Source organism: Akebia trifoliata, chromosome 9 (genome assembly GCF_017979445.1).
Source record: "Akebia trifoliata isolate Shusen 1 chromosome 9, ASM1797944v1, whole genome shotgun sequence".
Classification (NCBI taxonomy): domain Eukaryota; kingdom Viridiplantae; phylum Streptophyta; class Magnoliopsida; order Ranunculales; family Lardizabalaceae; genus Akebia; species Akebia trifoliata.
This window is the reverse complement of record NC_141383.1, coordinates 24,343,038-24,478,187: the sequence shown is the minus strand read 5'-3', so window position 1 is coordinate 24,478,187 and position 135,150 is coordinate 24,343,038. Positions and strand designations below refer to the sequence as shown.

Below are 135,150 nucleotides of genomic sequence, written 5' to 3'. Positions count from 1 at the left end.
AAAAAAATCAAAAGTTGAAGACGAGGTCGAACAAGTTAAAAGTAGTTTAATTTAAGAATAATGATTTTCTGACTCCCCTCTCATACATACTCCCCCATACTCTCCTAACGTGGCATGGGCTAGAACCATATATTTTATCAGGATACACTACATATATTTATGGAGATGTGTAGTTGTGTATCCTGATGAAATCTATGGTTCTAGTACATTGCATGTCAAGAGAGTATGTCCAAGGGGGGAGCCACCAGAAAATCACAACTCTTTATTTAGAGATTAACTTTGTTAATATGAAAATTTTTGGAAAAAAAAAAAAATCAATGATTTTTTTATTAGAAGTTGAGGATAAGGGTATTTAAGTCATTTTGCAATAGTATTTCTTACAAAACCTATGTGAAAGAGGCCTGTCATTGGTTTGCAAACATGGGGGTGTCTCTAATATTGACAAAAGGTGGAGGGTCATGTCTCAATCACCCTTGATTATCTCACCAGCTCTGCTAGTCCTCTTTAATGCAACAACTTCCAATATTAAATATCTTACATAAATTGTACACTTGACACGATTTGAAATTTGAAACCACCAAACATGCACATTTCAACTATCAAAAAGACTTCACATGCATGGTTTATTACTTATTATTAAGTAATCAAGTTGTTTTTAAAATATGATTAATATAATTTTTAAGCAATAATTTAAAAAAAAAATAGATAATAATTTTCTTAGAAAGGTCAATGGTGTCACTATGCGCTTCCATATTTTGAATAATCAGTAATTATATCTTATAATTTCAAATGTCCACTTTAAAATAAATATAAAAAAAAAGTAAACTTATGAGCAAACCTTAGTATACATCATCATTGGTTGTAAAAAAAATAAAAAATAAGCATCAAGTTTGAGGGGAAATTATTATAACAATTATGTATTCGGTGAAAATTATTTAATCAATCATTTTTCAAATATTTATAAAAATGATTCTATATTTAATATCATGAATTAATATAATTTTAAGGGAGAATTACTATAATATGGTTAAATATTTTAATATTTAAATCTAGTTTTTCAAAAATGAATTAAGCCGCTAAACAATCCAATGTTTTAGAAACTCATTGGATTATTCAGAGTTTTGAATGGAGGCTAAATTGCGAGGGCACTAGAGTAAACTATTAAAAAGCTGGACAGTCCAGGGTTTTAATCATTCAAAGGGCATTTTTGGTAAAGTAATGTATTTTATCACATTAAAACGATGGACAATTTAACGAGTTACTAAAACATTGGATTGTCTACCGACTTAATTTGTTATTGGTAATTTTTGGAAAAATTGATTCTTTTTTAAAGATGATAATATTTAATCATTTTTTAGTAATTTTTCCTAATTTTAAATGTATTGCACGAAGAATTTGATAAATCAACCTTATATCCTTCAATTGAATGTAAGGATACATACGTAATTAAAATGCTACTCTCGAACCACGGGTCAAGGCTCTCCCTCGACATGATTGTTAGGATGCTAGGGATTGCCAAGAAAAACATATCCGTAGAAAAAAGTGTATTAATCCCTATTAGATTAAAATTGACTGTTAATAAATTTGCAATTTCCCTCAAATTCTAACGGTCATGTTGACGATGAGCCTCAACCGTGAGTTGAGAGGAGAAAAGTCCCATAAGTGAATATCATATGTAGTTATACATAATACGTTTTTTTTTAAGAGTCGCAATCCGCATCGATGCCTGTTCCTATAACAATGTTAGGTATCTACATGGCAAATTTTTATTGGAGTTCAAACACATCGGATTATGTGCACAACTAAGTTAAGAGTCCCAAGTGTTTTAAACTCCAACAAAAATGTGTCAAGCAGACACCTTACCATTATTATAGGAACAAGACACCTAGATCCTAACTTTTTGTTTTTTTAATATAGCGAAGCCGAGATCCCATAGTGTCTATGTGGTACAATTTGATTAGGAAATAAATAGATTGGGTTGCATGGCTTGATTACTAGTACGAGGTGTTTTAAACACCAACTAAACACATGCCATATAAACACTATGTATAGGATCCTGACACTTGAGTGGACACTTCTTATTATTATGGACTTTTAGCATAAAAATACCATAGGTTTATGGCAATGGCAAAAAATGGCCACTTTTTTTTTAATACTCAAAAGATGACTATTTGCTTTAGTAACTCATGTTTTTTTGATAAAAATGACCTCACCGATAATTTTTCTACTTAGAAAAATAATCTTTTAAATTATAACTTCCTCCCTTCCAACATTTTATACCATTGAAAGATAGAAAGAAATCCATTTTATCTACCAAAACTTATCAAAAAATTCATTGAAGTTTATCAAAGAGGCTCTAGATTTGAGGAACAATGGTGAACCTTTTAGATCTACGCATTTTCATGTTTGATCCACAATATATTGAAAATTTCCACAAAATGTTGTCAATTTCTTATATATATATATATATATTAAATTATTCGCATATTCTTCTAATCTTGCTACATTTCTCATCCATAGTTATATAAATAGAAAATTAAAGAAAAAAAAGTTTGATTTCACATAATTTTTACAGAGCATAAAATTTACCAATGTTGACATTGGAATATATTATAGCGTCAAGCCTCAATGGTTCCTATTGTCGAGGTTCAACAACGTGGACATTTTTTACTTCCAAAAATTTTCGTTAGACAATTTCATTGAGGTTTGACAATAGGTATCGCCAAGCCTCGAATCTATAATCCATTCCAACGCTTAAGATTGACGCTAGGTGGATTTAATGAAAAAAAATAAATCATAAAAATTATGTAAAAACAATTTTTTTTGCAACCATTTTCCATTTATATAATTATGGATGAGTAATATATCAAGATTATAAGTATACATAAACAATTTAAAAAAAGATGAACGAAATAGAGGTTAAATTGATAATCTTGGTGAAAATATTCAATAAATCATGGATTGAACACTAGAATAGATCTACAAGGTTCAACATTAAAATCTAAAGCCTCTTTGTGATTTCCAATGATTATTTGGGTAGGTCTTGATAGATATAATGGATTTCTCTCTCTCTCTCAATGATATAAAATGATTGAAAGAGATGAAGTTACAATTTGGAAGATTAATTTTCAAGGATTTATAAGAGAAATTGTAAGAAATGACATTTTTTTCCAAAAACATAAGCTATTGTAGCAAATAGCCCTATTTTGAGTATTAAATAAATGTTTTTTTTTTCATTGCCATAAACCTATGGAATTTTTATGCAAAATGTGTTATTATTAGGGGTACAACTTGGTTCAGTTCAAATCGTGAACCGAACCAAACCAATAGGCTTTGGGGTGGTTTGGTTCGGTTTGAAATAAGTTGCGGTTTGGTTCTGGGTTACAAAAATGGAAAATCGATCAATTTGATTCAATTCTCGATTCAAGCTTATAAAGAATCGAACCAAATAATTTTGACAGAATTTTCCCTAAAAATTTGAGTTATGAACAATTTTCCACTTATAGAAATGTACTTGTATAATCAAAATCCATATATCCACTGCATTCCGACTACTATATCATAACAAATATATATTACTTAAAAAAACATAAATATAATTATAATTCATAAGTGTATATAGATCAACTACACATCTCGTATCTATCAATAGTTGTCTATGTCATAAATATTAACTCTGACTTTCTGAACATGTACATACAAATAGACACAGTGCATTTGATTCTAGTATATACAAATAAATTCAAAACTACATAAAATAAGTTTACTAAACTCTAATCTCAGCTCACATATAACAAAAATAATGTTCATCATCCTGTTATTGTGATCCCTCTGTATAATGTTCTCCATCAAGAATATGCATTTCGATAGTTAGAATATCTATAGTGTTTTATTGGTAGGGTGAGTAACATAGAAGTTACTCAATAGTAAATTCACATTTCAAATTAATAGTCCTTTGACTACTATAGACTATAAATTATCATTTGATAAACCAATTTATCGTACATTTGTGGTATACATATGTCCTCAATCAATTTAAGTCATCTACAAATTATCTTTACACTACAATTTGTTATTTCCAATACAGATAAAATATAAATTTCTCGAATAGTAGATACAATAATATTCTCAAGTGGTATCTCATATTACCAGAAAAAATATTAAATCCTTGTTATTCTAAATTTATTGTTTGCTTCTAGAAATAATCACTGATTAATCGTATAAACATTCATTATCCCATTAAGGGATATATATATATATATATATATATATATATATATATATATATATATATATATATAATTCATCTAAAATAAATTTGCAAGTGTGACAATCTTCCTAGATATTCTATAATTATAAACATGCAATAATATATCAAAAACAGTAAATATGTAGGTATACCGTCTCATGGTTACCACCCTAATTACATCTCATGTTTTATTACGTAGCGCTAAAAAATACTCTAAATCTGAAAATTTCTCGACATAAGCATGTACAGTTGAAAACGCCAATATTGATTTCATCTAATCGAGAATCTCATTCTCAATTCCAAATTTAAACCTAAACATTTCATTTTATTTTAATAGATTATTACCCAATGAAAATATACTTTCAAAATAACGTTTTAACATTTTTTTAAATAAACATTCTACGAAAATTACCATGAAAATCATTTTGTTAAATAATTTGATTTTATAGTTACATTCACCTAAATTTATTTATTTTTATTTCACAATATTAAATATATTCGAGAAAATATATAAAATAAATTATTTTATAATTCAACGTGTAAATTTTGAATTTAAATCATAATAAATTTAAAACTAATTATCAAAATTGAAATAAAATAGATTTTAGTGAAAATTATACTACGAATTTGAAATTATAAATTTCCTACATTTGTAGTTGGGTTTTACATGTCATTATGATATTGAAATAAATTTTTCTACCTAATATCCTTGATGATTCGACAAAATATTCTGGTGACAAAGTAAATATCGACGTCGTGGATATTTTTTTCTTCAGTGCCGGATTTTAATTCAAATTTAAAACATATTAAAACTCAATCAAATGTAACGTACATGAACTCACTATCAAAACTCACTCGTTTTGTTTTTGTTTTTCTCTCGCGGAAAATGAAATAAAGGAGTTCATTAGTTAACTTATAATATATAATAATAATATAATATAATATAATATAATATAATATATTATAATATATAATATATAAAATCAATACACCTGGGGTATCGAAAATGTTAACACATTTATAATTTATAATATTATATTATACAATATAATAAAATAATATTTACATTTATATTAATTGCACCTCACTCATTTAATATTTCAATAATTTTAAATCTATCTCTTTTATATAAATAATTATACTTAAACTAAAATTTTATGAAAATAATTTATTTTAATATTTTAATAATAAATATAATAATTAAAAAAAATTCAGATATTATTCTTTTCTTTATTCACAATATTGGACCAATTCTTGAATTTTCGAAATTCCTGATTGATTTTTCTTTATTAATCAAAATACTCCTTTATGCCCTAAGTTTTATTGATAAAATTAATATTTTTGTAACTTATTTTATTAAATTAAGATTTAAATATGCTGACAATTTAAACTATATTTTTTGATGTTTTTGAACTTAATGGTAACGTTCGTTTGACTAAAAGAGTTTCTTATAAATTTTTGAATTTTATCTATTTTGACTAAATATTCTAATTTTTCGATCATAATAATAGTAAGATTCATTGAATTGTACATTTTATTTGTCAAATTATCCTTTTAACAAATCTTTATTTTAAATCGACAATATCATGATTTATTTTTTATATATATATATATAGAAAAATATGTTAACATAATTGACTTAATTTCTCGATATACGTAATAAAATTTCGCGGTGTTGCAAAACTCTTATATAATAAATAAATATATATGTATATAGTAATATTATGAATTATTTAAAGAATTATGACATAAATTAATAATCTTTTATAGATAAACTAATGACTTTTTTATAAATAGATTAGTTATTTATTGTATGAAATTTTTTATTTACTATATATTTATTTTTTTATTAAAAAATATTATTTACAATTTATAAAATATTGACAACCTATAAAATCGAGCCAAATCAGATCGACTTTTAGTTCGATTTGAATTGATTTATTCTAATAGAATTTAGTTTAGTTCTGATTTTTATTTAGTAGAAGTAACCTATGTCGGTTGGTTCCAATTTGACCTCAAATCAAATTTAACCCAGCCAAGACGCACCCTAATTATTATTATTATAATATTAAAAAAAAAATGTAACTAGAAATGGAGTACAATAGTTACTTAACTTCCGGGGCACAAGATTCAAACTGTTCTTTTGTAACTCATTTTAGTATTAAATCTAATCGTTCAAAGGGACAAGTTTGAGTCGACTCGCTCTTACATATACCGTAACTGTATATCTCCGTACACTGAGTCACTGACGGATAAATAGAGAAAAAAAAGAAACAAAAAAGGGGCCTGAGAGGCGCGAGACGTGCCCAAAAAACAGACTTTCGGACGTAAAATATAGAGAGAGAAACTGCACAACGACGAGACGAGACGAGAGAGACAGAGAGAGAGAGAGAGAGAAACACGAAGAACGATTGTCTCTGTAAAGTGTAAACCCTAGAAAACCAATCTGGCCTCTTAAATTCTCCCCAAATCTCCATGGAAGCTCTGATCGAGCTTTGCGATCTAATTGCACAACGTCCCATACAGTTCTCCGAGAAACTCGCGTGGATTTGCAGTAGATGTCCTCCTCCAGACTCTCTCATCTCCGGATCTCCTAGGGTTACAAGGTCTCAACTCAATGCGGTTCTTGCGATCGCTAGATTTCTCTCCAAATGTTCTAACCGGACCGACTCGCGTCCCAAATCGGTGGTTGTTGAGTTTCTTCGACTGATTCCATCGTCTTTTCGTCAATCGTTTTGGCCTCAATCGTTCGGGATTGAATCCATTTCTGCTTTCTTCTCTGATTTCTTAGGGTATGTTGTTAAGGCCACAGAGATTTCATCTGATTTAGCTGAGGAGATCGCTGGATTCATGGGAGGGATCGTGATCTTGGCTACTACTGTCTTCGGTGATGATGCAGGGATTTCTAGGGTTTTTTTGACTTCTTTGTCGCAGAATTGCCCGCCAATTTCGTCTTTGGATGCCGGAAAATTGGTTTGTTGCCTTCTGGACCAATTTTCTATTGCTGCCCCTATTTCGCCGAGAGATGTTGTGGTGTCGACTTCGGAAGCCTCGTCCACGCAGAGTTCTCCATATAATGGGAACAATTTCCAACTGAATGAAAGTTCGAGCCCTGTGAATGAAACAAGCAATATCTCTGGTGAGTCGTCCAGCAGCACAGCGTCTAAGGTTGCGGATGATGCGACCACTGCATCATCGAGGGGTACTGTGGTGAATGGTGGCAGCATTGCATCGAGAAGCAGTGTGGATCAATTTGGGATGAATTTTGGGTTCAACGAAGGAGGAGGAGCAGCAGCGATGTTGAGGCAGCACGTAATTTCTTTCGAAGAGGAGTCCGTTGAGAGCTTGGAGAGGCAAGAGATCACGTTGAGGTTGCTTGGGCACATTGTGGAAAAGCTGCCCATCAATGCTGGTCATTTGGAACAAGTCAGGATGATTGCCAAGAAACAGCTCCAATCTTTATCAGTTTTTCTAAAGGTAAAATTGTTTCCTATCTATTTTGAATTTGAACTTTTTTGGTTCTTCATCTCGACATCTGTTGTAGAAAAAATTGATAATTTTTGTTGTCTCAACTTTTATTTCTTGGTCTCGACATCTGTTATAGGAAAAATTGGTAATTTTTGTTTCTTAACTTTTACTCGAGCTGGGCTTAGACCCATAGCTCAGTTGGTTTGACACATTGCAAAACAACTTTGAGGTTGTGGGTGAAGTCCAGCTTACTCATCCCATTTTTTTGTTAGTCGAGCTGCTTTTATTGTAGGTAAAATTATCTCCAGACTATTTTGAATTTGAACTTTTTGTTCTTCGTCTCTCTCAACATTTGTACATTTGTTGTAGAAAATATTGGTAATTTTTGTTGTCTTAACTTTTACTCGAGCTGGACTTAGACCCATAGTTCAGTTGGTTTGACACATTGCAAAACAACTTTGTGGTCTCGTGGGTTCCAGTCCAGCTTGCCCATTAAAAAAAGCTTTTACCTTACTGCTTTTATTGCTGGTAAAACTGTCTTAAGACTATTCTGAATTTGAGCCTTTTGGTTCTTCTTCTCTTGACATCTGTTATAGAAAAAATTGGTTATTTTTGTTGTCCTAACTTTTACTCGAGCTGGGCTTAGACCCATAGCTCAGATGGTTTGACACATTAGAAAACAAATTTGAGGTTGTGGGTTCAAGTCTAGCTTACCATTAAAAAATGAGTCGTGGTGAATGCATGCGGTAAATAATATGTGGTTGATGTGGCATGGGCACAGAACCATAGATCTTTTTCTTTGGGATACACAAGAAAAAAGATCTGCGGTTCTGTGCCCTTGCCACATCAGCCGTGTACAGACCGCGTACGATTTACAGCGTGCATTCGTCATTGTTCATAAAAAATATAACTTTGACTTGAGTTGCTTTTATTGTTGGCAAAATAGTCTCTAGACCATTTTGAATTTGAGCATTGTCGTTCTGATTCTCTCAACATCTGTTGTAGAAAAAATTGGTAATTTTTTGCCTTCTTAACTTCTACTCGAGCTGGGCTTTATCCCATAGCTCAGTTGGTTTGACACAATGCAAAACAACTTGGAGGTCGTGGGTTCAAGTCCAGCTTAATCATCCAATTTTTTTTCCTTGAGCTGCTTTTATTGTTTGTAAAATTGTCTCCAGAATATTTTGAATTCAAGCTTTTTGGTTCTTCGTCTTGCTACATCTGTTGTAGAAAAAAAAATGGTAATTTTTGTTGTGTCTTAACTTTTACTTGAGCTGCTTTTATTGTTGGTTTTCTGGGCAGATAAGGAAGCGTGACTGGTCAGAACAGGGGGTGTTGCTAAAAGCCAGAATCAATACTAAGTTGACTGTTTATCAAGCTGCAGCCATGGTCCAAGTTAAAAGTCATGCCTCCCTTGATTCTGATGGAAAATCTTCAAAGAGACTTTTACTGGAGACACTTGCATTGTTCATAGATGCCGCAGAAGCTTGTTTATTATCTGTTTGGCGAAAGCTAAGAGTCTGCGAAGAGCTGTTTAGTTCGTTGCTTAGTGGGATCTCACAAATTGCCATCACTCGTGGGGGTCAGCTGTTACGAGTTCTCCTAATTCGCCTGAAACCACTTGTGCTGACGACATGTGCTCAGGTACACTTTGTGTATGATTCAGATTTTCCATCTGAATGCTTTGAGCAATTTTGTAAGATTATATGTGCTTTTCTTGTGTTGTGCCGCTGAAACAGGCTGATGCATGGGGCACCAACCAGGGTGCCATGTTTGAGAGTGTCACAAGGACAAGTTGTGAGATAATTGAATTTGGTTGGAGCAAGGATCGGGCTCCTGTGGACACTTTCATCATGGGATTGGCTGCAAGTATTCGTGAGCGGAATGATTATGAGGAACAGGTAAGTCTCTTAGTTTTGATTAATTATAAATAATTTTATTGGGACTTGTGTGAATCATGTGATCAATTTTTTTTAGGTTACTGTGCAATTAAAACAAGACCTTTTATTTATTTATTTAAAAAAAAAGACTTTGTAAGTCAGTTGTGGAGGAAATGTTGCACTAATCAATCAGTTTAGAGGCCTATAATAGGTTGGATCTACAGCAAATTTTCTGAATAATCCCTCATTAACTTGTTGTGTTTGAATATTGAACGTCATGTAGAACTTCTAATTTGATTGGCTAAATTTTTTTTGTTGAGTAACTGTACCATGAGTGCAGTGGAGATGATGATGATTTTAAGAATAGGGAAGATAAAATCATATATGAGTACATTCTAGGGAATCAGGAATAGCACTAAACAAATTTTTTTTATATGGGTAAGCTGGACTTGAACCCATGACCTTAAAATTGAGGTTGCAATAGCTTAACCATTCTGAGCTATGGGCGTAAGCCCATAGCTTTAAATATCATCATCTACTATACCTTTTTTCCTGATAGTTCATCGTCGAGCCTCAGTAACCAACTCTGATTTTATATTTCTTAGTCTTTCCACTCATCTATCTTAGCATGCTTATCTCTGCTATGGTCAATCTATGAACACATCGCTTCTATATTACCCAGCATTCAGCTTCAAGACGCAAAGTCTGTCTTCCTTTTGTCCTTAAACTTTTCCTTTTAGCGTGATTGGGGCGCAGCTGTTATATAATACTTCTAAAGCGCACCTCCACCTTTAATCCTCCTGCTTTATTTATATATCAGAATAAGAAATAAATTTTGTTTGTCTACTGTGTGGCTGAAGTCAAGTGGCTCGATTGCATTGATCCATGCCTTGAATTTTTGGAATTACTTCAATTCGAATAAACTCTACCACTTATTTGCATACAATGTCATAATATAGTGCTTTTTATTATTCTTTATTTTTACAGTTTTATCTTTGTACAATGATTTACACTCAAATTGACATGGTTGCTGCTACTTATGTGTGTATAATGGTCTCTGCAGACATATAATAACTACATATTTTGGGAATGTTTTCTCCTATTTTCTGCCCCATTCTCATGCTCATTCAAATAATACATTCCTGTTCTATATCTACAAGAAAAAAAAAGGCTTGTCATGTAATTATTTAATTAAATAAGGTGCTTTTCTGCTAATCCCTAGAATATCTCAAGTTCTTGTTCATACTTGGTCTCTGAATGTACTTTGGATGTATTCTAACTTATTTTTTGGATGTCTGCCTTTCTCTTTTTTTTTGTTTTCCCGTTCCTTCTATTTGAATTTAATATTCTCATATACCCTTGTACACTTTCTATTTTTAGGACGGAAAAGAGAAACAGGCTGTTCCTGTTGTGCAGCTTAATGTTATACGCATGTTGGCTGATTTGAATTTTTCTATTAATAAGTCGGAAGTGGTAGACATGATATTGCCACTATTTATTGAAAGCTTAGAAGAGGGTGATGCTTCGACTCCGAGCTTATTGCGTCTTCGAGTATGAAACCTTGTCCCCTGACCACATATGTATATTCTACTTTATAGCTTTTCAATACTTTTTTTTTTCCTTTGAGCAAGTAGTGGTAAATTTTAACAAAATGGGGATACAAAATGAAAAAGAAAAAGTGCACTCCACTATCATTTAGGTTGCCACTGCTTTGAGCAATTGCGAATATGCATATATCCTTTTTTGTTGATTTATTGCAGTTACTTGATGCGGTGGCTCGCATGGCTAGTTTGGGGTTTGAAAAGTCCTATCGTGAGGCAGTTGTTCTAATGACTAGAAGCTATTTGAAGAAACTTTTAACTATAGGATCCGCAGAAAGCAAAACATTAGCGCCAGAAGCCACTACAGAACGTGTAGAGGTCTGTATTTTATCTAGTATGATCTCTCTAGAAACATGAATCGTACAGAGTACTGTTAACTTTCTTGACAGTTTATCTTATTAAAATGGATGCTCACTGGTTCAATCACATTCTAGACTCTTCCTGCAGGATTTCTTCTGATTGGTAGTCGTCTTACAAGTCCTAAATTGCGGTCGGACTATCGTCACCGGATGCTATCTTTATGCTCAGATGTAGGGCTTGCTGCAGAGTCCAAAAGTGGAAGGTGAAAGTCCATTCACTTGATATACATGTCACCATATTTAGTTTGAATAAGTCAACACTGTTCCATTCTAATTTTTCTTTTTGTTTCTTACTTCATGTATTATATCTTTTTGTACCCTTTTAAATGAACTTTTTGTTAATAAAAATGCCAGACTGTTAAGTCCTTTCATGGTATGGATACAGATTCATGCATCTCACATGATGTACCTATTCTTACTTTTTGTCAACTATTTTTTGTCTTCCTTTTGATGTATGCTTCTCAAGGTTTGCATATCTAATACTCCAATTTTTGCAGGAGTGGAGCAGATTTTTTGGGGCCCTTACTTCCTGCCGTTGCTGAAATATGTTCTGATTTTGATCCCTCCACAGATGTGGAACCTTCACTTTTGAAATTGTTTCGCAACTTGTGGTTCTATATTGCTCTTTTTGGCTTGGCGCCTCCAATTCAGAAAGATCAGCTTCCAAACAAATCAATTTCCACTACACTGAATAGTGTGGGAAGCTTAAGTGCCATGGCTCTTCAAGCTGTGGGTGGGCCTTACATGTGGAATACTCAGTGGTCTGCCGCTGTTCAGCATATTGCGAAAGGAACCCCACCACTTGTAAGTTGAGGTTAAGAAGCACTTGACTGATATATAGTAATCAGAAGCTATTCAGAGTTGACCCTTTGTGCTGCATGACATTTACCTTCCATGTAACTATTGAATGATGTACTAAGACATAGGAAATGCTGCTCTAGACCAGTTTCTTGTGCCCATTGTTGTCTAATTTTTCTGTTAAAAAAATTAGGTTATGCAAGCATATGCTGATTGCACAACATAGCATATGCCGTTTGAAAACATTGCTTGTTCCCTCTATGATGACACCGGAGTACAAATGAAAAGTTTGCACCTCTCTCCTGTAACTCAAATAAACGATTTAGTGCATGTGATGATTGAATCAATGGATATTTAACATGCTTTGTGGAGTAGCTTTGACCACTCTGACCTACTATTCATTCGAATTCAACTATAGGATTTCTTACCTTTTGTAAATAATACACCTGTCATCTGGTTTCTTGGATATGTAAATTAGAGCCTTCACGTAACAATTTTGTCCCACAGGTTGTGAGCTCCGTGAAATGGCTTGAAGATGAATTGGAACTAAATGCTCTTCACAACCCTGGTAGTCGTCGAGGTAGTGGTAATGAGAAAGCTGCCATAGCCCAAAGAACTGCTCTTTCTGCTGCTTTAGGAGGCCGAGTTGAGGTAGCTGCAATGTCCACAATTACAGGTCTGAAGTACCATCCTTGATGATGGTGACTGTTGCATTAGTTGACACCACAATTGTGACATCAAATCTCTTGTTTTTTTCCTGTTGGGGTTGGGGCGGGTGGGGGGGATTCACCAGCCACAAGAAATGAAGACTTTCTTTGTATACTTTTCATACTTTTTTTCTCTCTTTCTAGCGATCCTCTGATTTGATGTTGGCATTTTTATTTCTATTTTCCATATCACGTACAGGTGTTAAAGCAACCTACCTCCTTGCTGTTGCTTTTTTGGAGATAATACGTTTCAGCAGCAATGGTGGCACTAGTTTGAGTGCTTCCAGAAGTGCCTTCAGCTGTGTGTTTGAATATCTCAAAACTCCAAACCTCATGCCAGCTGTTCTCCAGTGTTTGATTGCTATCGTCCATAGAGCTTTTGAAACAGCAGTGTCATGGCTGGTATTTTTCTCCCATTGATGGTTGCTTTTGCTCTACTATTTTGGTTTACACTTTTCTTGTGTTGAATAATAATTGTTATGTGAATAGGTAGATGCCATGCATTTCAAACACACACACACACAGTATCAGATTTTGACATATCGCTAATTTTCCATTTCTAGAAGCTTGACTCAAATTTGAACTGACAGTTTCATTTTGCATATATTTTGGTGGAATTCCCCATTCATTTCACGAAATATTTTTGTGAACAATAGATTATGACTGAAATAATTAAATTAAAAAAAATGTAAGATTTGATGGAAATATTTTGATGAATGTCAAACTTTGATCGAAATTTTCTTTTTTGAAAGAAAGTTCTAAAATTACTGATAAAATTTAAATAAATATAAAAAAAATACAAATTTCTTGCAAAAATACGTAATTTCATAATGTTCATTCATTATCAGTAATGAATGATGATTAGTTAGATATCTATATATCATCTTATTTTGATTATTCTAAGCATATACAAGCACACATACAATCATCCATGTCCTAGTCACTTGGTTGTAGTAATAATTTATAAAATATATCTTAGCGAGTAATATAATAATATGTTAATGTTGTAATTAATTTTAGCAAGTATTTTATCTTGAAGGTATAGAAAGTTAATGATACATTATAAAGTTTTTTTATTTCCATAGAAAGTATTGTGTTTTTTCTGCTGTTGGGCTATATTTTACCACGATCTTCATTTTCCATACTATGCATGGTTATGTATTATAGCTTTATGATTAATGTGTTTTAATGTCTGTTTTATCATTTCCTATAGTGTCAATCAAATAGTTTCTCAATATTTCAATTATTTCCACTATATTTCCATCATTTTCACGAAATTGTATTTATGTTTACACTAATCGAAGTATTTCTAAGAAATACTTCTGTTTCCAGGCTAATTGAAATAGGGGCGGGTTCATGGGACGACAATTGTGATAACACCTATGACAATGGTTTTTGTCTTATATGACTTACAATTTCGAAATGGGCTGATTTTTGGTGAGGATGATCTCCTCACCATAGAGATCATCCTCACCAAAAATCAGCTCATTCTGAAACTTCTAACCCCAAAAAAATGGTCCACGATTCTTCAACTTGTAAACTGGGGTTAGAAGTTTAGGGCTGAACTGATTTTTTGTGAGGATGATCTCCTCACCATAGAGATCATACTCACCAAAAAGCAGCTCATTTCGAGACTTATAACATCATCAAAAAGTGGATTACAAAAAACCGTTGTCATAGATGTTGTCACAATTGTTGTCACATGAACTGTCCCCATATATAATTTTAGTAAGTTGGAAGTATCCTAAAATGGTTATAACTATATTTTATTATTTTAAAGTTTTTTGGATTGTCATTCGTGAGGATGTGAATCTATTTCACACTCGATCCAGAATAATCACAAATTTGATGATAAGAGGAAAAGCGGGAATGCATTTCGAGGACCTTCTCTTTAGGTGGGCCTTGGTTTGTAAAGATAGCAAGTAGTCCTGTTTGTTCTCCTCGGAGGTCATCTCATCCTCTTCTTAACAAAACTTTTGTTTATCAAAGAAAATAGAAAGAAATGGGGGTGAGATTTTGTGCTGTTGGAGCCACTACTTAGTACTTGTACGGGTGGTGGTCTCTTATCGAAGTCCCTGTGGAAGGGTGATGGTTGTGATTGGACTACTCAGCACTCTACACAAATTAATTGATAAACCCTAGCCAAAGGGAGATCTTCAAGCTCTCTCCGCTCTGAGAAAGACAAATTCAAGACCAAAAACTTCCTTTTCCCGGGTATTTTTGTTAGAAACCCCCAAAATTCTGGGAAATCCTAACTGTTGGATTTCCAAAAAGATTCAGTTGTCCAACTTAGGGAAACATCCAAAATGGCTTCTCATTACAAAATTGCTGAAATATCCTCAGACAGTTTATTTCTAGTCCTCCAAATATGGTTCTTCGTTTTTCTGCCACCGTAACTCTTACCGTCCTATAAGAAAATTTGTGCTTGAGTTAATCTTTATGTCTACAAAATGATAGAGTCTAGATTTATGTGGACAAGGGATCATTGATATAGTTCGTGGGTTGAAGTTGATTTGAGTAACGTGTAGGGACAGCTAAGAAGATGTTCTTACCATCACTTGAGCAGTCAGGTCCTTCAACTATTAATAAGGCCACTTTCTTTCCAACAAGAATGGTGGAGAGTGACCTTTTTTCTGCTCAAGCTCCTCCAGATGCTCTGCTCTGGGAAGGATCATTCTGGTTGGGTTTCCAATTTCATGAGCCCAAGGATTGATGCCCAGTATGCAGAAGTCAACTTATTGAATCCTCTGGTTGTGCGCAACACAAACCTCAACATCATGCAATCCTTTGTCTCCATATTTGTGTGCTCATAAAGTATATTGGTTGGTGGATTGATACTGAGATTCTTGGCCAGAGACTGAATTATTTGGGGTTTTCCGCCAAACAGATGGTCAGAACAAAGCAGACAACATTTCCCAGCTTGTGGCCTTGTATATTTCGAATGAAGAGCGGGGTTGGGAACCATGATTGGGCACAACTCAATTTTGTTGAAGTCAAATTCATTTCAGAGAGTGGGTGGTCCAGTTAGAGACCTGTAAGCCACTGGCTGATCAGAGGTTCCTCATTGCTGATGTCTTCCTCATCAATAATGGGGGAGTAATCGTTTCTTTGTTAGCACAAGCATTGTAGAATAAGGTGGCACGGCATGGGAAATTTTTGGTCTCCTCAGTAATAAGTCTGACATCATCCTCCCTGTCGGGCTCATGGCAAACTACTTCGAAGATAAATTCTGTCTGCACTGATTGTTTCCTCATCAATGATTAATGGGGAATTTTAATCAATAACAGTGGAGTAGTTGTCATTCTCCAGGCCTCTGCCTAGAGCATGAGGTGATTCCTATTTCCTGGAACTAACAGAGTTCTAGCATGTTGTGTCTTTTAAGCTCGGATCAGAACTATCATTTAACAGTTTCAGTCCTACAGAGATCAAGATGCTTTGCTGAATATGTTGAAGTATTATACCTCTTTTCTGCAGGTGCCAGCTAGTTTAGTTGGTAAAGTCTTTGGGTGATGATACCAGATAACTGGGTTCAAATCCCATCAGCACCAAGTAACTCATTAAAAACAGGCTTGCCAATCAAAAACTAATAATTTATACCTCTTTGCCAAAGGTTGTGTATCACTTTTTTTTTTTTTTTGATAAGTTGAAATTTTATTAGAGAAAAAGAAATAAAGATGGGTTTAAGATGGACCCCTACAAGGCAAAACTTATCAAAAGGAAGAAAAAACACTACAACCCTCTAAGTTCCCTCCAAATTACAAACATAGTCCCATCTCATAACAAAATCCTCGAAAAACCCCTTACACATCTTTCCCCAGAAAAATAACAAACCCAAAATGGATAGAATGAAGTCCTCTAACTGCAATTCTTTCCCATCAAAGGAACGTCTATTCCTCTCCTTCCAAAATCCCCAACAAATGGCAAAATGAAGCAGATTCTACAAGATTCACTTAGCCTCTCTGAATGAAAAACCCCAACTAAACCAAGACTCAACGAGCTCCTTGATAGTACTTGGAAAGCACCCAGCCACTCCATAGAGACGAAGCAAATAAGACCAAACATGGCGAGCAAAAGCACAATGCAATAGGAGGTGATTGGCTGTCTCCCCCATTTCGCAAGCAAAACAAGAAACAATTAGGGGAATAAAAACCTCTGATGATCAATTGATCCATGGTGGTCAATCTACCCCAAGCAGCTAGCCAAAACAAACAGCAATTAGGTTGTGTATATCTTTTGATAACATTGATGTTTTGTATACTGAACGGAATACAATATTGGATCAAAAGATAGCTTTATAACATTCTATTTGTTCTGGAAGAACCTTCAATTCTTTATACTTGTGGCTCTGTTTATTTGTCTGTTTTTTCAATTTAATGAACTCTTTTTTTGATGAATTTTAGAAAATACAACATACTTTTTTCCCAAACATAATGCTTGATTGGTGTTACCCTGTTATATGCACTTTTGGTTTTGACTGATCCTTGTAATCGGGTTTATAGGACAATCGAATATCTGAAACTGGCAAGGAAGCTGAGATAAGGGAATCTACTCTCTCTGCTCATGCTTGCTTTCTCATAAAAAGTATGTCACAAAGAGAGGAACACATTCGAGATATCTCTGTTAGTTTGTTAACTCAACTTAAAGATAAGTTTCCACAGGTAAAACATATTTATAATGTTGTTTTTCTTGTATGTATTGTTTTTAAGTAATTTGCTCATTATACATGAATCAAATTGATTTACATGCATGCAGGTTTTGTGGAATTCGTTGTGTCTGGATTCTTTACTATTTTCAGTTGATAATGACTTGCCTTCTAGTCTTGTCAATGATCCTGCTTGGGTGGCTACTATTCGTTCATTGTACCAAAGAGTTGTTGCGGAATGGATCACAAATGCACTTTCATATGCTCCGTGCACTAGCCAGGGTCTTCTACAGGTTTGCTAACAAAACTCAAATTCATACTGATTAATATCATTGTGAGGTGATTTTTTTGCCCAATTATTTGCCACGGTTGTCATTTAGAACTGTTCTCAACTCTCTGTAAAGTTCATAGTTATTGCTGCTTAATTTATATTAATTCCTTGTTCTGATTATAAGACCTAAATTCAACATTGGCACTATTTTCATGAAAGTCATGAGTGGAGATTAATTTTTGACTTAATATGGAATATAACCTCCTTTTTGTATGGATTTTTCTTTCTTCCAGTCTCCTGACTTTCTCATATTGATAGAGAGAAAGTATCAAGCTGATAAGTGCTAAGTATTTTTCTCTATCTGTCTGTTATCATTTCCTTGAGCACTATTCTCCCCCTCACGGGTCCCGTTTTTTTTTTTTTCCTTCTTGTTTTTATGAGGTTTTCATCTTCTCAGGAAAAAAATGTATGTGTAGATTATTTTTCATTTTAAGCCCTTGCTTCTAATTGCTTATCTCAGGAAAAGCTTTGTAAAGTACATACATGGCAGAGAACGCAGCATACTCCTGATGTGATTTCTCTTTTATCTGAGATGCGAATTGGTACCGGGAAAAACGATTGTTGGATGGGCATACGGACGGCTAATGTTCCTGCAGTTATGGCGGCAGCAGCAGCTGCTTCAGGAGCAAATGTAAAATTGACAGAAGCTTTCAACTTGGAGGTGCTCTCCACTGGTATAGTCAGTGCAACATCTAAGTGCAACTATGTTGGGGAAATAGCTGGCGTGAGAAGATTTTACAACAGCTTAGGCGGTTTTGGGATGGGTCAGATGTTAAAATCTGGAGAACCACAACCCGAAAGTGACTCATTTAATGAAATGCTTCTTACAAAGTTTGTTCGGCTACTTCAACAATTTGTTAACATTGCTGAGAAAGGTGGAGAGGTAGAGAAGAAGGCATTTCGTGAAATATGTTCTCAGGCAACTGCATCACTTCTCTCAAATCTCGTAATTGAACCTTTTTTTCCCAATCTTAGTGTTCATTATTTTCTTACAATCGCTATACCCCCTTAGCAGTTAGGATTTCATTGTGCTTCCATTTTACTGTATTGTAAAAGTGGTCTGGTAATTTTTTTTTTGCTAGGGTTCTGATTCAACATCAAATTTAGAAGGCTTCTCCCAACTATTACGACTTCTTTGCTGGTCTCCAGCTTACATTTCAACCCCTGATGCTATGGAAACTGGTGTGTTTATTTGGACATGGTTAGTCTCCGCTGCACCTCAAATTGGGTCTCTTGTCCTTGCGGAGCTTGTTGATGCATGGTTGTGGACCATAGATACAAAACGGGGGTTGTTTGCATCTGAAGTGAGGTACCATGGACCTGCTGCCAAATTGAGGCCTCACCTTGCACCTGGTGAGCCAGAAGTGCAACCTGACAAGGATCCCGTTGAGGGAATAATTGCCCATAGACTATGGCTTGGGTTTTTCATTGATCGATTTGAGGTCAGTAGTAGTTAAATAAATTGACTTATGTTTAGATGTTTTTCCCCATTTAACTCTCATCACATGTTCAATCTCATGGTTTTAAATATTGGAATGTATTGGCCGAAACCATATGAAACAATGACCCTGAAACGTTCAATGTTTTGGAAATGTATCAGTTTGTACCGAATGTTTTGGCTGATACCATGTCAGGTTTTCCAGTAACCGAAACATTCAAAATCGACATGACATTTTAAACCTTGTTCAATCTGTCACATCGCATGTAGATGGTTATACACTTATTTATAGATTGCTCATTTGGTAGTACTGTGTTTTATATCTGTGACTCGAGATACGCATTTAATTTTTTTTTTGTGTGGAGGGTTATGCATTTAATGTTGATGTCTCATTGCAGCGTAAAATTTATTAGTAAAGGTCCTTTTTTTTATTAGTAAGGAACCTATAACAACAGATATACTAGAAATTGTTACATAAACTTTTGTGGGATGCATGGAGTTTTTTTCTTTTATAGCAAAATATAATGGGTAATTAAGAAAATGGGAAAAACCAGAAAAGATGCAATCTGGACGGGCCATATGTCACTTCAAATGCTATAGAAGATTAAGTAGGATATCCAACGATAGATATCATAAGATGAAGATATAAGCACCCTGTTTGACGGAAGGGCTTATACTAAATCTTTTTAGAACTCCCTGTGCCCACAAAAACACATTTTAAGGGAATACCCTCATCATGTCATCGAACAATGACATTATATTTCTTGGCATGAGAACTTTTTGAAATTGACACTGCATGGCTGCAAGTCTTTACAAAAGACCCACAAGCCACACCAAGCCCCATTTTTTTAAAAATAAGTAAAGATTTTATTAGAGACAAAGAATGAGGCCGTGAGGCTACATCGAACACATAACACAAGGCCGCCTTATTTCACATTTTTTGAGCAATGTTGCATGTTTGTGTGAGAGCTTGGCTTGATAGACCTAGTAGTGTTGCTTGCAAGAATTTTGCTTGAACTTGAATTTTCTTTTATATTGATTACTGTAAACATTCGTTAAACACCAAAATTAAAGACACAATAATTTGGAGGTCGAGGAGACCATCCAAAGATCATAGAGTAAGGAAAAAAGGACAAAACACGCAAAAAAACAAAAGCAAAACACATGTCAATCACAAGCTACGTCTCTTCCCTAAACACAATCCCACCTAAACATGAAATCCTAGAATAAAACCCTCTAAACTTGTCAAACATCTTACTTCAATTGTGATTAGTCATGATCACTCAATCTGGTCACTCAGCTTTCTTCATTCTGGAATTGTCATAACTTGACTTTACATCACTTGTATTTTGCTGGTATGTGGTGCTTCCCTATCAGACTTCCACCAGATTTAGGTGGGGAATTCACAACATTGTATAAATTAAGCTTTTGTTATTCTAGCATTTGTGAATGAGATATTGTTCTTTCTAATATTATTTAATGTTCTGGACCATCCATTTATTTCTTATTCCAATTGTTTGGTTGTATAGGTGGTTCGGCATGATAGTGTCGAGCAACTCTTGCTTCTTGCCCGGATGTTACAAGGCTGTCTGAAATTTCCTCTCCGATTTTCACGCCATCCTGCGGCTGCTGGAACCTTTTTCACTGTCATGCTTCTTGGGCTCAAGTTCTGCTCATGCCAATCTCAGGCCAATTTGCAGAATGTCAATTTGCAGAATTTCAAAACAGGTTTTCTGTTGCTGGAGGACCGGATTTATCGGTGATCACATTTGCTATTTCCTTTTTCAATTACTTCCTGCTTGTTTGGTGTTCCTCATTGATTTACAAAATTTATAGTCAATCTTCATATTTCTAAAGGCATGTTTTCTGCTATAAACTATAGTGAGATTCAGTTTTCCTCTCATGGTTTGGACCTTCTAATCCGGTTGTTATTTTTCTTTTTCTTCTCTTTGTTGCTCAAAACATGTGTGCATAATCCAAATTCTTTGCTTGATGAATCATAATATGCAAAATAGTATCTAGTAATAAATATATATAACTTTGTAAGCATGTTTAAATACTGTCTTTCTTGTTTAAAACATAATCAGAATATATTTTACAGCCCATTTGTAAACCTTGACTCTATGTTTTCAAAATAAATAAGCCTCATCTTTCCTTTGTCAATTATTCGCTTGTGCATGGCAATGTTATGCGATAGTTTCACTCTTCCATCTCTTCTTTCGAAAGTAAGGTTTCTAAGCGATTGAATGCAGGATTAGAGGTGTCGGACCTTGGTTGCCGGAGCAAGTGTGGGAAGGGAGTGGATGTGGTAGTAGGGTAGCATTTATTGCAAATGGATTTTAATTTAATTAATTTAGGAAGTGGGGGTAGGAGAGGGATATGGAACGGGAATGCAAATGACACCTACTATAGAAGGTTTGTGCAACTAAGTGTTGGTTATTGTAAACAATCCTTGATACTTTCATTTAAAAAAAATTATAGCTTTTTTCAACTTTTTGGAACTAAGCCTCAAGTTTTTGGGATAAGGCTTATGAGATGATGATATACTCACTTATGAGAAGAATGTACAAATCAGCAAATATGGTGGACTATAGATGCTTTGAGTCTTTTATTAGTGCACCCAAGTTCTGACATGGAAGCATTAATTTTTCTTCTTCTCAATATGCTACTTCAGATTAGATTATTTCCTTTGTGTGAGAAACATGTCTATATTGGTCAATTGTTGTGCTATCTGTTTAAAAAAGTTAGCATTTGATCATTTATCATCCCTTTTATCTAACCATGGCAAATATTTAATTATTTCTTGTGTACTATAAACATACATTTTCCTGTGGTGATACAAATTGGTCTATTCTGCATATTTCAGAGCTTCATTGGACTGGTTTGCTTATGAGCCTGAATTTTATGATACAAACTACAAGAACTTTTCTCAGAGTGAGGCTCAATCTGTTTCAATATTTGTCCATTATCTTTTGAATGAACGAGGGGATTCTCTTCAATCAGATTCATCATTGAAAGGTCGAGGACGTGAAACCACAAGTTCTTCGGGTGACATGGTAGGATTATTGTACAGAATCCACAAATTTTGACTTTTGCTGCTCTAGTTCTGAAACAGTTTTATGTGGTTATAGTTTTTGTCATAAAATTAATACATTGTTTTGCAGCTTATTCATAGAATGTAATTACCCTCTGCAGAATAATCAATATCATCCCGTTTGGGGCGAGATCGAGAACTCTGCCATTGGAAGAGAAAGACGAAAACAGTTACTGTTAATGCTATGCCAGCATGAGGCTGATAGGCTTGATGTCTGGGCGCAACCTTTAAACTCAAAGTAATTTGTTGGTCTTGATTGTTATGTTGGTTGGGGTTCCTCATTCATCCTTTGTGATCTTGTATGACTGTTATTTATCATCTGAAGGTCTAATTTTCTTTCCAGGGAAAACATATCTTCTAGGCCTAAAATTAGCTCAGAGAAATGGACTGAGTATGCCAGGGCTGCATTTTCTGTGGACCCTCGGATTGCTCTTTCCTTAGTCTCGAGGTTCCGAACAATTTCCCCTTTGAGAGCTGAAGTAACTCGGCTAGTTCAAGTATGTATTCTCATCTCAATTCTATGTTAGATGACAATATCATTATTTTAGATAGGTTTGAACTTGTCGATATGATATACTGTACACGGGATTGAGCATGAGAAGCAAAAGTAGGTTCTGGTGAAAGATTAGATGATATGAGGAATAGGAGTTACAGTGGTGTATTTCCATGCAGTTGCACATAGTAGATATCCGCTGCATACCCGAAGCATTACCATTTTTCGTCACTCCAAAGGCAGTTGATGAAAATTCAGCACTTCTCCAACAATTGCCACACTGGGCTGCTTGTTCAATTACGCAGGCTCTTGAATTTCTTACTCCTGCATATAGGGGTCATCCACGTGTCATGGCCTATGTCCTTCGAGTTTTGGAGTCCTATCCTCCTGAACGGGTCACCTTTTTCATGCCACAGCTAGTGCAAGCTCTCCGATATGATGACGGGGTAAGTTATCACATGCTTTTTATTGATTTTATTCTTACTCTCACAGTGTTGTTGGATATAACTATTTGTTGGTTGCTTTTCTTAATGTTTATAGTATTATTATACTTTTGCAGGGATTAGTAGAAGGGTATTTGCTCAGAGCCGCTCAAAGAAGTGATATATTTGCCCATATTTTGATATGGCATCTCCAGGTGTGCCATTTTTCATATATTTATCAAATTTCACATGGTTCCACTTTGAAACCATCAAAGTGAATATATATGCTGGAATATCTATCGTTCCTTTTTTTTAAATTTTAAATGTGCATTATCCTCTTATGTTATGATTCTGATTCTGTGAATGACAGGGAGAAACATGTAGTCCAGAAGCAGGGAAAGACGTAGGCTCTGAGAAGGTACGTGTTTAATTCCAAGTGTTTCTTCGTTTCAACAGAGTACTAAAATCTGTTATATTTTGCATGATTTTCTAATTCATAATCAAGATATCAAATTTCAATTTCAGTGTCTATTTTGGTCATCTGGGAAATGGAAATATTTTGGTGAGTGTGGAAATTAATGTAGTTTTCAGGAAATGATGGAAATTTTGTGTAAATAATGGAAATATTATTTTATATAATAATAAGGATAACTATGGATTGTGTGATAGGATGTAATGGCATTTTTGTACTCTATTGAAGATAGATTTAAATTGAAAATGGTGAAGCTCATAACCAAGAAATACATATTTTCAAGTTCATGACCACTAAATAAGAAATGCATATTTTCATGAAATTGAAATAGCTTTGGAATATCATGGTTTATATTCCCATGAACTATTTATGATACACAAAGTATTTTAGATCCGGTGAAAAACTGGAATTGGTTTGCCTAATGGTTTAACAGTCGTTGAAAAATCATTGATATTTTTGCTGACCCCCATAGGTGGTACACTGCATGTGTGATGTGATCAATGGTGTTTTTACCTGGAATTGGAAGACCACATGTTTCTTATCTGTATATCTCTCCATGATTGATCACAAGCCATTCTTTCTGTTATTTCAGAATTCTTCGTTTCAAGCACTATTACCTGTTGTTAGGGAACGCATTATACATGGTTTCACTCCAAAGGCCCGTGACATGTTTCATAGAGAATTCAACTTTTTTGACAAAGTCACTTCTATTTCTGGTGTACTTTTTCAACTTGCAAAGGAAGAACGCCGAGCTGGTATTCGGAGGTTAATATTCTACTTTTCTGCATGTGTAAGCTCTATTTCATGGATACATCATGTCTCAGTTGAGATAATTGTTTATTTCTATTGGTACAATAGAGAACTGGAGAAAATCGAAATGGATGGGGAAGACCTTTACCTACCTACTGCTCCTAGCAAACTTGTTCGGAGCATTCAATTGGATAGTGGGATCCCACTACAGTCGGCAGCGAAAGTTCCCATAATGATCACATTTAATGTGGTGGATAGGGATGGGGATTGGAAGGATTTAAAGCCACAAGCTTGCATCTTTAAGGTAAGCCTGTTCACGTATTCATGTACACTGGATTCTGCCAGTTGACTGGGACCGGACATTACAGTTATTAATCTTCCTAAATACTGTAGTAAATCAAATTCATTTATCCGTTCTAAGTACTAACTGATATATAGATTGGATTCTTGAACTGAAGGAGCAGTAATGCATGCGATAATAAAAAATAATTTTTTTTGGTTGGTAGTTTGTGTATATGATGATCACCTCATATTGAGCTACTGGCTTAAAGGACGGTACAGAAACTTGAACCCAAAACAAGTAGATCTGTGAATAAACGGGGCCCAAACAATTTTAAATTAAAATGGTCCAGCTACTAATTCACCTATTTATGACTGGTTTTGTCTACTTTAATTTACTCATGTAATTCAATTAAAATTGGTTTGTCATGGTTACTTCCTTTTTCCCGGATTGGAAACCCCTGCCAGAAATTTTATTTTTTATATTCACTATGTGAACTCCACTACTCACATCTAGGCTGCATATATCTCCTTCTTTGAGAAACATTCTTTAATTTTTTATTTTTGACAGATGAAACATTCTTTAATTATTAGCGTGAGAAGGCGTAAGATAAAAATTCATCCTCGTTTGGTTATCAAGCAAGCAACTTTTGAAAAAAATGGACTTTTTGAAGCGGTATTCTTTTCTTCCTTTAGTGTCTTTGAAAAGTGCTAGTTCTTTGCAAGCAGATTAGATCGGACAATGTTTCTGACTTGCTCCTCCTTAGTGCAACTAAGCACTTTAAATTATGATGAGGATGCTGAAGTCTTATTGTGGCTGTATTTGAATCCTTGAGCCTGATTTTGAAGTCAGTCATTCTTCATTGTGTTAACTAGGGCATCCAGAAAGTAGTGTTGATGATTTCCATTTCAATTCTGTTCATATTTTCCTTTTCCTTTTTGGGTATTACATTTCTGTAATTCTACTAATTAATCTTTGTAGATGCATTTACAGTGTTGGCATACACATCATAACTGCATTTTTTTTTCTGTTCTAGGTTGGAGATGATTGTCGGCAAGATGTTCTTGCTCTTCAAGTGATTTCGCTGCTTAGGGACATTTTTGATGCAGTTGGACTTAATCTTTACTTATTTCCATATGGAGTTCTCCCAACTGGTCCTGAAAGAGGCATAATTGAGGTGAGCTTGTTTATGCTACTATATAATCAGGGTGAAATGAATATGTGAAAGATCTCTTGTACCTTGAATTTGGGAATATTGGCATCATAGAAAAATATATGGTGACACTATTCCCAACTCAACAAAAGAGGATCGCTTAATTTCAGTATCTTGTAGTGCTAGTTATGGAATCTTCTCTCTTGACTAGTATCCATTATAGTACATGTATGTTTCTCTTTGTAACACTTGGATTCTGCAGGTTGTTCCAAATACACGGAGCAGAAGCCAGATGGGTGAAATTAATGATGGTGGGTTGTATGAGATATTTCAACAGGACTATGGGCCAGTTGGCTCTCCCAGTTTTGAAGCTGCCCGTGAAAACTTCATCATCAGCAGTGCAGGATATGCAGTTGCCAGCCTTTTACTTCAACCAAAGGATCGGCACAATGGGAATCTTCTTTTTGACAAGTATGCTTTGTTATATTACCACATTTGTTCAATTATTATTATTATTATTGTTTATTGTGGGTATTCCCACCCTTCGGGTGAGACTAATCCCAAGTAGGGCTTAAAACATGTCGGGTTTGGGTCGGATATGTGTCTACTCATATCCATATCCGGATTGTTTACTCGGGTGGGTTCAAATCCGAATAGCTCAAACCGTATCCGATTTTTTTTTACTTTCATTAAACCCATATTAGGATCCGATCCGATCGAATTAATTGATTCGGGTCAATCGGGTCGGATATTTCAGACCATTAAAAAGTAATTTATTAAAAAATGTGGCTTAAATGTGATTTGAACTCAAGACCTCTCCCCTTTTGAAAAAAAGCTTTGACCACTTCACCTAATACTCATTTGTTGACGGATGATAGACAAAAAATATAAAAATATAACATATACAACATACAAAATAATATATCATTCAGATATAGGCGGATATAGGGATGGGTCCGTATCCTATTCAGGTCAAGAGACATCAGCCCATATCCGACCCATATTTTAATTCGGATATACTTGAGAAACCAAATTCGTGAAAATCGGATTCAAATCACTCAGATTTCGGATAAAATCCGACCCATTTTAAGCCCATTGTCACATACACTGTCCCCTTGGAAAGTCCTACATGCAGCTGGTTGAGTTGAGGGTCAACAAGACCCTGGTGGAGGGGTGGTCCTAAGGAATTCATTGCTTCGTGAGGTTTCAAACATTTGACCTACCCTTCTTAAGGAGTTTGTAAAGGCTCGGCTTGACACTAGGCCAACCCCTTGGGGTTTCATTTGTGCAATTATAAACTCTGGTAACTGGGTCAGTCCAAATCTGCCTAAGGATCTATGTTTCAACTTGACAAACATGGGTATGGTTGTTAACTCATTTGAATTAACAGAAGACATTGATTTAGACTATTTAATTGAGGAACAAGGCTCGTTCAAGTGATCCAATTTTTTTGTATTTTTATTTATAAGAACAATGATGTTGATTCTGCTGTGGCTGAGTATTTATATGCAAAAATCATTTAAAAATTTGAAAAAAAATAATTACTCATTAGTTGCATATAGCCATATAATTCTGTTCTGGAATTTGAGTTTTGAGCATGTGATGAAATCCCAAGACATCCTTATTAGTAAACTGTGCAATGTAGACTATAGCTAGGCAAAGGTATCTTAGGAGTTCTATGGGAACACCTAAGCATATAGTTGGTTACTAGCTGGTTTGATAATAAGGATGAACTATCAAGCTGTGATTATGGATCTCCAAGTGATGTTGAAATGGTCTGGATAGGTGTTTTCTGTACCCATAATTCATAATTACCAATTCTTTGATTTGCAATTTATGTTGGAACTAAGTGATTTTCTTTTAACTAACCCCAAAATTTACGTCCTAAGCAGTGTGGGGAGGCTTGTTCATATTGATTTTGGTTTTATCTTGGAAACTTCTCCTGGTGGTAATATGCGATTTGAAAGTGCACAGTTTAAGCTGAGCCATGAGATGACTCAATTGCTCGACCCATCCGGAGTGATGAAAAGTGAAACCTGGACCCAGTTTGTAAGGTAAGCCTCGCTATTAACTTTTAATTAATTAGTTATTATTATTGTTTCTTTATTTCCATCAGATTTTGATTGTGTTTGTTGCATCGTCATCGCAGCTTATGTGTGAAGGGCTATCTTGCTGCACGTCGTTATATGGATGGGATAGTGAACACAGTGTTGTTGATGGTGGACAGTGGGTTACCATGCTTCGGCAGGGGTGATCCCATTGGAAATCTCCGTAAAAGATTGCACCCAGAAATGAGTGAACGTGAGGCAGCCAATTTCATGATTCGCACATGCACCGATGCCTACAACAAGTGGACCACGGCTGGTTACGACTTGATACAATACTTGCAACAAGGCATAGAGAAGTAAAAGCTTGAGAGGGACAAATCCACATTGTACATCATGATTGCTTGTAAGTCTATCCCATAATTATAATAATAATAATTATTATTTGATAACATAGTCACCAGTTTGTCTTTTTTAAACCTCTTGCCCCGAGGGGTTTCACAATGGCAGTGCTGAGAAGGGTTTGTAAATGCGGCGAAAACGTAAAAAGAAATATTCTTCATTAGGCCTTCAATGTTACATAGTTTGTCACTCGTTAATTTTTTAATTTTTTTTTTTGAAGAAAAGAGAAAAAAAATGCCTTTTCAATGATTAACCAAAATCGCCTTTTGAAAGTGTTGGGTCTTTTAATTGGCTTTCGGTTCTAGAGGCAACTGTTCGATCCTCGATAAAATTGGGATAATTTTGGCAAAAGAGGATCTTACAAGATTGAATGATTTTCACTCAACTCTCACTTATCTTCTCCAAACAATGCTTGGTGGTGGTCCATGTGATGTACTCAAATAAGGAACAAAGAATCACATAAATAGAATGCCATGGCAAGCATCCAAGAAGAGTTGTCTCGGCCGAGTCAGTTTGTCTTGGATGAGTCATCTCGTTGCATCGGTTTAAATAATTTATTATTATTATTATTATAAATATGTATTCACATCTAAATAATTATTATTGTTATTATTTTATAAGCTGTGCATTAATAGATATTTATTCAATTAAAAAATCTTATTTATATAGGATATAAAATTTAAATTATTAAAAATTGATTATTATATATAATAAAAAAGAAATCAAAACTGGTGGAACCAAGTTTTTATCGAATCTACTGAGTCATTATGAAACCATGAATCAAGTGTATTTTGCAGAGTCAATGAGGACTGCAATATCATTGAATTATTCTTACCAGTAAAAGAAAGCCCTACTTAAGGACATTGAACAACTTCGATGAAAATTCATATTGCATCTCTTCTGTGTTGTGTTTTAAGAAAAAAAATTGGTGTGGCAATAGAGGTTCTTTAGGATAATATTTAAGATTATAAAGCAAGGATGTTTGATTCTGTCGTTCATTAGGAGGCTTTTTCAGTCAAAGAAAAAAATAAAATAAAAAACCCCTTAATGAAGTAGAAAAGAAGACAGTTCTAATATGGCAATCTTGCATGCTTCTGGATTTTGGTGGAAACAACAGATGCCCAGATTTTATAGATGACATAGTTCTTTGACTTTAGTCTTCGTTAAGAGATGAATGAAAAATGACTGAAATACCTTTATCATCAACCACAGATACTTAATTTTTCTATATATATATATATATATATATATATATTTTGAAACATGATATCCCTGTTGGTAGAGGACCAGGACCTGATTCATCAGGCGGTCCATAGGAAAGGGCCAACCCAGGTTTCCCGATCATACTCGACAGGACTAATCTAGGACCACATGCACCCACTCACAAAACACATGTGTCATTTTAATCAAGAAATGGTCCTCAGTTTTGATCTCACAACTTAGAGAAGCAAATTCTCTTTGTTGGTCTTACCATTGAGACACACCCCTGGTGGGCTCTAAAAATAAATAATCTTCCTTCTTCTAGGGTAAAATTTTTTTACCCTAACTAGGGGTGCCAATGGGTAGCTTTCAGATATTACCCAAAAGAGCCGTGCTAGAGTGCCCTTAAGATTGGACCTCATATCACACATCTTGACGTGAAAGTGGATATGACCTATAGATGTTTTTCACTCATATCTCGAGGAAACCATCTATGGTTGTCATACACTTTCACCTCAAGGTGTGCTATGTGAGGTCCAATCTTGAGATCACTTCAACATTATTCTACCCAAAATTGAAACCTAAATAAAACATCGGCTTGGTCTTATTGTTTTTGGGGTTCTAATTGTTTTCGGTTTGGGTATGGGAGCCTTGGGACCAATGTTGACCTTGCAAATATCCTTTACCCACGAGGAACCCTATACCATAACTAATTATTTTTTATTTAAAAAATAAATAAATCTAACTTGTAATTCCTCACTTTATATTTGATACTAATAAAAGAGTATGAAATACGGACATATATATATTTAAAGAGAAAGTTAGAAAATAAAGACTTCACATTCTCTTTGGATTCTAATTTTAATTTAGGTATATTTACTTTTGGGTACTCTTGATTGATTAATACTTAATGAGACCACTTAATGTTTTATAAATAAATTATAAGTAAAACAAATCCACTATTCAACGCCCATTGGTTATTAGTTGGGTATTCAAAGAATACTATTTTTTTTTTTTTGCTTGAGTCGTGATAATCTGAGGCTCTTTTTAGATGGCCTTTGTACGTTCTCTTCTCAAAATCGTAAATTCTTTGCTTCGGGATACATAAGACAAAGATTTATGATTCTGTGAACTGTCATGTCAGAGAGCGTACAAAGATTGTCAGTTTATCACGATTCTTTTTTAATTTTATATTATCATAAGAATTCACAGAAGACTTGATTCTTATTAAATCCCTAAGATGACTACCAAGAGCCAAACCGAAATATGGTCGCATCCACGATAATGGACCCAAAACCAACTAATTGATTTCAGCTCAATTAGGTAATTACGTACCCATTAACGCCATTTCTTCAAATCTCAAGAATCTTTTGGGGTGATTAAAGATGATAGTTTTTTTTCAAAAAATAAAAATAAAGAATCAATGGAGACGATTTTCATGATGTAGAGTTCATGGTTTCAAAACTTGTCCGAGACCGAGATGACTCGTCCAAGTTTTCAACATGACTCAGTCTAGTTCATGGACAAGACGAGACGTCAAAACGAATTTTAAAACCATGGTAGAGATGAAGATAAGGATATTTTGAGCATTTTAAGTTTGAAACTTTGTGGGTATCTCTATTTTAGCCAAAACCCAAAGGGGGTTCCACAAAATTACTCATTCTTTGACCACGACATTGCCTAGGATGCTTATAATAACTCTTAGATTCGGTTAAGGCCAACTGAGACAGATTCCATCCCAAATTCCCTTTAAAAGCTTCTAAACAGCTTTTAAAGTCGACCATCTTTTTAGTATATGTTCCCTCTAGCCATCTTCAAAGTTCTAAACCGCATTCGAAGACTGCTTGTTTGGATAGAATTCCTAGGGATTCATTTAGTTTTAGATTCTCTAAGAGTATCAAATCATCTTAGCCGTTGGTTTGAGACTATTTTTTTGATTTCGGCTTCTAGGCCAAGGAACTATGTTTGTTCCTCGGGAATCTGAATTAAATCCATATATATCTATGACTCCATGTGATACGATCCTGAGACATATAAATAGATATATATTCTGAGAGATCAAATCATATAAATCCCAAGAGAGATGATGCGAACATTACAGAAGTGAAATCAACTAAGAGTGGTTCTAGTGATTAGGGGATAAATTTATGTGGACCCATAATTGCCAAGGCTTCGTTCCCTGTTTTGTACTTGATGTGATGGTGTTTGATCTTTGTCAGATTAAATTTTAAGAAAACAAATTGGTATATATGGTGGATGGGAATCCTGTACTCCCAGACTTTGAGTTGCAATTCCACTGCTGGTCTTTTTTATTATGACATGTGGCTTACTATTTGGGCACAGCTGTTCATAGAGCAAGTTCGAGTTTTTGTTTGTTTGAGTTGTGATAATCTGACTCGAAAAGACTTACTTGATATGTATGTAGTTGACGTGACAAGTGCACAGAATCATAGATCTTTTTCTTTGGGATACATAAGGAAAAAGATCTACGGTTCTAGCATTTGCCATGTCAACCGCGTATAGAATGAGTATGTATTTTCGAGTCTGATTATCATTAGTCTTCTTTTTGTTTGGGATGGGACTAGTCCTTATCTGCGTACATTCAATGTACTCTATGTATAGATGAATATATAGAATTGAACATAGTAAAAGAAGAAAATGAAACCAACAAGTAGTGGTGAGGGCCTCCCTCCATAAAAGGGAGAGGTCTTGGATTCAAGTCCTCTTGTTTCCCACCCTTAGATTTTCTCAAAAATTACCTAGTGCTCTAAGAGGCTCAGACACCTCGGTTTCAAAAAATAAAATAAAACTAGTCATAGGTTTTTCTGCATCAGGATAATAAAGTTGTTATGCTCATCGCTAAACCTGTTGAATAGATGATCCCTCATAAAATTTTCAATGTGCAACATAGTAAGTCAGGAGGTTACTCAACTTCGAACACATGATCCAAGAAAGTAAACCCTTGTTGTAAATTTTATCATTGAGTCAACCCCTTGGGTAATTTTTAGAGTTTTGTTCTCCTTGAATTATAAAGGAGTATTTAGGATCCCATTTATCCGTAATGTTATGAGGTTTTATGTTGGCATGAAAAAGACCTAAATATGTTTAAAATAGTGGATTTTCTTTTTTGGTTTGGAGGGCAAACTAAAAGGGAGCTACTAGTTGATCACCTAGATGCAATTGCATCCCATAGAAAGAGAGAGAGAGAGAGAGAAGTAATTTTAAGATTTGGATGCAATGCTTGTTATGTGCAAGTAGTTGCTCCCTTGTTAAAAAGTCAATATTTCTAGAGATTGCAAGAAGTGGATCCATAAGTAACTCGATTTATTCGAAATAGTGTGCCACTTGTTACACTAAGGAGACCTGGAGCCTGGTCGGTATTCAATTACTAGGAGTATATGATCATCATTAAAACCTTGTGAGAATTCCGTGCAAATAGGAGTTGGATTACAATATAACTCCTTTCATTTGCATGGAAATTGTGAGGCCCATTTTCGCTATGTTTTGAGGTAGCAACACGTGTCTATTATGATTTGATAAACCCAGTCTAAACACTAAGTATTAACCATGCCAAATTTGGAAATTGTCATACATCGAGCATTAACACACCTACCCAGAAAGTCCAAAACAAATTTGTCTTTCTGAGAAAAAACCTCGGAGGTAATAAAACAAAGAATTTAAGATGATCAAGGTTAAATCATGTACTAAGATCTTCATAATAAAAGTGATATCCACAAGTACTTATCGGAACAGTGTTGATGATGACATTCTTGGACTCATTAACCTTCAAACAGTAAAATTAAATCAATTCAGCAATTAATGCGTTAAGACCCTTTGAATTAAATTTGAGTATTAGCATCAATGAGGCATGAGTGTGAAACCCAAAAGCGAAGTCAGCAAGCAAAACTAGCTCAAATCCTATTCAACAATACAATTGGATTAATCGTGTGGTGACACATGTCGCAGGCTCAAAGCTATAAAACACCCCCTCTCAAAGGTTGAAAGAGGATTTTGAAAATTCACTTCCTCACAATTCACTCTGTAACTCACTATTCATCGTCTTCTTTATTTCTAATCATCATTATTCATTTCTTTTCATGTATCTTTTATTGACTTGATTTTCGAAAGATCTTTGATAGACATCACATCGAGGAATCATCTTCAACCTTCAAAAAATCAGGAGCCTACCTTGTCAACATAAATTGAGGAGAAAATTTAGGAGATCAGAGAACTCGAGAACAAAGTCGGAAAATCACAAAACAATCTACTTAACTAGGAATTTCTCACATCTCAAGGATTGGAAGGCAAAAGGTTCCACAGAAATAATGCGTCATTTGGTGCAAAGAGATGAGAGAAAGAAATAGATTCATAGGCGCATTTTGTTTAGTTATTTTAAATCCCCAATCAGTCATTTTTTGTCAGTGAGTCCACCAAAAAGTACAAGGTCGGTGGGCCCGAAAGAGTATTCCACGTGGGTGCATGAAAATACACAAAGCAAAGTGAAGTGAAGTGGTAGGATATGAACCCAATGAGGGTATAAAGGTGAGGGGTTCACTCCATGTCAGGTTCGAAACCATCTAAGCTTCTTTATTTGTTCTTCTCTCCCCTCCAAGGTAGGTCCCAGAAAGTGGAACAGAATCACTTCCATCCTCTATAAAGAAAACCAACCCCCCAAAATACTTGCCTTAACAATTCTCCCTCTCTTCTCTTCTCTTCTTCATCATCCCTTCTTCTGATTGACAACAACCCATCATCTCAAAACATCTGTTTTTGATCTCTTGTTCTTCTACCCTTCACAAGTACAAGCTCATCTTCTAGAGAGAGAGAGAGAGAGAGGGGTAGTAGTGGTGCGTTTTTGAAGGTTGTGTTTGTAGCTATTTTATTTGTTGGGTTTATTGGGTTTTTGTTTGTTGGGGTCCCAACAAGTGGATACACTAAAGCAACGACACCCACAGCAGGAAATTTCAAGTATTTGGAGGAGATAGAAGTAGAGAAGCATGTTGTTCATGCAGATTTGGATGCCATTTACATGAGCAAGAGAAGAGTTCCTAATGGACCTGATCCCATTCATAACAGGTGCATATATCCTACTTTATATATATACATCCATATATTATCCATGTCTTACATATATTCATTCACATAAATGTTTTTGTAATTATAGACTTGTAGAGATAAATCTACATATATGTGTTTTCCTATAGTTCTTATCATCTCTTTTATTTCATCTTTCCCATTCTCTCTTGTTATGTATTTGTTGTGACTTGTGATAGATGTCTTGAATCTAGTTGGTGATTGATCATGAGTTAAAAAAAAAATTGGTATTTTGGATTTCGGGTACATATGTATACATGTGTTTATGTGCGCGCAGGTACATAATGTAACTCGTTTTAGGATTATAAGAGAGGTTAGATATTGGAAGAATTCCAAAGCTATTTTCTTTTTCAATTATAGTGAATCGCTCTTAAATCATCCATGGACGTCGGCACATTATCAAATCACGTGAACCTTGTTGTGTCCTGTTTGTGTTTTTTCCACCTTTTTTTGATTTATGTGTGATTATATGTTTCATAAACTCTATTCCCACTAAGAACTGTATTTTTTTTCGACTTGTCTAATTAATCACTGATAGTTTTTTGACTGATTTTTTTTTTTTTTTTTTTTGAATTTTCGACAAAATTAGACATTTTGGTACAGAACTTGTAACTAACAACCATAAATTTGGTCATTTCTTGTTTCTCTTCAGAAGAGCAGGGGACTCTCGACGACCACCGGGTCGGGGTTAGGCTAGAGAGGATTGAGAAGCTACACTTGTGAAGGAAATTATTTACAGGATGTGTCATCTTGTGTGTAATTTTGAATGGGACTATAAACACTCTTAAGGAAATTAACAGGAACCCAATTTACAAATTGTTCTACTTTACAAAAATTTGTTGTGGGGGAGGGTGGTGTTAAAGAAAACCAAGCTTGTTTCATACAAAATACACATACAAGAATCTACTGAAAGAGAGTACTAATTTGCAAACACTACTTCAGTATTCCATGTTCTTCTTCCTTTATTTGTGTGTGTGTGTATATGTGAGAGAGAGAGAGAGAGAAGATATACTATAAAAAAGAAGAGGACATAACCCAAGAGATGTTCTATAGAAGCTTTGCTTTTCAGAGGAGAAAGTATGTAATCTATCAATCAATCAATCATATATTTGGCTTTGGTTTGCTTTTTAAGTGACTATAATAGGAAATAGTAACATAAGACCATATATCTCTCCACTTTTTAGTGAATATTTGAGATAACCCTCTATATTTTCAAAATGATGACATACCCCTTGACCTTTATCTTTTTTGAATCATCAACTTAAAATGACCTAAAGCTCCTCATTTTCTACCCCAAAATTAATCCATAGGATAAATTGTTTTATTAAAAGGTAGAAAATTGAGGGTTTTTTATAAAGAGGTTAAGATTGAAGAGGATGAAATTAGGTCATTTTCTATTAATCTCATAGAGAAGACTAAGGTTGGCCTGTCATTAATTTGAAAATCCAATAGTATCTCAAATATTCATGAAAACATGGAGGGGTATGTCTAAATCAATCATCATTGGAATCAAAGTAGGTCACGATTCTTGTATTGTAGTTAGTCAGGGAAAGCTACAGTTTCTACGACAGCTCCACTTTCTCGTCTTACTTATGGAAAGTTTCTACTTTGCTTGTTTCTCTAGCACTTGTTTGTGCGAAGGCTTCCTCTTCACTGGATACAAAAGCTTTCGTCAAAGTGAAAGATCTGATCCAACCGAAATCCCAACTCCGCCTCCTTGGCATGCCACATGACACACTCTTTAGGGTTTAATCCACCCATTCTTCAACCCACACACTAAAAGTCAACATGATTGGTTATTTTTATTTTCAGTATTTGGTTTATTATAGTGATTGTGACTAGATTGGACTTCTTTACCAAACGAGGAGGATAATTAATATAAGAAATATTATTAAAGAATCAAAGACATACCCTCTCCATTTACAACTTTGAAATATAAAATTCAAGAGATCCATTACGTCCCCCTTGAAAACACTTTTACATATTTTTAAGGAACAACGAAATTCATCTATACTCCATATATTCTTAATCTCCATGCAAGGAAAACAAGGGTGTTTGCACATTGATTGCCTCATCTAAAAATAAGGGAGGCCTTATTAGAGTATTATATTATATTGCATCATATTAAGACATGCATTGAAGCATCAAATTGTTATCTCAATTGAATTAAGATTAGATCATGTAGTTATGATAGTTATGTTATAGAAAAACCCTTTCCTTACTAAGATAGTGAGGAAAAAAGGCCTTCTTGGTGACTATATACTTGATAATGAGATTCTACAACAAATCTAAACTCAAAAACACTAAAATAGGAGAGATTTTTTGCTCGCAGAAAAGTCAATTTAGGATATCCCAGATGTCCAATGTCATGAAACATGTCAAGGGTAGTTTTGTAGATTGGGAATGCCCTCTATACATATGGGTTCATGTGATTGGTCAATTTAAGATTCGGTGAAATCCTGAATTGACATTTCTATGAGCAATTTCCCTCCTAAAATAAAATTTACTAAAAATAGAAAATGAGAATCAAAAAGCATATTTGACAGCCCCAAATGACTTTCTTTTTCGGAATCGTAAACATGACTCAAGACCAATGACTATTGCTTTCTTCGCAGTGGTTGTCATAAGCTTTCAAATTGGTATTTACAATCACAAAGTTATCTGTGAGAGAAAGCTTCGTCAAGAGGGAATTTCATCTTTAAAAAATTGAAGGGGAGGGGCAAAAATTGGAGAGAGGTGAGGGAGTGGAGGCAAATGGGGAGGGAGATGAGGGAGTACTTGGGCAAAATAAGACATGTAATTACTTGAAAATAAGGGGTATCTCAAAGTTTCGTGAGGGAAAGTGCCCCCACTGCCTCCTTACTAGCTTCGCCCCTGCGGCACAAAATGTTTATGGGTCGATTGGGTTGAAAAAATGCTATATGGTGTATGAGGTCACCATCCAACTCCATGGAGTACAAGATTCAAACTCATTATTTTTTTTTTTTTTGAGAGCTTCTATTAAAACACCGAATTTTACTTCTAACACACAAAATTCATATATAGACAATGGTTTAATTTCATAAGGATTGGTATGTTATAAGTAAAAGTTGGTGTGCCAATAGAATCCTTTTTTTTTTTTTTAATCTCTATTTTCTGACAATTTGATTCTTTGTTTGGTCTCTGTTTCATTCAAACATGCCAAAAAAACAAAAAAAAAACTGCAATGAGATTCCTCTAGTCTTGTTGTAATCATAAAAACAATACGATTCATTGACTCAAAGCTCTTTACTTTTGTTTCTACTTTCTCTTTTTCTACTTATTTTATATTTTATTTGATTGGAATGAGATTCAAAGACCATACCTATAGTCAGTGAGCATCAAAATTTGGGCTTTGTATAAGAGATTGGTGGCATGGAAAATAAGGATCAGATCGGATTCGAGACTGATCCTATAAGTATCGGATCAATCCGTTATTAGATCGGGGTTTTTTTATATTTATTTATCAGAACTCAATAATAAGATCCAAATCCAATCCATTAACAATAGGATCGGACCAAAGTCAATTTTATATACAAAATATAAATAAACTTCATACATCTCAACAAAAATATAATGTATAATATATATTTTCTAACATATAATCGGATCAGGTCCTTATCAAATTGGGACATGGTTGGTCCTGATCCAATCCAATAAGATATCAGATCGAAACCTTACAAGAATCCAAATCCAAAATTATCAGAACGAATCAAATTTTGGATTTGATCTGATCCATTGACAGTGCTAGCGTAAAGGGCCAATGTTGTATGTGGTGCCATGGGTGTATATGGCATTTAGGTTGAGATCACTTATGAGATGATCGCGAGACGATGGTGTTGGTGTGTAGTAACGAGCCAAAGCAAATGGATACCTAGGGTTGGTGTATGGAAGCCTTCGTATGGTAGACTTTCATGTTAACTATCGACCATTAATGTGCACTTCAAAACGATATGATTCTCCATCGTAAGATCTTCATAATTATTGATTAAATTAAATCAATCAAACAGTACCCAATGATAAAACCCCAAGGAATAATGCATTAAAGTCTCTAAATATGGACTTTGGAATAGGTCACCCTACCATAGACATATTGAAATTTCCAAATTCTTGGCATTCAAAGTGTCTATTAACATGTTATAAAACCCATATTTGTGTCTCTCATTTGAACAAATATATTCATCGATTTTATAGATCTTTTCGCAATAGAAAATGGATCGTTCCATGTGTAACCAAGCTTCATCATTCTTGGAGCCGAATTTATCAAAGTTGGTTTCATAGAGAGAGTAAATATTATCGTAAAAAAAAAAAAGATATATTTGTCGTACCTTGACAATTACGATTTAATAGTGTGTTTGACATATGTCTTTAAGACAAATATTTAATCGATAGATATAATGGTTTATTATAAATAAAAGTTAGCGTGACAAAGAAAATTCAATTAATTTATTAGTGGGCCAGCTACTCCATGCTAATAAATTAATTGTGAACACAAATCAAAATTGACTACATAAACCCTTCATCCATGAACTATTTTCCCATAAACAACCATATTTAATTTATATATCAATCTCACCACAATGGACCTACCACCAATTGAATATTTTGAATAGATGATTTTTCTACTAATTTCATGAAGGTAGTGTTTGGTTATGCACTCGAGAAGCACTACGATTCTAAGAAACGCTTCCTGATCCGATATAATACGTTTGTTTTAGGATTGCAACCTTGACGGGTTGGAGGATAGATCTAAGCTCAACTCAACCTGATCATCGAGCCTGAGCTCATTAACCCAAGGTCAACCTGATTTTTAGCTTCTAAACCCAAGTTGAGCTCGGGTTAGCCTGAGTTATGTCATTTTGGGTGGGTTGGACTTTGAATAAGTCTAATTTTGTTTTGTTAGAAAAAGTATATCTTAACAAAGAAATACAATTAATATAAATATAAATTTTATTTCTTAAACAAGAAATAATTAAAAAATATATAATTAATATAAAGTATTTAATATTATTATATAACCTCGTGTTCTGGTTGAGTTGGATTACTTGAACCCTCAACCCAAATTAAGGTCGGATTGAATTATTCTAACCCGGGCTCACCCATCAATTTGGTTGAATTCTGACAAGCCCGCCCAAGTTGCAGCTCTAGTTTGTTTTACTTTCGAGCTTTTGCTTCCAATTTTCCTCAAGCATTGAAAGTTGCATTCTAACTTTCGACTTCCAACATGTGTCGGTAGCAATTTACTATGAAGTAGCACCCCAAATGCTTCCAACCTCATTGTTTATTTATTTTTAGAAAAAAATATAATCTCATCAAATGTTTTTAATCTTATTTAATTTCTTTCATTTTAAGTGGTCGTTAAGCTATAATACATTATAACTAAGTTAATAATTTGTTAATAATATATTAATTTTTGAAAGGAATTTTTTTATTATCATGATTTGAAATATATTTTTTTCTCATTCGATTATTGAGAATTGGAATTGATGGGTACCTATGATTTTTGACGGTTCTAATTCCATTTATTTTGGAATCGAATTGAAATCGACAAAAATCATAATCGAAATAAATATAATGATTCTAAATTTCTTAGGAACTGAACCATTGACAGCCATACAACTCACGAGGGGGGGGGATTTTTTTAATTTTTTCTAATAATAAGGTCCTTTTAGTCATTTACTTAATGGTCAAACCGTCGAGGGATGAGAACCTAATTTTTATAAGTTTTGGAGGTTTTCCTAATTTCGAATATTTCTTAAGGGTATTACTAAAATTAATAAATCTAAATTTATATATTTTAATTTTAATTTCTGGGTGGCCGAGTCCCTCAAAACAGAGAGATTGAGAAAGATTCATCTTACACGAAGACTAGACAGACATCCAAACTCCAAAAAAGGCAACAAAAATAAAAAAGAGTAAAAAAAAAAATAGAGAGAGAGAGAGAGAGGAAAATGAGCTGAGGATCGAAACCAATCTAAAAAACAACATTTCTTCTCTGGTTTTCTCGATTCGAAACCCTAGCGTTTGATGATTCACCATTTCGTTTGATTCATCTCTATATCGGTACGTATACCTCGATTTCCTACGAAATTTCGACGGATCGCGAGTTTCTGATCGATTTGCGTTACAGATCGGCTAATAAACGATGCCTTCTCACGCGGATCTGGACCGTCAGATCGAGCATCTGATGGACTGTAAGCCTCTATCGGAGGCGGAGGTGAAGTCCTTGTGTGAGCAAGCGAGGGCGATCCTTGTTGAAGAGTGGAATGTGCAACCAGTGAAGTGCCCTGTCACCGTATGCGGAGATATCCATGGACAGTTTCATGATCTCATCGAGTTGTTTCGGATTGGTGGAAAGGCTCCTGATACTAATTATTTGTTCATGGGCGATTACGTAGGTCGGTTCATTAATTTTGCTCATTTTTTATGTCTCAGATTCGTTTTTTATGTTTAAATTTTGGGTTTTTTGGTATTTGGGATATTCTCTTTAGGGTTTCGATGAAAAGTTTGTGGCTTTGTGGATGTTTGGTTTGATTTTAATCACTTTATATATTCTGTCCAATTTTAAAAAGAAGAAATGTTTTTTTTTGCTGATTGGTGATGTTATTTTCTTCATTGAATTACGATTAATTTGATTAGCTTTGTGGATTGGACGTAGGATTTTATCTGAATCTTTTCATCATGATATGTATTTATGTTTTCGGATGTGATCTTTGGTAAATTTGATGTATCTATTGCTTATTTGAAATTGAGGTTCAAATTAATGGGATTTTATGTACAAGTTAGGATTATACTTCGAAATTAATTATGATCAGGTGCTTGTGAATGATTGGGTTTGCTTGACCATTCTCAACAGATGCCTCGTAAATCTTTAAATACCAAAAGATAGGATGAGTTTCAAACCATATTTTGTTTTTTCCCCAAAAGGGAAAATTTATGGATTTCTGGATGTGGAATTTCCAGGCTGTGATTAGGTTTCTTTTTATCAATTGATTTAGTTGAAGTGTGCAGTTCACACCATTGCTGGGTACCTAACGGTAGCGGGGAATATACCATTTCTTTTTCAATTTTAAAATTTAAATTCTGGATAACTTGAGTGATTTTTTTTATAATTGGAAGAAGCGAAAACTCCTACTTGTCGTTCTTTTGGGGGATCTGATAATGCTAAGTTGTTACCTTCGTACAACCTTGAGTGGCCTTTTTATAATTTCTAGAGTTTTCCCGTGCCTATTGGCACGGGCATCCTCTTCGAGGTTAAGGGAGTACAAGTGGAAAGGCAAATAATTTGGAGGAGTATTAGAGTAAAGACAATAAAATTGAGGGGTATTATTAAGAAAGAGAGGAGAAGAGAAAGGCAATAAAGTTGGAGGGGGTATTATTGGAAAAATGGTATTAGAGGAAAGAAAAATATAATAAAGTCAGAAGGTCATTTTTGAAAAGGAAGAGAAGAGAGAAAGCAATAAAGGTAAAAATCATCTTCGAGATTCGTAGGGAGATCAAATCCTAACCCCACTTTATATGGGGGATAAAGGGAGTGGGGGTCCATCGTCGTGTTTTATTATATAAATTTGAAATCATTATAATTGCTCAGCATAAGTGTTACCAAAGCATAGATGCAAGATGATGTGTGTTATACATGTATGACACTCCTAGTGAAATATTAACTGGCTTTACTTTCTATAGCAACTCATTTAGTTACAATTGAAAATAACACACACATAATATGTATCCTTGATTAAATTCAAGTGGTTGCATCAGTATCTCATGCATGATAAGCATAGTCACCAAGTCGGGGTTCGGGAATAAGCCGGCAAGGGAAAAAGTCGAAAAAAACAAAAAAATCGGGAAAAAATCGAAATAGTGTTAAGTCAATATTTTTTTTTCTATTAAGTGATGTTATCATTTATATCATCAAATCCTATTTTAAACTTAAGAATAAATGGTCTTCGAAAAAATCTTTTTAAAATAGCTTGTTTAGCAAAAAAGAAAAAAATCACATTTTTTTTGTTTAAATCACGACTTTTTCAAAAAGTCGGGATAAAGTCGCGATTAAATCGTGATTAAATAGTGACTTTCGTTTAAATCGCAACTTTTTCAAAGAGTTCAAAATTGCGATTTAAACACGTTTTTTTGAAGAAGTTTGCGACTTTGTTGACTATGATGATAAGACAATGTAGATAGACTTTAGAATCAATTTACTAGTATTTGGAGCTCTGACAAGATTTGTTATAGAAACTATTAAATGGAAAGCTTGTTAAATTTAGGAAACCCTTTCTAAAGGAACCGAAAACATGTCTTGTGAGACTCTTATTTTTGTAAATTCTCTTATGTGATCATTCCATGTTTTCCTCGGATATGCATAATTCTACATAATATGTTTACCCATCCTCATTCAATCATCTGAAATTGTCAATCCATAAACCAATTGCTTATCATTTTCATCCTCTTGCAGTTCATGTCACAAGTTTACTTGGTTCATACTTCGTATTTGTATTGTATTTATCTTTTAATTTGTAATACTTTTTTTCTTCCCTTATAAAATAATGTACTCCATGATTTTTCTTAGGTACTCTCTAATTTGTTTATTTATTTTTACTTGTAAAAAAAAAAATCTATTATTTAGGAAAGATGTGTTGTGTTAGGGGCAGAAGGCGCACTTAAGGCACAAAGGCCTCCTAGTGCCTAAGCCGCATGCTTGAGTAGAGTAAGGCACAATAAAATTATAAAAAATTGAATAGTGAAAGGTGGGTTCTAGATATTTTACAGTTATAACATGTATAAATGTGAGTTTCTACAAACAATTTGAAGTATTCAACACTTCAAGAAGAAGAACAATCAATAATAAATACTCATAAAAAAACGATCAATAGTAAAGGAAAAAGTAAGAGGAATAAGGATAATAAAAAAAAAGGGAAGAAAAAGTAGGCCTACAACATGTGTTGTTGTTGCTACGGCAGACCAACAACTATGGCTATCAATGGGTGGGTTCTGGTCAGGCTTGGTTGAGCACTAACGAGACCCTAAAAAGGTGGGTTCAACCTTAGACTTACCCAATCTGATACCCTTATCGAGCCTAAGTCAACCAAGTCCTAACGGGCTTGGGCTAAGTAAAAAATCACTAAATGTAAAATTCAACATTTTTAATTATAAAAAATTGAACTTTCCAAATAAATTTTATTTTGTATGTAAAAAAGTATACTATCAAATCTAAAATTAGTGTCGTAATTAAATAAATTAATTCATTTTTAGTCAGGCACACACCTAGTGCGCCTTGACTGAGGCGCTCACCTTCGCGTGCCTCACTTAAACTGCCTCGCTTCGCATGTATCAAGGCACCTTCAATCCGTCTTGCCTTGAAATGCACTAAGGCGCTCGCCTTGACCACACTGGGCCCTACTATTAATAGATAATTACAAATGCGATCCCATCTAAACAAAAGTCTTCAAAGAATGTGTGGAGGTAATTTTTAGGTCCCTCCATCAATCAATTATACAATCACATGCACAACAATAGTTTGTTTATGGGGTTCATTGTGGAATCCATTGACTATGTCCCTTGGCTCCATTGGAGCCATTTCATTATAATCTAGAAAAAACTAATTACATCTCTTTCTTCCTCTTCCAGCCCCCCATTTTTTACAATTAATAACACTTCCCTTTGTATAGGGAATAAAAGCAACTATAAAATGAATCATAAATCCCCCCAAAAAGGAAGGCAAATTAACACATGCTTATCCAGAATAGTAACTCCTAGATTCATGTTTATCCAAATAAGATTAAGCCACGTGAAATTATAGATGGGTTTAGCATAAGCTCGGGATGCATGTCTATGTGCTCACTAAAATTTCTCCCTCTCTCTCTCTCTCTCATATTGACTGGTGGAACCCCATAAAGATATCCAAAGGAATCTATCTTGATCATACACTATGAGGTTATTTATAGGTTTTTTGTTCATTTTAAAAAATTATACTTAACAGAATTTTCTAGTATATTTTCCTGATGCAATTGGTTTCTTCTGTTTATGTAGATCGTGGCTACTACTCAGTGGAGACTGTCACACTTTTAGTAGCCTTGAAAGTTCGTTATCGAGATAGAATTACAATCCTAAGAGGAAATCATGAGAGCCGGCAAATTACTCAAGTGTAAGGCTGCTGCTCTTTTCAATCCTGCTCTTTATAATATTGCAACACAGGTTAATTGAATGACCAAAAAGGCAAGAAATGGGATATCATTACTTAATAATGAACAGAAGTAAGGCTTCTATTCCTTGTAAAGGGTCCATTAATTTTCATGTGTGACTTTGTACAAAGAGAAATATAAATATACATGGTACGGGACCTTATAAATTGCAGGCTGTGCTTGTTTGCTCGGACTGTCTCCTTCGATGCTGCTTAATATTTCTCTCAATCCTCTCTCTCTCTCTATCAAGATAAATATTCTTTGGTATTAGACTAGTTTTTGAGATAGAAAAGCGTATTGGAAATAGAAAGTAACAGCAGCATGCTATACCGATCTGTTTGACCAGTCAAAAACGTCCTATTTGGACTCAAACTCCTCCCCAACCGTTTACCTTGGAGGCTATAAATCCGTGAAGAAAACAGCCATGGTATATTATCATTTGTGGAGGTATGTTAGGCTTGACTAAGGCTGGCGAGGTCATAAGATTGAGATTATTTGATTTGGTAGTTAAAACTCTTTGCTCTCTTCTTCTGGTGAACCCTTCCATAATATTGTTGTGTCCAACTGGACCGCTCTTCAATTATTATATCAGCTGGATCAACATAATTTTCATCTCCTTGAAAAATGTTTTTGGTTGGCTCACCTATCTAAAATCAATCAAAATTTTCAAGAACACCCCCCCCCCCCCCCCCCCCAAAAAAAAAAAAAAATCTGATTCTCCAGTGCTCCCCCAGCGAATCACAACAATAAATTAATATAAATCCTGAATCGCCAATGCTGTGCAATGTTATTCCAAATAAGGAGGCATAATTCCTCATGATCAGGGTAGCAATGGGCGTGGGTATGCTTGGGGTTGGTCTTCGAACTTGAATCCAAGGACAGATTCCTGGAATTCCAAGTTTGGGTCACGATCCCTGACAGTCAGGATAGCAATGGAGGTGGGCATGAGCTTGGTCTGCAATCTGGGACTCAAGGAAAGTTTCCTGGATCTGGCCAGGAAATACAAGTTTTCATGTGAATGTGTTTGTGTGTGAAACATGTGGTTGAGTAATATCTATTCATTCATTTTCCTTGTATTTCTTTTTTATGGTTTATCTATCTTGTACTGTTGATTAGCATGTTATGAGGTTACCCTTCCCCCCCTCTTTTGTTAATAATTACAAGTGAGGCAGCTTTCTTACCTTTGCTGTGTTAAGGTCTGCGAAACGAGGTCAAATTTGCTACTCTTTAAGTGTGAAATGTGATGGTGTAATGTTGTTATGTACTATTTCGTAATTTTTAGCCAATTTATTGTTAATCACTAACTTTTGGGTTTCTGGTTTCAGGTATGGGTTTTATGATGAATGCTTGAGAAAATATGGAAATGCAAATGTCTGGAAGTATTTTACTGACCTTTTTGATTATCTACCCCTTACAGCTCTTATTGAGAGTCAGGTCTGATTTTTAGAATGGTACAGATCTTTTCTATATTGATTTAGCTTATTGCCGCTCCTTACATTTCTTTGTTGTTATTTGTTAACTTACAGGTCTTCTGTTTGCATGGTGGACTCTCCCCTTCCTTGGATACATTAGATAATATCCGTGCCTTGGAACGTATTCAGGAGGTAATTCACACATATTGGTTTTATACGTTCAGGAGTTGTTTTCTATCCTCTGATTGCAGTTCTTTTTCATGTTGGGTTGTGTACTTGTTTACAAAAATGTTATTCCTGTTTTGTTGTCCTTTCCAATTGCTACAAAGTTGGAAAATATGGTTTCTTATTTGTGGTCTGTAATATACGAAAATGATTTGCAACCTCTGGTAGAATTTTTTTTACCCTCGCTATTAATTTTATTTTTTCCCACCATCACATTTAAACCTATCATTTTTTTGCCCTCATATTTAACCTTGGGATTCTCTCTCCTTCAAACCTACAAATCAACAAGATAGGATTTTGAGAGAAAAATGATGGATTCATAAAAGTGTATCAACATGAAAAAGTGTGATATTTTTGACCAAAGTAGTTGTAAGAGTAATTCTGTAACATAAAACATATTTATATGTGTATTTATTTGTTTAATAATGTTCCATTTTTTTTAATGTTTCTCTGAAACGGAATGATAAACCTTGGGTGTGTTACACATGAGTGCTGGTTTATCAACAACGAAAAACAGAATGTGGATCATCAAAGTGTTGAAACCCTTCGATTCGTTATAACTTTTCTTATTTAAAAATTCAGGATTGGATAAATGTATTGGACCAAAATGTAGTACGTTTCTATGGGTGCTATTTATCGACGATCCATTCTTCACCTTCCACCTGTTAGGAGTTGGATGTTGGTTGGTTCGGACTGTTCTCATTGTTTAATAGGTTGAAGAACATGAAAATATGTTGCATTCTGCATTAGTTCCATTTTTCTGACACCTTCGTGCACTCCTGATCCAAGTTTTATACAATTGATGATGCATGCATTTGACAATGATCAGCACCTATTTTTCTTTTATTGATGGCCTTATTTATGGGGTAATAGGTTCCGCACGAAGGACCGATGTGTGATCTCCTGTGGTCTGATCCGGATGACCGATGTGGTTGGGGAATATCTCCTCGGGGAGCTGGCTACACATTCGGGCAGGATATCGCTGCTCAGTTCAACCACACCAATGGGCTTTCTCTTGTCGCACGAGCTCATCAGCTTGTCATGGATGGTTACAACTGGTGTCAGGTGGGTTGAACACAGAGAATGCCCAACTTGTTTAGAACTCGTTTTCTCTCGATTAAAGTCTGTTAACAGCTGTTCGACTTTGCAGGAGAAGAATGTGGTGACTGTATTTAGTGCACCAAACTACTGTTACCGCTGTGGTAACATGGCTGCAATACTTGAAATTGGAGAGAACATGGATCAGAACTTCCTTCAATTTGACCCAGCCCCACGGCAAATTGAACCCGACACCACACGCAAAACTCCCGACTATTTTTTGTAGTCTCCATATCTCTGCAACATGTTAATGCTTCCTGTTTTCTGATGTGTTTCTGTAGATGAATTTTTGAAAAAGAAGAGTTTTCCTTTTTACTGGAGAGACAGATCATCATCAGTCGTCATCGTCATTCTTTTGTTTGGTGTTGTGTTATGCTGCCATTGTAATCATGTGCTTACTTACGGACTCGTGAATGGTTTACTGGGCATTTGTACTGTATTCTTAAAATGAAGGAAGCGGTAATAACAAGATCTCTTCTTTTGTATCTTACATTCTTCCTAAAATGTGGGCAGGCATCGCCCCGACTGACACTCCATAGTGGGTCAAAATGAATGATGATCTTTAAGCTGTAATTTAGGTTTTCGATCTGGTCACCAATACGGTTAGTTGCCCAAAGTTTACTTATTAAATGTGAACCTGAGTTTGATTAATTGTGCTGCTTTGGTCAATAATTGAGACTGAAAATCAAGAGTCTTGATAAACGTATGTCCTGACACATACATGGTTCATGTGGCAAAGGCACAGAATGATGGATCTTTTCTTTGGGATACACAATGAAAAAGATCTATGGTTCTGTGCCCTTACCACATCGGCCACATACAGACCTCGTATGTTTCAAAATTTACTAATAGTCAAACCATAAATCCTGAGATATATTTCAATTTTTGGCATTTGACTTGCAGCAGTCAAATGAGTAGGGAAAAAGGAAGCTTCCCCCACGGGCGGGAGGGGAAACATCTTGGGGGTGGCATTAGCAAAAGTTAGTGTGGCAATAAAAGAACTCTTATTTGTTATGAAGGAAGTCAAGTCCCCAATGTGGCGTTGGACTCATGCATGAACGGCTGAGATGGGAAAATATTGCAAAGGAATTCTCCAGGGAAACTGATCCTTGGAAAAGTCCTATTAATTATCGTTATTAATCCTTGAAACAATCAGTGGGCGTAGTCTTACTTATGAAGATGACTTTGATCTGATTAGGAAAAAAAAAACAAAAGATTAGCTTCACATAGAAGAATCTGAATTTGGTATCGAAGGATCCATTTCTGGCCATTGCAAGAGCGCATCATGCTTTTTATCTTGGATTTTCTTTTCTTTTTACGAGTTCAGGAGATATTTTTGGAAGATGTTGTGAAACTTCGATTGGATTTGTAATTTGAGAATGGGACTCTAATTGGTTTTTTGGGGTTTGCATTGGGATCGGCTGCCTTTTTATGTTTTTATGCTTTTGGTTGACCTTCTCAATCACCTTTAAAAAAGGAAAAAAAAAAAGCCATTAACTTCAACTTCTCCACAAACGCTACCTTCTTCTTGACATTTGAAGGATGAAGAACATAGAATCTTGGAGAGGTCAGAGGGCATTAATCATCAAATCACCCAATTAATTCATTGTTCTCTCATTCGGAGAACTTTTGGTTAAAAGACACCAAATGTTGTCATAGTAATGATTATTGAATTAAGGGCAAATTGCTAAAAAGGGTTAATTTCTTAATTAATTACTAAAAAATAATATTTTTTAAGTAATTACTAGTAACACATTTTTCAAATCGCTGGACAATCCAGCATTGCAGGCTTCTTTCACATTTGATTATTCAAAAGAGTAAGGTTAGCCTAAGTTTGTAAGATTTTAAATCTTACTAAGAGTCGTTGAGTTCACCTTTTGCCATCCAAAAGCATAATCCGATGCCATACCAACGTCAAAGAAAAAATTCTATAAACTTTGAATAATATTTTTTTAAAAGGATTGTTTTTTACCGTTAAATTTTAATTTTAAATTTGATTATTTAGTAATCATCCATTTTCAAGACCTTTGGATCAAAGACAAAACAAAAATTGTTTTTTTGGGTGAGTTTTTCCTTGAAATCTAGTGGGATTTGGTGTCGGACTGCCAATTTCGTCACCCATTTGAGTTCAACGACCCTTAGTTAGATTCAAATCTTACTAAGCAAGTGAGAAAAGTGTTTTTCAAGCCTCTTAGGAAAGTAAAACATCCAGCGATTTCAATAAAATGCTGAACAGTTCAGCGTGTAAAATTGATTTTGGCAATTTTAAAAAAATTAATGTCTTTTTATAATTAATTAAAAAATTGACCCTTTTTTCGTAATTTTCCCTTGATTTATGGATTTATAGACATATAAATAGTGCAAACAACCGACAACAAGATAAAGATATTACAGATTGTAATACACGTGTCATATATTCTATGCTAATGAATGCTTCAAACCCAAAAGAATCATATAGCAACATAGAAATTTTCAATTTCAACACAACTTAATCACAATCACATAATTTATTACAGAGCAACTGAACCTCATAAAGCACTCCAATAAAGTTAAAAACAAACATTAACCACTTCATCTCAACACTCTATGTAATGTACACAGACATGGATAGGCTTTCGGAGACACATACTTCATATACTAAACCTCCAAGTTGTAACAATAAAGCAAAACTAAAGAATCCTACCATTTATAATCACCACATTTAACCTCAAAGCATCGAAAAGTAATGGAAAGACAAATCATAAATCAACTGGACTAAAAACTACATTCATCTCGGATTGAGCAATGCGGGTAGAAGATCTAATTTTATATGCCAAATGAACTAGAGGGAAGTTTGAATGAAGAAATGCATTAGAATTTCATGGCAGTAAGACACCACCTTCAACATGGATTGTTACAAACATCAAAAGAGCCCTCAGGACTCCATTTTTAGCATCAGAAGTACAAATGGGATTCTTGAAATTCAACAAGTTAAGAGTTCAACTTAGGTGACAGTGGAGGTTCTAATAGAAAAAGTCTTACTCAGCAAGCTTGTCCAAATGGTAGAATTGATTGGATCACGGTTCCTCGAGGGTCAAGGTCTTGTTCACCAATTAGTGAAACTCGTCTAATTGTTCCGAAAAACCATAGCTCTTGCCAATAGTCTTTAATGATCGATAAACCTGGTACATAGAAGGCCTGTCTTTGGGTCTAGAAACCACGCAAGCACATGCAACCCTCAAAAACTGTAGAATTCCATCGTCATGGCCGCTTCCACTAATGGAATTATCAATAACTTCCTCAATGCGACCACAACCCGTGAGCTGATTTACCCAATCCACTAAGTTCCCCTTGAATCCTTCTTCAGCATTACTGACTTCAAGAGGCTTCTGCCCCGTGACCAATTCTAGAAGCACTACCCCAAATCCATAAACATCGCCCTTTAACGAGGCAACCATAGTGCTAGAATACTCAGGAGCCACGTAACCTAACTCTCCAAAATCCCCATTGATGAAAGAGCTCTCATTGGATTCACCCAATCTCGTGAGCTTCACCAGTCCAAAATCTGTTATTCGAGCGTCAAGATCTTCATTGAGGAGAATCACATTAGAACTTATGTTCTGGTGAAGGAACGACGGTTGGCAGCCATGGTGAAGCCAAGCAAGTCCTCTTGCAGCACCCATACCAATTTTAAGCCTTGTTTTCCAATCTAATGGACTACATTTACTATTCATACCACCATTTCCATGTAAAATTGAAAACAGAGACCCATTAGGCATATTCTTATACACCAAAAGCTTCTCATCTTCTACGGCGCAAAATCCTAAAAGGGGAACTAAATTGGGGTGCCTAAGTTGCCCTAATTTGTTCATCTCTGAACGGAATTGCTTCTCGCTAAGCTTGCAAGTACGAAGCCGTTTGATGGAAAGGGCCGATCCATCAGATAAAACTGCATTATATGAAGTCCCCGTTCTAGTTGAAATTATAATGTTTTCAAGATCAAAATCATTAGTTGCAGCCATTAAATCAGCTAGCTTGATCTTCACAAGAGGTTTTTGAAATAAGGAAACTTGAAGAAGCTTGTAAGTCCTCAAACGCTCAACCCAACTACTATCATCTTTGCCAGCTTCGGGGCTTCTCGCACGAGAGGGCCGACAAGTAGACCTAACAAAGAACCACCACCATAGAACAAACCCTATCATCAACGAAACAACAGCACCAAACACACCAGCAGAAACTACAATAATGAGATTCTTTTTGCTCAAACCACCACATTCGGATTCAAGAGGCCGACCACAAAGCCGATTGTTTCCGCTGAAATCAGCCGAATCGAATTCGGATAGAAACGAAGGGATCTGACCAGAGAGTTCGTTATCAGCAACCGAAAGTTTCTTTAGTCGATTAAGACTTGAAAGCTGGTAAGGTATGGATCCAGAGAGACGATTTCCTTTGAGAATCAACGTGTTTAGATACTTACAGTTCATGAGATCTGGAGGAATCGAGCCAGAGAGATCGTTTCGAGACAGATCTAGGTTTACGAGGTAAGGCAACCAATCACAGATTTGAGAAGGAATCTTACCAGACAGAGAATTATCAGAGAGTTCAAGCGATTGAAGACTATAGCAGTACTGCAGAGAATCAGGAATCTCACCTTCGAGATTCATTGATGGAAGTTGTAGACCGATTAAGCGATTCTCCTTCTCGTTCCAACAAGAAACGCCATTGAACTTGCAAATTGAACCAGTTGAGGTGTTGGAGAAGATCCATGAAGAGAGCTTCTGTTGAGGATCTGAGAGAGAGTTCTTCAAACCTTGAAGACATCTGAAGTCGTCTTCTTCAGCCATGGATGAGATGATGGTGAGAATAGCAATGTAGATGAGGAGGAGATGCAGAAATCTGGTTTTCTTTCTTGATCTTTCCATTAGATCTGGTGAGAGATCTAGGGTTTCTTCTTGAAAATGGAGCAACTTTTAGGGTTTTATTCTCTGTTCTCTCTCTATCTCTCTATCTATCTCTCTCTCTGTTTGATTGTAGAAGAAAGCGAGAAGTGCAGGCAGAGAAGCAGAAATGAACTGTGAAACCTGACACAACAGAGTGGCTAACATAAGCTTTTCTTCATTCTGGTTTTTAGTGGGAAAAAAAAACTTTGAAGTAGCCCGCCAACTTCAAGGTTTTCGATGAAGTCTTTCCTTTACGAGGCACGTGGCTACCCATGTTTTGGTGAGCATTTGACATCGGAATGTTCTATTTGCACCCACCATTTATGCTCAGTACACCCACCTAAACACATCTATAGAGATGAGTGGGTGACATAAGCTTTTACTAATTCTTCACTTATCAACTAATGAAAAACGACCTAAATGGCTCTGTGGTCTTTAATTTTTTTTTTTCTTCCCAAAATTAGTTATCTTTAACCTCTTAATTATATCATGATGATGACGACGACAATGATAGTGGTGGTGGTTGTGATGATGATGAGGCATTGAAATCATTTTTCATTAACTTATTAGAGAAGTGAGTGATATAACATGAATTTAAAAAAATTAGGAGGTATATCATTGTTGTTTACTTTCCCTTTCTCTTTTATTTAGTCTGGGTTTTCCTAAAGTCTATGAAGTCTTTCTTTGTTAAGTGAAATTAAAATTTTTTTTTTTTTCCTAGCAGAAAGAGATATCTTTGGGTCCTTATCCCTTTTGTGATCAATTGGACTGTTTGAAATGAAAGAAATAAAAGGATTTTTTTTAGAGAAAAGAGCTCTCGACTAGAGACATGATTCTGAAAATTTTGGATTTTGTTTCACTGTTATGAGCTAAATAAAGGTTTTGATGCGATGTTCTTTGAGGTTTTTGTGTTTAGATGCGTTAAGCTTTGCTTTTTTTTTTAAGGGGGGGGGGGGGTATTTTCATTTGACGGCTGCTTTTGATTTGATTAAATTTTATACTTATAAAAAAATAATAATAATAATAACAAATCGTATCTCAATAAAAATGGTTGTAGTAGGGAGAAAAAGATAAAGAGTATTAAAGGAATATAATAGAGATTAACTCAAGAAAAATCTTTGAAAGAGTCAACTTGATAAATCGGTCAAAGCCTATAAGTGTTGATACTACGATCTGGATTTGAAACCTACCTTCATCTACTAATTAGTGATTAAATAATATCATTTGCTTAAGGCAACAACAATAACTCAAGTATGTTGATATGATCTTGTTTGCAAATTGGGCATTGTTGAACGACAATGATAGCAATAAAAGAGGCTATTTTGTCAATAAGACCCATTTCTAGAAGACAAACGTCCCATTCAGTCACAGTGACTCATTTTATTATTTTTCTCCTACCGTTTCAATTTTATTCTTTTTAACTCTCCTCCTCTTCAACTCCTTTCCTTTTTTAATAATACCCCTCTAATTTTACTATCTTTCCTCTTTTACCCCATCATTTTAAGAAAAAAAAAATAACAATAATAATACCCCTTTAATTTTATTATTTTTTCATTTTTTACAATCTTAATCTAAAAAATATGGCACGAACGAACTCTAGTAAAACAATAACTCAAGTAACATCTTCAAATTTAACACTTATTCACCAATAGGCGAAAGGATAACGATGTTGTCAACATAATTCTCCTCCCCAATCACTAAATAACTTTTTTCATATATTAATAGAGCCCACTTAGTGAACTATTAATGGGTGGAACCCACAACATAAGAAGTTAATTTGTATAACAACCTTTGAGACATTCCATATGATCAATTAATTATATAGTACACATTATTATGCACGATAACGTGCAGATGCTCCTATGTTGCTTCTGTTATTTAATATTAAAACACCGTAACTATCAGTCTATCATCTCGTGGGGTCACATTAAATATTATAGAAGAAAAATATTCATGTGAAAGACATTTCTATAAGTATTTTCGTAATCTTCGTCTATTCGAAGAAAATGATCGTGGCCATTGATCAAGATGATTCTAATCTCGAGGGAATCACATAAAAATCTCTATGTTTTCTTTGTGTTTGCACCTTAAATTAATTTTTTTCTTTATTGTTCTTGAATTGATTTCTTTATATTGAGATGGGAAGATATGAATACACCTTAAAAGCCGGTTTTGTGAGGATGAGTTAGGCCTATGGACTTCTAAATAGCAGTCATCAAAATTTTGGGATAAAATTTAAATTTTATCCGCTGCAAAATATATATATATATATATATAGAGGCGGATAAAATGATCCGCTGTTATAAAATGCCGCTGTAGGCCAAAAATGTTGTAGTGTTTCAACAAAACATCAGGGGGTTGTGTGTCTAGGTCTTGACTTTCGACTCTCGACTACTTGGCACGTGTGCCACGGCTTTAATCTTGGCTTTCATTTCAACTACATATTAAATTAAACCACATGATTTGCATGAAACATTATTGTATCAAGAAGGTTCCTTTCTTTGGGATTCTTGAACTAGTTAAGTTTTTGGGAATTTCTTTGTTACATGTTTTTCTTCCCAAAGTCTTGCAAATCACTCTTTAATGTGATTGATTTCAAGTTCATGTAACTTTTTTAGAATATCGCATTTAAATAACAGAAAACAGATGCTAGACCTTCTTGAGATAACTAATCATTTGCTTGATTAGTGATTTAAATTGTTATTTAGTTAAGTAAAGAGACCGAAGACAAGATTCTCTTTCTATTGTTTGGCTTTGTTTTGTTAATAATGTTGTGCTCTCTTTTGTTTATCATTTGCTTTTACAAGTTCCCTTCATGAAGTTCGTATCAGAATCTGTCCCTCTAAACTCCTTTTGAGCACTAGTTGTGGGGATAATCCGCGACCCATTAGAGTATAATAAACAATACATGATATGTCACCTCGGAATCTCCAACACGTCTTTGGAGTCGGATATTAAGAGAGAAATTTTTTTGCTAAATATTTAGTAATTTGGGTGTTGGAATGTCTTTGTAGATACATCATTTGTTACTCTAAATGACAAGACTAAGTGAAACAAAATAAAATCATAAATCCCAGATTAAGTTAGGTGTGGATTTTTCCCCCTCTACACTAATAATGAAGGACTACAAAGAAAAGTTTATTATCCAATGTGACATAAACGGTCGAGATAGAAAGAAGATCCTTTGAGATACAAGCTATCGATACTATCGATCCAATGTTTTCTTTTTCTTTATCCTACGGATCTTATGTATTGTATGACTCCAATTTGGATACAAGCTATCGATACTTTCAGATGTATAGTACATCTATAGTAATTAATCATCATAAAAGATCCAAGACATCTATCACAACACTTGGGCCCAAGATCTATATATGGGGACAGATCACAGGACAATAGTGGTGACAAAATCTATGACAATGATATTTGTGTTATATGGTTTACAAGATTCCGCATGGGTTGATTTTTGGCGAGGATGATTTCCTCACCATAGAGATCATCCCCACCAAAAATCAGTTCATTTCAAAACTTCTAACCCCATCAAAAGTGGTTTACAAAAAAATTGACTGTCCACGATCCTTTAACTTGTAAAATAGGATTAGAAATTTCGGAGTAGGCTGATTTTTTGTGCAAATTTGTTGTAAAATCATAATTTTTGAAGAGGATATTTTTGTAATTTTGAATCAAAGATATGGTTGAAAACATGTGGTTGATTTGTTGTTTAAAATTCAAGATGCTGAGTTTTGTTCCCATAAAATTACAAGAAGTTTCTTTAAGTTTTTTTTTTTTTTGATTTTGGTTAGTCGATTATTTTTTGTCTTGATTAAGATTTTAATCAGTTCTTGGATGCAACTGTTGATGAAAAGAGACATTCCTACAGAGAAATACTTGAATGCCTTTCTTGGGTTTGACCCTGAAGATAAGATTCTCCTTTTGTCGTAGAGTTGACATACAATAAGTTTTTAAAATTTTTAGATTACTTTGAAAATATATTTGAATTTCTTCATTTCTATTTGCGAAGTCAGATACAGTTTGTTATCTCGGGTGTAAATTTTGTCTATCCATGCCATTGGTTACACCACATGGCACACCTGCATCACTGACAGTGTAGATTGTAAATTTTCCCATTGAAATCAACACTAGCAATCAAAACACTTTGAATACATTTGATGCTGAGTTGGGCCATAATTGATTCTGATTTTTGATAATTAAATCAAATATTCTTAAACAATTCTAGTTAATGCAAGTTCCACTAGATTCAAATGAGTCTTATTATTTGTACTTAAAATCATTGTTTTGGTGTGGTGGTTATAAGAACTTGTGTTAATGAACAACTTAAATCCAAATAAAGGGGGTTTTCCCAATTATTCATCTTTGATTCAAAATTACAAAAATACCCACTTCAAAAATTATGTTTTTACATCAAATTTGCACACACAAAAATCAATTGTTTTTATAAATCCAAGAAATGAGATTTTTTCTAAATTATCAAACGTCCCTTGGGAGCCTCAAGTGATCCTTTTTAATAACAAGTGAATGTTCAAGAATGCATTAATATAGAAATGAAATACGACAAAGAGAGAGAGAGAGAGAGAGATCTTGGTGCCATTCAAGCTTGTTCAACCTCAATCAAAGATATCTATATATCTCTTTGAATCTATCGAGTCAAACCAACTCGACTCGACCAAATCATAGAGTCCAGCATATGTAGGCGGGGAGATCAAACTGATTAAGAAAAAAAACCCAACCTCTACAGAGAAACACACACACACACACACAGTCTGGTTCGTTGTAGAAGCAGAGACAGAGAAGAGTGAACAGCTCGATGGAGGGTTTTCCTTCTTTTCATCTATCCAATTAGTTTTTACTTTTTGATGAAGAATGGAGTCTTTTTTATATTAAAAAATAAAAAATGCTTTGTTGAAGAGACGTTTGTAAAAACCTGAGAATTTTTGTGTCAATCGAACTTTACAACTGTAAAGTAATTTTTAGTTTAAAAATTAGATCTCATCCGTCGAGCCACCTAGATCTAACGGCCACTCTCTTTTGTTTTTAGATATGTTTTCTCGCATGTCCATCGAACCCCCCCCCCCCCCCCCCCCCGACATAAAGTCCATGATTCTAACATGGGTCAGGTTCAAGGGCCATGTGAGAAAACATATAAGAAAACTTTCGGCGGTAAATAAAATTTTAAAATATGGGTTAGAAATTTTAGATTGAACTGATTTTTTGTGAGGATGATCTCTATGATGGGAAGATCATCCAAAAAAAAAAAAATCAGCCCAATCTGAAACTTCTAACCCCATTAAAAGTGATTTAGAATGTGGACCGTCGATTTTTTTTCAATTTTTATCACTAATTTGTAAATCACTTTTGATGGATTTAGAGGTTTCTGATTGAGCTGATTTTTTGTGAGGATGATCTTCTCATCATAGTGACCATCCTTGCAAAAAATCAGCTCAATCCAAAACCTCTAACCCTTATTTTGAAAAACGAAAGTTTTCTTACATGTTTTCTCACATAGCCCTTGAACCTGACCCTTCTAACATATGTCGAGAGTATTTTGAATATGCTAGGCAGGTTATCACGACTCATATAATTTGACTCCCACGTGTGACATATTCAAAATACTATCCTAACATGGGATATTTCAAAATCATAGATTTTCCTTCATCGAAATACACAACTTCACATATTTATGGGGATGTGCAATTGTGTATCCTGAAGCATATAATTTATAATTCTAACATATGTCACAGTATGCCACATAGGAGAGTCAGATTATCATGACATATATATATAGTCGTGATAAGTTGATTTTCTCGTGTGGCATACTCAATCGACTCCCTGACGTGGGGTGTTCCAGAACTATAAATTTCCTTTCATTAAGATACGCAATTGTATGTATTTATGGGGATGTGTGGTTGAGTATCCTGAAATATAAAGTCCGGCACACCCCCACATCGTGGGAGTCATATTATCACCACTATTTATATATTTATCGAAGAAAGAGGATCAAATGGTGGGTCCCAACTATCATGTGATTGCCACGTGTCAAGCATAAGTAGGTACAGTAGATTCTTAATAGTTTAGATCATACCCTCATTATAATATGTGTTCCTTGGGAAGGCGTCATTGCATGATGATTAAAGTAAGATATGCGATTCTTTTGTTGCAATCAAGGCTGTAAACACAACTCTTTATCTATCCCAAAAGAAACCAATGAGAGACTCCTCTTCTCTCTTCATTTCTTCAAAAACAAGTATCAAAACTTTGTTTAAATAGCCTCACCGCTTGTTAATCTTCAAAACCAACCTTATCACTTCTTAAAGAAGAGTGATGACCAACAAAGGAGCCAAACAAAACAGTAAGTCCCTTTGGGACAAATCAATGAACATTGCTGTAAACATCATCAAGAATTCATCTCTTTCTCTTGCACAAATGAGCCTAGGAACCACAGCTGCATCTAGAAACCATGGGTCGGTATCGGTTTTGGGCTTGGGCTCAAGTGCGGTGGTGGAATCAGCCGTACCATTGGTGCCTAAGGTTCTTGGGAGCCAAAGTTCACAAGAATCCGAGAGTGGCTCGAAGCCTTCGTCATACTTGATGGAGCCTGATGGGTTTTCGTACTTGATTCATGAAGAGATGAATGTCGATGGGCAAGCTTCAGATTATATTAGAAGGGTTCATGAGAAGAATCAAAATGATTTAAAGGATACGTCGAAGCTTTCCCCATTTATATTGCCTCCTCCACCTCGTCAAACCAAGTAGTCCTCCTCAACTAATGTGTTGGTTTCCTTAATAGCTCTGTTCTGTATTTTATGAGATATAAAGGAATATGGTAATTGATCTTGATCTTCAACTAGAATTGTATGTAGTAGTGCTTTGTGAAGGTGAGATCCAATATTACTTTTAATTTTGTAAATTTTTCCTCTTGTTCTGTTTCATTGTAATTTGAAGATCAAATGTTCTTCCTAAGCTTTTATGTAAGGTTCTTTGTAATATATGGCTTGTTGTGACCTTGTAGTGAACACTATTTTCACAACAACAAAAAAATCATTTTTAAGTAATTTTTTTGGTATGTAGTTCATAAAAGCATGATCAATCATGAAATATAATATTACATGGGCATCGATAAGAATATGGAGCCATATCTGATTTCAAACAGATTTGAATTAAAAAAAAAACTTCGTTTTAGAATGGTGGAATCACATTCCTTCATTCGACGAATTGCAAGAAAGCATTGCTTTAGATATAATTGAATGTGGGAACAAGATTCGCTCAACTCACACCACATCTTTGGGATAAGGCCTTGATGTACTCCCCTTTTCCAAGGATGTTGATTCTCCCTTTCTTTACCACGACAAATCTGAAATAATTCCGATGAGAAGAAAACAAAAAAGAAAATGTTGAAAGATACTCAAGACCTGATCCTAGACACTCTAGGATCATTTTTCAGACAAAGTTCTCACGTGATTTAAAGTAAACATAGACAACTAGCAACATTGACGTGGGAGGACTTCCTGAGAGACATGTCTGCAGACTAATCATTAATGTTTTGGAGTAGAGCTTTGAGGGTGGGATGGATACTTGTCGCACACACCCACTTGAAGTCAAATTGTTAAAATTTGCACCCCCCCTAGGGGTGCATAATGTGCACGCACACTCATTGAGGATTTTTTGGACCAATGGTTTAAATCCTTCTTAAAGTCCATGAGTCTCTTGCGCGTGCGTGGTGTTATCCAAGTCTCTCTCTCATATTTACTTAAGTGATATGAGAAGTTTTATATAAGAACTAGACAAATTTCTTATTCCTATTCGATGTGGGACTAAAAAGTTTCACTAACAAACTCAATAGTTCTACAAACCACATATAACAAACTATGGCTAATAGGGGTTGTTTGAAGTCGATTTTTCATTCACCCAAAAGAAATTTTTAACAACTAAATAAATGAAAGAGGGCCCACCCAAACAAAGTGTGGGACCCACTTAAATAGTAATTCAAAAAGACCCATTTGATCACAAAAATCTAGAAAATTATGTTGATTTTTCCAACATTATTAACCTTCACCACCATCATTCTATTATAAATACCCCTAATCAAGTGTTTTTCTAATGAAAGAGGGCCAATGTCCGACGTCTGACGACTTGGATGACCTCTTCGAAAGTGATCAGGGTTTGATTGGTTGAGATTGGGCCTAGTGTGAGACAAGTTTTATTTTATTTCAGAGATAATTGCAATCCTTGGGATTTGGTAATGGCTTCGATCAAATGAGGATCAAATCCATCAAATCCTCATTTGCATCTCATGATGGACGAGCAATTAGATACCCCACTAATTGATTCGGTGAACTTGAAATAATATATCCTTTAGGATCCACAAAATTGAGCATTCTTCCTACCCTAGAGGGATGTGGTTGGATTGCTAATGTGGTATTTCGCTTAAAATCTTTATTAAATTAGTAAGGAAATTATTTCTCAAATCCAAACCCAAACCCAAACCCAACTCTAAAGGTCGGCAATGGTCCAGCAATAACAGACTGTCTTGGTATACTCCCGGCCCATTCGTACCCGGTTCTAATACGGGCCGGGCCTGCAAACCTTTTTCAAAAATTAAACTGACCTTCCTCGAGTACTTTATTTCATTACTCAAACTCAAACCCAAACCCAACTCTAAAGGTCGGGCCTGGTCAAGCAATAACAAACTGTCTTGGTACAAGCCCGGCCCATATGTACGCAATTCTTATACGGGCTGGGCCTGCAAACCTTTTTCAAAATTTAAAATGATCTTAGCTCGAACCACGTAAAGAAGATAAAGCGCCCTTTTGACTCTCACGTCATCATAACCATATTCTGACACTTTAAATGCCTCTTCTTACCTTATATGCCGCGTTTTAATAATAAACCAAAGAGCTTTACTACAGTGACTTAAAGTAACACTGTGTGTACAAATAACCATCGATTTTCCTCGAACAAACAACTGTGTTGAAAGATGTTCCTAGAGATTCGTCAATCAGAATTCATATTAATCTCTAAGCAATTTATGTCCCAGTAACAAACATTTTTGGCAATTACATGGTATTTTCGTAATTTCAAATGAGAACAAGGGGTAAAAGGGCAAACAAGTAATTACAACAGAACTTTCCGTTCGTAACAGACAGAGATGGTAAGAGAAAATAAAACAACCTCCTCTTTCATTTGAACCGAAAAACGCTCTCAAATAAGGGATGGAAGAAGCCGAGGTAACATAAACTTAACAACCAAACACTCCTTTTCAACAACCGCCGCCACCACCACCAGCACAACCTCTTTCACTCTCTCTAGATTTTTCAAAAATCGTTTTTATTTTTTTTCTTCTTCAATTTTGGATTTTTCTGGAAGTGCTTTTCGATCTCATTTTATTTGATCTCCATTTTTCTTCTTTGATTTGTTGGTTGGGTATTTTTCTCTTTAATTGATGTTTTTTTTGTGCAGAAAATGGAAGCTTTGAAGAAGGTTTATGCAGATATAATCCTCAACACAGCGAAAGAAGCGGCTTCTCGGATTATGGTTTCGGAGCGAAAAGCGCTTCGATTCCAACAGGAACTGTTTGAAGCTAAGGAGGAATCGGTTAATATACTTCTTCGACTTAAACAAATAATGGATTCTAAGGTAATTTTTTTTTATTTCTGGTAAAATATGAGGAAAATGTGTCTGATTGTGTTGATTTGTATGTAGATGGATTCTATATTTCCATGTAATTTGATCCTCATTTGTTAAGTTAGGTCTGCTGTGAAACCTTTTTTATCAATCGGTTTGTTCGGATTGTTTCAATTATAGTTTTGGTTTGGAGTATAATGAGATGCATTAAAAAAAAACATTTTTTTTTTCAAAATCTGATCAATCAAAGATTTTTTAAATTCCATTTACTGATTCCCTTAGTTTAATTCCTAGAACTGATTCGCGATTGATTCGAAATCCTAGTAAGATGTTACGCCCTGTTGATAATTTGTGGAGATTTTGTAAGTGTAGCTTAAGAGCTTTATTTTCATTTTTTTTTTCTTGGGAACCAATATCAAATAACGAAAAAAGAACTCGCTTTGGAGCAAATGACGTTGAAGAATTAAATTAATTATTTTGGAAACTTGGCATTTTTTGCATCCACTCATTGTCATTGTATCCTCATTTAAAAATTTGGGGTCAGCTACATTTTTGGAACCAAACTTTGGGAAAAATCGAGAAAAAACATCAAAATAAGTTTTTCGTAGAAAATGGGATGGAGCAAGAATGAAGGATGAACTCCATATACTGAACTTGGAGAGAGTTCGTGCACTTTGAATTTATAAGGGTACTTGGGATTCATTATTGTACAAACTGGAATTCAGTTATGCTATCAAATCATTCTCAATGTTCGCCTTCTGATAGAATTCTCTACTAGTTGCTCGATCAAATTAGAATATTGTAAAAGAAAATGATGCATTAGATTTATAGATATATTACATGAGTTTTTGACTCGGCTATGATGCAATTGGATATGTAATATGAATGTGAATTGTTGCTAGAATAATGCTGAAGTGACCTCAAGATTGTATGTCATATTACACATCCTGGCGTGAAAGTATGTAGAAACCAGAAATGCTTTCATCGAGATACGAGTCAAAAAGCATCTATGGTTCCTACACACTTTCACGTCAGGATGTTCGATATGAGATACAATCTTGAGGTCACTCCCGCATGACTCTTGTTGCTAACCCATGGCATGGTTTGTGTCTTCTTCAAGAGGATTTGTGTACCTCTAGGAAGGTTGAGCTATAGTGCTGGTTGGCACAACAATATCACAGGTTGTACTTTGATAGGGATGGAAAATGGGTTTAGCATTCCTACCTCTGATGCTTGGAAAATGATTGATAAAGGGGTGCTTGCCAGCTCTTTGATGCTAATTGAGTCCATTGGATTCAGAGCATTGAAGAAATCTGATTTTATTGAGAATTCTTAGATGAATATTACAAAAGCCCCAATAGGGTATTTATAGACATTACATCAACCAAGATATATGAAAACTACCTAATATAAATATTCTAGAATATCCTAATTGATATATTCTAAATATCTCCATCACCACCTTCCATTTGTGATGAGATACACTAACAATGATACAGTGTATCCCATGCATCTTATTCTCTAACAAGCATGAGCGGTATGTAGTATGTACTCTTTTAGATGATATTGACTTTTAAAAGTGCATTTCTGAAGTAAGTTCACCTTGTGCCCAGACCATTTGGTGCTAGCCTCGTGTGTTTCTGCATATTTATTGTTTTTTTATGGGTATGTTGGACTTGAACCCGTGACCTCAAAGTTGTTTTTCAATATGTCAAAGCAACTGAGCTATGGTTCTAAGCCCACATTATTAAGATCGGATGGTTCACTATTAATGTCTGTAAATTAGTGATAAACTGATAATATATATTTTTAAAGTGCCACCTCTATGAAATGGCAAGTCTGGAAGTGGGAAGGCCACGGATCCTGGATCAAAACCCTGCCTTGACTAGCTTTCACCTAAAAAATAAATAATGTACCATTATATTTTTGCTTGGCTCTTGAAGTTTAGATTGTTTGTTAGAATCAACGCATATCAACAGTACAAGACATTCTTTAGTTGAATTGAATATAAGTTATACGATCGCTATAAAGCATTCTTTAGATTAATGCATAATAATTTGTGTTTTTTCACGTGTCTTACTGCTTACTTTCCTCTCCTTCCTTCTTTTTTGAAAATTAAAAAAATAGAAGAAAAAAAAACTAACTGACTTTTTAATTGAAAATTGGAGCTCAATGGATTTGCTTCAGTGGTCAACCGGGATTTGAGGCAATGCAATGCTTTCATTTGGGTCCTTGGGTCCAAGTTTCAAATTTATTAATTGTGAATATAATGCAAATAGATGTGAATATATTTGTGTAGGCATATATGTGAATATATGTAGTAAATGCTCTAACCCAGTTTGTTTTAATAAAGAATTCAAGTATCATCGTTGACAGTGTTACCATTTTACAGATAGCTGAAGCGGAAATTTCATCCTTGAATCAAAGAAGAAGGATTGAAGAGCTTGAAGCGCAGCTCCATGAAGCAGAAGATGTGGTAAGAGACCTAAGAACAGAGTTGGAGAAAGTGATGGATGAATTGGAGAAAATGAAAAACAAAACAGTGAAACCTTTCGATGAAGAAGACGTAAAGGGGAGTGCCGCTTCTCCCGAAGATGCATCACATAGCACTCTGGATTCAGGACCGGGGCCCGTGTTAAACACAGACATGAATTGCTGTTTTGTGTCAGAAAATGCATCAACACAGACAGGACACCCAAGTGGTTCTCCAGAAGAGAGTAATTATTTGGATAATTCTGATTTAGCTTCCTTGGGGATGAGAAACAAAAAGCCTGAAATGTACAGAACTGGGTGTACTCAGAGAATTATACAGACTGAATCAACCATTAGAGAGGATGAAACAGGCGAAGAAACCTGCTCTATAGCCCCTCCCAAGGATGACTACATGGGTTTAACGGACAAGAACCAAAATGGGTTGAAAGAGTTATTGCAGGAAGATAGGGGTTGTGACAAAGGTCAAGCTGTTAAGTTCATCCGCAGATTATCTTCCAGAAAAGGAAGATCAAGATATAGAAATACCATAACCACCTTATGCCCCAAACAAGTCATGAAAGGTCGTGGACGATCTAGTCTTTCTCGTTGTAAAACTTACCCATGTACAGACAACAGTGTGGTTGAATCTGGCGGAGATCCATCAAGGATAGTTGATGAAGAGGCACATAAAGAGTCAGAATCTCATTTGGCTCAAGTGTCATCATTGAATGTTAATGGAGCTGATGCTGAGGTTATTAAAGCAGGAAATGTTCATAATGCTACCAAAGAGGACACCTTGTTGATAGACGATTTAGGCTTGACAAACAGTTCACGGGTTCCAATTTGTAAACCAAACCTTGAGACAGGTAATGTTCCTTTGATGAATTCAGATTCCAAAGATGATAAAAAATGTGATCCTACTCAAACTGCAAGCGATAGGCATCTCAAGTATACATTTCGAAGGAAGCGCAAGAAGGAATCCTTGAGCAATCCGGATGAGAACGGGTCTCTTGAAAAGAACACTTCAAAAAAGAGGTCGGGTGAGAAGCAAAGTGATGCTCCAGAACCCGAGAAATCTAGCTTGATAATGGAGTCGTCTCGAGATAGTCGACGACTGGTTCAGGTTGCTCGTCAGGTTTGTGGAATTTTCTTCTATTGCATTTATTTGTCAGCATGTTTGAAACTGAGACGTGTTTTTTTTTGGTTTATCATGGGTATCCCTACCTGTCAGGTTCGACTAATCCCACGGTCACATGCACTGCCCCCTCAGAAAGTCCTACTTGCAACTGGTTGAGTCAAGGGTCAAACGGACACTGGAGGGTGGCCGGCCCCATGGAATTCATTTCTTTGTGGGAACATTTGACCTACCCTTCCCGAGGAGCTTATCAAGACTCGGCTTGCCACTAGGCCAACCCCTTGTGGTTGAAGCTGAGACAAGTTATGTTGGTCTTGGTTTGTTATTTCAATGAATGGAAATCTAAGGTCCTTGTGGGGTAGTTTGTTAATTATCACACATACAGGAGGTTGAACCCAGTATTCATGGATTGTTCACCCCTTAGTAAGAAACACTATGGTAAATTATCCAAACAAGTTTTAGAGCTCCTCGTTAGTGCCAACTAGATGATCGTAACTTTCTAATATATTGTGCTCTTTTGAATGGTAAAACATTGCTAAAAAGTCTTCGTATTGGATTGTTATACGGGCTATAACAACAAAGGTGAACATGTCATCTGCATGATTGTATGAGCGAATTAGACCAAAATAGATTTCACTTTCATCTTTCCTGCAAAAGTTTTTCCACAATTGGGATTATTCTGTGCTTTTATATATTTATGTTGCTAGATGGTTAAGATCATTCTTGGCTTGATCTTGGATTTCTTCTCTTCCACAGCTCATTTCTTTGTCCCAGAAGAAATGGTGGTCATAGGCTGTTCCTCACACCCGATGATGAGAAAGTTGAGCTTGAGGAGAATCTGTGGCAAGCTGTCCTTTGCAGTGTAGATATTGAGAATCATTTCTTTGATGATCCTCAATGAGTTGTCCGCTAGTCGAGAAAGTTTGGATGTCTTTAGTAACAATGTAAGCACATTATATCCACCGATAAGTTATGCTAATTGGTGCATTCTTTCGGTGTCCTTCTCCATTTTATTTGTTATCTTTGAGCCCTTTGGTTTCACATTTTTCTTCCATTTGGCTGCTATTAGTTATTTCATATATAGCCTTTGCACAGACTGGCCATGATACTCTTGATATGGATGGTTGTAAACTTGATGAATCTTGCAATGTGACTCTAAACAAAATTCAATTATTACTTTTATGTGCAAATATGTTTGGAAGTTGAAGGTACCATTGCTTTCTGTTGTGAATTCCACTCACTGCTTAAGAATAAAGAGACAAATCCGTCTTTCCTAAAGAAAATATCACGAGTGAATGATACAGGTGCAAACGTGGAAACCTAGTACTCTGAGTGGATCTAGTTTTAATGGGATTATGTCCAAGTCTTGATGCATGGGCAATATGCTTGAATATGGGTATTATTATTGATACAATTTCAGTTATCTAGATCTCTTCCATCACCAAAAAATGATTTTCATTCTCTTGCATACCATGGAAGTTGTTCTTTGGGGTGTGCTTGCTTTAGTTTTGGCGAAGTTGACATAAATTAATAGAAACTTAGAGGTGATCAGGCTTTGATGATGATGGTGCTTGACACTTTCCATGTAACAGAAGAAGAAAATATTAACTGAAAATGAATCAATAAAATTATTGAATAAACATAAGAACAATAAATCATGTGATATCCTTACAGAATTATATTTTTGTAAGAGATCTCTGTATACATCTATTGCTTCTTGCTGATTCCCAGGCCAAGCTAAAGAAAAGGTGTAATGAAAATAAAGAATCACTAATTGTATGAGTAATTGTGTTACATGGGCAGACCACGCTGCAGCACCGAAAAAGTTTTTCTTACAGAAGAGACCCCTCCCAGGGAAGCATTCCAGTAGCGGGATCGGCCAAATTGGCTATCATGAAGTCCCTGAGACCCGTGTCCCAGACCTCACAGAACTGGAGCCGCCAATTGGGCGGCTCTATAGCTTCGGTCCCAAGCCCAGGTGCCCTATCCTTTGATCCCTCATTATGGTTCTCCTGCCAGTCAGCAACATATGTGGCTACCCTTCGGAAGAACTTAGCCCTGAATGCTTCCCAAACCTGGTACTTGTAGTGGTTTACGAGGGCTGTGCTCTGCGGCACATTCAGATACCTATATCCTCTACTGAGATGGAAGTGATGGACAACATTGAGTAAGGTCTCGTCGAGAACATCTAGACGTACAATGGACTTGTGACGCTCAGGACTCTGAAGCCGACATGTGTACCCCACTGTCACTCCTTGCGAAGGGGGTCCGCTAAGCCCTGATGGGCCAAAGCTGTGGCATGCCGTCCTAAGCTCTCCAATAGTTCTTGAAGTCGAGAAATTTGAAACTAGGGTTCGGAGGGAGTGGTAACCCGGATACCCCAATTTACGTTTTGTCCGATGTTGAGAAGTGGGTATGGGGAAGTAAAAGAATTCGTCAACATCCATGAATGCCACCCACTTACACTCATCCCTCCTCGCCCTGAGAACGCAATGTGAGAATCCGGCTTCTTGAGTCTTGATCCATGGCCATATGTGCCTACTGACATTGTAGTTTTCTCGGTCGAGCTCATCAATCACATCTTTGATGCCATCTTCACTGTTGTTATCGTAGATGAACCAACGTTCAACCCCAAGCCAAGCATGGTAGACAATCCACTCGCGCAGCGAAGAGGCCTGGTTCCACACCATGGTGCACGCACAAAGCTCGTAATTCTTCTTGTTTCGTTCTTCAGAATTCGAATGGAAAAGCTTAGCAACCGAAGGAACAAGAAGATTACTCGAATCAGCTTCCCCACCCAATGCAGCTCGAGGACTCCCGTGACTATGAGAGGCTACACCGATGGTGACCCCGACTCCATGGACTTTATCCGGGAATCTTTGAAGGCTAAGAGGCAACGAGCATCGAACAACCTCTTGGGCGACTGTAACCGCCCGAGTCGTGAGAACATACCCGCTACTCTTCCCTGAATTGCCCAAACCGAAATGACAGCTGAATTGTGCCGGATCAGACGCTCTGTCCGGCCGCAGATTCAATCCTTTAACAAACACTACAGCCTTATCTCCATCCAAAGCCGCCTTATACGCCAAATTCTCCCACGAATGAACCAATCGATCTACAATTAAAAACCCATCATCCTCGTATAATTCTTCTCTTCTTCCACGCTTTTGCAAACTAACGAAAGCCGAGTAATTGGCTGGTGGAACTGGGCATCGAGCAATAGACCTTAACTCATCATAATCATCCACAGATAACACAGGGAGAAAGACCCAATTCCTCAAATTGGATATTTTTTCTTCTTCAATTCGATAAACGCAATCCAACTCATTGTTTCCATACAAATTTAGTAAAGATTGGTCACTCTTGGAAACAAGCAACAACACATGGTCAGGAAACAAGACTCCCTCTTCTACCTTTAATGGAAACAATGATTCAGAATTAGAAGAAGAACCCTTAACCAATAAGGGTGAGAATTGAGAAACTATGAGAACTGGTCGAAATACTTTGGACCCAATACTTGGAAAACTACTCTCAAACAAGAAGAAGAAAGAGAAGAAGAAGAAAAGGAGGAGTGTATACCACTTAGAGGATGAGAAGGTAGAGATAGAGGAAGGTGAGGTGGATTTCAATCTTAGATATTGTTTCCTCTTGTGAAGGAGTTGGGATGCCATCAAGGGCTGAGAAGTACTGAAATGGAATTTAGATCTAAAGTGTGTAGATCTCCAACTCTGATGAGAGACAACTGAATCAAGTACTATTAAAGCTGTAATTGCTCTCTACTTTCTGGTTTGTGTCAGGAGAGAGAGAGTAGGATAGAACGCGTTAATGGTGAAACTCGAGAAAGAAAGAGAGAGAGCGAGAGGAGTGGCTGAGTCCAAGCTGCTAATTTTAATCCCATCTGTCTGTCTGTCTGTCTTAATTTGTTTTTTTAAAGGAAAATTCTTTCTTTTAAATATGAAAGCAAGTTAATACTACCCTAGAAATAAAGGTAATTCGTAAGACCTCCTTTATTTTATAAAATTAAATGAAATGCCCCTTTTTAGTTTGGTGAATTTATCTGACTTTGTGAAGATTGGTAATCATAGCACATGACTAATTGTTAATGGGTATTTTATTAATTTTTTTGACTAACGGGTACCGACACTTGTCATAATCAATCCATCGTCATTGGTGGAAAATTTTCGGATACAAGAAATCTTTCGAATTCCTCTAATAAGCAGATATTTTTAGGTCAATCAGATAAAAATAAAAAATATCAATAATAATAAATAAATAAATAAATACAAGAATTTGTTTACAAGATTTATCTTGAATTTAACGATTATTTCCTTAGACTTTAGATAACTATTCTTAATATTCAGAATAATCATGTTATATCAATTTTTTATTTGTTTCGTGATAGTCCTCATACGTCCCCTTTTCTTCTAGAGCGATCTTTTTCTTTGGGATACACATGAAAATGATCAACAATTCTGTGCCCTTGCCATGTCAGTAGAATACAAATCGAATAAAAAATTTCGAGCTAGAAAATTATTAGTGATTCTTATATCCCTACTCCCCTTAAAAAAAAAAACTAAACTGAACCTTGAAGGAATCCTAATCCCTCCAATTCATTAAAATACCTTTTATAGTCGAGATTTATATTTTATAAACCGATTGGTATCACGTGTTTTGCCTAAATAGTATTATTTTGTACCTTCAAAATTCACCTTGGTTGGCAATTCACAAGGGAGTTTTTGTTAATTTTCTGAAAATTTAGGGATATACAATTAAACTTGTAAATTACGTATAGATTAATTGATAGTATTTTTCAAGGAGCTAAAACTAAATATCATTTTTTTGCCGACTATTGGAATCTTTTGTCCGCAGTTATAGGTTGAACTTTATTCCACCTCATGTTACGTGTTTTACGCTAACATAGAAAAAGTATGTGGTACCACGTGGCTGCATCAGATGTAATGATGATGATCAGAGAATATTTATTTGATTCTTAAAATAAAGCATTTATTTACTTATTAATTCACCGGCTTAGTAGAATATGGGAAGCGCGTTCTCCTTCTGTTTTCTTTGGTCGTCGAAGCATTTGGAGTTCGGAATCTGGATTTTGGTACCAAAAGGATTTGATCTAATTCAAATTTTGATGATAAAAGTTTGGGCAAATTGAACCATTTATCCGATCGTGATTGTGACAAGACATGATTCGATTTGGTCTGATTGATTTACATTAATTAAAATATATATATAACTTAGATTAATGCTGGAGTGACCTCAATGGGGATATACTGGGGACATCTTAATGGGGTGACGTGTGCATGATCATAGATATATTTTATTTGAGATACGATTAAAATGTATTTATGGGCATGCATATCTCGAAGAAAATGAATCTACGTTCAAACAGGTGTCATCACGTCACGAGATGTCTCCTGCTGAGGTCATTCTAGCACGACTCTATAACTTATCTTCATTTTTTTTTATAATCGAATATCCCTGGAATTTGCCTATAACATGCACTTGGTAGTGAGGGTGCCCCCTCGTGGGTGGCCCTTGAGGAATTAATGCTCATATTGGCTACTGAACTCACGACCTACATGCATTAATAGTTTATCAGTCAGAAATTACCATTGAGCCAACCCTTCACGACCTATAGGCATTAACTGCTTATCAGTCTAAAATTGTCATTGAGCCAACCCTTCAGGGTTAAATTATCTTCATTTGTTTTTATAGAAAAATAATATTTGAAAAAATCAGTGTTTCATTGATTTTTGAAATATTGGTCGAGACAATCATTTCAGTTCATTTGAATTGAGAGAAATGAAGAAAAAAGAAGAGAACACACTAAGAGAAGAAAAAAAAAATAGAAAACAACTTTCTCTCGATCCTTTTTGGATAGATAGAAAACAATAGAAAGTAATGTGTTCGCATTCCCTCACTTTCGTCTCAAATCACTCCAATTTGGATGAGAACAAAATTGAGCAATTTTTTTTCTTATTACTCTCCATAGCATTCTTTTCTCTTCTCACTAAACTTCCTAACATGAGAAATAAGAGAAAAGTGATTCATTTCTCTTCTCTTCACTCCTCTTCATTTCTCTCAATCCAAACAAAGCGTTATTATCTTAAGTTACATCTTCAAAATGATAATTTAACATATAATCACATAGAGGAGATAAAGAAAAGTAAAAAAATATTTGTTATGGGGTGCATCACTTCAATTGTCGATTACAGCCTCGGACTCTATGAGTCAATTTATTAGAGTAATCTCTTGATACACATACAATTCCGGTTCCCTTCTCCTTGGATCCATCCATGAATCTCTCCATTTCTTGTATCCCTATCCATATTTTTAATGGGATAAATAGGTGAAATATCAAATTATATATTGTACGCATGAGATTACGATATCTAGTAGTTTGATTGATTTGATGTCATTTTACTAATCACGTTATATTTTTATTTAAAAATACAAAATCTTGTACATTTAGTGCTCGAGATGCCTTCCAACTTGTATATTTTTATGTTTTTTTTATATTATAAATTGAATCTTATTTTTTTCTGAACAAACTTTAGACTAGGGCCAAATGATTTACTTAGTTAGAAACTAAGTTGCCTAACCCCGAGGAGGTGACTCAATGACAATTTCGAATCCAATAAGTAGTGAGAGTTTGTTGGTTGTTCGATATCCAAAATGAGCAATATTACCTCGAGGCCACCCGTGAGGGTATTCCCTCACTTACCTGGTGTTTGTGATGTGCAAGTGTTGCATGTGCCAAAGTAAGGATCTCATATGCCTTGGTTCAGGCCCTAGTTCATCCAATCCCCCCATTCTAACGTAAGTCCGGACGCTCTCATTATAATATAAAATTAAGAATTAAAAAAAAATTTAAAAAGAGAGAGAGAGACTAAATATTTTCATATATTTTCACCAAACAAGATTTGATCCGATCCAATCCAATTTTATCTTATCGAAATTCGATCAGATAAAGATTGATGAGAACCCTACCCAAGTGACTCAATGTATTCCACATCAACCCAAAACCCTGATTTTCTCATCTACCCTACAAATGCAATGGTCACTATGTTGTGGACCCATTAGTTCACCACCGTTGGATTTCCTAAACAAGGAGTTTGATCCTACACAATTATGAACAGTAGTAGGACCCGTGTCTTACGTGTTTGTGTTAGGTAAGCATCATGAGGTGATAAAAACACTATTTAAGGAAATAGAAAAAAAAAATAGGATAGAGGGTGAGATGTTGTCATATTTTATCACAAAGAAAACAATCAAATTTAATAAAATGTTACCTATAAAATATAGTTGCGTGTAGTATTATTTGACCCAAATTTATATGGTTTGAAGGGCTCACAGTGTCTTTGAGTTATTATCTGGTGCTTCACTTGCCCACACACAAATTTTAGTCCAACTAATCTTGGTCAACTTAACTAATCCGATCCCTGGTCATCGATGTGTGATTGATCTATACTTACTACTGCATTTAATTATAAGATCTTTGATTGTAATACATGTTGATCTATTAGTAATTACAGAGATGTCGACACATGTTTGCATAAAAAATTCGTGAACTAATAGTTTCACATGCTTAGTACATATGAAATAATGTTACATCTCATCCTATCATTTAGGTTTCACTTGGAGATTTGTGTCTGACAGTCCTTACTTGTCGTCGTTTTCATCTGTTGATAATCTAAATCGTTTCGAGTTGCTATACTTGAAAATTTACCTTGATCTAAAGCCTCTAAATCTTTACCAACCTCGAAATTACGTTAGACACTTTGTTGATGTGGAGGTGTGCATAGAATTATAGATGTTTTTTTGAGATACGAGAGAAAAAAAAATCTAATCTTCTGTGTGCACACCTCCATGTCAACACAATGTCAAATGCAATTTCGCAACCACTCCAACACGAATCTTTATTTTTTTATGACTAATCTTTTTTTGAATATTAAATATTTTTACTAAAAAATAATTATTAAAAGGTTTAGGTCAGTGAATGTTGATATTATAGAAATACCCATGAATTTTAGTGAATATTTTGAGATAAGCCCTCGTGTTTTTCATAATCATGACATACATATTGACCTTGGTCTCATCAAAGAGATTAATAGAAAAAAACTTTAATGCCCTCATTTTCAACTACTCCTTAATATTTACCCCTTGAATTTTTTTATTATTAAAAATAAAAATAAAAATATTATTTTTAATTAATTTACCCAAAATTCTTATATTGTCTAAAGGTTTGAAGGAGATAGAAACTTTGAGGTTAAAGAAAATAGTAAAATACATTATTACCATACAACTTGAACAGTATGGATTTGAAAATAAGGATATTTAAATAATTTATTAATTTTTAGAAGATTTAGGTCAAGATCCATAGAGATACATTTAAATTTAAATAAATAAATAAATAAACAAAAAAAAGGAATCTAACCAGAAGAAACCTATCAAATACTACCTAAACCGGTTGACCAATTTGGCAAAGGCAGCTTGGTCTCCGCACCTCAATTTAGAATCCAAGAACCACACGTAAATTTTCTTGGACTTTTCTATGATCCAACTTTATGTCCAAGAGGGAATTCAAGAAATAGTGACACCTGGGACGAAAGATAAGTCCTATCGAATCTGTTACAAACACACTATTTGGATCGTTTGGTATTCGAATTTCATTTTCTCCCATCTCCACTAAAAGATGTCGTATAATCTCATTCAATAAATTTGACTTAAATTATATTTTTTAAATATTATTTTATATAAATCATAAATAAAATAAAAAAAATTTAAAATTCATAAATTATTGAAAAAAAACATTACCTGATACCCATTTAGTCAAAAAATTTGTAAGGTCGGATATGAATATACATCATATCTTATCCAGCAACAAAAGTACAATTTCATATTTTATATATAAAAATATATGTAAATAATTAAATTTTTATTATTAAAGTAAAATAAAAAAATTTATTTTGACCGAGAGGGTAAAATTTTGATTTGGGTATTATCCTAAAATTTAGGTAAAAAATCAAGTATGAGTGTATATGTTTTTATTTGTATTTGGAGTCGGTAGAAGTCTTATCCGACCCACACCTGACCTATTACCAACCCTAATTAGTCATATAAAAAAAAATTCAAATGAACCCTATTTGTAATATATTACATGTGACTGTTTGTGTTTATTTCACGCCCTTACATTTTAATTAATATTTGGGATACAACCTTACAAACACATGAGTAATTCTATAATTTTGAAATGAAATAGCCATTTCAAGGATTTTTTTCCATTGTGATGGACAATTCAAAATGGGTTTTGTTAACATCTGCATAAGGACATAATTGAAGGTGCATTTAATACACTTTGAAAATTTATTTTCTTATAAAAATTATATCTTGAAATTTTATTTTCTTATAAAAAAAATACTACTAAAATGCTTGTTTTCAGAGTATATTTAATGGACCTTAACGGTCCCTTAGGTCACATGTTAACAAAATCCACCCAAAATTCACAATTTTCCTTACCCTAGAATGTCAATCTCTCAAAGGGAGGATATGCTTATAATAAAGAAAAATTATTTAAAAGACCCTTGTAAAAGGGTTTCTTTCTAAATAGTACCTAACTTTTGCGCATTAGCTTGATAGGAAATTTAGTAAACTTTTCTTTCTTAATGGTCCCTCGCATAGTGATAAAAATCATGATTTATTCGTGATATTCTGGTCAATCGATTAAATCAAGATTTTTTCTTTTAAAATGGTGATATTTTGAAGAAAACAATGAGTTTTTAAATAATCACAGATAATCATGCAACATGACTGTTTTTTCAAAATGGTGGGTTTGACTTAGTTTTCAAGCAAGTTGTTATAAAAGGATTTTTTAGTAATAAATTTTTTTATTAGAAAAAATCTTTCCTTATTTAATTAGCAATATTTCAACTCTTATAAAGGGTCGTTGAGATCAAATAGAATACCACATTGGCAAAAAAAAATTCGATTTGATCCAAAATTTTGAAAATGGATGACTAGTGAACTCTAAAAATTCAAATTAATATTCAACTTTAAAAAAAAAAATTATTTATTTATTTCAAAGTTCATACAATTTTGTCTTCTACTTCTATGTGGCACCAGATCATTTTTTTGGATGCTCAATAAGAATTAAAATTTAATTTTTGTTAGTAAGACTAGCCTTACTCACAATATATTTTACAAGAAATAAAGAATAAAGCAACTTTATTCTTATAAAATGGAAAGAAAATGGATTTTGTTGTTTGACATGAACTCAAGCACTCAACTACTCACACAATCGCACTCAACTACCCACACAGCTACTTAAGAATAAAAAAAACCTAAAATTTCATATATCCTATATAATATTTTTGTTTTTTCAATTTTTCTTGATTTTTTTCGAAGTTTTTCCTTGATGAATTATTCCCAAATAGCGACTTTTGTCACTATGGTCCTTGGTGCTGTTGAGCTCATAATTTTTACTATCAAACTCGATGCCTTTTTAATTATTGTCGAGTTCACCGTTTTTTAAAATAAAATGTGGTGAACTTGACACTGGTAAAACCTACCCATTTTTAATTTTTGAGATTTTTCGACTAAAATACATAGAAAGATCGACTAAAAACTTGAGATAACGACTTGTTTAAATGATTTCAACTCAAAAGAACCATTATTGATTGATTTTCATTCAAAAACTAAGAATAAAAATCTTAATTTTTTATGTTCATTTTCTAAATGTTTGAAAAAAATCCTTGAAATTTACTTTTTCTTCTTTTTTACGTAATGGTCTCTGAAACTCGATTGAGATGTCAAAATTTTTGGATGAAAATAATGAGTTCAAATGGTTAGGACATTCAATAGTGAGAAATGTGGGAAATGAGGTCCAAGGACCATTTAGTAAAAAAAAAGTTTACTAAACGTCCTACCAAGCAACCATTGAAAACTTAGAGACTATTTAGAAAGAAGTCCTTCCATGAGGATCCTTTAAGGTATTTTCCTTTGTAATAGCCTATGTGAAGAAATTAATTCCTACCACAACGTGAGTATGGATTTCCTTTGTTACTATCCTCACAAGTCACATGTGTGAGTTTTTTAATGAATCGTGATAATCTGACTACCCCACGTGACAAACTCAATTGACTACCCTGACATGACAAGTTTGGAAAAAGTAAATCTACGCTCCTCGGGATACACGACTGCACTTCCCCATTAAAAAAATGTATCTTGAGGGAACCATGTATCCTGGGAGCACAGATCTACGGTTCCCAAGCTTATCATGTTAGCTAGTCAATTGAGTTTGCCACGTGAGGTAGTCAGATTATCACGACTCTTTTTTTTATCAATATTGCTTGCATTGATAGTTTTAAAATTCGATTCAAGTCGACAACTCTCAAATTGCTTCAAACAAATCAAATAAAATATATTAAATTTATAAATATTTAAAAATAAATAAAAACATTTTATTTGTGTTCTCCACAAAATATTATGGTGCTGTTTGTTTCCGCTTCAAACCGCGGATTTTAGTGCGTTTGCATCTAAAATCTGCGTTTCCAACTGTAATTACCGTTTGGTAAAATATGCGTTAAGAAATTGCGTTTCGGAATTGCGTTTTGAAACGCAAATTAGAGAAGCTCTTTCGAACCGCTTTTTTATTCGCGTTTGCGGGGGAATTATTCACCGAATAAACGGCTCATGCGAATTGACGATCTTGCCCTTATCCATCGTCTCTATTCTCTCGTTCGACCAAAGCTGATCAGAACCCACTCGTTCGACAGAAAACTTCAAACCTCATCTCACAGACGCTCTCTCGCACTCCTCTCTCTGTCGCACTCCTCTCTCTCTATCTCTAGGTCTCGATCTCAGCTTATTTTCTTCTCTTCTCGGTCGACAAACATCACACACAGCCGTTCGATTTGATCTCGCACCGATCCCTCTCTTGCAAAGCTCTCACTCTATCTCTCTCTCGCACATCTCTCTCAACAGAGCTTCGCTCAGATCCGTCTTCTCCTCTCGACATTTCTGCTTAGTAGGTAAGCAAAGTTGATCCCCTCTCCGCTGTTTTTGCTTCGAAATTTAGGGCTTCTTCTTATTTCTTTCAATGTCATTTGATGTTAAAGCTCGTGATCGATTGAATAGCTCTCTAATTTTTTTTTTCTATGTGATTTCTTATGGATACTTTATGATCTTTAGTGAAGCATTTAATTTGATCTCAAATTTTATTTTCTAAATTTTGATTCAGTATAGATTGTTCTGTAGTTGTAATTCCTTGATGTTGTGCATGATTCATAGTTGAAAATATCACTGATTTTCTCTTAATTTTTTTATCTCAATCTTAAGCTTGGTTTTTTCTGTAGATCTGCACAATCTGAAAATGAAAATGAAAAAAAAAAAAAAAAACAACTCAAATAAAGAACAGATTTTCATTAGGCTTTCTTGTTACTTCTTTTTATGTACTTTAATACACCATTCCTTCTTATTTTTCTTCAGGCCATAACACCTTCTCCTGTATTAATTTCTATTATATCTTATCTTGTTTAGATCATTTGTTTCTCTTTAGTTTCTTCACTTTTTTGTATGTCTATTATTGTTTGGCTGAAGTTTTTAGGAGATTCTCAATGTATATTTTCCAAACTATTGTTTGGTTGTAACCTTCAAAATGTATTTGGACTCAAAATGTACGTGGTCTCCGAGACCGATATAAGTACTAAACGATTGGAAATATATATTAGATGGATTTATTTACTTAATCATAGATTAAACTATGAGTTGCCAAGTTGTTCTTGGTGAATCACCTCATCCATGACAATGGTTATAATAGTTAGAGTTTAATCAAGAAAACTAATCTTTTAATCGACAAATGAGCTCACTGATTGGTTTTGATATCAAGAATGGAAAACGCCTTGTATTTTCTCAAGCCTTTTGATTTTGGTGAAACTCAAGATGTTTATGATCCTCTTCAAGGTTATGGGATGGAAGGAGTGAACAAAGGGAAACAAACCCATATGAAAGGAGATTTTCAATGTATATTTTCCAAACTATTGTTTGAAGTTTGAACTGAATTATGAATGTTTTTCTTTAACTTACACACACACACACACACACACACACACACACACATCAATTACTGTACTCTGTACAGTCAAAGGTTGATGATAAAGTTGAAGTAGAATATGACATGTTCTGTTCCATGTACTTCTGTTGTTATTACCATTAACAGATGGAAATAACAATTCAAAGAATGCGAAAGCAGATTGGACACCCAAACAACATGAAGTTTGGGTCGAAATATGCTATGAATTAGTTAAAAAGGGGAGGAGACCACATAAAGTACTTGATAAGATATATGAAACATTGGTGAAGGAGTTTAAAAGGATAACTGGCGTTTACTATGATAGAGGGCAAATGAAAAATAAGTGGGATAGACAAAAGGGACTATGGGGACGTTGGAATAAGATTTGCACAAATACTGGCGTCTCTTATGATGTTGAGACTGGTATATTAGATGCAAGTGAGGAGTGGTGGGATGGGTGGTTAGAGGTATATTTTTTTGTTACTTCTTTATTTTATTTATTTAAATTTTATTTATTTCTTTTATATATAATTTAGAATTTTTATTTTTTAAAGCATCATCCAAAAGATGTAATATTTCGATCGAAGCCTTTGATGTTTGCGAAGCAATTAGATGTAATCTTCGGAGGCACATATGCTACTGGTAGCCGGATGTGGTCGCCTGCATCTGGTACAATGCCATCTACATCAGTAAACCAACCAGATAATCTTGGGGATGATCTAGAAGATGTCATGGAGACCTTGCCCCCGGAGTCTCAGACACCTCTAGACTTTACTCCTGATGATGCTGATGAGTTAGGGGATGATGCTACCGCTACTGTACCCCCACCCACAGATCCTGTTCGACGCAGAAGTGGCGATACTCTACAATCTCAGGGTCGTAGGCAGAAGATGACTCCTGCTATGCTAATTGGCCAATCATTGGTGAAGCTCGTAGATGCAGTTAACAATCAGACATCTGCTTCTATCAATCAGACATCTGTTAAGAAAGGCACTATTCAAGAGTCAATCGACCTCTTAGACCAGCTAACAGATATAACCCCCAACAGTGATCTCTATCATTTTGCATTGAAGATGTTTATGAAAAACAAGCAATTCAGAGAGATTTTTTGTGGGTTACGATCAACAGATATTCGTCTTAGGTGGTTAGAGAGCGAGATGACTGATTATCTAGCTGGGAGAGATTGTTAGACATTTTTTCATGTTTTTTTATATTATGTTGGTTTTGGGATGCACCTATAGGGTGCAATATACTTGGTTACTTTTATATTTATGTTGGTTTGATGATGCACCTATAGGGTGCAATATACATTGGTTACTTTTTGCATTACTATGATGTAATATACTCTGTTAGATGGATATGTTAATTTTTGTTAGACATATATTATATTTTCCTATAGATGGATGTTATTTACACTATTGAATGTTTATTGTGATTAATATTGTGGATAATGAGTTTTGTTGTATGTGGTGGATATCATTTTATTGTGTATTGTAAGTTGGGTGTATATACAACTAATATGGATCCATAAACAGGTCAAATGGATTCAGATGTTGATAGCACAAATACTGTTGATACTACTGATACTATGGATTCAAATGATGATACCAATAATACTGTTGGGTCAAGTGTTTTAAATATAGGCACGAGAGGAGCCATCCTAGGTTCTTTATTTTATTGTGCGAATGTCTTAGATAGGGAGGAACATAGTAATTGTCCGTTCAAGGGGATTGATTTTGTGCGGAAAACACTGAATGATAATACGACGTGCCACTCATTGTTTAGAATGGAAAGTCATGTATTTGTGAATCTATGTTCCATTTTGGAGGAACGGGGTCTGCTAAAGATGCAACGATATGTTACTATTCAGGAACAAGTAGCGATGTTCCTATTGATAATAGGACATAATCAAGGACAAAGAGTAATTGCAGATCGTTTTGTTCATTCACTTGAAACGGTTAGCAAGTACTTCAACATAGTTCTTTTGGCGATTGTGAACTTGTCAATGTCCTTGATTGTACCTCCCGACCTCAATGAAGTCTCTCCGCACATCCGTAACAATCCTCGTTTTTTGCCATATTTTAAGGTAATTTCTCATATACATACACTTTAAATATATTTGTTTTATTAATGTTTATAGATTAATATAATTAAAAAAATATGTAGGATTGTATTGGAGCGATAGATGGAACACATGTTAGTGCATTTGTACCAATAGCAGACCAAATGCAATATCGAGGACATAAGGGACTCACGCAAAATATAATGGCAACATGTTCGTTTGACATGTTGTTCACTCATGTTGTAGTTGGTTGGGAAGGATCGGCGAATGATTCACGGGTCTTCCTTGAGACATTGAATACTCCCAATTTAAATTTTCCATATCCTCCACCAGGTCTGTATTTAAAAATTTGTCAATTATATATATTTATATTCAAGATTAGGCAATATAAATTTTTTTTGGATAATAGGTAAATACTATCTGGTAGATGCTGGGTACCCGCTCATGGAAGGTTATCTCGCACCTTACCGAGGTGTTCGATACCATCTACAAGACTATCGGAGGTCACGGGCAAATGGTCGACAAGAAATGTTCAATCATTTACATTCTTCACTTCGGAATGTGATTGAACGAACCTTTGGGGTTTTGAAGGCAAAATGGCCTATCTTGAAGATGATGCGTTCTTATAATTTGGATAAACAACGAAACATTGTTGTGGCCTGCATGGCATTGCACAATTTTATCAGAAAACATGGATTGCCGATGAAGAATTTATTCGATTCGAGGAAGAAAGAGCAATGGAAGAGGAAGAAGACGGGATCATTGATCAAGAGTATCCAGTTCCTCCATCAGTAGGTCGTCAGAGTCAACAAACAATGAAAATGCATAGGGATTCAATAGCTGATGCCATTTTTACTGGCAATCATTGATGCATTTTCATATTAGTTTTTTTTACTTTGTATTGTAATTATAAATACTGTTCTTCGATGTTGAAATAAAGATTATACTATTTTTAATTATATTTCGAAGATTCTATGCTTATTTATTTATTTATGTTCTTTGTGTATGATGAATAGCATTGATGGCAAATTATACGTATCCACCATGTTGTTCATGTGGTCGAGTGATGACATTAATCACAGCTAAAACAAAAGAAAATTATGGGAGGATGTTTTATAGGTGTCCATCTTGGTAGGTAATATGATATTGATATTAATGTTGGGCGCATATTTATATTTGGTGAGACTGATATTAATTCATGTGTTATTTTACTTTATAGAGACATGCAGGGTCTTTTGTGTGGGCAGATGAAGTTGACATTATCAATGATAATGTTCATCAAGATAAAGTAACGGAGTCAAATAAGAAGAATGAAAAATATATTTTATATGCATTTGTTGGATGTATATTTTTCATGTTTTTATTTATTTCAATTTTACTTATTATATTAACTATGATTATTATGTTTAAATGATGTCGGAATGTAAATTAGAAGTTATGTGGATGTGTTATGTATATATGATGTGATGTGGATATGTTATGTATATATGATGTAATGTGAATGTTGAATTGCGTTTTATGCAGGTATTTTGTTTATCAGGAAAATTTTATATGTCCATTTTTAAGAGGAGATGCTGCTGAAATTTCTGTAGAATTATAAAATTTTCTATAATTTTTTTTTGAATTATAAATATTTTAAAATTAATACAATTATTTTTAAAAAATTTTATATAATTTTATTATATTTATATATATTTAGTGTAATTATATATTTATAAGGGTATTCTGGTAATTTTTTATGCATTTTGAGTGTTCTATCAACCTTAAAGGTATTCTGGTCATTTTACCCTAAATAGCAGATTCTAGAAGCTGTATCAAACAATAATTACCAGATTCTGGTCAACAGCACAGCACTTTTACGAAGCTGTAACAAACAAGCTTTTCAGTGTTTCAGCTTCTGACAGCAGATTCTGACAGCAGAAGCTAACAGCAAATTCAGGCAGCTGAATCAAACGGGGCCAATGTATAAATCAATCGAGTTTCTAACCTGACTGTCTTTTGAGCTGACTCGACTGCGTTGACAAGTTGATATACATAATTGAGTTGGCATCAAAATTTGGTGTTGAGTCACCTTGAATCCAAGTGAGTCGAGGCTATTCAACGAGTTTTAAAACTATGCTTGAATTCCATTGATATGTAGCCTTGTGATGGACCCACCCTTTATAGTGGGTCTATCATGACTTACTGTATATGATGTTAGAAATTATACTGGCCATCTTATATCGTTGATTTGATTAATAATCAATAGATCAATGCATCAACAAATTGCCACGTGGCACCTAAGAAGATAAGTCAACAAGGATTCTCTTCTTCTTCTCTGCCCTTTAATTTTAATTTTCTACACCATCAATCATAGTTAGCAATTCAATGGATGGAAAAAAAAAACGGTATGAAAATAAATCGGGTACCATTCGGAATAGCGATGCACTGATTCGTTCGAAAATTCGACGAAAAACATAGGATGGTAAAAATACGATACAAAAATAGTTCAAGAATGATTCGGATCCAACAACTTTTTAAAACTTTCAAAAATTCGGATATATATATAACATATGATATGACCTAACAATTCTCATCTACTAATCAAATTATCATTACTTAAATTTAAAATATCTTAAATAAACAATCCGCAATCACATTTATCCAATAAAATATACATTCGCAATTAAAGATTTAATTTTAAGACTAAAGATAATTTTGGTCATTAACAATCTGACGACGGAAATTTCACCGAACGGCAGACGACATACGAGTAAACTCACAGTGGGCAGTGGGGGCAATTTTCAACTTAAGATTTTTTTTTTTCCCTTCTCTTGAATTTTAAAGTGAGAACTAAAAATTGAGAACATGAAAATACTTACGGAATATACATACAAATTGTGTTCTATTCGTTGGGATTCAAAGATCCGCAAATTAATCTAAATCTTTTAAACCAACGATAGTTTTAATCGAGAAGAGCATTATTTGTCTTATTCGCAAATCAATCGCGAATTTACTAACTATGTCACCGATAAAATATAGGAAAATTACTTAAAAAGACCCTGACATAGGGATTTCTTTTTAATAGTCCCTCAATTTTGAGCAGTTGCTTCATAGTCCATTTAGTAAAATTTTCTTTTCATAATGATCCCTCAACCTCGTATCAGGATATAATATTTTTGAAATACCTAAACTACCATTTTCTTCATCTTCTTCACATACTCTTAAGTTTTTCAACCGTAATTCCTGTCATTTCTGACGATTTTTTATCATGAATAACGAATGAAAATGATATACTTCTAATTTTGAACATTTAGATGTATTTTTTGATCTATTTCAACAATTTAAAATAAAAAAATGAAGAACAAAACCAAGATTCAAAAAAAAATTACAGTGTCGAGCTCACCATTTTTTTTTTCCAATTTGTTATCGAGCTCGCCAATTTTTATTTAGTGTTGAACTCACCAATTTTATTTATTGTTGAGCTCACTAATTTTTATTGTTGAGTTCGACAATTTTTTTTCAAAAAAGTTGACTCTGACAATAAAAATGTTGAACCCAAAAATAAAAAAAGTGGTGAGGTCGATGCTGGTAAAACCCACTCGTTTTCGTTTTACGAGTTATTCCGACAAAATACATAAAAAGATCGAGATTAACAAGTGGTAAAACCCACTTGTGTTAGATAATTTCAAACCAAAAGAACCATCCTTGATTGATTTTCATCCAAAAACGAAGTAAAAAAAAAATCCCTACTTTTTACATACATCTTCAAAATGCTCGACAAACCCTTGAAAATAATTTTTTCTTTTTTCTCAAATCCTTTCTATCTGCATGGAGTTTTTGAAGCTCAACTAGGATGTTGAAAATCTTTTATAAAAAAAAAAAAGATGAAAATGGTGAGTGCAAATGTTAAGGGCAATTTCAATCGTAAGAGATGTGTGGAGTGGGATTCAGATACCAACATGTTTTATTAAATGGACTATTAAGAGAAGTCTTAAAACTTGGAGACTAATTAGAAGAAATCCTTCCACCAAGGTCCTTTTAAGAATAATGATTTTTCTGACGCCCCCTCTAACACACGCCCTCATACAACCCCCAACCCTAACGTGACATGCGCGAAAAGCCTAGAATCATATATTATTTTTCTCGGGATACACAATTGCACATATTTATGGGGATGTACAATGGTGTATCTCAAAGGGAAAATCTATGGTACTAGTCGATGACAGGTCGAAGGTGTCAAAAAACCAGGACTCTTTTAAGTAATTTTCCCTAAAATATATAAGCCGACACTTTTTTATTGTTTTTTTGTTGACTGGCGTAACCTTAGATGCTTTTAAATCAATCTTAGATTATAAATAGGAAGACTAATATTATAAAACGTTTAGATGATTAATGGAAAATTATATAAATAATCCTCAATCAACACATTTTGTTTGTCCATATTAATGGGTATTAGTTTTGTTGTATCCATGGGCAGAGCATCTTAGAATGATTCTAAGCTTTGATTCTCAAATCAATCAACGATTATAAACTTTAACCTTGATATTGACAGTCTCTTGGACACACGTAACTTTTCATTCTCAAAATTGATGTTTATTCAAAGAGGCAACAACTGCTTTAACGGGAGGAGATACCTTAGGGATAAGTAAAAATGAAAGAAGTCGATATCTTGGGTTGACCTTGCCAGATATGAGTATATCCATATTTAGATCCAAATTTTTTATCCGAATCTAACTCAGATCTTACTAAATAAATTATATCCGAATTGCTTTTCCCTTCATCCGAATCTGAATCCAACCCAACCAAATTGATTGATTTGGATTGGATAGGATAATTTTGTATTGTTCAACATTTTCTATTACACTTATTTGTTAATTGCTATACTATTATATTTTGATAATTATAATATTTTTATTTTATAAAAATTCATGTTATGAACTTGTGATAAAGTAGTAGAAAAAGGATATAATGCTGAAGTAACATTAAAATGTACATTCTCAATGAAAAGCATCTATGGTTATTTGTGCACCACCTCATCAAAATATCATAATCGATGTACATTTTAATGTTACTTTAGCACGACTCAGTTGAAAAACCTAAAAATATAAATTTCAAAGCAATATATCTCATTTGAATCTAGGTGGATATATGGATAGATCCGGATCCAACTCAGATCAAGGTACATCAAATCATATTCGACCCATTTTTTTAATTCAGATCAACTCTAAGGTTCCAAACCCACTAAATTCGGATTTAGAAAAAAATCCACATATTATTCCCTATCTACAAGGTCACTATTTTAACTTTATTAATCATCATAAACATGTCAGATATTAGCTACAATTTCATATTAATTAATGTTGGAGTGACCTTAGTGGGGGACACACAGGGGGGGGGACATCTTGATGTGGTGGCGCATGCATTCCCGTAGATGTGTTTTTTCTGAGATATGAGTAAAACGCATCTATGGACATACACGCACCACCAAGTCATGGTGTCTCCCGCTGAGGTCACTCCAGCACGACTCACTTTGATATTTATAAGATAATAAATCAGCAATTCAAGTCTTATTGAAACTCATAATCTATGAGAGAATAACTTATTCTAAATAAACTGAACCTATGAATAAGAATCCAACTAAAATAAAAATATGAAAATCTACAATTTAGGAGGACGAAAAGATGGAGATTGTATCAATCTCTACCCCTTTTTGCTTCTTTGTCTTTATGGGAAGATAAGCATTTAGAGAACCCACAAGAGTTGCAAACTTCTCCAAAAACTTTCAAAAATTAATAAAATTCATCTAAATCTACATAATAAAATATAATAGTTGTCTTCTCAATGATCATCCCATCATAAATAGGGATTCCGATTCAATCTCACATAAATCTCGAGGGCAACTTCCAATTTTATTCATTTTTTTCTCTTCTCTTCTTTTCAGAAATATCCCTTCAACTTTATTGTCTTTCCTCTTCTACCAATTTTTCAAAAATACTCTTTCAACTTTGTATATTGTACTTTCTTTTTTTCTTTCCTTTCCAACAATGCCCTCTAATTTGTTGTCTTTCCTCTTCTAACCCCTTAACCCCTAAAGAGGATGCCCATGTGTCACGGCCCTATTCTTTCGAAGCGGGGTCGTGCGGCGCAAGGGGGTCAAATCCACTTGCAAGCCTGTAAAATGATCGTACACCACACACACGTAGCTAGCAAACAAGTAAACGAGGCAACACGAGATAAAGCCCGAAGGCAACTTTGTTGATATAATATTGATTACACGGTGTAACGCGGTATAAAAGCAAATAGATGTGTTACAAGCAATTGATGATCCTATGACACGCGGGACCTCCACGGAGCTGGGCTTCAAGGGCTTCAACAACGTGGGTGTAGGCCGGGGATTGGGACAGCACTGACACCCTTCCTACAAAGTGTATGCTAAGTCTTTACTAGGTTTCCAGAAGGAAACATCAAAAGTAGAGGCCGGTCATACTCCCTTATTACGAAAATGCCACTAAGCTAACAAGTGTGCCCTGGCACGGGGCTGACACGTACCCTAAGCTAACAGATATGCCCTGGTACGGGGGCTGACATGGCTTCATAACGAGCCTTACATGATATTACATGGGTGCTCCCGGGTAGCTCCGGGGCGAGCTTACACCTAACTCTAGGTGACAGATGATTTGGCCGTTACAGTCTCCCCCACCTATTCTGCAGACGTCCTCGTCGCATTGACCTGGCAAACTCTTCAATCTGCTGTTTGAAAGGTTGTAGGTTCTCTGCACTCTCCTGTGTAGCTTCAAATTTTGGCATGTCCTGTGTGACGAAGTACTCCACGTGCTGCTGCTGCTGTTGCTGGATGGAACTGCTGCTGAAATGACGTATTCGAGAACTTTGTCGACAACACGCTCTGGCTGAAAAGCTGAATGAGAAGTGGTACGTGTTGGAATGCTGCGCGCGGGATCTCCTAGATCTGCTTGGTACGGCTTAAGACTTCTTGCATGGATGACAGAGTAGATGCTGCGTAACCTGTACGGTAACCAGAGTTTAGCAAACCTGTACGTCCTTGGACTGTGTCTCCTGTAGCCTGAGACAATAGTGTGAGAAGTTAAACACTGTTGGCCTGATATAAGTTCAAAAGTACTCTTGTTGGAGGAAGAGTTCTTCTGAGTGGTGGAATTGAACAAATTCGCCCAATTCGGATGATCGGCATTGGCAAGATGCCTAAAATACTCCAACGCAGAACTGAATCTCTCCGTTGGCCAAGCTGATTGATGATGTACACTGCTCGAAAAATCAAGCTGGAATCTAAGTAGTCTGAATGGTCCGTTCCATGACTTCCCTGTGACTCTTGAATCTCTGACGCTGATAACACTCTGAGGTACATCACAATTCTTGCTGACACTCTGACTAAGTGACTGAGGGGCTTCTTCTGCAACTTGAATCTTACAGTAACCTGATCTCTGACCTAACTCTGAAAAACACTTGGCTGTCCCAAGCTTATCAAACAAGTCGACACTCTGCTGGATAGGATACTTGTTCTTGATGGTGATCTTCTTCACTGCTCGATAATCGATACAACGTCTCGAAGACCCATACTGCTGCTTGCTCAACTCAGCTAGTCTTGGATGATTCATCCTGTAAGGCCTCTTTATAAAAGGTGTGACAACAGGTAGCAATTCATTCTGATGATCATTCGACCTACGTGGCTGTAGTGTCTTCGGAAGCAAATTCGCTATCTCATCATCAACTTCTGCTAAAACCTGTGTGGCTTGTGTGGGAGTTGAACTATGGTCCTGTTCTTCGGCTTCAACTCTCAAGGAAGCAATGTACGGTTGCTTACCTTTCTTCAACCCTTTCTTCACCTGAATGGCTGAAATCAAATTTCCCTCTTCCTTGCCTGTGGAGACGGGAACAAAGCTTGGACATTCACCTAGCATGCCCAAGGTGTTGGCGAATGGCATCGGTACAACCCTGTTCTGTCGCATGAAATCCATCCCAATGACAACTCTGAACTCATTGAGCGGAACTGCGAGTAAATCAAGCTTACCCTTCCATGTACCTATCTTGACGGACACTGACTTGGCCGAACCTTGGATAGGAGTGGCTTGGGAGTTTACAGCTTTCATACGGCTTGAACCCTTATCGAGCCGGATATTGAGACGCTTCGCCTCTGCAGGGGTAATAAAGCTGTGAGTAGCTCCTGTATCAACCATTGCCTGGGTGGTCTTCCCACCAACTTCAATATCGACATACATTAGACCCTTCCGTTTCCGGCTATTCTGAGTCTCAGATGTTTGCTTCATTGCATTCAAAAGATGCAAGGCTCCCATGTGAGGAGAATCTTCATAATCTCGCCCACTCGTACTCTCGTGACTAGGGTCACTCTGGGAAGCTAATAGTGCAGTCAGTTTGGCTCGCTGTGGGCACTTGACTGTCTTGTGAGGCCCACCACACAAAACACATCCATGCTTGTGACGACGCTTGACTGGCGAGGTACTTCTGCTCTGTGAAGGAGAGGAGTTCCGTGATGATCTCGGACTGGAACTCTTTCTATGCCTTCCATTTTTGTCATTCGAAGACTTCTTTGTGTACTCAGGTTGCTGGTAGTAACCCTTCGATTGAGGATGTACATACTGTTGGCTCCCTCCCGCGGGAGTATAATCAGTCAACCGCTCGGCTGCTGCAATTGCAGACGCGAGATCTTCCACACGTTGCCGTTGGAGTTCTGTCTGAACCCAAGGCTTGAGTCCTTCTTGGAATGAGAACAGCTTGTCTTTCTCTGACATGTCACGGATATCAAGCATCAAGGCGGAAAACTGCTTGACGTACTCGTGAACTATACCTGTATGTTGGAGTTGCCTCAACTTTCTGCGGGCAATGAACTCCACGTTCTCTGGTAAGAACTGGTGCTTCAATTCTTTCTTGAGGTCCTCCCATGTATCGATGGAACATTGGCCACTTTCCATCTCGGTGTACTTTGTCCGCCACCATAGCTTGGCGTCACCTGCAAGATACATAGAAGCAGTTGTTACTTTTACCTCTTCGGAATCCGGACGAGCTGCACGGAAGTACTGCTCCATGTCGAACAGGAAATTCTCGAGCTCTTTCGCATCGCGAACACCATTGAAGGTACGTGGCTCGGGTACTCGCAAGCGCGAGGGAGAAGCTTCACTATTAGTAGGCCGTTCGTTACCGACGGCTCTGACCAGGAGGCCTACTTTTGTAGTGAGCTCTGTAACCTGTTCCTGTAAGACGGCTAGACTGTCTCGGGTATCTTCCTCGAGGGCTGTCACTCTAGCTCTGAATGTCTCTGATCCTTCCTCCAGCATGCTCTGGCGATCATCTATTCGTGCAATACCATCAACAATACCGGATAGCATACCTATCTTTTCCTCCAATACCTCGATGCGTTCCTTGTTTGTACGTGGTGCTGGTGTGTTTGGAGCGGGTAGATCCGCGGTACTAGTAGTTCCTCTTACCATCGTTCGCGTGAACCAAATGGAATCTCGGGAAATAGCTAGGGGGAATACCTGCTGTGCTCAAACAACTGCTGCTCTGATACCAACTGTCATGGCCCTATTCTTTCGAAGCGGGGTCGTGCGGCGCAAGGGGGTCAAATCCACTTGCAAGCCTGTAAAATGATCGTACACCACACACACGTAGCTAGCAAACAAGTAAACGAGGCAACACGAGATAAAGCCCGAAGGCAACTTTGTTGATATAATATTGATTACACGGTGTAACGCGGTATAAAAGCAAATAGATGCGTTGCAAGCAATTGATGATCCTATGACACGCGGGACCTCCACGGAGCTGGGCTTCAAGGGCTTCAACAACGTGGGTGTAGGCCGGGGATTGGGACAGCACTGACACCCTTCCTACAAAGTGTATGCTAAGTCTTTACTAGGTTTCCAGAAGGAAACATCAAAAGTAGAGGCCGGTCATACTCCCTTATTACGAAAATGTCACTAAGCTAACAAGTGTGCCCTGGCACGGGGCTGACACGTACCCTAAGCTAACAGATATGCCCTGATACAGGGGCTGACATGGCTTCATAACGAGCCTTACATGATATTACATGGGTGCTCCCGGGTAGCTCCGGGGCGAGCTTACACCTAACTCTAGGTGACAGATGATTTGGCCGTTACACCATGGCTAGGCACAAGCAAACTACGACAACATTTTACCCTTCACCCTCAAAGTTTTATATTCTTCACCCTTCAAATCTCAAAACAAGATCATTTTAAGGAGATTTAAGATGATGGGTTTTGAGAAGAAATCCAAAAACATCATATGAATACTTCCAAATATTTTCTCAAAATTTTTATACAACTTTTTTGAATTAAACGAACTAGACCCCAAAAAATAATTGCTGAATCCGAACTTAGTTACTATGCCCACAAGCCCAAGGTTGCAACAAAGCACCCCTCAAATGAGCTACAACACAACCCCTAGAATATATGACAATCACATCCAACTTGCTTAGCATCAATGACAGAAAGTGTTGTGGTTTGGTCTCACATATTTCCTATTCAAGTATGAACCATGTCAGATCACTGCCAATGAACCCCATTGAACAGTGCTCACCGTATGCTATTAAGCTTGCTACTATATCTTGTTTTACCCTTCCATTGCACTAAAATATTCTCCCTACCACATATAGAAACCTACAGCAGTTCATGATCACTCACTGGTCCTTTGCTATCTAGAATAATGCACAATAAAATCCCCCGTCTACAACTCCATATGTAACTTATGATATCTTCTTGTAAACTGTTCATTTAACAGAACTTGTCTTGCTGTCAGAAGTGGGATTAAGGCTTAAAATAGGTCGAATTTTATCCGAAATCCGAGTGATTCGAATCCAAATTTAACGGGTTTGGCTCCTTCAAGTATATCCGAATTAAAAATGGATCGGATATGGGTTGATGTCCCTTGACCAGACTTGGATCTGAGTCGGATACGGATCCATCCCTATATTCGCCAAGATCAGAATGGTATATTACTTTGTAAGTTATATTTTATATTTTTCAGGATATTTTATCAATAAGTGTTGGGCAAAGTAGCTAAGGCTTCCCTCAATAAAGGAAAAGGTCTTAAGTTTAAGTCACACACTTAGTGATTTTTATTGAAATAACCTTCAACGGTTCGAAATTATCCCCCAAATCAATTAATTTGGTCGGGTTGGATCCATGTATGGGTTTGGTAAAAATAAAATGGCTCGGATATGATTTTAGCTAGTAGGATCCGAATAAAGAAATTTGGATATATCTGACCCGACCCGTTTTAAGTCCTAAGAATTCAGATAGTTGCATTTGCCCTTCTTATCTATGGTTCACATTCACAATTAGTTTAGTCTGTATTGTCTTCTACAACTAGCTGAGTTATGTACGAATCAACATAAACATACAAGTGAAAGATTAATTCCCCTGGTTTACCTGAAGGATCCCACCCAAGGCTCCCACATTGTCCAGATGACAAGAAGGGCAGACACATTTCTTCTGCAACTTCTCACCAAGTGAAGCACATGCCTCTTCTAATTCAGTAGTCTGCTTGTTGATTGTCAAAGAAATATATCATCTGCAGATATTGGCTGTGGACCATATCTTGAAGAAACTGCATCCCGTAGATATTATTCTTTAACTAGCCACTTAAAATGTTTGATGTTAGGGTCTCACGTAAAACACTCATGTGAGACACGCTGAAACAACCACATCACTAGTAGTTGAATTTTGTAGTTCTCATTAACACCAAAATATTGATGTTGTTGGCCTTAAAAGGCTTTGGAGCACAATATTTTGTGCTCATAAACCCACAAAAATATTTATTAATGATATATAGTACCAAAATGATCAAATTGGTGCCTAAGAATCATCCATGATAAACTACAAGTTATCACTTGTTCTGATTGTTTGTCTACAGGACTACCAAACTATTGTTCTATGGGGTTTTTGAGTCCAAGAATATTCTACAAGGTATTGTGTATGATAACATCTAACTTCTTGTATTTAAGTAAACAGTGAATTTCAACTACTAGTGACTGGTGGTTTCTACGCACTCTCATCAAACACGGTCTCTAGCATTAGCTCCTTGAAGAGCTGAGCTTATATTCATTTTAACAAATTAGTGAGTAGGGATATGCAGTTAACAAATGACGTTGCTAAGTTGTTAAATGAACAGAAAATAGCCACGCGTCCTTTAGAAAGTAAAAATTGTTAGGTAGATGTGATAGTAAAACTGAGGGAGATGTAGATGATGGTTAAGAGTTTTATGTGATTTACATTTTTAGAAGACACGTGGCAGTTTTCTGTCTGACTATCAGCTTAACAGCCTTATTTGTTAACCATAAATTGAGAAACCAAATCAGTTGAGAAAATGTACATTTCTACAAAAGGATATCTTGTCAACTCCTGCAATTCTTTCATTTCTTTCACGATTGCATCGAGAAGGGCCACCTTCCTTTCGGAGTCAACCAGCTCCTGCTGGACCTGCATTTGATAATGATATCTGGAACATAAGCCACCTCATCTCTCTGTTGAGAATGCTAAGATCATGAAATATTTCGTAACCATGTATAAATCAAGCCATGCTGGATCATGTTATTTCAACTCATTCGTTTTTCTTTTCCTTTGTTTTAATGGGCTAGGCAAGCAGATTAGTAGTCACTAATTAGTGGGTTAAGACGGTTTTGAACCTAGGTCGTGGAATCGACACACAAATTTTACCAACTTAGCTAAGTTGGCACATTTAGCTGTTAGATGTTGTTCTCCTCTAATTGCAAACTGACTTCCTTTGACACTGTGTTCAACACTGCGCTGACATGGCAGTGTGCACGTAGTCATAGATTTTTTTTTTCCTTGTATCTCAATGAAAAAAAATATATATGGTTCTCTGCACACTGCCACATCAGTGCAGTGTTAAGCACAGTGTCAATGGAAGTCAGTTTAGAACGACACTAATAAAAGACAAAACAAATAAATGTCAATCCATAGTGAAATGGGGCAACCTAAATAATTTTCAATCCATAGCTTCTCAGAGGAATATTTACCAAGTCAAAGAAACTTGATGCAGCTGTCAACAGCATAATAAATGTCTTACTAACTAGGGAACCTAAATAATTGTCACTCCAAAGCTTCTCAAAGGAATATTGAAACAGTCTAAGAAACATAAAGCAGCTGTCAACAGCTTGATATAACATGTCTACCATTCTATCCTAACTACAATCATTCATAATATACTAACTAAATACAGCTTATGAGATTCACATCAAATCTTTGAGATATTGCTAGATAGGTGATCGTATCTCTAATGCATAAACTCGGTAACTCTGTCCACAACCTTGTCAGCAAAAGATACATGAAGTAGGACTCGAATCGTGGGATTGCCAAGACTCTATGGTTTGGACCTGTGTTTACAAATTCGCTCTTGAAGAACCGAAACACGAACCGGTTCGAACCAAACCAGTTAGCAGTATGGTTAGCTCTTGGTTTTGTGAAAAGTGGTGAACCATGCGAACTTTGTTATTTTACGCTAATTTTTTACATCCCATAATATTTCAGACATCCGCCTCATTTTTAATACTGATTGCATGTCCCTTTGACCTTAGTCTATTGTAATAGACTGATGAAAATTGACCAAATACCCTCATATTCAACTAAATATTCCAGATTTTTTCTCCCCAAAATCTACCATCTTCAACATTTTTTTTTCCCTTCATCACTTCAACCTTCAAATACCCTCATCTCTGTCTACCCCTACGAACCAGGTTCATTCTTGATTGGTGAACTGCAAACCCAAATTTGAAACCACGAATCAGGTAACATAGGTTTAGACTTGTGTAGACTGAAAAAACAACTAGTCTGTTTGTTACTTGTCAAAAAGAAACAGAAAATCAGACATAAGAGCTAGTAATTATGTGGATTAAGCTTGAGATCTTATGTTATTGCCGCCTACCTATACTTTTCCAAGAAGCATTTTCACAATAAGTCCACATCCATACAGTTAAAGGATATGTAGCACATAATCCTTGGTAGATAGCCGCAGAATCAAAGCACAAAATAATTGACTTCCTTGAGTTCAAATATGCTGACCAACCAATAGGAAATAGAGGAGCCACTTCTCACCTTGTGCATATTTTGCTCCTCTATATGTGCTTGAGAAATACTATGTGCAAGCTTTTCCTCAACATCTCTTAAAGCGACTTGAATTTTAAGTGTTTCTTGCTTGTCCTCAACCTTGTCACCTGCATCGAAAAGGAAATCACTATGTTTTCTTTGGCTTTACAAAGTGACTTATCCAAAAAAAAAAACACAAAACAAGTAATGAGGTCCAATCTATGCTTAATGGAAATGCATTTCACATGAAGAAAGTTAAAAGAAAATTGATTTGACATCAAATTTAAAAATAAAAATAAAAATAAAAGTCTAGGTAGCACGCATAACCTGTGAAAACCATCCAATTTTTTTTAGTTGACTTAATTTATCCCTGTTTAATCACAAAAATTACCAAGAAGTGCCATTGAAGAGCTTTAAAATTATCTTTTTAATAAATGGTGAGCTTAATTTACCATTTCCTCAAGTAGGCAAATTTGGAGGAAAATTTAAATGCAATTCGATAAGATTTAACCAAGTTTACTCGAATCAATGGCAACCAACTACTAAGACAAGTCAGCACACTCATAACCCATCCAGCTCCAATATATAATATAACCATGAAAACACTGCTCATCCGAATAAATTATGTGAACTCATAAAACTGAATTTGTCATCTTAAATTTCAAATATTTGGATATATATGCTAAAAAAAATTAGCAGAAAAAAGTGAGTTTCCACATGATATTGATTTTGGCAATTTCTTGAAATAAAAAGATACTAATAAAAAACTGGATTTTTCACTTAATGAAACTCTGCATTTAGAACTAGCGTGAAATTGGTAGGACTAATGTCTCTTAGATAAAACCACAATCTTACAGAACAAATTTCAAACAAAAGCCAGTACACATACTATCATCTGATAAGGGCTCAGTACATTTCCCTTCGTGGAAAGTACAAGCTACCATCTCTTGAAATTTCCTGCATGAGAAATGTAGCAGTTAACAGGGCATAGCATTCCCCATCATATCATTGACTTTAAATTCAGAAACAAAACTAGACTAAGCAAGCCAATACAATTGCTACGGAAGATTTAAAAAAAACAGCCAATCTCTAATAAAATCCAATTATGTATTTTGTATTGTTGTGTGTAAACGAAGTCTGTGAGAGCAGTAGTTTCAATGTAAAAAAACTAAAGAAATAGCACACTTATTTTCCAATGCGTGTAATGAATTGATTGTCATTACTTTTCATTCTTCAAAAACCATATGATAATTATCAATATTTTGATTTCCTGTATGTTGGAGAAAATTAATATTTTATATAAAATTAATATAGTTAGAATTGTCATAACAGTGCAAATATCTTTGTTGATCAGTGACAGTGTAACATCTTTGATGGTTCTTTGATTCTAATTTATGTTTTGCAAGATGTCAAACATTTAATGCATAGTTAAGAATAAATTAATTCAAAACTAGGATAAAATTTAGGAGGCTATGCTATGTGCATTAGGAGGAAGACCACAAATGATAAATAATAAAAAAACCTATGAATCTCAAGCACTCTCTGAATGAACGGAAAAACTAAGATGCTTGAATGATAGATTAATAGATTAACTTTGTCAATGGAGGATGCCTTTCAAGGCTCAACCTTTTTTTTTTCCTTTTTCGGGATCAGTATGGCCCATCATTTTATTAGGATAATTATAGTTCCATAAATAGTCTATCATAATCATACTCTCGCCTCCAATTCTTGCAGGCTTTGGCTTTACTTCTCATGTTCCTGTCATCCTCATCTTCTTCTTTTTGCTGCCTTTGCTTCCAACACACTCCCACATCCATCCTCTTGAAAAAGTATAAGGGAATAAGAGGAGCCAATCTTTCCCAACATAAAAGCTTCCTCTTAGGGTCACAAGGAAAACTCTCATAGCAACTATGGCCCTGCTTGGTACATAACAAACCATTTGCATGCACTGCAAATGTTTTGCTATGCAAATGGTTTTCAATGAATGATTTACTATTGCTGGGTAACTACTGGGAAATCTCTAGCAAATCTTTTTTGTGATTGGTTGATCTTTGCAATAAAAAAATTTCATTGTGATTTTGCAAATGATTTGCGGCAGTACTTTTTCTGCCACAAATCATTTGCTGAAATTTATTAAGAATTTAGGTGATCCATGAAATTTTTTTGCAATGCAAATCATTTGCATTGTGTAACCAAGCACCAGTAAAATTGATTTCAGAATATTATTTGCATTTGCAAATAATTTGCAGCATACCAAGCCAGGCCTATATCTCAACACAATTTGTGTCATATTCACATTAAAAATGCTAAGTCAGTTCCAGACCATTGGAAAATTACAGTACTGTATAGGCAGCAGAGGAATCCTTCTACAACTTCTTCCAGGGGTGGAGGTAGTACAGAAACAGTGGGAGCAATTTCCCCCACAAAACTTCAAGATACCCTTCCTCACCTCCCTCTAATTCCGCCAACCCCCCCCCCCCCCCCCCCTCTTCAATTTCTGAAGATGACATTGACTCTTGGCTGGGCAATCTCTCATAGACTAATTGGAAATGACCTAAATATCCTTTTCTTCAACTTCTAACCAAAAACCTCAAAATTTCTCCCCAAAGCCATTAATCTTCAAGCTCTTCAGCTGTACCATTAACTATAGTTTGTCCCCACTACAAAAAAAATCCTGGCTCCGCCCCTGACTTCTTCTGTCAGCCAACAGTATGATCTAACAATAACGTCATCATCTATCATCTGCTCATTTCCTCCAAAAATCACATCAATTATGACTTATAAAGATTACAAATTCCCATTCACAAGCAGCCAATTACAACCCAAACATCCAATTTGCTGAAACAGAAGTTTCGAAGTTCTATAGCCAGGTATATTTTTTTATGATCATGACAAGTCTTCAAAAGAAAAAAATGGTAAAATGACTTGTGTTGAACACTGCGCTGATGTGTACCATAGATGATTTCCTCGAGATATGAGTGAAAAGCATCAATGGTTCTGAACACACCTCCAGGTCACTTCAGTGTCGAACTCAATGTCCTGCGCAGTCACTCTAGTATTGTTCTTCAAAAAATGTGGCTAAATATCAGCCCTCTTTATAACTCTTCACGCTAAAATAATCTCAATTCATACTGTGATTAATCATGAAAGGATGCAAACTCATCCATGTCTGATCAGAAGCCTCAATATTTCCCTATTTACATGACAACAAGAATGATCCACAGATGATAGCTCGATACAAATAAATTGAACTAAAACAATTACTTCTTATGTGAGAGTTTGTAATCCGTAAACTTCAATTGGCCTCAAAACAAATAATATAGATTTCGAGATTAAATAGTTTCAGAAATCCAGAACATACTTGAATATGATCAAAACACAGTCTAACTTCTTTGTTCATGTAAGTAATTCTTACATACAAGCAAAAAAATAAATAGATAATCATCACAACAAATGAAATGCTGACCTTATCCTTTTGTTGAAGTCGAACATTTGGCTAATAAACTCATCTCTGCATCAACATTATGTTGTAGTATTTTAGGGTCTCAAGAAAAATGACAGAAAGTTTAAAATGATAAAAAAAATCTACAAAAATTCGTACCGATAAACTCCCTCCTCATTCTTTACACGATCCAAGCACAATCATCCACAAAACGACATTTCAATAGGGGGAGTTTAATGAAAAAAGATATTTAAAAAAAAAAGGATCGAAAGGAAGAAATATCTCCGATGTGGAGAGATTTCACTATGTACCTTCAGAGCTTCTACATCAGATCCAAAGTTCGATACCTCAGCTTGAATCAGAGAGATCCTAGTCTGAAAGTAATAAAAAAAAAACTAAGCAGAAATCGGTGAAAATGGAAGAATATAGTTCTGAATTCTGATTAATCGTCAAATGAATTTGAGAAGAGATCAAACCTCTAGTGCTTGAATCGAAGCTTCATTCAAAGCTAATTCGACTTCGTGTCCTTTGAGCTCCTGTTCAGCACTCTCTTTGGAGTATTTGGCGTCTTCAAGCTCTACATTTGCGATGTCTAGTTCTGATTGAAGCTCCTGAATTCGTTTTTTAAGACCAGCAACTCTGCGTTCTGGATCACACGAAGCATTCATCGATGCGGTGATGATTTTGTTGGAGAAAATAGTTAGAGAAAGAAGAATGAAAATCACATTACCTCCTTGAGATTTTTCTGTGGCGAAATCGCGAATTAGGGTTAGTAGTTGCTTCTGAGGATCAGTTCCCGCCATTAATGGACCTTCGAGCTTCCTTTTCCCCGCTATTTCGAACGACTATGAAATAACAGTAAGTTCACCACGTTTTATACCGTTTGAGAACGTGCGAAGATGCGGAAGCGTGGCCTCGTCTTCACTCTCCAAAGCTTTTAAGATATACCCCCTAGGTTTTGATCAATATTTGAGATACCCACATGTGTTTTCAAACTGGTGACATTCATTTTGACCTAGGTCTTTATGAGAAAATAATAAAATGACCTAAATACCCTCGTATTTTAATCTCCAACAAAAAATTCTACACTTTTCTCCCAAAAATCTAGTAAATTATTAACCTCATTTCCAATCCATCTTTGTGGTAAACCCTCAATTTTTCTATAATAAAAAAATACTACCATATTTTTTAGGTTTGAAGGTTGAAGGAGATTAAGACTTTTGAGGTTGAAGATCGTTAAAAAAATTCTACACATGAGATTGAAGATAGTAGGTTTCGGCTAGTGAGTGATTTTTTACTCATAGCAGCACAATCGTTTGACATGTGGAAGACAAATAAAAATGAAAGAAAATTTATCCCTCCTATCCACAATGAAAAAAGGGAATTTCTTGATCGCATCATGTTGCGGTATTCAAAAATAGGATTTGATGTCACAAGGTTGTACAAAGAAAAATTCAATCAATTTAGAAAAAAAAAATTTATTTTTTAGTATTGAATTTTAATTTTAAATTGGGTGTTTAGTAGTCGTCCATTTTCAAAACCTTAGATCCAGCTCAATTTTTTTTTTTTTTTTGAAAACTGGGCTTTTTCACGAAATTTAGAAAATTGTGGTGTTAGATTTGCCCATATGGTAATTAATTTGAACCTAACAACAATTTTTAAGATTTGAAATCTTAGAATTAATATTTTTGGGAGAGGACTAGTGTGCTAGAGAGAGAATTTCCACTCAACAGATTTTGTTTAAAAAAATCACTCTTCAACTAGTTTAGTTGGTAAAGTCTTTAGATGATTATATCATAGGTTTGAGTTCAATTCCAACCAAAGCCAAGTTACTGATCTCATTGAAAAACAGGTTTACCCGAACCCTATAACAGAGGGTTGAAGATAAGGTGTATATATTATTTTGAGTCATGTTATAGTAACATTGAAATGTACATCGATACTCACATTGCTAATGTGGAGGTGCATGCATAACTATAAATGGTTTTCACTCGTACCTCGGTGGTACAAGGGAAAAGCATATATGGTTTCATACATGCATCCACATTAGCAATGTGAGAATCGATGTACATTTAATGTTACTTCAGTATTTTCCTATTATTTTTTTCATAGAAAACTTTGGTCAAGTGGTGTGTCATAAGTTTGAAAACACGTGACTATCTCAAAAGTGGAGGAGCATGAGTATATTACCGTTCTAGGTTACATAAAACATAAGATTAATGCTAGAATGACACAAATGGAGGCACAAGGGTGATACAAATGACGTGGTAGCGCATGCATAACTATAGATGCATTTTACTCATATCTTGCGGAAAAGCATCCACGGTTATGTGCGTGCCACCAAGTCATTGTGTCACCCTGTGTCCCCTTTTGTGTTACCTCAGCACGACTCTAAACATAATTAGCAGTTTATGGATGAGAAATAGTTCTACCATAATCATGTTGACGGAAAACACACTTTTGGGCCCATTGACACCATGCATGGTTGGTCCACCATTGATCGAATACACCAAAAGTCAACCCGGTTAGTGATTTTTCAAAGTTCAATTTGAGTACTTTTTTTTTTTTTTGTTTCATCAAGAAGGCGTATTGTGTGCTTTTGGTCACTTACTTGGATCAATTCAAGACATGGTTTTAAAACTTTGTCTTGCGTCTCATCTCGTCCATGCCAGATACCAAGTTGTCTAGGACAAGTTTTCTGATACGTTTGAGATATCTCATTCAAAAAAATGAACATGGGTTTTAATATGTCATTTGAAAAATTGGCTTGTCCATCTGTTTCGTCCATGCTTGATATCGAGATGACTCAAGCGATATGTCTCGGTCTTAGACGAGTTTTAAAACTATACTTCAAGATGAAGTTCGGAATAAAATTAAGTCAAACAATCACAATTCAAGATGAATTCTCAAGGAAGAGGATGCTTTTAGGGTCTACTCCAACACCTAGAAATTGAAAATAGTCAAAATCATGGGAGATCTCATTATTTTGTTAAAAGAATTACACATGTATTTATGTAAATGTTAACATCCAAATAGCATTGCACCTTAATAACCTTGAAAAATATAGTTTTTTCTAATGGTATTGTGCAAAGCAATCTTATTTCACATTGGGAAAGAAAATGAGTTTTGGAGGTTGATAATATCCAATGCTAGCATTAGATTTAAAAATGAGTATATTCTCTAAAGGGTCACAAGGTTCGTCCACGAAGAGTGAGTCGGGGCCTAAAATCAGGCTGAAAGGCATAGTTGATGGACAACAAGTGAATATTCCTATATTACCCCTTGTTAGTCCCGAGGGACAAAGGAGGCTAGGTTAGTCAAAAGATGATTATCGGTTCAAGGACGCAAAGTGACCTTGTTTTTTCAGTGTAAGAAGGTGTGCTGGAGTGACCTTAAGCTTGTACCTCATGTCGCACATCTTGACGTAAAAGTGGATAGCAACTATAAATGCTTTTTCACTCATATCTCGATGAAAAGCATCTATGATTCCATACACTTTCACGTCAGGATGTGTGATGTGAGGTATAATCTTGATGTCATTTCAGCATTATTCTTCTCTAAAATAGATCTGATTTTGTGGTTTCAAATCATTTTTAAAATAAAAAATGCTGGAGAGAACCATCAAACTATAATAAAAAAATCTGGAGCATTTGCTCATTGAATGGTGAATATCAACTTAAATTGGCATTTTGGTTTTTGGTTCAAGAGTGATACTTGTGGATGGCAAAATTTGTATAGACATGAAACAATGACTGGATAAGGATTGAATAAGAAAATGATCTTGGTTACATACATTCTTAATCAAGATCCACTTTTTAAAAATGACAAGAACCAACATGAAAATAGGGTTTAGGGAAATCCTCATATTTTTGTCTATAAATCATAGCCACCGAGTTGAAATACGGGTTCTAAATGATTAGGGAAAACTTTGAAAAAAAAAATCAAATTGGAAAAAAAAATAATAAATACAAAATTTATATTAAAATCTAAGAAAAAATAATATTTATATGTATTAGACATTTATTCTAAGTTTCCAATATATTTTTTGAGTAAAAAGAATACTGTTGAATATCTATGCATAATTATACATTTTATGATGCTAAAAGATGTTTAACCATCGACAAATCTTTTAAGCATAATACGACAATATTGAAAAAAGGGTTTTGTTAACATATGCCCTAAGGGCACACATTAAGGTTCATTAAATACATATAGGAAATTTATTTTCCTACTAAAAATACACAAAAAAAAAAAAAAAAAAAAAGATTGTGACAAAAAAAAATACCCTTAAATACTTATTTCCAAATGTATTTAATACACCTTAATGTCTGCCCTTAGGGCACACGTTAACAAAACACTTGAAACAAATTATAACATTAAGACATTATCATATTAAATAAAATTCATGAATCAAATCACAAACAACTATAAAACTTAATCACAGGCCTACGAAAATAGGGTTTTATTATTTAAAAAGAACATATTTAAAATGTAAAATGTATGTTTAAAATGTAAAAATACGTTTTTTTTTAAATAGGCAAGTTTTTTAATAATTTTAATCGTTCGAGTTACAAAACGCACTTTAAACGAGACTATAAAAAAATGGAGCTTTTTGTAACTATATTGTAACTATGGGGTGTTGTTATTCTGTTAAAATTCTTTACCTAACTGTGGTGTTGAAGAGGTTGTGTTATGAGCACACTCAAAGACAACATGAGTGTAGATCACAAGACTTCAACACTAATATCAGAGGTGGAGCAATTTTTCACGTCCACGATACTTAATGGGGCCACTAATTTTCGAATTCATAAAGTTTTGCACTTGTATATTTGAGTATATAAGGGTCTAATCATTTGTTGACGAATTCTTTTCGCATGAAAAAATTATTTGCTTGATAAATCATTTGTAAGTAGTTTAAAGTGAAATAAATATTTGCATTTGATCTCATATGAAAAAATTCAATTCTTGCAAATAATGTATTGGAGTTGGATGGGTAAAGTCAAAGAGCCGACCTCAAATTTTCTCGACCCAAATGAAACTCATTTTCCATGCTTATAAGGAAATACATCATTAGAGACATGGAAAACAAATGCGGAAGATGTGCATTTTTTCTTTTGAAAAAAAAACATTGAAATCCTATCAAATGAACGAACCCTAAAAATACAAGATCTTTGGTTTATTCTCTATTCCTCTTTGTAAGATATCTAAATCTCTCGATCACTTTTGGCATCATGAACCCTTTGTGAGTAAACTTCCTATAACGAAGCATGAATAGATTTTTGGGTTGACTTCGAACCTCCATGCCTCCTTAGGATTTTTTTTTTCCTTCAAGTTTTGACCCAACACGAAAGGGAACACTAACTCACATACCCCCAATTAAATGATAATAATAATAACAACGATGATGATGATGATGATGATGATGATGGGTCGATCGATTACAGGTTGCCAAATGAGTTCATTTTTTCTCGATAACCTCTTACTGATTAGGGTGCATTTTGAGACAATTGGGGTTGGGGTTGGGGTTGGGGGTGGACCAATGCTACATGAAAACGTAATGAGAAATTTTTAGATATTATTTTCCATTCCCATTTCTCATAATGTTTCCATGTAGCATTGGTCCACCCCCACCCCCACCCCCAATTTTCTCAAAATGCACCCTAATCAATAAGAGGTTACTGAGAAAAAAATGAACCCATTTGACAACCTATAATCGATCGACCCATCATCATCATCGTTGTACAATGATATGAGAAATTCCATGTACCTTTACTTGTATCCATTGAAAAAAAAAAAAAAAATGAAACCTTTGAATTTTGAAAATAAAAGTTAAAGAGATTTTTTTTTTTTTTGAGTACTTTTAGATGCAGTTGTGTGGGCCAAAATCAAGGACTGCATCCACTGAATGCCATAGTGAGGCCCAGCTGATACTATAACCCCACTCCACGTGTACGTAAGACAGCATCTGATTGGTTCCTAATTTGTGCATCTAATTATTATTATTTTTTCTTTTGCCACATGGCGGAGGATAATTGGTCTCAAAATTTCCATGTGTGAGAACTTTGCTTTTAACATGGAAAGAAATTTGTTTATCACTCCAGAGCACGTTCCTATATACGGATCAAGTTGAAATTTTGATGATGAAAGCAAAGAGCATTGTTCTGGACCCGAGGGGTTGGCTTAATGGCAATTTCTTATCCACTAAGTGGTGAGAGTATGTACATTGTGTGTTCCATACCCAGTACGAGTAGTGGCTCCTTAAGGCCATCCGCAAGAGTGTACCCTCACTTACTTGGTGCGTGTGATGTGCGTGCATTGTGCATGCCTAAGGGAGGGACCCATATATGCCTTGATCAAAGCAGAGCATTGTTCTGGAACCTGAGGGGTTGGTTCATTGGCAATTTCGAATCCAATAAGCGATGAGAATCCCTAGGTTGTGTGTTTGGTACTTAGTATGAGCAATGGCTCCTCAAGGCCACACGCAAGGGCGTACCCACACTTACCCAGTGTGTGTGATGTGTGAGCGTTGCATGTGCCAGAGGGAGGGACCCATATGCCTTGTTCCAGGTCCTAGCTCACCTAGTCCCACTAGTTAGACGTAAGTTTAGATACCCTGATATAAAAAATAAAAAATAAATACATGATGCTCATCATTTTTATCAAATGATATTAATCGTTCAATTGGCTCTAAGGACTAAAGGACATCAACAAATATTTCTCACAAATCAGTTGCAACCATTAAATCTTTATGTGGCAAGGTGAGCCTTCGCCCATGCTTGTGAGCCACTTGTTTTAATTTCATAATATCTTCTCTTTTTTTTTTTTCCTTCTTTTTGGTAATTTAGGTATACCCCCCCAGTTTTTGGTGAATATTTGAGATATCATAGTGTTTTCAAATTCATAATATATCTCTTGACTTCGGTCTTCTATGAGAAGCTATCAAAAATGACTTAACTAGGCCTTGTTTTCAACCTTTGAACGAAACACTTTTTATTTTCTTCCCAAAGCCAATCATCTCAATCTTTCTAAAACCAATCAACTCTGATGAAAATTTAAGATGAATAATGATTTTCTGACTCCTCTTTCTACTCTCCCGACATGGTGTATGACAAAATCGTAGATTTTCTTCCTCGAGATACATAATTACACATGTTCATGGGGATGTGCGGTCGTGTATGCTGAGAAAAGAAAATCCACGATTCTGTCACACGCCACGTCAGGAGAGTAGAGGGGGAGTATGTCAAAAGGGGGAGTCAAAAAATCACAACTCATTTAAGACACCCCTATGTTTTTTCAAACGAAATGTTCAACTTGACATCAATCTTCTATGAGAGACTAATACAAAATGACTAAAATACTCTTATTTTTTGTCTCTTTGCCAAATATCTCTCTCCAATCGTCTTCATCATTGTCAATTATTAAGTAAAATCTGTGAATTATTTAGCAATTCTTAGTTTTTTCTCAAAAACCTTTTAATACCTCCTTTTGTTGATTTCACAGTCATTTGGAATAAAATTTTCTTTTATTTTTAATTAAAAATATAAATATAATAAACAATCAAATCGTATTCATATAGATAACAAATGCCGAACATGTAACCAGAATCCAACAATGAAGTTTAATACTTAAAAAAAAAAAAAAAATGTAAAATGAGGGTTAATACTTGGGAAGTGGTTGAAGAGGAGGGCATTTTAGTCATTATTTATTAATCTCTTTTTGAATACCACAGTCAGATTAGGTATGGGATAAGTTTAAGAACACGGTAGGCATCTTAAATATTCTCACCAATACCTAGATGAGTAAGTAAAAAGTCTATACTACCCTTCTTTACTTTTTAAGTTATGGTACTAAAGGACAACTTTACCCTCATTCATTCATCTTGCCAGCTTGCCAAATTGGCTTAGGTGGACGAGAGCTGAAACCGTGACCTAGATTTAAAATCCGTCTTCGTCCACTAACACCTAAAAAGCGATGACCATCAAAATCATAATCAAATAGAGTGTTTATATTACAACACCAACTTCCTTTTTAACACACCACCATTTTTATTTTATTTTTCAAATTAGAATATCTCATTGAAATCCAAAGGGACTGATCATGGCAGTGAAAGTGTATTGAGAAAGAATCAAAAGTTGGTGACACCAAGTTTCTTGTGAGTCAGTTTTTCTTAATTTACTTTTATATTTATTAATTCAAAAACATTAGCGAAGACATGTATCGATTTCTTATATAATTGGAGTCATGATTTTCTGACACCCCCTTTGACATATGCTCTCTAACGGGGCATGGGTTAGATCCACCGATCTTTCCTCGAGATACACAATCATAAATCCTCATAAATCTTTTGTAGTTGTGTATCCCGATAAAATATATCTATGATTCTAGCACATGCCACGTCAGGGGTTGTATGTCATAATGCGGCGTCTAAAAATCATTATTCATGTAATTATTTCAACATTGGATAATAAAATCATCATCATCATCTTCAAAACTTTATCCCAACAAATTTTAGTCAGTTAGACGAAACTCTTTTTGGTCTACAATCACGTCTTTTGTAATTAAAAGTTTTTTTTATATTTAGTTTATTTAGTTTTTTTTTTCGCTAAGAAATGAAATGAATAGATAAATAAATATGGTTTACAAAATATTCCTGGACATTCTCGTTGCGATGTAAATTTTGGATTCCTAATTTCTCCCACAAAAGAGTTTCAATATCATGGATTTATAAATAAAACAAGAGAATTATGAAAGATACATAAGTAAAAAAAGAAATTGAGTCTGTGTTACATCGACGTCCTACAACACTGTATGTGCATAGAATCATCGAGCTCTAGTACTCGACGTCACATGCCACGCTACAAATACCCTTGACTTACTTTAACGAAGTTTGTCAAGTGGAACCTCTAGAATTGGACTCCATATGAAGAAAAAGGAAGCATATTTGACATGCTAGGAAAGTATTGACTATAAACTCAGTTGCTTCTCTCTTCTTTGCTCGTTTTCTCCACTCATAAACTTATCTCTAGGTTTTCACGCCTGAACGAAAAAGGACAGATAGTTTGAATCTACATTGAATGCAAAACAGTTGTATCTCGAAGAAAAATATCTATGATTCTATGCACACCACCACGTCAACGCATTGTTGGGTGGTAGTGTCATATGAAGTCATATTAGTATTTTTCGTTGAAATTACACTTAAACATTACTAAAATCGGAATCATAATTAAATATGAAATAAATAATCGAGATTAATTCGATCAACATCGATATCAGATAAATTTATCTTCTTGAACATTATTAAAAACGTGTCTATATAAACTTTTACTACATTAATCCACGTCATTTTTAGATTTTTTTGTCAGTTGATTTATAACACGTAGACAACGGGAATTGATCCATTGATAACTCTAGCCTAAAACACCCAATAATCAAAAGATTTGGTAATTAAAAGTGCCCTAACTGTTTAACCCTAATAAGAAAAAAGTAAGACCATAAAAACTACCTCTTATGTATGTAGCCGTATGACCGGGTGAACCGTCTACAGCCGGTTAACATATATAGCGAACCAACTCAATGAGGAGAAGGTGACCGGGTAATAGCTCTCCACAGGCTTTTGTCTCTAACAAGTGTTCCCCTTCTTGTATATCTCACAACATAAACTCTCAAATTCATTCTCCGAAGTCTCTCTCTCTCTCTCTCTCTTAATGCGACGCAAAATTTTGCGCCTCTTTGAAGTTTTTTTAATTATCGGATAATCTCACAAAGTTTATGCAAATAGTTTCTTCGAGTTCTTCGTCGTTTCTCCTCTCACCATATCTGAATCTCTGTAAAAAAAAATTATAATCTTTTTTCTTAAGCGATCTCTGTTTTTTTAGTTTTTATTTGAATCATTGTTCGTTTGTTTTCTTGATGGTTTCGTTCTTCTGAAGTAATCTAATCTACCTTTTTTTTTTTTTTCTCTCGTTTTTTTTTTCAGGATTTGTTCTTCGAAGGTGATCTGTTTGGATGCTAGAATTGAACTTTTCTTCCTGGTTAGATCTGTTCTCTTCTTATCTTTTTTGGTCTTAATTCGAAAAGCTTCGGATTTTGATCTTAATTCATTACTTTTTTGGATGTTTGAAGATGTTTTGCTGAGGGGGAGAAGGTTTTGTAGAGATGAAAAGGAGTAGAGAGGAAGCTTTCATGGGTTCTCAACTCAAACGACCTGTTATTTCTTCTCGAGGCGAAGCGTAAATCTCTATCTTCTTCATCTCCCTATCTCTATTTGTAATATATATTTATTTTTTTAGTGTTTTTTTTGGTTTGGCTAATGAGACGGGATGAATCTTGTTGACTATTCGGTTAGTAAATTTTATGCTATTTTTCTATGTTATTTCTTTGTTCTTAATTGTGTTTTCATGTTGAATTGCTTGATCCTGCAAAGGGTTTTCGTTATTAATCTCTTATTGTTTTCTTTCTTCTAATTTTGCCGATTTGAGGTTTCTGGATTAATTTTTTTCCCTGAAAATAAGATAAGATTTTCCTTAGAGCCCTTCTGTAACTTTAGTGAAGGTTTCCTTCTCATTCAGGTTTTCTTCTAGATTCTTGCAGAAGATAGTATTATTGCCATTTTTTAAAAACCTTTTTTTTCTGCCAAAAGAAAAGATATATTTTTTATCACAAAAATACTGATCCAAACCAACCCTAGACTATATTTTATGGTAAATTTTTTTGATTTCCTGCTCGGGTGTATTTGTGAGGAATCAGTTGCCTGGGCTTTGATCTATTGCTTGATTTACTGAATTTCACTTAGTATTCCAGGTTTTTCTCTTATCAGAATAGATTCAAGAAGAAGATACTATTGTTGCCATTTTTAAGAACCCTTTTCATGAAAAAAAAAGAAAAAAAAGATATATTTTTTATTACAAAAGTACTGGACCAAACCAACCCTAGACTATATTTTATGATCACAAAATTTTGATTTCCTTCTTGACTGGTTGTATTTATGAGGAATCAGTGGCCTGGGCTTTGATCTATTGCTTGATTTACTGAATTTCACTTATTATTATTGTTTTTTAAATGTTTTGTTGGTGCTTGGTAATGAAGCTCCGGGCAACCCCAAGCCCCTGGAGGAGGAGGAGGGACACAGAAACTAACAACCAATGATGCACTAGCATATCTCAAGTCCGTAAAAGACATATTTCAGGATAATAGGGAGAAATACGATGAATTCCTTGAAGTCATGAAAGATTTCAAAGCCCAAAGGTGAAAGATTTTTTTTTGATCGTCTGCCACTTTATTTTTTAGTTTACCGTTAATTTCTGCATAATGACTTCCCCTCTAAACCCATTTTTATGCTGCTTGTAGAATTGACACCACAGGTGTCATATCGAGGGTGAAAGATTTGTTCAAAGGACATCGAAACCTTATTTTGGGCTTCAATACTTTCTTGCCCAAAGGATACGAGATCACCCTCCCGCTTGAGAATGAGCCTCAACCAAAGAAGCCTGTTGAATTTGACGAAGCCATCAATTTCGTAAACAAAATAAAGGTGAAAAATTTATCTCCTTTTGAATTTTGCGCTGCCAGTTCTACTGTCAAGGGTTTTTGGTTAACCCTGTTTTTGGGTATTTACAGACACGGTTCCAAAATGATGATCGCGTGTACAAATCATTCTTAGAGATTTTGAATATGTACAGAAAGGAGAACAAGTCCATTACAGAAGTCTACGATGAGGTACACTTGCAATAGAGTTTGTGTTACTTCCCCTTAATGTTCTCTATCATTGTGTTCTTCAAGTTCTGTGTTTTATACAGGTGGCCACCCTTTTCCACCTCCACGTAGACTTGCTCGAGGAGTTCACACATTTCCTACCAGATACTTCAATGACAGCTCCAATGCATCATGCTCCATCAGTCAGGAACCCGTCTTTCATGCGTCGGGACGAGAGGAGCTCCGCTATGCCCACATTGCGACCAATGCATGGGGACAAGGTATTTGTTCATCACTTTTTTTTTTAATTGTCCAATTTTTCTGTTTCTTTTTTGGGAGTTTATTATGATATTTTATGTGCAATTTTTCCAGAAGGAGAGGATTATGACTTCCCATGGAGAACGTGATCTCAGCATTGATCGCCCTGACGCAGAGCATGATAAAGCATTGATGAAAATGGACAAGGAACAGCGGAAACGTGCTGAGAAGGAAAAAGAGAGGAAGGAAGATCGGGATAGGAGAGACCGCGATCGAGATGATAAGGATGTAGACCACGACAGTAATCGAGACTTCAACAACATGCAACGTCTTACCAACAAACGAAAATCTTCTCGAAGGGTTGAAGACTCTGTTACTGATCAATTACATCAAGGCGGGGAAGGTGCTGAAAACTTTGGAATGCATCCCATTTTGTCTTCTTATGATGATAAAAATGCCTTGAAAAGTGAGTATTCTGTGCCATTTGATAATATTTTTTTGTGTTTGGAGCTCATAATTCTCTAGTTTTTTATGTTTTCCTTTCCTTTCTGGTTAAACTGTTATTATTTTTGAATGATTTTGTCTTTAGGGTGAAATTGATATTTTTCATAACATGGCAGGCGTATACAACCAAGAGTTCACTTTTTGTGAGAAAGTCAAGGAGAAGTTATGCAATTCTGATGATTACCAGGAATTCTTGAAATGCCTGCATATTTATAGCACAGAAATCATTACAAGATCCGAATTGCAAACTTTGGTATGTGATCCATTTTTTTTATTTTTTTATGGCCTTTCCAAAAAAAATTTCTTCTGTTTTCATTTTGACATTTTGGATTTATTGTTGCCTACTAATAAGTTGTTTTCCTAGACACTTGTTCCAGCGTCAGCTTTTGTAAGTTCAATTATTTCAAAGGTTCATTTTGGAGTAATAGAGTCATATCACATAAATGAAACGAAGCCCTACATTTTAACTATGAAGTCCTCGAGCCTCCAAGTGAAATACTTTTTTATATTAATATTAATTTCATGTTCTGTTATTAATGTCAAGGCCAAAACTGACTTGGATTGAGGTAGTAAGAAAAGATCTGAAGGCATGCCTTGACAGTAGAATACTTTTAGATAAATGTTGCCAACCCTAATGCTCTGAATAAGGCATAAATATGATGTATACAATGTTCCATCATCCATTTAGAGCCGGCATATCATTGCTAGGAAGCTTTCAACTTGTAATATGGTTAGTGGCTGAAATAAGACCAAATTAAAGCAAGGTATTTCTTCATCGTGTATATCACATATTAGGTGCACAAGTGAAATACCTGCTGCATAAATCAAGTTTTTCTCTAGTGGTTGCAATCAGATTATGCTTTGTGACATAGTTGCCTCTTACCTCACACAGTTGATGGTACCATAAATTTGGGAATTTATTGTCAACCATTACTGTCTTCTGTGTTCTTTTTATAAAAAAAATAATTAAGCCCCCGCCCTTTTTTTTTTTTTTTTGAGTAATCAGTTGACACCGATTAGGGTGTAGCATTTTGTATAAAATTTGTTGGATAGATCACATGATCACATTTTACAGATGATCACATCATCATTATAAACATGTTTTTTTAAGTTCTTCATGGAGATTTTAGTGCCATGATATGATTAGCATTTTCACTGAAATTGATACTGCTTTCAGATTGGTGATTTACTTGGAAAATATCCGGATCTTATGGATGGGTTCAATGAATTTTTGACCCGATGTGAGAAGATTGGTAAGTGATTGAAACTTCGTTTTTTTTTCCTAAGGTTATCTGCTTGGCGTTTGCTTTTCCTTTGGTTGTTTCTAATCCAGACTTTTCCTGCAGATGGTTTTCTTGCTGGAGTTATAAGTAAAAGTGCGTAATGACATAATTCCTTTTTACTTCCTTTAATTAGAGAGGCTCTTCATAAATAGAGTTTCCATGCCATTTTTTTCGGAAATGTTAATCATCAATGCGACAATTTCTATGATTGAGAAATTTAAAGATGAACTGACTAAAATTTTCATTCTTGAACCAAATATATTAAGATTTTGTGTGTACTTATTAAATCTAATATAGCTTTTGATTAATTTCAGAATCCTTGTGGAATGATGGACATTTACCCAGAGCAGTGAAGATAGAGGACAGGGATAAAGAGAGAGACCATGAAAGGGATGAACGGGAAAAAGATAGAGATCGTGAAAGGGATAAAGAAAAGGAAAAAGTTGACAGAAATGCGTCTGTAGCAGCTCACAAGGTTCCATTTCCGAACAGGGATAAGTATATGGCTAAACCCATTTCAGAGCTTGACCTATCTAACTGTCAGCGTTGTAGCCCCAGTTATCGGCTTCTGCCCAAGAATGTAATGCAATCTTTACCTTAGTTTTCTATTTTTCTCTAAGTATCGAAATCTTTTGACGTAGTTGTATAAATATATGGCTGGCTCTCCATGCTTATTGTTTTGCAGTATTTAATGCCTTCAGCAAGCCAGAGGACAGAACTTGGTGCTCAAGTATTGAATGATTGTTGGGTATCAGTGACTTCCGGAAGTGAGGATTATTCTTTCAAACACATGCGGAAAAACCAATATGAAGAAAGCCTGTTTAGATGTGAAGACGATAGGTAACAAGCTTACTGTTTTCTGCAATAAAAAATTTCACTTATTTGATTTAATTTGTGTTATGAAGCTAAAATGGTACCTGCTCGCTCTTTCGTTTTACCTGTTCTTGTTTATATTGTTGGAATAATCGAAAGAGAAAAAATGACTTCTATCTTTATGATATTTCATGTCTGTTGAAGGAAAACAGTTTTCCCCAATCTTCTGCTATTCAATACTTTCACGAGGCATAGTGGTTGCTTGTAATAATATCCAATATTCTTGCCTGTAATAGACTTGTTAACTGTGATTATGCTTTTTTATTTTGATTTTCCTTCTATTGATATGTTTTCCATAAAATACGATGTCAGGTTTGAACTGGACATGTTATTAGAATCAGTGAATGTAACCACAAAGCGTGTGGAGGAATTGTTGGACAAGATCAATGATAATACGATCAAGCAAGATGGTCCAATTCATATCGAGGACCATTTTACTGGTTTGTATATATGAGCTTAGGAGTACTGACATAATTGCATTCACATGCTGCTATTGGATCTCGTAGGTCTATGTTGTTTGACCAGATTTCCTTTTCTTTTATTTCCTTGTAGCTTTAAATCTGAGGTGCATCGAACGTTTGTATGGTGACCATGGGCTGGATGTGATGGATGTATTACGCAAGAATTCAACTCTTGCATTGCCTGTTATATTAACTCGATTGAAGCAGAAACAAGAGGAGTGGTCAAGGTGTCGTTCAGATTTTAATAAGGTCTGGGCTGAAATCTATGGTAAGAACTACCATAAATCACTTGATCATCGTAGCTTCTACTTCAAACAACAGGACACAAAGAGCTTGAGTACAAAAGGTAAGTTTAATCCTCAGACCATATGTTCAAACTTCACATTTCCCTGCAACAACAATGTACTTCAACTTTATCATGCTCTGCATTCATAGGTTCATCTCAGTTTTTTTCTGTTTTTGTTTTTGTTTCTATCTCTGTGCGTGTGCTGAATATATTTCTATATATATTTTTTCTCTGATGTTTCATAACAATTATTCCCCCCTCCCCCCACTCCCCCTCGCAAAAAAAAAAAAAAAAAAGGTATTGTGGCATATCTTTAATCATATTTCTTTATCCATAAAATAAATAAATAAAAAAACCCTTCGATCATATTTGAGTACTCCATTGTTTTTTCGTTCTCTATATATATTTGGTCAGGATCAGGGGACATATGTAAAAACAATGTAATAATTAAAAAAAATATATATATATGGGTTAGAGGTTTTGGATTGATCTGATTTTTTGTGAGGATGATTTCTATGATGATAAGATCATCCTAAAAAAAATCAGTCCAATCTGAAACTTCTAACCCCATCAAAAGTGATTTGGAATGTGGACCGTCGATTTTTTACCAATAATTTGTAAACCACTTTTGATAGACTTACAAGTTTCAGATTGAGCTGATTTTTTGTGAGGATGATCTTCTCATCATAGAGAACATCCTCACAAAAAAATCAGCTTAATCCAGAACCTCTAACCCATATTTTGAACAACCATTGTTTTTACTTATGTCCCTTGATCCGCCCCCATATATATATATATATATATATATTATTTGGTTGTTGGATCTGCTTTACCTCAAGACTGAGCTTTAACTGATCAATGAAGTGAACTGGAGCAACTGCGTGTGCACCAATTATTTTATAGTTGAAACTTGAACGTTAAGAGTCAAATGCCTAGTACCCTCTTCTTTAACTAAACCAATGGTTTTGAAAATTGATAGGATCTTACAATTTTAAGAGGCCAGGTTTTTAGGGTAAGGCTTTGATGATGACACAATCATAAGAGGCACAGTCAAATTCAATTATGAACATTTGGATCATAAATCCACTACATCTTTGCAAAACTGACTTTGCCAGGAAAATGTTTCTCATCTCAAACCTTTAAGTTCCCTTATTCTAATTTTTCAACATGCCTTTGGTTGGTCATTGGTACCACCAGTGTATGGATTTATCAGTCCTACTTAGTCCTTGGTTTATTTTCATATTTTCTTCTGCACTATTTTTGTGGCCTGTTCTAATGACTAATTTTTCATGTTTCACTGCACAGCTTTATTGGCTGAGATTAAAGAAATTAATGAGAAGAAGCGTAAAGAGGATGATGTGCTTCTTGCGATTGCTGCTGGGAACCGAAGGCCTATAATTCCAAACCTAGAATTTGAGTACTCTGATTCAGATGTTCATGAAGACTTGTATCAACTCATCAAATATTCATGTGGGGAGGTTTGCACAACTACGGAACAGTTAGATAAAGTTATGAAGATTTGGACAACCTTCCTGGAACCCATGCTGGGCTTTCCATCTCGGCCCCAGGGTGCAGAGGACACCGAAGAAGTCGTAAAGGCTAAGACTCATGTTGTCAAAAGTAGTGTTGCAGAAAGAGATGGCAGTCCAGATGCCGAAGTTGCCCTAACTAATTCCAAGCAACTAAACCCTACCAGTAACGGAGATGACAATATTCTGCTAGAACTAGCAAATTCTGGCAGGGCTAGGTTGGTAAATGGTGATGCTGCTAAGGAAGATGGTTTTCACGACACAGAACAGAGTGCTCGTAAGGGTAATGCTTTCTGTAGTACACCGCAGCAGGGGAAAGTGCAGAATAATATTTCTATGGCTGATGAAATATCAGGAGTCAACATACATGCTACTTCTAATGAACGGCTAACTCATTCTAACGCCTCACTTGCTGTTAGAGCAGAACAAGGTCATGGTAGGGCCATCATGGAAATTACATCAGGTTGGTCTGAAATTTATTTAACTTATTTACTTTTAATTATTTGTTGAATTGAATGATGTAGGCATTATTTGTCATTTTTATGATTTCATTTCCTATACTTTGATTATGGCTGGAATACTGAGACATTTTTTTGTTGAAAGGCGTTAGCACCACACCTTTGAGACCTGGTCATGTCGTTGTCGAGGGTGGGATTGAGCCTGCACTTAATAATGAAGCTTTACCTTCAGCAGAGGTATGAATTTATTATTTGATGGCTGTAAATCTTAATTACCTTAGCTAAAAGTGGCATCTATTGATTCAAAAAAGTATTGTTTTGCGCATGAATTTCTGTTTCCATATTTCCTTTCATGTATTTTTTTCAGAAATAATTGAATTTTTACATGTTTTGCAACTTTACCATCTATGAATTACTTGTGAAAACTAGATGCCTCTGTAGAATTGCATTCTCCAGTTTGTCTGAAATGAAATGCTTATTATGGGGTGCACTTCTAGCGAAAATGAGATGTTTATAAGGAGATACACTTCTGTCCATCCTTAGCCACTTTCTAGATAGGCGACCTCTGATCCAGAATGGCAATCAATTGGCTGCTTCTTTGTGGGCTAGAAATAAAGTGCACAATTGGTAGATTCTAACGTCTGATAGTTGGCCTTGTTAATGACTTCTCTAATTCCAGTTAAGAAGGAGTATTGTGTAGGTGTTAGTGACCGAGCTAGTAAGAATAGATACGAAGACTCATGCCTCAAGATATAGCTCTAGATGGAGTTGAATGGTGAACTTGGATTCTTGTAGCAAACCCTGATATTTGAAATTTGATGTGATGATGATTATTATTATTATTGATTAGGTGGTTAGGATTGTCTAGTTAGTGTATTTTGTTGGCTCAGGTCCATGGATTGAAGTCTGGATTTTTTTCCTCGGTTTGCTTGCTATTATATTGTTTATTAATAATCTGGTTTGTATGCTCTTTTTACATTTGTGTATTTTTTTCTGTGCTATAGGGCGGAGATAGTACAAGACAAATTAAATCAACAAATGGGGTGATGACAGAAGGGACCAAAGTTCATAGAAATCACGAGGATTCGGCAGGGCACTTAAAAATTGAAAGAGAAGAGGGTGAGCTATCACCGAATGGAGATTTTGAGGAAGATAATTTTGCAGCCTATGGAGATTCTGGTAGCGGTGCCATGCCTAAACTAAAGGATAGTGCTGCAAGCAGGCAATATCAAGGCGTGCGTGGAAAAGAAAAAGTATGTAGTGGGGAAGCCGGAGGAGAAAATGATGCAGATGCCGATGATGAGGGTGAGGAGAGTGCACAAAGGTCAACAGAGGACAGTGAGAATGCTTCTGAGGCTGGTGAAGATGTTTCGGGTAGCGAGTCTGGTGATGGTGAGGAGTGCTCCCGTGAAGATCACGAAGAAGAGGAGGAAGCCGCAGACCATGATGTTAAGGCTGAAAGTGAAGGTGAGGCTGAAGGGATGGCTGATGCACATGATGTCGAAGGAGATGGAATGATATTGCCATTTTCAGAACGTTTTCTACTCACAGTGAAGCCTCTTGCCAAGCATGTTCCTCCGGCATTATATGACAAAGACAAGAATGGTTACCGGATTTTTTACGGAAATGATTCCTTCTATGTGTTGTTTAGGCTTCATCAAGTAAGGCTTGGGTTTTGTTTTGAAGTATACTATTGGAGTTACTCATAAATGTTATTTGGTTTCATCGTTTTTCATCTTTCTTTTGGCAGACATTGTATGAAAGAATACTGTCAGCAAAGATGAATTCGTCATCCGCTGAAAGGAAATGGAGAACTTCGAAGGATGCAAGCCCTCCTGATCCCTATGCCAGGTGGTTAACTCCTCACCTATAATTCTAACTTAAGAAATAATCAATCATACTAATTTGGGATGTCTGTCCTTATTTGTCATTAAGATTTATGAGTGCCCTATACAATTTACTTGATGGTTCTGCTGACAATACAAAGTTTGAGGATGATTGCCGAGCTGTTATTGGAACTCAATCATACGTGCTATTCACATTAGACAAGTTGATATATAAACTAGTCAAACAGGTAATAACTTGTGATTCTTTTATTTCCTTGTTTGTTTTTTGTTGGTTTGTTTAGTTTCTTCAAATGTTTTTTATTTTTGGTATTTGCCCCAGCTTCAAACGCTTGCAAGTGATGAAATGGACAACAAGCTTCTTCAGCTATATGCATACGAAAAATCAAGGCGGCCAGGGAGATCGATTGATTTAGTTTATCACGAAAATGCTCGTGTTCTTCTTCACGATGAGAACATCTATCGATTTGAATGTGTAGGGCTCTAAACTGATGCCCTTTGTCTAATTTCAAAGTATAGAGACCTGGATATATATGAACTTGTTTTTGAAATTGTTGCAGTCAACCAGTCCAACTCGTTTGTCTATCCAACTGATGGACAATGGGCATGAAAAGCCTGAAGTTACCGCCGTTTCCATTGAACCTAATTTTGCAGCATATCTACACAATGACTTCTTGTCAGTTGTTCCTGCAAGAAAGGAGATGCATGGTGTCTACCTCACTAGGTACACATATGAGGACTCTAATGACTTACATTGTAGTATTAATTTTAAAGACGCGCTGCTTTAATACTGATTGATTTTGCAGAAACAAACGCAAATATCCATGTGGGGATGAATTTTCTGCAACATCGAAGGCCATGGAGGGAGTTCAAATACTCAATGGCTTGGAGTGTAAGATAACTTGCAATTCGTCCAAGGTATTTTTCTGTGCCCTTGGTTTCATTTGTTAAAATGCTGGAGGGGAAAGAATATAATACCTATTATGGAAATTATAATCAATCCTCAATAATACATATTTAATATTATCTTTCTCAGAATATAAAAGGTAGTTTAAAATCTGCAATTATCAACTGAAACTGGATCCAACCGCGGTCCGACTAATTTGCAATTTGTCCAATTATTGATTCCAATATATAAAAGTTATAATATTGTTATTATCATCTTATAGTTATGCTGGGCATGTTTATGTTTTTTAGTTAAGTTATGGTGCTTCTCTCATGGGAGTTATCTTGGAAATGTGCACATGGCAGGTCTCCTATGTTCTAGACACAGAAGATTTCTTGGTTCGTACAAGAAGGAAAAGGAGAAATTCACACGGCAGCAGCTTTTCTTGTCAGGACCAGGCAAAGTCTCTAAATGGTTATGCTCAAAGAGTGCAACGTTTCCATAGATTGCTTTCTGGCTCCTAAATTCCGTGCCGCTGACACCACAGGTGAATATCATTGATTTTCCTCTTTTTTCTAATATCATAGTTCAAATTGTTTAATTTTTATGGGTCTGAATGATTGTAGAGAACATTTTCTTGGGAAATTGATTTCTCAAAAACTGTTTAGCATTTGATAAGACCTAGGAAAATGCCAAAAAGAGAGTTGATTTGTAGTTTTGGGGTGGAGGTAATAATGTGACGAGAGAATAATTTTCCTCGGAGATCGGATTGGGTAACATTTCCCCTCAAGACAGGAAAATCATTTTCTCATGAAAATGCACAATCATTTCGCAGGCAAATTGTATTTTTCCTAGAAAACTATTTTCTCACTAATCTTAATGGACTCCAACCCTTTTTCTTGTTTGGATTATATGGTGTTTCATCGCTGAATTGTTGGAAAAAAATCAAACAATATTTTTTTTTTGCCTTTGCAGAACACTTTCCTTAATGCAAAAAAACCAATCATGTGGGCAATCCTTTGCAATCAAACCAATGCTGATGCTCATGTTGAAAACATAACATTATTGGTGCACGAAAAGCCGATGCTTTTCATCTCTGGTCAGCCAAACATCATCTTGGGAAAGTGAAAAAAAATGTAGTATTTTTGTAAGTTTTTTTTTTTTTTTTTTAAGTGGCGTTTTGAGCCACAATTTGTGTATATAGTTTCAATCCATGGTGTAAAACCTGAGAGAAGATGTATGTTCATTTCATTTAGCTTTTCTGGGGCCCAAATACTTGCAGATCACAAGTTAACATTTACCTCCTAACCTTAAAAATTATACATTTTTTTTTTTTTTTAAATTTTATATCTTAATTCTACTGGTTGCCCTTAACTTGTATCATCTTTTTAACCCATTTCTTCTCTCTATTATTATTATTATTATTTGAATAATGATTTTCTGACGCCCCTATGACATATACTCTCATCACAGAACTGTAGATCATGCCTTGGGATATGTAGAATCTTTTTTTTCTTATGTATCCCGAGACAAATGATCTATGATTTAAGGGTAGGGGCGTCCGATTATTGGGTTGATCTGATAAAACATCAGTTTGGTTTTGGATCCAGTCCTTATTGGGTTGATCTCGGACAGATCCACACTGATCCATTAGCCTTATAAAGTTTTGGTTTGGTTTGGTTTGGATTGGACCATATACACGATTCACACCAAATTTATGGATATTTAGATGAGGAAACAAAGGTGTGGTCCTCGTGTTCATTGCACCAAGTATTGCCACGTGGAATTTAAATAGTTCCGCCATTGATACTGGCTCATAATTTAAGATGCTTGATTCTCATGGTTAAAGAGCGTGAATCAAAAAGATTTTTCATGTGATGGTCCCCTGAAAGTTTGGTCGGTTGATTGAAATAGTTTGCTACGTGGTGGATAGAAAGGGTAATATTTAACACTTTATTTGGATTGAGAGAAATAAAGAGAAAGTAAAATAAAGATAGAAGAAATCCCATTTCTTTCCATCTTCTTTAATTTAAGAGTAGAAAAAACTTATCCACCAGGGATTAACTGAGTTGGTAAGGTTAACTGAGTTTTCTTTCTAGGTTTTGTCTTCAAAACTCTTTTATCTCTTTTAACCAAAACATGATTATCTGATATTGTACACATGCAGGGTGCGATGACATGTGTTAATTATCAAAGTAAAAAATAATAATAATAATAAGAGTAGAAAATTTTAAGTTTGGAGAGAAATAATGATAGAGTTGTAATTTTTAGTGTTCTTCTTGGTCATGAGTATTTCTTTAAGTCTTTTCTGATAGAGTAAGGAAAGATGACTTAAATGCCCTCAACTTTTTCTTGCCTTGAGGTTTCATCTCTTTTTAATTCTCGAGCTCTAATAACGAGATAGGATTTTGGGGTAGGTAGAAGATTACGAACTATTAAAAGTTGATAAAATGACATTTACACCATGTTTGGATTGAGAGAAATGGAGAGAAGAGAAAGAAATTGATTTTCTCTTCATTTCTCTTATTTAGAAAATTAAGTGTGGAGAGGAGAAAATTAATGGAGAGGGTAGGAGAGAAAAAAATTTAATTTTTTTTCTCCCTCAAATCAAAGAGTTTTGGAGAGAAAGCGAAAAAATAGAACAAATTACTTCCTATTCTATTATTTTCTCTCCTATCTAACCAAATAAGGTAGAGAGCAAGTTATTTTATGTTCTTTTTTTTTTTTCTTTTCTCTTCCTTTCTCTTTATTTTTCTCAATCCAAACAGAATGAACATAACAGAATTGCGAGAGAAAAAAAATTAGGATGGAGATCGAGTGGAGAAGATGTGATCATTTGGACTCCTAATATTAAAGGTTTATTCTCGATAAGAGAGTTTTATAATAATTTAGATAAGGTGGAGACCCTAATTTCCTCTTTGTTGCTGGGAGGGGCCCAAAGGTGCCATCTAAGGTGCTTTTTAAAAAAAATTTATATAGCCATTAAGGACAATATTCTAATGCTTGATCAGTTGAGGAGAAGGGATTTCTCATATTTGTTGTTTGTGTTTGTCAAACGAAGAATTGACTAATCACTTGCGTGTGCATTGCATGGTGACAAGGGAGGTTTGAAACTATTTTTTATCGTTGGTCAGGATTATTTCCTTTCTTTTGGGATCAGTAAGAGAAGTCTATAGTGGTGGCCATAGTTGGGGATGAGCTTTCGTAATACAAAAAAGGTTAATTTGGAGTTAATCTTTTTTGCAATTTCGTGGAGTATTATGAAAGAAAGAAATGCTAGAGTGTTAAAGGAGATCTCAAACAAATCAAGAATTAGTTTTCTCGATTCTAGGGATTCTCTTTCTTTTTGCAATATCTATGAAGAGTTCAAAGGGTGTTCTTTGAGGATTTTGTTTTCCATTGGGACAGTATTTGTAATATTTCATAATTGTAGCTCTCTTTTTTCTTATTTGTTTTTTATTTCCCTGAGTTGGTCATCTCGACCTTTCCTTTCTTTATATTTTTTCCTTCTTTTGTTTTTTTGTTTTTTGTTTTTTGTTTTTTTTTTTTATTAAAAAAAAAAAATCAGGATTATGATAAGAGGTTGAGAGCATTTAGATCATGTTTTATTATTTTTCTAGTGAAGACCTAGGTCAAGGGGTATATCAGAAGTTTGAAAACAAAAGGGTGTCTTGAATATTCACTAAACTATTGAGGGGTATGTTTAAAAAACCCATAATACTATAACATAGAGACCAGGGTTTCAGTCTCTACTCTCTACGTGGGAAGAACTAAGCTACATAGAGCAACAAAGGGGTTTACGTTATCTACTTGCTCGTCTCGTGTTTTTCTTGAAAAGTTTGGATTTTCTCTCTCATTCTCGAATTAGGGTTTTGAACTTTGAAAACCTCTCACTCCCTGCAAGAAGCTATGAATTCTGATTCAATGATGAATGGTTCTGTTCATGCGTTCTCGAAGGATTTCGGGAAGAAAAAGAGGGTAAATTAAATTGAAAATTTTATCTAAGTTAATCTTCAATTCTGTTATCTTCTCTATAACCCTCATTTGATTTTGATTTCGATTTTTTCCCCTTTTTTTCAGACTAACAGGTCTGCGAAATTGAAGCAGTGCAAGCTCGATGCGAGGCGCGAGCAATGGCTTTCTCAAGGTTTGTAATCGATTTCTTCGCTCTAATAGCCAATTTTTTATTTTAAAAAAAAATTCTTTGTTTTGTTAAGTTTTTTATTGTTAAAACGAAGATTTTGAAAGATTGATTTGACTCTCTTGAGGGATTTGATGCCATAGTTACAAAATTCTCCGAATTTTTCCAAAAAAAAACTTAAAATTCTACAAATAAGGGACTAGCGGATTGATTTGATGAATTAATCCATCACTTATCAATTGACCGCAAAATATGGTAACATTTTCATCCTTCACCCTCAAAATTTTGTTTTCTTCAACATTCAAATCTCAAGAACAAGATAGATGTTTTAGGGGAATGCAGATGATGGATTTTGATAAGAAACCCTAAAACATCAGTAGTATGTTTTCCAAAATTTTCCCAAAATTATCCAAATTAACCGGGTTGAGACCTGGCGAATAATTATTGAATCCAAACTTTGTTACTATGTTTAATGCAGTTAAGATTCTGGGATGTAAGGAGGAATTGACTTTGCCTTCGATTAATGAACGAGAAAACCAGGCTTTGGGGATTTCAAAAATGAGGTCAATAGGGGAAGTAAATGAGGAATCGGATTCAAACCTGCAAAAGATCGATTTGGAGTCCTTGTTAAATAGTCCTACCAATATCATATCGGGTGATCCCAATTCGCGAAAGATTCGAACTTGTAGTAGTAGCAGTAGTAGTCGGTGTTGTTCCACAAGCGTCAGTGAGGAAGAAGAAGATGAAGACGATGAGTGCATGGATGATTGGGAGGCTATCGCTGACGCCTTGACAGCCAGTGAGAATCATCACCACCCGCATTTGGAGCCACCGATTGAACCTAAAGCAGCAATCCTTAGTGAAGTGGGTGTTTTGAAATCGGAATGTAATTGTGCGGTTCCCAAGGCGGTGGGGAACGGTCGTGCATGGAGACCCGATGATGCATTCCGTCCCCAGACTTTGCCGAGTCTCTCAAAGCAGTATAGTTTTCCCATGAACGTTGAGCGACGTTGTGGTCGTGGAGGTGTGTCCTGGGTTAGATCGTGCCCAATTTGCTATGAAGACCTTGATCATACAGACTCAAGTTTCCTCCCTTGCTTGTGTGGGTTCCGGCTTTGCCTCTTTTGCCACAAGAGGATTCTTGAAGCTGATGGGCGTTGTCCGGGCTGCAGGAAAGAGTACGATCCCGCAAAGGGGGGAACATTTGGAAATGAAGGAGCCCCACCTTTCCGTTTGACTCGTTCTTTAAGCATGAGTACAAGTTCTTAGGAAGAGAGTTCCGTTTTTTGTATATGCAGGCTATATCTTTGTGTGTGTGTGTGTGTGTGTTGTGTGTGTATCTTTTGTTCACTGTCGTTGCTCTTATTTTCGATGAGAAAGACGTGAATATAGAGATAGAGTTTGAAGCACTCTAGGAGCTTAACTTGAACCTTAAAAGTTTGTTTATTACCTTCATCATCGTGTGCGTAGGTTGATGTAGAAGATTTATGTGGGTCTGTAAATAGATAAGGTGGTATAGACAATGAATACATCGAATCGTAGCGCAGAACATTTTTATTGCCTTCTTCGGTTATTTATTCTACATGTTCTCTTGGTGTTTATGTGAATTGGAATTCCCTATGTACCTTTTGAAATCAACTGTGTTTGATATAAATGTACTACTTGATTTCACTGATTCATGATCCCATCTTAACAAAATAGTCGTTCCTTTGCATCATAAGTGGCTAATTGGCACTGATACTTAAGGTAAAGATTTTTTTTTTTCCAATATGGGGTGAATAATTCTTTGAAAGAACACATGAATGTGGATAATTTATCAAAAACTATATGAATGTGTAAGATGTAATTCTTACTTTGTTTACTTGTCAGCTCTTGTTATTTTAACAAATGGAGTTATGAAGGAACTTGAAAGAACCATCCATGTTGCTGGTACAATTTCGTCTTTTAAGAGTAAAACACATGCACCATTGCTCAAGTAATCCTTACTCCTTAGATATCAATTATCTCAATTCAGAAGCTGTAATCACCCACCAAGGTTCTTCCGAATCCTCTGGACGTCTTGGTTGCTAATTCGAAACGATTTCTGCAAAACTTCATTCATGATGGGTGGCTTGGATGTGAAAGTGGCAAGTGCAACCAACTCTGCACCAGGGTTCTGACTGTTGAGGCCCGTCAGCACTAACGCTGGCCTTGGGCCAAGATTGTAGAGAAAATGAACCAACCCTCTAGGGAACACAAACGAGTCCCCCGCTTGCAAATGTTGTGTAAAGAGACGATTAGAGGTGTCGACAAAGCCCACCATAACATATCCTTGAAGAAGGTGGGCTATCTCCGATGCACGAGGGTGCCAGTGGAGAGGGATGAGTCCGCCAACTGCTATATCGACACGTCCCATGGTCAGGCCTTGTGTGTTAACGCCAGGCATGTTACGGATATTGGTTAGGGTGATGTTGAAACCAAATGGGTTGGCATTTGTGTCACCGGGCTTGGATAGAGCGGATGTTGTGAAGTGGGTGGTGGTTGCAAGAGCAGGGTTAATGCAAGGTGAGCCATTTATGAAGAATGATTGGGTGGTGGAGGTGTCAGCAACGCAGTAGTCTTGAAGGGGGTCTGGGTCTGGTTTTGTGAGGCCTAAGAGAGGTAGCAAGATGAGGATCCTGAGCAAGGAAGAAGGGTTTCTCATGTTGTTTTTGAAATGTAGTGAGATTGTTTTGGTTTGAAATCTGATTTCAACAAATGCTTGCTATATAGTAGGAAGAGAGGGAGAGAGGGTGATGTTGGGAATTGAGGACTTTGTGTGTGTGTGTGGAGATTGAGTAGCGTAGGAGAGTTGAAGGAGGTGGAAACAAAGCAAAAGTTTTATTGCTTTTGCCATTAAATGAAGGAAACCATATAAATTCTCTTTTAAGCATTTTTTCTTCCTTTCTGTGCTTTGTATAAGAAAAATAAAAATTACTCGGATTCTCAATGAAAAGGAAAGCATGAAATGTATATCTTAATTAAGGGTCGGTTTCTAATGACTCCTCGAAAATGGCCAAAAGCCAAAACCACATGATCGGATCCCAATTATGTAAAAATGTAGTATTTATCATCAGGATATGTATGATCAAGATTTGCACAAATCCACACCGATGGATTTTGCTTTTACAAGGTCGGGATCTTGTGTTTTTTACACGAGTCAACCGAACTGCTCTTTAATTAAATTGTAAAATTGTAATGAGTATGACTCAACTAGAATCGGGATTTTTTTTCATTTGCTCCAACATCTTATAAAAAATTTCTTTATGAAATAAATATATGAATTAATCTACAAAAAGAAATTTTACTATTGTCACTGTATCACCAAAAAAATGTGCCCCATGTTATAATTCAAATCATAAGATTCATATTATTAATGGTACTTGACTCCAACGACAAGAAGAGATTGAGATTTTAATGTGAAGGGATTCATACATTGAGATGATCAAGCAAACTACACTTCCTTCTTATATGGTGGGGTGGCAACTCTTGAGGTCTGCGATGATCATCGTTCATCACTCTCACTTGTTTGCTCAAGCGATGGCTCTGCAACTACACAGGGCCATCCAAGAAAATTCCAAATCATGTCAAAACAGAGATACGAGATAAAATAGAAATAAGTAAAAACTATTTTGTGCTAGAATTAAAAAAAAAAAAAATTACCATAAATACAGTTTTTACAAGAAGTTGACGATGATAAAGAAGAATATACACATGACTCTTCTAATTTCCTCTCATTATCTTTACAACAATCCAACAACACAGCTTAAGTGTAATCTGTACTCCAAGCCTCTTAAGTGATGACCCAATAGCATACACCTGCCATAAAAAACGACAAGAACGTTCATTATGGATTTTCAGATCAAAAGTTTCAGTATTTAATGGATCAAACTTATTCCTTTAAATAGAAAAGATCTTACTAATCAGACCACTTAACCTATCAGTGTATGGATGACCAAGATAAATAAAACAAGCCTAAAATGGGTCACGAGTAGTGGTTTGTTGTTAGAGGATGGAAGCACGTTCTGAACCCAGGACATAGGGGGCATAAATGGGTCGGATCTTATCCGAAATCCAAGTTTAGAGGGTTTGGACCCTTGGAGTAGATCCGACTAAAAATGAGTCGAATATGGTTTGATGTCTCTTGATCATAGTCCGATACGGAATCATCCCTACATCTGCCTGGATCCGAATGATATATTGCTTTGAAAATTATATTTGTAGGATTTTCAAACTACACTTCTCTAGTACTACAATATAACATGAATTCTTATAAAATAAAATAGTATAGCCATTAGCAAAGAAATATAGTAGCAAATCGGTTGCGTTGGAAAACAAAATAATTCGGATATGGTTTTATCTACAGTAGGATCCAAGTTGGATACAGACTTTCGAATTTGGGTCTAGATGAAAATTTTGGATCTGGATATGGAGATACACAGATCCGATCTGGATTCAACCCATTTTAAACCCTACCGGCGGGACATGGCATCAGTTCTTGCATGAATGATACTTTCAGTAGTAACTTATTTAAAACTCGAACAAAAAAGAAGAAAGCTAATAAATTAGGTAAGAACAAACCAGTAAAGCAACTTAGCAAGGTAATCCCGAGAAGTGACTACAGTGTCGCGGAGCTCCACATCAGTATCTGGGTAGTTCTCTGTTTCTGCTACAACCGAATCTTCCAAGAAACCAGAGGCAGTATCATCTTCAAAGAATCTTTGCAACACGTTTTGCACAAGTTGATGAATGATTTCCTCCACCTCTGATGATGACGGCCGAGATAGTTCACTCACCTGTCCCAAGAATTAAGTACACAATGAACTAGAAAATATGGATATATTACTCTTTTAAAATAAATAAATCAACTTCTCATAGAAACCACACTATTAGATTACTTAAAATCTTACCATATTGGGTTCCAAAGACCGCAAGTAGTCCAACAAATCGTTGCTTTTTTCTATAGTACATTCCATGCGCGTATTTTCCAGCTTTTGAGCATTCAGTTCCTGGGGACAATGTAAACCTGATCGGCTTAGACATGACGATGTACCAATACTATCTAATAGGCATCACAACATGTTTTAATAGATTTATATGTATATGGAATTCAGTCGATCTCAAATAGTTAATAAAATATCTATATAATAAAACACAATTGCCTTTCCTATTTTACTACTTTTCAAGAATACCCTTCTAATCTTATTGTTTTTCCTCTTCTACCTCCTTTCCAAGAATACCCCTCCAACTTTATTGTCTTTCCTTTACTACCCATTTTCCAATAATACCCCTCCAAATTTATTGGTTTTCCTCTCCTGCCCACTTAATGCCAGAGAGGATGCCTGTGCCAGTAGACATGGACAAACTCTAGCATATTTACAAGATGAATTGACACATATGAGGATTCTCTATGAGTGGCTTGCTATTGGGTCCATTGACCACATTATTAATACTCTAGAAGCCGTCCCCATTTTGTGATGCTTAGCCATTGGACTTCAGTGTTTTTCAGCATTTGTATCATTATTAACATGCCCAACGGACCCATGAGTGAAAATATTGACGAAGAAATGCACAAATCCAATGGTTGAACCATTACCAACTAGCAAGCTTTTGACGATGAGGAACAGAATCTTACTTTAAAGGGTAGAGTGGAAACTTATTTTTAACATACCATGCATAAGTTATAATTTTCCCATGGAGGTTCGAGACCAGCATGGACCAATCCTTAAATTACTCTCTTCTTGCTATCTGGATTATAACCTTAAAGAAATATTATTATGTTGCTTCTCAAGCCAAGGAAGATTAGTCCTTTACCTACTTTAATTTATTTGAATATCATTCACATAAATAAAAGAATCACCATTTCTACTTTTCCAGACAGCTACCTGTGTGTATTATAATTAAGAAGTAAAAAATGTAAAAAAGTCTCTAATCAATTAGAAAAGTCTTAAGAGAATGTGAGCACAGATCTTTTAAGTATTTTTTTTTTGTTTTTTGTATAAGTATACAATTTCGATTAAAAAAGGAGAAATAAAGTACAAGAGGCCGAGATAGCCCCTAAACAAAGAGGAAAAGCAAAACAAAACAAAACAAAAAAAAGCAAAAAACAAAAACTATGTTTTGGTAACTTGTGAAAAGAACAAGAACTAGGAGAGGAAAGTCCCTTGAAGGAACTGAGGGATCCGGGCACGATTCATCCTTCAACACTGTTAGTTATGCCATAAAGCCATATCATCGAGGGTTGGGGATAAGTGGACTCAATAGCCCCAATGGTTCATGAGAGTTAAATGGCCAAATGGGATTCATGTTGCCGACCCCAGTAATTGGACTTAAGGTATAAACAATAACTACACCTATGCCTACTAATCCAGAGATAACTTCCACCAAAAATGCAAATGGAAACCCCTGACAGCCGATTTACAAGATTCCCAATCAGAAGTAAGAGAGATTTTGCCCCAATTTAACTATACTAGTGGACTCTTAAGGTCATTATGAGTAACTAGTGTATTCTCGTTAAGCTCTCCTTCAATCATTTATGTGTGGTTGATGAGTAATGTTCAAGTATTTCAACAAAAAGAGTGATAGAGAGCTAAAATGTAAATCTAGCAGGTCTTGGCACACATTGAATGATTTCAAATTTTAAATTTCAATAAACATTCATTTACTAAAGAAGGTGATACAGATATTAGGATTTTATTTGGCATTAATGAAGTCCTGAAAAAAAATTACATTTCTTTGATCGCCTCCTCTTCTGACCCAGTTTCTTCTAAGTCCTACTTATATCAAAACACGAAATATAAGCAATAAAATCAGAAAGAGAGAATCCTGACCTGCTCGATTGTAGCCAATTCTGATTTTAGCTCTTGTATGTAATGCAGAGCTTCTGGCGACAAGTCCCCAAGATTTTGAGGAGTTTTTCTCTCCCCTAAATCTTCAACACCCCCACCCCAACCATCCCCAATCTCCCTCTCCTCAAACTCATTTTCTAAAACCTCAGATTCCTGAGAAGAAACTGATGCTTCTGTACTTCCAAGAGAGAGACCGAAATTCCTCGTCAGAGAAACTCGATACTCCGCGTTCCACAGAGTATATCTAGCAAATTACCAACCAAACAACCAATTCAGTAACAACCCATTTTTCCAAATTCCAAATCCTAAGGGGGAAAAAAGATTTAAGGGAATCAGTGGGAATTATAGAAATTACCAACCAATTCAGCAACAACCCACTTTTCCAAATTCCGATTCCAAAGAACAATTACAAATAGAATTATGGGTATCAGAGGGAATTATAGATATTACCAACCAAACAACCAATTCAGTAACAACCCAACTTTCCAAATTCAAATTTCCAACTAAAAAAATATATATAATTATGGGTATCAGTGGGAATTATAGAAGAAAGAAATTACCAAGCAATTCAATAACTCCCAAATTTTCCAAATTCAAACCCCTAATAACAAAATAAAATAAAATTATGGGTATCACTGGGAATAATAGAAATTACCAACCAAACAACCAATTCAATAACAACCCATTTCTCCAAATTCCAATTTCTAATAACAAAATCAAATAAAACTAAAGGTATTGTTGGGAATTATAGAAATTACCCAGTGATGATAGAAGATGAGAGGAGGCGGTCGAGGGGTTGCCTAGAAACCCCAATTGTAACAGAAAACTGATCAGAAGGAAGAAGACCAAGCATAGTAGAGATGGTGCGTTTCATGGAATCTTTAGCGGCGGAAGGGACGCCCTTAGAGATGATTGAGGTGTCGAGTGGTTCGATACGCTTGAGCATGTTAGCGATGACGGAGAATTCTCGATCGAAGTCGGACTTCCGGGTAGAGACGAAATCGTCTGCAACACCTCCGCCATCGACGCCGGAGACGAGACAGTTGAGGATAACTGGAGGAGGAGAGAAGATACGTTGAGGTCTCTTCGTGGTGGAGGTGGTGGCGGGAAGAAGTAACGGTCGAAGGAGGTTTTGGCGGGTAAAGAGTGTTGGAGATTGCGAGGGGTTGAAGGATAGATCGCTGAAGCGGGAGAGTATCAGAGCCTTGGCTGCTGCCGCCATTAATGCCCAAATCTCTCTCTCTCTCTCTCTCTCTCTCTCTCTCTACTGTACTGTCGTGCTCTTACCTTCTCAGAGTCTCGCCCAACCTACCAATTTTTCTCTTATTTTAATGGGTGAATTAGAGAAGACCCCTCCATGTATTGGTGATATTTGGGTTACCACCTGTGTTTTCAAAGTGGTGACATACCCCTTGACTGAAATGTACTCTAATAGAATAATATAACATGACTTAAATACCCTCAACTTTCACCCTAACAACTAAAAAGAAAATTTTTCCCCCAAAACAATCATTCTATTCTCTATAGTAAAAAAATAAATGTATCCTTCATCTCTAATATTAAGGTATTATTTATTTCAACCTTCAAACCTCTGGCTAATATAGAATTATGGAGAAAGTATAAAATAACAAAATTTTGGATAGAAAAATTTACAAAGGATTAAGATCAAGTTGAAAATAATAGTCTAAAGATATTAAAATAATGAATAATGATTTTCTAAGGCTGCCCTTTGACACACACACCCCCTAACACATGTGGTAGAATCATAGTACTTTTTATTGGGATACACAACTAAGTATATTTACGAGGATATACAATTATGTATCAGGAGGGAAAAAAATCTATGGTTCTAACTCCTGTCATGTCATGGGGTAGAGGAGGAGGAGGAGGAGGAGGAGAGAGGGGGGGGGGCATCAAAAAATTACTGGCTGTAAAATAATTTGCCCATGAAGGTTGAAAGATTTGAAAATGATTGACTTTAGGGAGAAAAATCAAATGTAAATTTTTTAGGAAGTAATACAATGGAATTTGGGATAAAAGAATTTAAGACATTTTGAGAAGTGTTACATACCAGATTGAAAATGATGAAATATTAAAAATAAAGTTGAATAAATAAAAAAAATATATGCCTATTGTAGACACCCCAATTTGAACGGGTCCTCACTCGAAAGGGCCCAAAAACAGTAATTTTCCAATAAATTTGTCCAACAGGCCTCGATGACCCGAATCATCAATTTTCGCCAAAATCAAGGCCTCTAACACCTTTCAATGGGTTAATAGGCCCACTAAAAGGATTCGACACACTCCCATCTACCCTGGCTCATTTGAGATACCAATTTTCCAACAAAAATAGGCCAACGGGCCTTAAGGGCCCAAAACGTTAAAAAATGGCAATTTTGAATAAATCAATGCCCTAAGACCTCCCAATGGTCTAAGGGACCCACAAGAAAGGGTGTGACCCATCCCACATGTGTTCAACATCACCGCTCCACGCTTGCATCCAAAAAAATTGATGAAATCCTTCGAACGGGCCCAAGAAGCTCGACTTGCCAACACTTGACACTTTTAATCAAATCAATAAAATACAAAATCCTAAATAGATAAATCCAAAAAGTGAGACTTGGGATACCTATCCTTCATCTACCCTTCACCGTTCCACCTCCGAAACCCCAAACACCCTAAACCTATCCAAAGCCCACAAACCTTCAACCCCTTTTCCAAATTAATTTCAATCCAAAATCAAGCCCATGTTACCTAAACCCTAAAACCTATCCACCCTCAAAATCCAACCCAAAACAAGCCTTACCCAATCTAAAATAATCTACAAACCCAAGCCCAACACTTAAAAGCCCACTAACTATTACCCATACCCAACTCATTATCTAACCCATAACACTAACCATTACCCATTACCCACATCAACCAATCAACCCCTCAATATCAAAAGATGACACTTGTCATCACTACCCTTCACTTCCCCCATCCAATCACCCACTCACATCACCATTCTCTAAACAACTCATCTAACCCATCTCATCTCTCTCCAAAATCACTTCAACCCATACCCTACCCTAACCTAACCTATCCCCATTATCTAACATCATCAACCACCCACATCACTACCCATATCTCTACCCATCATCTTCCTTAAAACACTCCAATAAAATCAACTCAACCCATACTTCATTCATCATCAATCAACTAACCCATTTCTCTCTCTCTAATCAACAACCCCCATCAACCAATCAACCAATTTCATTCATCACCCTCTCATCATGATTGTCACATGGCATCATCTCCTTTATTATCCCAAAAACCAACCAATCAATCTCTTACACTACCTATTCCTCCACCTTACCCTTTTCATCAACCTAACACTCCTTCCCTAAACAACTCTCTTACACCCCCACTCCTCCCGTCAACCATCACTCATCTCATCCCACCTAACACTCTATCCAAATGGATTTGGGTAGGATCCAAATCATTTGGGTTGAAATACAATCCATTTCCATTCTTTACAAAACTACCCCTAAATTCACTTCAAATTTCATACTCTCATCTTCTAAAAATCATGTCATTCTCTATTCTCTCAACTCTTCACCCCATTATACCCCCAAACCCCCTCCAAACATTTATAAATACCTCCCTTCTCATCCCAAAAATGGTTACCAAGTCTTAGAAGAAAAATATTCTCTATCACTCTCTCATACCATCTTCTAAAAAGAAATTTCACTTTCATACTACACTAAGGATTTAAGAAGCATAGAATAAGAAGGAAAGAAAAAAAAGCAAGAAGAACCTTAAAGATTCAAGGTGGGTCCAAGACCCCCTCTCCTCTCTCTCTCTAATCTTCTTCTCTTCCCTCTTCTACCATCCCTTTTCTTTTCATTTTATTTTAAACAAGTTGAGTATGAATGGACCCAAGGCTAATGGTCTAAAAGGGTAATTTCCATTAATGAAATGACCTTATGACCAAACCGAAATTAAATCCCTACTTAGGGAACAAATGCACCCACGTGTCACTTTTTTATTACTTATTTTAAATCAAAATGCCCAAGTTCTTTGAGGTTACCGCCACTTGACGGGGAGAAAAGGGTGCCTAACACCTTCCCTTTTCTCCAACCGAGCCGCTTATCCGAATCTCAGGGTTTGACCACCCCTTATCCATTGTGAGTCACTAAAATGCCAAAAATGCCATTTTTTTTTGAAAATGTACCTCGGGTGACCATTCACACCCACTTCCAACTTGAATGGTGGCGACTCCAAATCATCGTAGATGTGACCGTCATAATAACAAAAGCCACATAATTACACTTATCGAAGATGGTTGACTAGGAAAAAAATCAAGGATTTTTTACCATGAATTGAAGATTAGATCATTTTATTAGTCAATTCAGGATGACTAAGATAAGGGTTGTATGTCATTAATGTGAAAACAACGAGATACCTCAAATATTCACCAAAACGTTGAGGGTCTTGATTACGATGGTCTTAAAGTGCTGACAACAAATGACCTAAAATTCACTGTCTTTAGTTCATTGCCAAATTGAGGGTATTTAAGTCATTTACCTTAGTCTATGACAAAAGATAATAGTCAAGGATGTGTAGTCACTCTAAAATATAAAGGTGGTATCTCAAATATTTATTAAAAAAAATTACTTAAGGGACTCTCGTGAAAGAGTTTCTTTCTAAATAGTCTCTAAGTTTTGAGTTGTAGCAACGAGACATTTAGTAAACTTTCTCTTTTTTTAATAACCCCTGTTACTACTGAACTTACCATTTTTTTATTTATTGTCGAGTTCACCACTTTTTAAATAAAAAATGAACTTAACACCGATAAAACCTATCCATTTTCAATTTTTTCTGACTAAAATACATGGAAAGATCGACTAAAAATTTTATATAACAACTTTTTTAGATGATTTCAATTCAAAATAATCATTCTTGATCGATTTTCATCCAAAAATTAAGGAAAAAAAATGAAAAATTCCTAATTTTTTATATACATCTTTAAAATATTTGAAAAAAATCCTTGAAAATGACTTTTTCTTTCTTAAATTCTTTTCGTTAAAATGGAGTCTTTGAAACTTGATTGAGATGTCAAAAATCTAATTTTAGGTGAAAAAGATGAATTCAAACAATTAGGACATTTGATCAAGAGAAATGTAAGAGATGAGATCCAATGACCGTTTAGAAAGAAAAAATTAACTAAATGTCTTGCAAACTACATCGAATACTTAGGGATTATTTAGAAAGAAACTCTTCTGCAAGGGTACTTTAAGCTTTCCCTTATTAAAATCCAAGGGGCATGTATTAATTATTCTTTTTAATGGACGCCTTAAAATAGTAACCATGGACGGAAATGAACCTAACCTGAGATCGGTTGGTTCAACTTGCCTTTGAACCCACATGGGTGGA

General features: G+C 35.4%; 10 protein-coding genes and 1 pseudogene across 14 annotated transcripts; 6 read left to right on the top strand and 5 right to left on the bottom strand.

Annotated features, from left to right (window-relative positions):
- The first annotated feature begins 6,537 nt into the window (after positions 1–6,537).
- LOC147394910 (Phosphatidylinositol 3- and 4-kinase family protein) lies at positions 6,538–28,761 on the top strand. 2 transcript variants are annotated; one of them, XM_086454493.1, is made up of 26 exons: positions 6,542–7,726; positions 9,020–9,361; positions 9,457–9,618; positions 10,978–11,148; positions 11,358–11,516; positions 11,633–11,760; positions 12,055–12,361; positions 12,863–13,031; positions 13,262–13,464; positions 17,562–17,720; positions 17,815–17,997; positions 18,496–18,981; positions 19,118–19,477; positions 21,003–21,232; positions 22,340–22,529; positions 22,669–22,805; positions 22,911–23,064; positions 23,240–23,506; positions 23,620–23,697; positions 23,853–23,900; positions 24,547–24,719; positions 24,813–25,008; positions 26,021–26,161; positions 26,400–26,608; positions 28,030–28,191; positions 28,287–28,761. In XM_086454493.1, the coding sequence occupies exons 1-26, from the start codon at positions 6,725–6,727 to the stop codon at positions 28,543–28,545; spliced, it is 6,075 nt and encodes a 2,024-aa protein (XP_086310619.1). In that variant the 5' UTR covers positions 6,542–6,724; the 3' UTR covers positions 28,546–28,761. The 2 variants fall into 2 exon arrangements, with proteins under 2 accessions (XP_086310620.1, XP_086310619.1); XM_086454494.1 differs by lacking the exons at positions 24,547–24,719; positions 24,813–25,008; positions 26,021–26,161; ... (1 more) ...; positions 28,030–28,191; positions 28,287–28,761 and adding an exon at positions 24,008–24,076 and having other exon boundaries at positions 6,538–7,726.
- An 11,978-nt stretch (positions 28,762–40,739) lies between these two features.
- Positions 40,740–48,294, top strand: PP2A-2 (protein phosphatase 2A-2). Of its 2 annotated transcripts, XM_086453516.1 has the most exons (7): positions 40,741–40,959; positions 41,027–41,294; positions 44,923–45,037; positions 46,400–46,508; positions 46,601–46,678; positions 47,585–47,776; positions 47,862–48,294. In XM_086453516.1, the coding sequence occupies exons 2-7, from the start codon at positions 41,042–41,044 to the stop codon at positions 48,033–48,035; spliced, it is 921 nt and encodes a 306-aa protein (XP_086309642.1). In that variant the 5' UTR covers positions 40,741–40,959; positions 41,027–41,041; the 3' UTR covers positions 48,036–48,294. The 2 variants fall into 2 exon arrangements, with proteins under 2 accessions (XP_086309641.1, XP_086309642.1); XM_086453515.1 differs by having other exon boundaries at positions 40,740–41,294.
- A 2,347-nt stretch (positions 48,295–50,641) lies between these two features.
- On the bottom strand, positions 50,642–52,885 carry LOC147394908 (putative inactive receptor kinase At1g27190 pseudogene; annotated as a pseudogene).
- Positions 52,886–61,879: 8,994 nt separating this feature from the next.
- On the top strand, positions 61,880–67,188 carry LOC147394907 (uncharacterized). 2 transcript variants are annotated; one of them, XM_086453561.1, is made up of 4 exons: positions 61,880–61,970; positions 62,203–62,379; positions 64,760–65,974; positions 66,731–67,188. In XM_086453561.1, the coding sequence occupies exons 1-4, from the start codon at positions 61,956–61,958 to the stop codon at positions 66,764–66,766; spliced, it is 1,443 nt and encodes a 480-aa protein (XP_086309687.1). In that variant the 5' UTR covers positions 61,880–61,955; the 3' UTR covers positions 66,767–67,188. The 2 variants fall into 2 exon arrangements, with proteins under 2 accessions (XP_086309687.1, XP_086309686.1); XM_086453560.1 differs by lacking the exon at positions 66,731–67,188 and adding an exon at positions 66,071–66,708.
- Positions 67,189–67,583: 395 nt separating this feature from the next.
- On the bottom strand, positions 67,584–69,884 carry LOC147394906 (glycosyltransferase family 92 protein RCOM_0530710-like). The gene has a single exon (XM_086453559.1). The coding sequence runs from the start codon at positions 69,643–69,645 to the stop codon at positions 67,807–67,809; it is 1,839 nt and encodes a 612-aa protein (XP_086309685.1). The 5' UTR covers positions 69,646–69,884; the 3' UTR covers positions 67,584–67,806.
- Positions 69,885–78,484: 8,600 nt separating this feature from the next.
- On the top strand, positions 78,485–81,803 carry LOC147394905 (L10-interacting MYB domain-containing protein-like). Its single transcript, XM_086454810.1, has 4 exons — positions 78,485–79,522; positions 79,610–81,141; positions 81,222–81,450; positions 81,527–81,803. The coding sequence occupies exons 1-2, from the start codon at positions 79,388–79,390 to the stop codon at positions 80,243–80,245; spliced, it is 771 nt and encodes a 256-aa protein (XP_086310936.1). The 5' UTR covers positions 78,485–79,387; the 3' UTR covers positions 80,246–81,141; positions 81,222–81,450; positions 81,527–81,803.
- Positions 81,804–92,261: 10,458 nt separating this feature from the next.
- Positions 92,262–99,491, bottom strand: LOC147394904 (spindle assembly checkpoint component). Its single transcript, XM_086454054.1, has 8 exons — positions 99,383–99,491; positions 99,129–99,298; positions 98,964–99,026; positions 98,812–98,831; positions 98,677–98,721; positions 96,100–96,167; positions 95,220–95,338; positions 92,262–93,584 (listed from the first exon to the last, which is right to left on the bottom strand). The coding sequence occupies exons 1-8, from the start codon at positions 99,453–99,455 to the stop codon at positions 93,429–93,431; spliced, it is 714 nt and encodes a 237-aa protein (XP_086310180.1). The 5' UTR covers positions 99,456–99,491; the 3' UTR covers positions 92,262–93,428.
- Positions 99,492–108,306: 8,815 nt separating this feature from the next.
- On the top strand, positions 108,307–120,105 carry LOC147394903 (paired amphipathic helix protein Sin3-like 4). Its single transcript, XM_086454795.1, has 25 exons — positions 108,307–108,478; positions 108,629–108,683; positions 108,775–108,881; positions 109,738–109,896; positions 109,999–110,182; positions 110,269–110,367; positions 110,448–110,624; positions 110,716–111,067; positions 111,222–111,358; positions 112,283–112,358; positions 112,452–112,481; positions 112,703–112,968; positions 113,074–113,228; positions 113,574–113,701; positions 113,814–114,068; positions 115,314–116,000; positions 116,141–116,232; positions 117,000–117,656; positions 117,746–117,846; positions 117,931–118,069; positions 118,162–118,314; positions 118,400–118,563; positions 118,646–118,757; positions 119,091–119,272; positions 119,701–120,105. Exons 3-24 carry the CDS (start codon positions 108,808–108,810, stop codon positions 119,247–119,249), a joined length of 4,356 nt encoding a protein of 1,451 aa, XP_086310921.1. The 5' UTR covers positions 108,307–108,478; positions 108,629–108,683; positions 108,775–108,807; the 3' UTR covers positions 119,250–119,272; positions 119,701–120,105.
- Positions 120,106–122,466: 2,361 nt separating this feature from the next.
- Positions 122,467–124,473, top strand: LOC147394902 (uncharacterized). The gene is made up of 3 exons (XM_086453648.1): positions 122,467–122,703; positions 122,806–122,872; positions 123,345–124,473. Exons 1-3 carry the CDS (start codon positions 122,635–122,637, stop codon positions 124,133–124,135), a joined length of 927 nt encoding a protein of 308 aa, XP_086309774.1. The 5' UTR covers positions 122,467–122,634; the 3' UTR covers positions 124,136–124,473.
- A 263-nt stretch (positions 124,474–124,736) lies between these two features.
- On the bottom strand, positions 124,737–126,086 carry GLP7 (germin-like protein 7). Its single transcript, XM_086453649.1, has one exon. It carries the CDS (start codon positions 125,547–125,549, stop codon positions 124,890–124,892), a length of 660 nt encoding a protein of 219 aa, XP_086309775.1. The 5' UTR covers positions 125,550–126,086; the 3' UTR covers positions 124,737–124,889.
- A 115-nt stretch (positions 126,087–126,201) lies between these two features.
- On the bottom strand, positions 126,202–131,035 carry LOC147394900 (uncharacterized). 2 transcript variants are annotated; one of them, XR_015181390.1, is made up of 6 exons: positions 130,491–131,035; positions 129,715–129,976; positions 127,795–127,893; positions 127,466–127,680; positions 126,548–126,703; positions 126,202–126,436 (listed from the first exon to the last, which is right to left on the bottom strand). XR_015181390.1 is itself a non-coding variant. In XM_086453647.1 (5 exons), exons 1-5 carry the CDS (start codon positions 130,952–130,954, stop codon positions 126,628–126,630), a joined length of 1,116 nt encoding a protein of 371 aa, XP_086309773.1. In that variant the 5' UTR covers positions 130,955–131,035; the 3' UTR covers positions 126,498–126,627. The 2 variants fall into 2 exon arrangements, 1 of the variants encoding a protein (XP_086309773.1); XM_086453647.1 differs by lacking the exon at positions 126,202–126,436 and having other exon boundaries at positions 126,498–126,703.
- Positions 131,036–135,150: the final 4,115 nt, after the last annotated feature.

What these genes read in the sequence shown, in the direction of transcription:
- LOC147394910 (XM_086454493.1), top strand. Translation starts at nt 6,725, where the DNA reads ATGGAAGCTCTGATCGAGCTTTGCGATCTAATTGCACAACGTCCCATA. An exon ending in GCAGAGTCCAAAAGTGGAAG is followed by an intron (nt 11,761 to 12,054) that starts GTGAAAGTCCAT and finishes CAATTTTTGCAG; the next exon opens with GAGTGGAGCAGATTTTTTGG. An exon ending in CGCCGAGCTGGTATTCGGAG is followed by an intron (nt 24,720 to 24,812) that starts GTTAATATTCTA and finishes TTGGTACAATAG; the next exon opens with AGAACTGGAGAAAATCGAAA.
- PP2A-2 (XM_086453515.1), top strand. Translation starts at nt 41,042, where the DNA reads ATGCCTTCTCACGCGGATCTGGACCGTCAGATCGAGCATCTGATGGAC. An exon ending in GTTCATGGGCGATTACGTAG is followed by an intron (nt 41,295 to 44,922) that starts GTCGGTTCATTA and finishes CTGTTTATGTAG; the next exon opens with ATCGTGGCTACTACTCAGTG. An exon ending in ATGGTTACAACTGGTGTCAG is followed by an intron (nt 47,777 to 47,861) that starts GTGGGTTGAACA and finishes TCGACTTTGCAG; the next exon opens with GAGAAGAATGTGGTGACTGT.
- LOC147394907 (XM_086453560.1), top strand. An exon ending in AACAAATAATGGATTCTAAG is followed by an intron (nt 62,380 to 64,759) that starts GTAATTTTTTTT and finishes ACCATTTTACAG; the next exon opens with ATAGCTGAAGCGGAAATTTC. An exon ending in TGGTTCAGGTTGCTCGTCAG is followed by an intron (nt 65,975 to 66,070) that starts GTTTGTGGAATT and finishes CCTACCTGTCAG; the next exon opens with GTTCGACTAATCCCACGGTC.
- LOC147394906 (XM_086453559.1), bottom strand. Translation starts at nt 69,645, where the DNA reads ATGGCATCCCAACTCCTTCACAAGAGGAAACAATATCTAAGATTGAAA.
- LOC147394905 (XM_086454810.1), top strand. Translation starts at nt 79,388, where the DNA reads ATGAAAAATAAGTGGGATAGACAAAAGGGACTATGGGGACGTTGGAAT. An exon ending in GGTGGGATGGGTGGTTAGAG is followed by an intron (nt 79,523 to 79,609) that starts GTATATTTTTTT and finishes TATTTTTTAAAG; the next exon opens with CATCATCCAAAAGATGTAAT.
- LOC147394904 (XM_086454054.1), bottom strand. Translation starts at nt 99,455, where the DNA reads ATGGCGGGAACTGATCCTCAGAAGCAACTACTAACCCTAATTCGCGAT. An exon ending in CACAGAAAAATCTCAAGGAG is followed by an intron (nt 99,299 to 99,382) that starts GTAATGTGATTT and finishes CGTGTGATCCAG; the next exon opens with AACGCAGAGTTGCTGGTCTT. An exon ending in CTTCGATTCAAGCACTAGAG is followed by an intron (nt 99,027 to 99,128) that starts GTTTGATCTCTT and finishes TATTACTTTCAG; the next exon opens with ACTAGGATCTCTCTGATTCA.
- LOC147394903 (XM_086454795.1), top strand. Translation starts at nt 108,808, where the DNA reads ATGAAAAGGAGTAGAGAGGAAGCTTTCATGGGTTCTCAACTCAAACGA. An exon ending in GACCAATGCATGGGGACAAG is followed by an intron (nt 110,625 to 110,715) that starts GTATTTGTTCAT and finishes CAATTTTTCCAG; the next exon opens with AAGGAGAGGATTATGACTTC. An exon ending in GACCCGATGTGAGAAGATTG is followed by an intron (nt 112,359 to 112,451) that starts GTAAGTGATTGA and finishes CTTTTCCTGCAG; the next exon opens with ATGGTTTTCTTGCTGGAGTT.
- LOC147394902 (XM_086453648.1), top strand. Translation starts at nt 122,635, where the DNA reads ATGAATTCTGATTCAATGATGAATGGTTCTGTTCATGCGTTCTCGAAG. An exon ending in ATTTCGGGAAGAAAAAGAGG is followed by an intron (nt 122,704 to 122,805) that starts GTAAATTAAATT and finishes CCTTTTTTTCAG; the next exon opens with ACTAACAGGTCTGCGAAATT. An exon ending in CGAGCAATGGCTTTCTCAAG is followed by an intron (nt 122,873 to 123,344) that starts GTTTGTAATCGA and finishes TGTTTAATGCAG; the next exon opens with TTAAGATTCTGGGATGTAAG.
- GLP7 (XM_086453649.1), bottom strand. Translation starts at nt 125,549, where the DNA reads ATGAGAAACCCTTCTTCCTTGCTCAGGATCCTCATCTTGCTACCTCTC.
- LOC147394900 (XM_086453647.1), bottom strand. Translation starts at nt 130,954, where the DNA reads ATGGCGGCAGCAGCCAAGGCTCTGATACTCTCCCGCTTCAGCGATCTA. An exon ending in TCATCTTCTATCATCACTGG is followed by an intron (nt 129,977 to 130,490) that starts GTAATTTCTATA and finishes GTAATTTGCTAG; the next exon opens with ATATACTCTGTGGAACGCGG. An exon ending in AATTGGCTACAATCGAGCAG is followed by an intron (nt 127,894 to 129,714) that starts GTCAGGATTCTC and finishes CATTGTCCCCAG; the next exon opens with GAACTGAATGCTCAAAAGCT.